General features: G+C 40.6%; 5 protein-coding genes and 1 long non-coding RNA gene across 8 annotated transcripts; 1 reads left to right on the forward strand and 5 right to left on the reverse strand.

Moving 5' to 3' along the window:
* Window positions 1–18,494: 18,494 nt before the first annotated feature.
* Window positions 18,495–23,496, reverse strand: hoxb2a (homeobox B2a). Its single transcript, XM_085453349.1, has 2 exons — window positions 21,567–23,496; window positions 18,495–20,220 (listed from the first exon to the last, which is right to left on the reverse strand). The coding sequence occupies exons 1-2, from the start codon at window positions 22,048–22,050 to the stop codon at window positions 19,403–19,405; spliced, it is 1,302 nt and encodes a 433-aa protein (XP_085309475.1). The 5' UTR covers window positions 22,051–23,496; the 3' UTR covers window positions 18,495–19,402.
* hoxb3a (homeobox B3a) lies at window positions 20,159–77,658 on the reverse strand. Of its 3 annotated transcripts, XM_085453348.1 has the most exons (5): window positions 77,041–77,658; window positions 64,312–64,663; window positions 34,588–34,677; window positions 33,968–34,487; window positions 28,691–30,922 (listed from the first exon to the last, which is right to left on the reverse strand). In XM_085453348.1, exons 2-5 carry the CDS (start codon window positions 64,339–64,341, stop codon window positions 30,051–30,053), a joined length of 1,512 nt encoding a protein of 503 aa, XP_085309474.1. In that variant the 5' UTR covers window positions 64,342–64,663; window positions 77,041–77,658; the 3' UTR covers window positions 28,691–30,050. The 3 variants fall into 3 exon arrangements, with proteins under 3 accessions (XP_085309473.1, XP_085309474.1, XP_085309471.1); XM_085453347.1 differs by lacking the exons at window positions 64,312–64,663; window positions 77,041–77,658 and adding an exon at window positions 20,159–20,220 and having other exon boundaries at window positions 30,048–30,922; window positions 33,968–34,988; XM_085453345.1 differs by lacking the exons at window positions 64,312–64,663; window positions 77,041–77,658 and having other exon boundaries at window positions 33,968–34,988.
* On the reverse strand, window positions 66,533–70,839 carry hoxb4a (homeobox B4a). Its single transcript, XM_085453351.1, has 2 exons — window positions 69,982–70,839; window positions 66,533–68,705 (listed from the first exon to the last, which is right to left on the reverse strand). Exons 1-2 carry the CDS (start codon window positions 70,451–70,453, stop codon window positions 68,401–68,403), a joined length of 777 nt encoding a protein of 258 aa, XP_085309477.1. The 5' UTR covers window positions 70,454–70,839; the 3' UTR covers window positions 66,533–68,400.
* Window positions 77,659–86,948: 9,290 nt separating the features above from the next.
* hoxb5a (homeobox B5a) lies at window positions 86,949–90,364 on the reverse strand. The gene is made up of 2 exons (XM_085453344.1): window positions 89,529–90,364; window positions 86,949–88,229 (listed from the first exon to the last, which is right to left on the reverse strand). Exons 1-2 carry the CDS (start codon window positions 90,208–90,210, stop codon window positions 87,982–87,984), a joined length of 930 nt encoding a protein of 309 aa, XP_085309470.1. The 5' UTR covers window positions 90,211–90,364; the 3' UTR covers window positions 86,949–87,981.
* Window positions 90,365–94,556: 4,192 nt separating this feature from the next.
* On the reverse strand, window positions 94,557–97,365 carry LOC146710744 (homeobox protein Hox-B6a-like). Its single transcript, XM_085453343.1, has 2 exons — window positions 96,551–97,365; window positions 94,557–94,907 (listed from the first exon to the last, which is right to left on the reverse strand). Exons 1-2 carry the CDS (start codon window positions 97,122–97,124, stop codon window positions 94,627–94,629), a joined length of 855 nt encoding a protein of 284 aa, XP_085309469.1. The 5' UTR covers window positions 97,125–97,365; the 3' UTR covers window positions 94,557–94,626.
* A 192-nt stretch (window positions 97,366–97,557) lies between these two features.
* On the forward strand, window positions 97,558–104,466 carry LOC146710745 (uncharacterized). Its single transcript, XR_014920008.1, has 3 exons — window positions 97,558–97,660; window positions 99,389–99,527; window positions 100,071–104,466. It is a non-coding gene; the product is annotated as an uncharacterized LOC146710745 (long non-coding RNA).
* Window positions 104,467–106,882: the final 2,416 nt, after the last annotated feature.

Genomic DNA, 106,882 nt, shown 5'->3' on the forward strand with positions numbered 1-106,882 from the left:
TGTTGTTCAACAGTTCTTTTTATCCAGTGTCATTTATCATAAATGACAACAGCGCAGTGGTCACAGACTGTTTGCTCTTTCTGACCAATAACACCTGACACTAATTATGTGTGTCTACCTTAACCTCCTAAGACCCGAACTCTTCCACTGCATGCATTTTTCATTTCTCTTTGATATTTGGACATATTGGGGCCCGATGAATGTAAAAACAAAGAATTACCAGATTTTTTTTTTTTGCCTTATTTTTGTTTTTAAGAAAAATGAGAGCCACATATGAGGATATTCATTTAAAATTTTGATAGAACAGTAGCACTATAATGTCCTCGTCAGTGGATATCAGGCCCTTGTAGAGCAAAATTCAGTATTTTGGTCTAAATAACCCAAAATGTGATGTCCACATATGTGGACGCCAGGTCCTAGGAGGTTAAATACAGTCTCATAAACACACCATACAGTAAAACACAAAAAGTGACCCCTAGTGGCACACATTAGGTAACAAAACAAAAAATGGCTCCTACAGTGCCCCTCCTGGACACTCCAGTTCTTCTTCACTCATGTAAATGGCCTGTACTTGTATAGCGCTTTACTTAGACCCTAAGGACCCCTAAGCGCTTAACACTACATTCAGTCATTCACCCATTGGCGATGGCAAGCTACATTGTAGCCACAGCTGCTAGCCACCACCAGTAGGCAATGGGTGGGGTGTCTTGCCCAAGGACACAACAACTGAGACTGTCTGAGCCGGGGCTCGAACCAGGAACCTTCCGATTACAAGACGAACTGCCAACTCTTGAGCCACGATCGCCCCATGTAGATAACATTAGCAGGAATGGGTGCCTGATCTGAACCTGAGTGGTATTGTGTTATTGTTACAGTTTGTCCATAATGAACACCATGTTTGAACATAAGGATTTTCAAAAGTGCATGTGGCACCAGGACTCCCTGATTGAGTTTGGAATCCCATCATTAGATGAGCTCTCAATGAGCACCACATGATAGTGAGGTAGAGTGGTGTGGGAGGATGCTGGAGAGGCCCTCCCAAATGTATAGTAAGCGTTCAATCATATGATAAGGGAGTGTCTGACAGAGACCCCTGACCACAAAATCTTCAATTTCCAAGTCTTGCAGAACTTCAAAGACATTATGAGGGAGGCTAGGAACATCAAGTCTAAATTAAACATGTTTCACACCTCCATTGTTGAGGCAGCTACATGGATCTGTGGCTGCCACTACCTATACCTGTCATAGAAGGAATACCTTTGACATATTCAAGTCTACATGTGAGTTTACCTGACTAGGCTACATAATAATAATAATAATAATAATAATAATAATAATAATAATAATGGATTGGATTTATATAGTGCTTTTCAAGGCACCCAAAGCGCTTTACAATACCACTATTCATTCACTCTCACATTCACACACTGGTGGAGGCAAACTACAGTTGTAGCCACAGCTGCCCTGGGGCAGACTGACAGAAGCGAGGCTGCCATATCGCGCCATCGGCCCCTCTGGCCAACACATGTATTTTGTAGACATTTCACTCCATTTAACTGAGCTACTATGGGAGGTACTATGGGAGAGTATGTGCTGTAGTTTGTTGGTATCAGCCATTAACTGTATTAAGCTCTTGGTCTGAATTGCTGGCAGTCAGCCATAATTATTCCCAGTGACTCCATCAGGGCTCCGCTTTGTCACCAATTCTGTTCTTAAATTTTAAGGACAGAATTTCTAGACATAGCCAAGTGGGGAAAGCATTCCACTTTGGTGGCCTCAGGATCTCGTCTCACGTTTTTGTGGATGATGTGATTCTGTTGGCTTCACCAGGCGTAGCCTCCAGCTCACACTGTAGCAGTTCTCAGTAGGGATGGGTATCGAAACCCGGTTCTTGTTGAGAACCGGTTCCCACTGTTTCAATTCCTTGGAATTGTTTGCCATTTTTGCAAACGATTCCCTTATCGATTCCAGTCGCCCCGAATGAGGTCACCACGTTGCGGAGTGTCATTTACCTGGCAGGAAACAAGGTACCTAAGCGGCTCAAACGCTCAAAAGTTTGGTTATACTTTACGAGAACGGATGACAACGGGGCAACTTGCAAAGTAGATATTTCATTTAAGGGAGGAAACACTACGAATATGCAAAAAACACACGATTACCTTAAATGAATGTCGTGTTTTTAATTCCGCTCTGGACTCGTGAATCTCAACCCAGCAGCAGCGGTAACGTTTGCACGTCCTCTCCCGTTAATGCGGCAGGTAAATAATCAACAACAGTGCATATTATGTTTGAAACCATGGTGCACAGCTGAAAAAGGGTGGAATACCCATGCTGAGTCAGGGATGATTTGCTCCCCCAAGTGTAGGAGTTTAAGTATTTTAGGATTTTAAACACAAGTAGGGGGACAGGCGAACAGGAGATTAGTAGATAGACTGGATAACATTACTGTTCCTGCAGTAATGTGAACATTGTACCAGTCTGCCGTGGTGAAGAAAGAAGTGAGTGTTGTTGTGTATTCAGTTTAATTCCCATTTAGCCTTTTGTGTGAATGTGTGTGTGAATGGGTGGATGACTGGATATGTAAAGCGCTTTGGGGTCCTTAGGGACTAGTAAAGCGCTATATAAATACAGGCCATTTACCATTTGCCATTTGATTCATTTTTTCAGACTTTTGGGCTTTTTTAAAATCTACTTTGTGCTTTCAGTCTCATTTGGGTCCTCCACCTCAACTCTTCTGGGCCTGAACTCCAATATAATACAAAAAAAACCCCAACAACAGACCACAAAGCCTGAAATGCTTACAAAATCTCTCAAATATGCTCTCGCATATTATTTACAGCCAAATTTCACAAAAAAATGTAGCTGTTTCCCTGATTGTTGTAGTTATCATTTAAACACAGTAGGTTATACTCAGTGGGTACAGTTATTTAAATGGGCCAGAAAACGACATGCTAAAATGACTAATATTTCACTCAGTCAACTGAAGCCATTGTTAATTTTGTAATGTTAAAAATGTTGTTATTGTGTTTGCTAGCCTATTCTGGCATTAATTAACACAAAACTCCTAATTTACTGTTCCACTAACATGTTTTAATTTGATTTACATGTGATGTTAACATATGGTCTTGTTTTACTTATTAAAACTGCATCTAAACATTCTGTAATGCTATATCTCAGTGGAATAGCTACTGTATGGCACTAACCTCCATGAACTACTGAAAGGGTCCATGATCTACTATTGCAATAAAGAAATGGTCCACTGGAGTGAATGGAGATGACTTGACACTTAATACAATATTTTCTTAAGACAATGTTTTCTATAAAACATTTCTCTAAAAACAGACACTTTTTTTAATTTAACTAACTTAAATCCTATTTTAGGATAAATCTATTTTAAATTTGCTATTAGGGATATATAGTTTTATTACTAAAAAATGTGATGAATCACTTACAGCAATCAAAAATAAAACTGAATGTTAAAATAAGTGTTCGCTTCTTTATTCAATTTCTTTTTATTTTATTTTATTTTTTTTGCCAAAAGTATAAAGTGTTTCTTCAGATGGCCAAAAGAGCCACTGGTTCAAGACACCAGACCATAGTCTTCCATAAAAGCCCATTAAGTAGCTTTTTAGGCCCAATGAAAAAAATATATGAAAACGAAATGTAAGTTTTTCAGCCTGTTTGGTAAAAAATCTATGTGCCCCCTACTCAGTCTCAAGCGGGCTTAGTTGCTCTTTGGAACCACTACTATGAATTTCTGGGACTATATGTAACAATATCAAACTTGTGTCCTTGTAAATAAACCAGTAGTTTGTGACTATGAGACTATTTTGGGTCAATAGGTATACTTGTTTGCCTTCACAGAAATAGTGCAGGCTCCCCCTGGAGCCTGCACTATAGGGTTCAACTTTACAAAGATATCCATCTGTTATCTTGTGTCACTTACCCTAACATGGTAATCCTGATAAGTGGTAACATGAAAATTGTCTAATGAGCTTGGAAAGAAAAGCGTCTGGACTTCTTTGACCAATTTGAAAATATTTATATTTATATTATTCCTTCCTATTCTTCTGTTTGAAAAAAAATATAGTGTGTTGTTAAACACTATACAGGCTGAAAGGAAGACAGCTGACATAGTGAAAGAAGTGAATTTGTGGTAGGAAAAGCATTGTGCAGCAGTAGTATTTACAAGCAATCTATGAATGTAAATCTTTAAATCGTGGCTTTGGCTAGTAAAAGTGTAAAAGTACTATATAAATGTAAGTTGTTTAATGTGTGTTAAAGAGTTTTAGCCTGAAAGCACCAGGATATGTCCTTCAATGCACATATTAAACATGTATGTAGGGATGCTTTCTTCCATTTGAACAATGTCTCTAGAATTAGAAGCATCCTGTCTCAGAGTGACGCGAAACAAACTAGTTTTTGGTTCTGCTGGAGGTTCTTCCTGTTAAAAGCAAGTTTATTCTTACTACTGTCACCAAAGTGCTTGCTAATAGGGGGGCCATATGATTGTTGGGGTTCTCTGTTTTCTCTGCATTATTGTAGGTTAACGAGGATGTTAACTTACAGGTATGAAGTGCCTTAAGGTGATCGTTGTTGTGATTTGGCTTTATATAAATAAAATTGAATTGAATTTCAAAAATGTAAAAATGTTCAAACCAAGTCTCTTGCGTGAATTTCTGCCTTGCAGTTCATTTGATGAAAGGTGAGGACTTGAATATGAATTGGTTCTAGTGCTTAGTTGAGAGATACAGGGTGATGGATACCCTGGTCAAGCTTCCTCATGTGGGTGACAACAGTGGTACAGACAGGCAGATGAGTTATCTGCCTGTACCAGGTACCAGCTGAGTTCTGAGCAAATTCTTCCAGAGAGCATCAGACCAGTACCGAGGCAAAAGTTACGTTTTCCCACAGGAAATGACAACATTTGAGGAAACCCAGAGAGGTTTCTGCAGAACAGAGAAACAGGAACATTAAAATTTCAAGAACACACAGGGAACATTTAGGAGCCCAACTTCCACAACCATTGGTACCAATCTGGCAAAGAGTAGTGGCTAGAGCTGCTTCTTAAATACTGGCAGCTTGATAAGTATATGAGCAGCAGGTGTGTAGGTTAGGTTGGAAGTTATAGAATGTTACTGCTGCCCACTGACCTGTATTATTGGTCATTTTTGCTGTCCTGGAAAAAAAATGAAATAAATGTACAAACCTGTTGAAATATGAAATATGAAGTTAAAGGGTTAGGGTCGCTTTTCTGATTATCTTTTTCCACTTACCAGAGTCTCTAGCTGGGAGGGCAGGTGAGCTGTGAGGCTTGTCTCAGGTAAGGCAGAGAGTCTTAGTTATAAGCTCAGCACCAAACTACCTCTGACTGTCTGTTTATGTTTCTGAGTGTTTGCATTTTTTGTGGTGTCTATCTAGGACTAAATTAAAATAGGTTAAAAGGTAGCATTAAGATGCAGAGACAAAACAGAAAGCTGATTAACTGTGATTGACTGTAACTTTAATCCCTTCTTCAAAGAAATGTATCAGTCTGATTTTAGATGCTTCTTCTTCAGTTTTCTTTATTTGTCTGTCTCTCATTTTAATATTCCTGTCAACCGAATGGCTCCGGAATCAGGAAGTTGTGCTCCAGTATTCCTGGAAAAGAGTGGAGATATGTGTGTGTCTGTTTGTCTGTACATGCACGTGGATGCAATTTTGTGTGTGTGTGTGTGTGTGTGTGTGTGTGTGTGTGTGTGTGTGTGTGTGTGTGTGTGTGATCTGAGGGGCTTTCAGAAAATCATGAAAGATGATATAGGAGACATGGTGAAAGCAAAGCACTGACTGAGTGAAGGAAACGGAGGAGACTGCTTACATAGTTGCATTAACTCTGTAACCTGAAACACTGATGCAGATATTAAACAGAATTTATTAATAACATTTACACATATTTCAGCTGATGAGAAAGAGAGAGAAATTGTCTGCATCGCTGACATTCTCGTTTTTAATTTCTTTTCCAAGTTTGAGCACCATCAGATGACATTAAATAAACCTGCTAATGAAATTAAAGTGATATTGACATTTTCTGCATTTGTGAAGTGATGATGTTAAATAAGAAGTAGATCTTCTACTTCATAATTTTTGTACCTTTTCAGGACATCATCATTTCACAATTTACTGATGTTTGACAACCAAAATGCAATGCATTGCAGATCCTGCAGGAAATGTGTACAGAAAACAGAAATTAATGATGAAAAAAACTAATTAAAAAAACAAAAAACAAACGACTCCTGTCACTATAAGTCAAATTCACAGATCCAGCATGCTGATTCCGTCTAACACAGTTTTTTTTTTAATGTAATGCAACATGACTGTTTTTTTTTCTTTTCATTTTTTTTTTCAACATTCCATGTTTGGAAAAGGGAAGAAACATCCAAAAGAATACTTGGCTGATGTTAGAACCTCTAAGTATTGCTACTACAGGCTGTTGTAAATCAATCAACAAACCTGGGGCCAAACAGCACCAAGGCAGAAAAGTGAGACATGATCTGCGATGTAGTTAGTATGTTATTAGACAGTTCTTCCTGTTTTTTGAAACATGCCATACATGTGACCTAAATGGACAGTAGTTTCTCACATATCTTAGATCATCTAATGAGATTGCTCTGATGGTGCCTAAATTCAAATTTAAAACAGTTCTTCACACTTTTTTGATCCAGTTTGAGTTGAGACTTTATTATCAACCATGTGGGATCTAGGTTATTAATATTTGCAATCACTACCATGTATTTTAAAGAAAAAGAGAAGCACTTAAAAAAAAAAAAAAAAAAATATATATATATATATATATATATATATATATATATATATATATATATATCCCCTGATTGCCAATAATGTTAAGAACATTTTTCAAAGACAAAAATCTAACATTTTGATAGCATTAAAGGGTATGATTATTGTTCACAATCATTGAGGATCAAGATCTTTATTTCTCTTTTTTTGGCTTCTGTAACATTTTGCAGTACTTTGGTCAACGTTTGTTGTTTTGAAATATACTCTGTTTTTTCGGTTTTAATCTCCTGACATTGACTGGACCAAAATAATTGTGGTTTGGTTATAGTCAAATCAATGAATGTGGATACTTTCATAACAGTGATGTCATTAATGCTTTTTTAAAAATTTTGTTATCGTTTGTATATCAAATGGTGAAAAAAAACAGAACCAACAGTGAAAAGGTGAAAACGAGATGAAGGTGATCTTCTTGTGTATCAAAGGACTGCTTTGAGTCTCTTAATGAGCTCTTATGCCTCTGCAATTTCAGCTGACCTGACTTTCATCACGTTACCTGTGATGAAAGTTCATTTACCTATGATCAAACAGTTTTCCACAGTTTCTTCCTCTTCACAAAATGAGAACCAAGTTGAAGGGTCACCATTTGTAACAGTGAAGGAGCTCAAGTGTAAGGGAACCACTAATAAAAACTTCCTTGACATGCAGAAGAAAAGGATCTTGATGTTTTTTGATCACAACACAACACAAAAGTCATAAGTCATAGAGAGAGCCTGAGAGATTATACAGCACTTTGCATTTAATCATTAATTTCTGGCTCTCTTCCAGAACTTTCTTTTGTCCTCTCTTCCTTCCCTTGCAGCAGATGGCCACCCTTCCCTGAGCCTGATTCTGGCAACAGTTTCTTCCTTCCCAAGTACTTGCTCAAAGCGGGTCATTTGATTGTTGGTGTTTTTTCTGTATTATTTTAGGGTGTTGGGCCTTGAACGCCTTGAGGCAACTATCTCCCTCCTATTCACACACATGTATTCTGTCTTGCCTCTACTTTCATTCCTCTTCTCTTCAGTGCATACCTCCACCTCTTCAAGCTCCCTTCCACCTGCTTCCTACTTCTCACTACAAATTACAATGCCCTTTGCAAACATCATACTTCATTGAGACTCCTGCCTGACCTCATCTGTCAACCTGTCCATCACTACTGAGAACAAGAAGAGGCTCAGAGCCAGTCCCTGATGTAATCCCACCCCCACCTTGAACCCATCTGTCACTCCTACCGCACACCTCACCACTGTCATCCAAGTCATGGTGGTCTAAAGAGCCTGAAAAAGAAGACAAATGGACTTCTTTAAGTTTTGTGAAACTCTCCTGAACTGCTCTCTACATCTCCAACAACACTCTCAAAGCAAATATCCCATCTGTAGTGTTCTTTGTCAGCATGAAGCCACATCTTAACCTAGCTTCAACAAAATAAGAAGCCTATTAGTGCCCGCAAATAATACAAGTTCACAATAGATGTAGTAGCTATGCATTTCATACTCTTCAAACTGAAGTCAAATGTTGGAGGTCAGAGTAATTATGTAGTGTTCCTCTGCACACAGAATGGTGATGTGAGAGAACAGTGGAGAACAGAAGAGAAAAGTCAGAGCTGGAGGGGGATGGACACAGCTATCAAAGGTACAGGTAAAATTAATCATAGGACAGTTAAAAGTTGCAGCAAGCAAATCACATAATCTGGAATTTCCCCTTGTGACAGAGAGACATCTTAAACAGACTTTTTATGAAAACTCAGAATTTTGCAAAAAAAAAAGTGTTTTGGGTAACAAAAAATTTATTTAATATAGTATTTCAAAAAAGGTTAATTACCTTCAACTCTGGCCACTAGATAAGTTTATAATGTCTTATAAAAAGCTGGAGCACCCTTTTTAAGTGTGATGTTATAAAACACATCGTAGTATTTCCACCATGCATTTTTAGATGCATCATCATTATTTGATTTTTCTCAGTTCTTGGCTGCCGGTTAGTGGTATGAGTCGACCACTCAGCAGTCTATTTAGTGGCAGTTAATTAGTGCAGTTGAATTGACTGACAATTGTCTGTGTTGGTCCCTTGGCAAATACCAGTAATCCCATGGAATGGCTCTTTATTGACCTATTAGTAAGCGAGTCCATGAGAGAGTTTTGTGCACATACGGAGAGTGATTTGTGTTTGGTGTGTGTCCTCCAAGGCTACCACTTGACAACTCAATATACAGAATTGTGTGTGTGTCTGTGTAGGGTGGGGGGGGATAGCTGTCCAATCTTTGCTCTCACATCCACAACAAACAGTATATTGATGGCACCCTCATAGGTATTGCTCACCTCTCTTTGGCTCACATACAAGACTGAATGGAAGGTAGTTTACCTACCATTAACATACAGTGGAAATGATTCTGTCACTGTACACATGTATGTGACTCAAGGACAGAGCATGCACACACTCTAAACCCCAGTTACACATTTGTTTTCTTTAGTTATGACTCTGCTCCTTATATCACCTCTTATTTTTATTTTATTTATTGCTTTCAAACAAACTGGACAGACCTTTTGTTCAGGTCCCAAAACTGTTTAAATGTGTTGTAATTGTGTCAAGAATGCACATTAGTTTACCTGTTGCCAGGTTGGAGAGACTTTCAGTGAATCCCTTATGTTGTCCCTTATTGTAAGATTAAAAACAAACAGCTTCAATCTTCCAATTTTGGAAAAAAGTACAGTAACAAGTCATTTTCTATACCGGCATTATTGAATGCCTTTCATCTAATACTAGAAATGTTGCCCTCTCTGGCATTATAGGATATGTGCTGTGATATATGATTTCAAATATGTTGCTGTATATTTAAGCAGATAATAACAAGTGCATCTGATCATATCAGATGATAAAATTAGGTTTGAAAATAATCCTAAAAGTATGGCAATACCAAACAAACTTGATGTGTACACGAGTTTCAGAACTTGAGACAAATCTAGGAACCGATCCGTGCAGTCTAACAAAACGGACAACTTTGAGTTAGCCAATCCAACACAAGGCTGTCTGATAGCTGTCTGTTTATCAGACAGTTGTGCAGAGAGCTTCTTGTGTTTTGAAACTGTGCTAAAATAGAGTTTCAAACAGTTTTCAAAAACTCTCGAAATTATCTTTTCGTTTTTTTTGTTTATTTTTTGTAAGCTGTTCCAGTTATGAAAGATATAATAAGCCATTCCAGCAGTGGAATGCTTCAGAACCGCATCTGGTTAGGCTCAAGTGACAGAATGGTCCAGTGGCCCTAGTAATGATAGGACAAAAGAGGAAATCCATTAACAGTCACAGAGCCACAAAACTGGAATAAGGAGGAGGTCAGGGTGGATATTGAGGCCAATAAAATACATAACTTCATCACAGGCTCTGTGTTTTCTATTTCTAATAAAACTTTCTTTATTTTTAGCTTTCTTCATTTTTGGGTGCCTGGTAACCTGAACAGCATCTATAAATAATATGTAAATCATGTATGTCCTAGGGTCGCAGCAGTGAAACTCATCATACAGTTACTCATAGAAAAGCTGCTCTTAAAACCAAATGTTCAGGTCCAAATGAAATTCAAAAGCTGCACTCATTGACACCACAAGCAGAAGTGTAGTTTTGTTTACCGGAGCTGTATACAGAGCAGGTTATCCTTCCAACCTGCTTCAAATAACCTTAACATCCTATTATAATAAATAGGTAGGTTTGGTTTTTTTTTTTTGTTTTAAACCCTTACAGCGTCACAGCAAATGTTGAAGAGGTTTTAAAGAAAACAATTATGTGACCGTCAGTCATTTCAGGAATGCCTTGAAATGATGTCTGGTTTGGCTCAAGTGACAGGACCCTCTAGTGGCCAGAGCAATTTTCATGGGAACAAAAGATGAAGTCAGGTGACTTTGTCTTTAGATCCCCCAAATCAGCATAAACAGTAGGTCAGGGTGGATAGGAGGGTCCATCAAACAAGAGTGGATTTGAACAAGAATTTTTTTCTTTTGTTAATGATACTATCAGTGAAATGCACCTCTAAGTTTGTTTATTGGGCCTTGGCTTTTTGGTAATTTAATTAGACTCAAAATACTTACATAAGTACATATTTTTAAAAGCAGAGAAGAAGGACAGTTGCATAATTCCCCAAATGTACTATTGACATAATATTAGTATTTAAATAAATATTTAAAGTCTTTACCATAGGATCATTTATTTTACAGATTTTTTCTGTTCCCTGCAATTATTACCTTCTCCTATGGCAGAGACATACAACCAATAAGGTGGTTAGAATGGAGGACTTGTTATTATTTATTATTAGATCCCCCTGCTACAGTATTGTTTGCCCTGTTCATGCTGTTAGCTAGTTGATATGCTTAATCACAACAACAAATAAATAAATAGAAAATAGGGGTGTTAGAAATTTTCCAGAATGCAAAGATTATCTCATTTTAGCCCATTACTGGATCTAAATTAAAGGGTTTATCACAAAATACAGTTTTATTCAATTCAATACGTAACTTAGGGGTAATTTCGAACAATTTTATGTAGCAATCCCACTGGTCTCATGTATGGATTTCCTTATCTGAGACAGGCTGGTAACTAGTTCAGGGTGCCCCACCTCTAGTTCTATGGTAGCTGGGATAGCTACCAGCCCCCTGTGACCCTGAATTGGATAAGCAGAAAAGATTATGTATAAATATATCAAATGATAAGCTATGTTTCCAGTGTTAGAAAAAAAAAACAGTTTGCACAGTAATGTGATACAGATAAAATATTCACTTCTTTGTAAACTTTTTTGATTGCCAGGTTATGAAACTAATTTTGCCGTAGTCTTTATGCATTCAGGTGTGATGTTGTTGTATTAACAAGTAACTGTTTCTTTTTCTACATGAAAGAAGGTTAAGTATAAAACTTCTGCCATTAAAAATAGTGTTTCATTTTCTATTTAAGCCCATCTCTTTGACTTGTAGGTCAGCAGCAAAGCTAGCGAAGAAGCTGCAGGAGCAGCAATAGCATGACAGTCTTTTGAGAGGAAAGTTTCCTCTTGACAACCAGGATGATAAAAATCCACTACTCACATATTTCACCACTGCTGCTAAGTGGGTGATCTATCACACCTGAGTTATGCAGTATCACACACGTACCCTTACACACATACACACAGGCAGAAATCATAATGATGGCAATGGTGATGCAAGAGATAAAGGAGCAGCCCGCATATTACAGCATGGCAGCAGGCCGACAGGCGGTGACAGCCAGGAGAGAGAGATTATTGGAACACACACACACTCTGTCCCCAATACACACATGCAGCCACTCAGAAGGTAAGATATGTCTCCCAGCATAGAGATGCTGGGAGACATATTATTGCTGTAATCTCTTTGTCTACAAGACACACTTAGATGAATGGTTACAGAAGAAAGAGAGATTGTAACTGCAACTGTGTTTAACTGCATGTCGCACAGCCTAGTCTCATAGTTAATACACTTATTATATGGTGATTAGAATAGCTTTTCGGTTAAATATTTTTTAGGATAGTTTGAATTATCCTTCTAGTTCATGCAGTGCTCACCTACTAATGTACAGCAGAAGAGTAAACTGAGAAACCATTCCTTCCTAATGAAGCACTTTATAATAAGTATGCAATGTAGAATGACACATGAGTGAATATCCGAACAGGAGATGAAAACAGGAGTTCCACACAAATCTCCTGCTGTTTATAACCTTTTTATGGCATCAGTACCAGAGGTGGCAAAAGTACAGACACTCTGTACTTACAGATTAGATTAGATAGAACTTTATTAATCCCTCGGGTGGGTTCCTCTGGGAAATTCGATTTCCAAAAAAGCACAGCACCGACAGAAGTTACAGACACCCATATTAGAAATACTTTGGTAAAAACTGAAGTACTGATTCAAATTCTTTGCTTAAATAAAAGTGAAAAAGTACACGTTATGAAATGTAAGTAAGAAAGTAAAAAGTAGCTCATTTGTACCAGCAATTTTTTGCAAAGCTAACTGGACCTTGTGCTTTATGAACATAATAATATAATAATAATGGACATGGGAAAACCTTTTGCAGACTTTTTGCAGTATTGCAGATTATAGGAAATGGACTGCACATGGACCTTACAAAACCAACCAGTGTTTACTTTCAGAAAAAGGAATTTAAAATTGTTGTAAAAACATCAGTAACTAATTCTGAGGGAGGCAAAAGGACCATTTACAATCCCCAGCAGGCACAACAAAACATGCTGCATCTGCAAAGCAAGTATACCAAATTTAAGTTCAGTGGCAATAGCTTTCTAATGTAATATACAGTCTTTACTCCAGCAATATACCTTGACACACTGCATATAGTTAACAGAGCTGTCTGCTAACTATTATTAAACTATTGAAGCAACTCTTCCCTCTTATTATATCAAGAGAGGAGTGAGCTTGCTAGCAAAGCTAATGACTCAGGTGATGTTAGTAGTTTTAGCTTTTCAGCTACTTATACACAATAGTTAGTATTCAGTAAAAATGCTTTTTTGGATTTACACAGATTCATCCATCCGGCATTTGCCACTATTTTGCTGCTTTTATTGGTGATATATATATATATATATATATATGTAAAGTACATTGTTTAGTGACTGACTACTATTTTTTTTATTTTATTTTTTATTTAATTCAACAAATAAATCTTAGCAAAAGATGATAAAAGGAAGAAAAACACTTTGAGCAAGTAGCAGAATGTCATCTTGTCTGAAATTGTGTGGACCTTTTCTTATTTGTGAAAAGAACAAGATACCACTGGCAGACCAGCCAGCTCCAGTATTCTTTGGGGAATGTCAGACAATTTGCGTGGTGCTGGACTGTGAGAGATGTCCCACTAAAAAACTGGCAGAGTTTGCTCTGTTCCTCCTTGCACAAAAACATTGATCCTGAGGCTCAGTTGATGTCTCTGTATACAGAGACATCAACTGTATACATCAGACATCAACTGAGGATCCTGTCTTGTCCTGCTTCTTGTAAATGTACCTATGGACATGCCATCCTGGTAGAGCTAGACTACTTGTGCACTGTTTCACAGTAGTAACCTAGCAGAATTAAATATTGAGGCACAGGAAGTGTGCTCTCATTGTTTAAGATTGTTTAATTGTTGTCATTCAACCACAGTGTAGTTATGAAAGGTGAAGAATTATATAAAATCAGTTACAGCACCAGTATACTCTTTTTAACTTAAAAAAAAAATAAAACTTTTTTTTAACTTTAACTTTTTTTTCTTTTCTTTTTTTTACTGTGGGTGCCAAATATCATTGGACAAGTAATCAACTCCAAGCTACTCTCCAATGCATCTATTAGAGAGTGAGTATAAAATAGTAAATACTTAAACACAAAAACAGTGGCTGTGAATGGGTGAACGAGGCATGTTGTATGAGAGCACTTTGAGTGCTCAGGTAGAGTGGAAAAGCACTATAAAAGAACCAGTCCATTTTCTATTTAAGACATAAAGATAAGATTGAATATTTTGACATATACACTATTCACAATATAGGAAGGGTGAGACAAACACATCATAACAACCACACCTACCAAGAACTTTTTCAAACTGCTCTTACCAAAAACAAACAAACAAAAACCTTTAAAGCACAAAACTGCTTAGTGTGCACATCTCTTAATTTCTTGTCTTTATGGTACAGTGTAATTTAGCTTGTCATAAGGCCTGTGCCTGGTCTTTATACAGCCTCGATGAAAAGTTTAAGACCATTGGAAAAATGGCAAAAAATCATATTTTGCATGTTTGGATCTTAACAAGGTTCCAAGTAGAGCTTCAACATGGAACAATAAGAAATGAGAATGAGACAAGACATTTTTGGAGCACACAATTTACTGAAAACAATGCTTAAACTGAAAAAAGCTGTTTTAAAGCTGATCAGAAGTTTAGGACCACATCCCTTTAAAAGGCCAAATCTGTGTGAAAATGTGGATTCATGAACCTTTGGGGATGGATGGCAAGGGAGGTTTACAAAATTGGACAAAAAGTTCCAAACAGTAGATACCTTTCGTGCTGCCATCTTCACCACTTGGAGAAATGTTCCCACTCAGCTCATGGAAACGCTTGCATCACTGATGCTGCAATTAATTTTTGAAGTGATTAACAATAATGGTGGAGCTAGTCATTAATGAGTTCATGTTTGGAGCTTTGATTTCTGGGTGGGTGGGGGGAAGGCATGGGTTTTTTGGAGGTGTGTTCCTAAACGTTTGACCAGCTGTAAAATTATTATTGTTTTCAATAAATTGCATGTTCAAAAAAATGTTTTATCTCACTCCGGTTTCTTATTGTTGTGTGCTTAAAGTGCTACTTGGAACCTTGTTAAGATTCAACCATGCAAAATATGATTTTTTTTTTTTGCCATTTTTCAAGTCAGGACTGTTTTAATGTTAGTTTTTCCTTAAACACTAACAAAACAAAGAGACCAAAGGATTTTCTTGGAAATGTTCTTTTACCCATCTAAGGTCTAAGTCATCACAGATGTTAACCCTAACCCTGCGCAAACTCTTTATCACAGAAAACAGATCCAACAGTGTGGATAATTTGAGATTTGTGTCAGAGTGATTATTTTCTTTGCTTGTTGATTTCCAAGACAAGGGAGAACAATTTATTAAAATGACATTTAATTTTTTTCTGATTTCCTAGGGATATGTTTAGAGTTGGGGTTGGAGTCATTATAGATGACAGTGCTTCTAGACCTCAGAGGGTTAAGCAATTGCTCAATCGAAAAGCTTTTACCACAGCTTTAAATTAAACAATATGAATTCTAGCTGAGTGTCTTAAGAAGTATAGCAGAATTGTTAGCATTGGTATTAAAAGGGTTTGTTTAAAACAGCAAAGCAGTAAAATTAAATTCACAGTGCCTTCAGTCAGTCATATTCCTCATGGCTCTATTCTAGCGCAACAAGTGTTTCTTCCTATGTGCTGCTGCAGGGCACAGGCATGGAACTGTGTTTGGGTATTAGTGGTGACACATGTAGACGTTCTGCTCTGGGCAATTTCTGAGCATTAGAAACTAAATTATCTTGCATTCCTGTGGATATCTATGGACGTTCAAAAGGGCTTGAGAGTTCAGTATGATCAAATAAGAACTATGGACTGTAAGGGTCAGTCCATCTATTAAGCTGCTTCTGTCTATTTTTCAGGTAACCTGCTAAAATGTGCATGTGTCATCTGTTCACACACAGACACACAGGATATGTTCCCATGTCCAAAACGTTATGCACATTCTAAACATCTGTATTTTGGGATAATTTGTTATAATTTGTAATTTGAAGCATGGCTGCAGTGTCTGATTCTTCCTCTCTATAATCTAAACCAATGCATCTGGTCGGATATTATATAGACAAACTCTTTACAATTTAACAGCATACTGGAACTGAATGAAAGAAGAAGGGAGACTTTTGTAAAGGTGTTTATATTTATCTAGGTAAGGCTCTAATGGAGTCCTGTTGGAATGGAATGACGTTAGCCAATAAATATTAAATATTAAATATTAATTTATTTTTTAAAAGAACAATTTGAGTGCTCAGTTAGAATATAAAAGTGCTATATAAGTGTCAGATTCCTTAACTGAGACTTTTGCTTTAATTTAAAAATAAAGGATATGGTGTTTGGATGTGGTGATGTTGAGGTGGATATTGACTGTGTAACGACATTGTAATAACCCCTACATCTTCCCCCTCATCATATTTTGTCATCTTATCATATTTGCAAAATAATTTCAGCATGTGACATTGCAGTTTGCGGTTACAGAAAGTGAAAACACAATTGCTACTCAGATCAGTATGTCATTCAGCAGAGTTTTAAGAACAATTTGGATAGCTGATGCAGAACATTTTGATACCAGTGTCAGTGTCTTCACCCAACACTGTTGTTAGAAAAATGGTGTTTGTTGTACCTGCTGGTTCCCATGGGAATCACTCTTATACATCTATCCATTTTACAACTTGTACTTACATGCATAGACTTCACTTGCTTCTGTCTCTGTTTATTTTGTCATTACTAAGACACTGTGAAAACAGTGTTGTCTTTTTGCTGATGGTTACACGCTATACCATTTCCTGTTATTTTTTATGGTGAATTTTAGGAATATATATATATATATATATGAATCGTGCATGGGGTAGAGAGTATATGCTATCAAAGTAAATATAACCAAAGAAGAAAGAAAAAACAGAAAAACAATACAGCTCACCAATAGGAGTTAAGTCAAGGGTTAAAACTCACCAAAAGATCTACTTTATTTAAACCTAGAGTCAAGGCCACTGATGCCCAAGTGTAACAAATGTGCTGATGGTAAGATGTTAATGTGAAATGTTCTTTACTGACTGTGGCAGGTTAATAATGGACATCAATGCCCGTTAACTTGGGCACATGCCCTGTATGAAAAGTAAAATCTGACACCGGATTTTTAAAAAATTTGATTCTGAAAATTTTTATATTCTTCTAATGACAAAGAAATACAGCTCATACCCACAGGCAAGCATGAACAGGACAGTTTTGATCTGTGCAGTTTATTGTTTCAAATAAATAAGCCAAAAATGGTTTAAATTTGGTACAACATATTTATATTTTGGACTTTTTAATTATGTTAGCAACTAATACATTTTATTATCAGATTATAACTTTTATACATTATTATTATTGTGTAATAGAATGCAGCTCTTTTTTTCTTTTTTTCTTTTTTTTTTTTTTTTTTACAATTTTTATATATGTATATATATATGTATGTATGTATGATATGCTTTGTTTTTTACATTCAAATAATTATAAAGCTTTTTTTTTTTATTTTGTTGCCATTATCATCTTATACTCTACTTTTTTTCCTTATAAGATGGGAACAGTCAACCATAATCCTTTGTTAAAATAAATATAAAATGTTTCTTCTGTCCTTTCTGCTCGCTGTCCTCACACAAACATCCTGCCTGTCACACTGAGCTGATCATCCTGTAATGGCTGCTACTGCTTATTGTTCACATCCTGCTTTGTCTTCAGCGCCATTTTGACTCCGCGGGAGGAGGAGCAGCTTTGCAATCACGCACACACTAATGGCAGACACACTCATGGTTAACTTCACATTCACATTTTAATAAAAGGACGCCAATCAGGGATTAACTTCCATGTTTACATACTACAGCAGCAGGTGAGCCTTGCTATTCTTCCACTCACTGTCAGTAAAAAAGGCTACATTGTTTTTTAGCACTGCTGTTGTTGCTACTTTGTAATAATAGCTGCTGCTGGTGGTGGTGGTGATGGTGGAGGAGGGCCACGCTGTGCTAACCCTTAGCTTGTACTCAGAGAGCTAGCCGTGCTGAGCTAACACCTGATGAAGGCAAGCAGCTCCGGAAAATGTGTTATTTTGCTCCCATTTATCAAGGTTATCTCCATGTAAACACACTAGCTATACATAGTTTCCTAGGCTATAGTCTTTAAGTTGGAAAAACTAAACAAGCATTTTAGGAATTTTAACAGGTCAATTATTTAATCCTTATCTAATAAAAAATAAATAAATTGAAACTGGAATTGAAATGAGAAATTTGAAAAGTGTATTGGATTCAATTGCTTTGGAGGTGGTTATAATGTATAAAGTATCCGTGCAAAAAACACAGCATGTATATAGGCTTTATATATAAAAATACAAATAATTAAAAATAGTTGTAATAAATAAACAAGTAAAAAATTGTGTTGTAAAAAATTAATTTTGTAGGTTGTTGGTCTAAAAACGTTCTGACCTATTTAGTGTTGTCAAATAAATTAATCCATACTATGTGTTAGGGTTACACACGTAAATGTGCTAATTTATAAATTCAGAGACTATTAAAAAAAACATGGGGCACAGTATAAATGTTTGTGTTTTTATTATTATTGTTATTCCACTATGAAAATATATGTACAATAAATAATTTGGATTTTCACTATTAAAGAATCTCAATAAATAAACTAGTGTTTAAACCTCCGGTCATCAGCAGGGCTTCCCTCTCTCTGCGTCGTGCCGTTCAAAGAGAGAATTCATTCATTCATTGTCCCATTTGGATTTTGTCAAAACGGTCCAGATATCTGCGCCTACAGACTCCGTGAACAGTTCCTGAGAAGCTTTTAAGAATCCATGAAGCTGCACCAGGATGAACTAGAGGAAACAAATCCACAAACTCATAAGGATTGATTTACATCCCCCCCCCCCCCCCAAAAAAAGAAGAAATAAATAAATAATAAAAAAAATAATAAAATTCCAAACCGAGAAAGTGAAGTACAAAAAATACATCCACATATTGTCATATTTTCAAAGGAGGGGAAAAAAATCCTTTCGATGTTTTAAAGTGAAAAATTAATTGGATTTCTTTGAAACTATGATGCCCTCCAAAAAAGCAAGAAGAATATGTAAAAAAAAACAAAACATATTTTAATGGAGAAAGGTTTCAGGAATGTTGCCGAAAAGCTTTAATATTCTTTTATTTCTGTTAAATAAATAAGTGTTGTGTCCTCTGCTGGATTTCTCATTAACGCAGGCCCCTCTGCCCACTGCCCCACTCGCTTTTATTTGACCCTACTTTCAATTTGTGTCGAGGTCTCAGAAGTTGAGGTGCTGCAGGTCTATGGTGCACAGTGTGCTTGTGAACAGATCGAAGTCCTCTTCTGAGAAATCCACAGGGCTGTCCAGGGTGCTCTGCAGGCTGGGTGACAGGCAGGGGTCCCCGGCGAAGAAGGTGAGGTCGGGTAGGGTGGACGATGAAGATACGGCAGAAGGAGCAGATGAAGCTGTGGGTGTAATTGAGGAGTCCTGCTGCTCGGGAGCTGCTGTTAATCCAGGCACGGATTCGCTCAGCTGCATCAGGCCCGGGTTGTCAGCAGAGTTGGTGACCGCCAACGCCGGCGGAGAGTGACGAGCCGTCGCAGAGTCAGAGCACCCCGATGCCGTAAACAGCGGTGGCTGCTCGGGGATACTCAAACGGTCTCCCTCCTCTGGTGTGGGCTGTGCATTGTCCCCGCTGTCATTAGCGTAGGCGGCCGAAGATGGATTGCCGCCTCCCGGCTCTCCCTCCGAGGCAGTCTCCCCTGTGCCAGATGCTTCCAGAGGCTGGCTTGAATACGGGGAGGAGGCGTCAGCGCCTTCGAGCGGCTCAAAGCCTCCCGTGTCGCTGGATTCATGGCTTCCTCCGCTCCCGTGCGTGTTTTGCCGCTTATGTTTCATCCGCCGGTTTTGGAACCAAACTTTCACCTGCCGTTCGGTTAGATCCAACAGGGCGGCAATCTCTACTCTCCTGGGCCGGCATAGGTACTTGTTGAAGTGGAACTCTTTCTCCAGCTCCAGCAGCTGCGTGTTGGTGTAGGCGGTGCGCAGCCGGCGGGAGCCTGCTCCTCCAGCGTCTAGGCCCGCCTGACTCGGGTCTGGACAGGAACAAAGACAATAAATGAAACCCCATATATATATTTATTTATTTTTCCTGCAAGAAATACGCTACTTCGTCGCCGAGCTCACCTTGGCTCCTCGCCTGTAATAAAAAAAGAACTAATACTAATATTTTAAAAAATATACCTTCCACTTATAGTAGCAACCGTCACTCAGAAGAGTGAAAGATAACTATGTCATCAATGAAAGTGTGCTTCTGTGTCTTGTAAATCAGCGAGGGCTATGAGATTCTGCATTCTGTGATCAGAGAGGAACACGAATAAATCACGGAGCTAGAAGGAAATGCGTGTGGAAATGTGGGAATTTTTTTAGACGAATGTGGCGGTATTTGTCAGAAACACAACTGAAAGCTCGATTTGATTTTTTCGTACTTCAGAAAAGAAGGCAGAAAATTTGCCGAGAAATTCCCATTAAAATTGATACGAGGTAGATTTCTAAATGTGTGGGGATAAGAATGGAAAACTGGAATTTCTTTCTTTCATTATTTCATCGATTTGTTTGTTTGCTTGCTTATTTATTTGCAAAATTATTTATTTATTTTGAAAAATGCATTGACTGTTAGAGAGTTCAGTGTGAGAGATAGAAATAACCTGAATCCCACAAAATCAGATAGTGTGCAGTGCGTTTCCTGTGGGGACGAAACCTACACCCCCCACCACCACCTCCACACCCAAACGTATTTTGTCCTTATCTCGCCATTATTTTTTCCCACCTCCATCCAACATGGCGACCTTCTCATTTGTGTTATGAATCTATAATAACATGACCATGCTGCTACTGCACATCGTCCAAGAAGGTTGAAAGCGATATATGCTATAGCAAATATGTAAGCGATGAACATGAAATTAAAAAAAAGAAGAGAAATAAAAAAACTCCCGTGTGTGTTTTTACGCAAGACAAATAATTATACATGGAATTAATACATTTTCGATTCTCGAAAGTTCTGAAATTATTTAGTGCCTATGTAAAAGATCTGCCCTCAGTATGGCTGGCGTGCACGTATTGATCCGCACTGACAAGGATTATCTGTAAGACGTTAATGGGTTGTTTAATGCATGATGAAAGAGTGTGCAAAGCACTGCAGCATAATGCAGTGGTCTAGATATGGCTTCCCTGTTGACACAGCGCTGCACAAAACACACACAAACACACACGGAGGGGGGAAAAGACAATGTCATTCAAGTATATCCACGCAGGGTGTAATAACTGTTGGAAATGTGATGCGAGTAAAAAAAGAACAGAACATGCTGCACACTCTCTTACTCACTACCACACACATGCATGCAGCTATACACGCTGTTACCCGGCATCCCACCATACCGACCTGTGGGTGACTCGATGCCCGCCGAAGCGTACCCAGAGGCAGTTGACGACGGGGAGGATGAGGCGGGGGGGATGATGGATCCGGTACCGCTGGAGTTGCTCCCTGGCTTGGGGCACTTCTTGTATGATTTCTTCTCCTTCATCCAGGGGAACTCGTGGGCAATCGGGCCGGTCGGGGTGACCGTGGCCGGGGCGGGGGCCTGGCCGGTCGTGTATGGCTGCTGGGCGGCTCCGTGATGCGTCTGGAGGCCATTAGTGGCGGAGGCTCTCCGGTTCTGCTGGCTTCTCGCAGCTGGTCTCGGCTGGCTGGCTGTGCAGGGGCTGAAGCTGGGGATGGTGTGCTCAAAGGGAGGCGGAATTACTGTCGACTCCTTGATTGATGAAGTTTGAAATGACTCCAGGACGGCGGGGAAGGACGTCAGGCACTCTGCTAGGGACGGCTGGCTGTTTATGAAACCGATCTCCCTCTCAAATTCAAAATTCATAGCTCTCTCAAACGGGCTTTTACCCCGAAACGGCGATACCCTCCGAACAGCCCCTTCCCCAAAAATAAAAACAGAAGAAACAACAACAAAAACACATACACGCACGCACCCTTGCACACGCACGCAACACACTATGGCTTCACAAAAAAATCAACTGAAAAAAAACGCACGAACATGTAGGTTCCCGACCGCAATGGCGTAAACACCGTGGCTATATAATAATTGTGTATATTGGTGATATTACTAGCGTGTGGGGACCTGGGTAGTCTAAACTGAAGAACTATGGGGCGAAATTGCAGCCAGTTCCTGGCCACGTGATCCGAATCAGCCAATCCTGGACCCAGGCCAGGCGGCTGTGATGGCTGTGGGAAGCAGCATTATTATTTTTTTTCCATCAAATGTCGTGTCAGGATACTACTTCGCAGGGTAGCTGCCATTGTTGTATTTTAACAGGGCGTGAAAAAAAGCCCCGATACGGTGGCCATTCGCCATGTGCGCAGTGTGGGCGACTGGCCGGCGCATCCAGGCCCGGTGATGCTGCACAAACAATAGAGCATCCTCTTCTTGAGCATGTTGTCCCCGTCTTCTGGGTGATGTGGTGACGGTTAGGTGTATGGAGCCGGCCAGCACCGTCTACAATATGTCTCCTGTTTACAACGCGCTGCTCATTAATCTTAGAAGGTGTGACAGAGGGTGGAAATGTCACGCTTAGAACATTCTGAGAGTTTTTTAGATGGCGCAGAAGCGCACGAAGAGTGGACGATGAAGATTTGTGCTCAGCGGTAGTGCAGAGGGAACAGTTTACAAGAGCATAGCTTAGATTTGAGGACAGACAGTGAGGGGAGCCTACTGATGTGTAAGTGTGCGATTTTTATATCTAATAGATATCACATTTACGTAGTGGTGTGTATGAGAGGGGAGGAAACTTTAAACAAGGTCTAAATATAATCTTACCCTAAAATAACCTTTTCAGAGAGGCTCCAAAATTCTTCTTGCAAGATACCACGGTTCCTCTCCCACCCTCTCTCCACGGTGTTAAAATGTTCGCCGTGTTTACGCAGAGGGAGAGGGAGAGTTCACAGCGAGGTCGCTTCACCCAGCTGGGGAAAAAGGAGAGAACGCTACTCTACTTCTTATGATAAAAAGAATACAGCAGCAGTATAAATGGTAACTGTAAGTGAGAGTGGCCTTTAGACTCAACAGGACGCACATGTAGATTTTGCGAGAGATCAAGAAGCGGTCATTTGTTTAGCTGGGAATATTTTGGGGAGGGCCCGAATAGCCCCGAGTGGAAGAAAACGAAGTGCGGTGATCAATCTTTCTCTCGCTGCAAAGAGTCTGACAGCAGCCTCTCTCTCTCCCTAAATAACAAGGAAAAATCCACCCTCACTCTTTCTCTTCCTTTCGGGGCTCGATTCGACGTATTATGGATATGACTGAAATAAAAGACTGAAAAGTTCTTAGCTCCCCCCCCCCGCCCCGTTTCTTTCCAAGTCGCTTTGCCTCACCCCCAGGCTCTAAGAAAGAGAAAAAGGCAGCAAAAAGGCAGAAATGTGTGTGGGAGGAAACGCCATTGAGCGCAGGCAGTGAGTAGGCCGAGGCTGTATGGGCACGGAAAACACAAGCCCACAAGGCAGACACAAGTTGCTGAGCGAGCAGCGTTCATTCTCTCTCTTTTTTAATTTAATTATTTTTTAATAATATATATGAATGCATATTTTTAAAATTTTGATAAAGAATTGGGAGTTTATATGAAGATTTTGTGGCGAGCAGAAAACGTTTTTCCACATGCCAGTAAAGACCTGAAGAGCGTGGATTGGTCGACTGAAGATGGGAACGTGTAATTTCTATTTTATTTTATTTTATTTTATTTTATTTTATTTTATTTTATTTTATTTTAATAACGCTTTTGGCAATCGGTTATTTGATTATTATTATCAATTGATTATTACGAAAATACATTTTTAGTTAATCCACTGACAATATTAACATTTTATTTGTTTATCTCAAATACAGTTTTTCATTAATATTATTTGAGATTTTGATTGGCCTAAAGCCCAATTTCTGGTTAAACATGTAACGTGAGAAAAGACTCGGTAACTTCAAATTTTTCATAGTTCACTAATGACCAGGTTGTTGTACTTTTCCTTCTTTTAATACTACCAATACTACAGTAAACACACTTCTAATTCAATCATGACTGTACAAATACTATGTGCAGAATAGCATTTCTGTAGTCAAATAGTTCAATACTGGATGATAACACGATGACGGCTTTGTCACATCTTCTGTCTAACAAAACACATTAAAATCAAAAGATTCTAAGTGGAGAAATGTGCGTGTTTACGTAGCTGTGAGTGTGCTACACTAATAGCTGGACGATTTTCAGTAGTGCCTGCGCTGCTAAAGCGGATCCGAGCTCTCCGTCTGTTTTTATGAGGCAATAAATTAGATCCAATCTCTGCTTATAGGTGTTTTTATTGTCTGTTAGTCCAACGGAGATGTAAAGGGAAGTGCGGCCATTATTTATGGGAGTCTGATTTATGTCTCAAGTTTTATGAGGCTCTCAGCCCTCCAAGCACGCGGGTGCGAGAGGGAAAGAGAGAGAGAGAGAGAGAGAGAGAGAGAGAGAGAAGAGGGGTGGGGGTCGATCACGTGATAGAGCCGAGGCGCAGTCCTCGGGGCTTTTTTAGTCATAAACACACAGCTGACACATAGCTGAGCTGCATGCAAGATGAGAAATCTTCAAAGAGGAAAGCATTAGCCACAAATGCCTAAGAGAGGATTTGTTGAAAATATTGAAATTGCTCTATGGGTATACATAGCTTGCACAACTCCAGCAACCTCCTAGTCAGCTTCATTGTTCCTATAGCTGTTGTTTGGAGTTTTCACTCACTGGATTTCAGTATTTTTGCACACTAGCCAGTATTTTCTGTTGACTGATTAACATCCTGAGGTGTCAGAGCGCTTATCTGTCTTTTGATTTAAAGCTGGGGGCATTAAATTAGCATCAGAAGATTTCTTCGTCACCTTGGAAAAGTGGTAAGAACAACACTAAATAAATAAGAATATGCATACATACATAAAAGGAATGGAAAATTCTTAGTATTGGTACTGCGTCAAGCCAAATTGTTACTTAATTTGGATAAACACTGATACCTAAGGAGAGCTGCAGTGAAGCAAAATAAATCAAATTGTTTGGCCTGGCTACTGAATGCCTTCCTGCTATAAAGTGATCTTCATCATTGCAGTAATGACTGGATTCAGCACACCAAAACTGAATGTTTTCTTCACCACTAGTGACAATAATCACTGCTGAACACGTGTCAAAAGCCAAACTGCCAGAAGACAGCTAACTGATCATGACACCAAAATGCATCTGACTGAAGGGACTGGTGCTCATTCTTTTATTCAACTTTTTGAGCCCGCAGAAAAAAACAGCTGCCAGAAGAAAACAAAAACTCAAAACACATTAGTACAGTATCTGGTGCTTATTTTTCAGGTTTTGTAGGAAAAGGTTTTGTACTTTAATATTAATCCCAACCTTAAGACCACCTGATATTAGCAAAAAGGATGGCTGCTGCTGCTATCCCAGCAATTAATACCAGACAGCAACTAAATAGCAGAGTAATAGGTGGTGATTTATACATTTCCTATTCTTACAGTGGTATCAGATAATAAAGCCCTTCTTCTCTCTAGTTTGTACAGCAAAGCGAAGCAGCGAGAAGGTTTTCTGAAAGCTAAAGGTCTTTTCTTTTTTGGACAATTCTGTAAGTTTTCTGACTGTGATGCTTTATCCTCAGACACCGACCCAGTATTCACTACTGGCACCAGAGTCAGGTCATCTCTGAATCAGAGACAAGCTGTTTGAACTAAGTCACGGCCACACCTAATCTGTGGTTTATGAGCAGCATTTGTTTCTATATTATATCTACATTATATATATTCTATACTATACTAACTATCTAACAAATTTGACAGTCAAATTTTCAATCTGATTTAACCTTTTGACACTATTATGCACTCTAGAGGCTTTTGAAACAAGTACTAAGTCCTATTATGAGTTTCTGAGTTCAAGTTTTTACTTTCATCTTTAAAAGTATTTTTATGCATATTTATTTCACTTAAAAAATTGGTACTTTTTAGTACGGAATCTTACAGAATGCAGTGAAAGACTGATGGGATGGTGAATGTTTAACTTCTAATTCTTACTGATTGAGATTATAACTAATGCAACAAAAGTGCTGTTTAGACTGTGTGAAGATTTAGCTATTAAAAGGTCAGGACTGTTGTTCCAATCTTAGTAAAAACTGTTTGTTGTATGGAATGATACAAACACTCATATCACTGTCTCTTAACACATACAACACAAAGTGCCTTTAACCAACTAAAAAGTCTAGGCTAATCATAAATATATTTCTGAGTTCATCTTTTATAAAAGCACCTAAAACAACGATTGTATGAAGTGAATTAGAAAGCAAATTTACTTGGAATTTTACTTTTATTTGACACCTTTCCTAAATACTGCACATCTAGAAAAAAGCCAGTAAAATCCATTCCTCTTTTGTGTTGACATTTTTGAGGCACTGTGTTTGCGTTATCTAAGTAAAATAACAAGCATGTCTTTCACACATGTCAGTATCTATAAGATTTGTGTTTTAACTGCTTATTTGTGTGGTGGCTTTAAAGGTTTTAGTAGGTTGAAGAATTTTCAATCATACTGAATATGTTGTGATAATCAACATTCTACATATTTATATAATCATAGCAATTGTAACTTTATCTTAGCAACAAATCTCCTATTTGTAAATTTGATATTTCATATTAACCCAAGGAAATCCAGCATTCGTTTGACCATAATAATCTAAATAAGAGGAGCAGGATTCTCTGCTGATACCTTCACTGTGATAGTAGTATTCTGCTTGTTTTAACATTATCTGATGCTGACTTTTCAGTCTTTTTTTTTTTTTTTTTACCAAAACAGCATGAATCAAGCTTTACACTCCTGTGATTCTTAAAACACTGAGGCTAGCTCTGAATAACATAACATTTTATTAAAGAATTGTTCAACATTCAACTCTCTCAACAGTGAAAGAAAAAGGATCTACAAAGGACAAAAGAAGAACTTGTTTTTTCTCCAAAAAGACTTGTTCTTTTTTCCATCTAATAGTTAGTCTATATTTTCCCACTATGCATGGGTGGTTCAACAATCCCCACACTTGCCTTTTCCCCTGTACAAGCCAGGACATTTATGTACAAGGGTCAGTATAGGAACATAAAAACTACTAATTTTCTTCTAAAATACAAGAACTAAAAAATGTAACTTTAGTACAATGGACAAGAAGAAACAATGTTTTTTTTCTTTCATAACAGGTAAATACTAAAAAAGTACAGTATTTTTTCTCGATATAAATACATGAAGGATAAATAATAGTCATACAAAACAGAAAGTCTTTTTTTAAACTGGCTATAACAAATAAATATTTTATATGAATGTTCACTTGAACACACATTGGCAAAAGACGCTTTGATTGGAGGGCCTTTCGTCTTCAAAATAAGATTTCATTATTATTATTATTTATTTATTTTTTTTTACCTTTAACCATCAAAATGTAAACTCTAAGTGCAACAATGATGCCCAGATGTGGCAAGCTTTTGTGTAAATCATGCACTTTTAAAAACAAAACCAGGGATTCACTTCCTAAACATCAGCAAGTTTAGAGAGAGTCGAGCGCACACTGCTTGTGTTTGTTCCACACTGCATAGGCTCTGTGTGCACTGTATGCACTCACTGATGGTTCAAGCAAATAAACCCAGTAGTTTTAAAAATGTGTTTTACACAGCAGCTCTGACTTCTGGGACATGCATTTCTTGTTCAAATATATACCCTGTATCCATGTTAAAAGTCAAGATATGTGAGAACAAAACAACACAGGAGAAAGTGTGGACTTTTATGCATCGGTGTCCTCTATTGTAAGTTAACTCTTCCAAAGTGATAAAGAGAGAGAAAGAGAGAGCGAGAAAGAGAGAGACAGCAATGATATACCTCAACATAAATAAATAATATTCTCTGCTCTTTCGCATTTACCCTGTGTCAATAATGTGCTAAAATAAGGAATTTTAAATGTTTCTTCCATGTCCTCTCGTGTGTTTGTTTGAAGGTGTCAACAGCTGGCGTACCCTGGCTATGGAGGTGTGTTGATGAAACATTGCTAGCTTAGCACTGCTGTGTGTGCATGAAGGTGTGATTAGCTAAAGTAGCTTAGCACAGATGTGTGTCGATGAGTACTTTAGCAATTGAGCTCATAGCTTCTTAAACCCTGTTCGAGCGATAGGTAGGCTGTCCGTGTGATGGATGTGTGTGTATGTGGTTGGGAAAGGGGGTGGAGGTGGTGGTGGTGGTGGTGGGGGGGGGGGGGTAGTCTGGGGAACTGTGGGAGGTTTTGCCTCCTTCTGAACCCATGTGCTGCTGCCATAGACAAGAGACAGTGGGTTAGTAAAGACTGGGTCTGAGATGGTTATACAGCAGGAGCCAGAAAGGGACAGTGACCGTCGAGTGGTTTTTGCAGGAGAAGATGTGTTCTGCCAGCTCCAGCTATATATTTCTGCTCTCCATTTCACTCTGTCTCCTTCTTTTCTCTCTCTCTCTCGCAAGCTGGTATAGAGACAGAGTCCTCCACATAGCTCAACCTGGCTGACAACAACATGTGTTGTCTGGAGGGGAAGAGAACTCAGCACCATAAATCTAACCACCTTGTTAACTGGGCATTAAAATTTCAACCATTTCATTTAGAAGGGGGAGAGCTGCGTTCATATATGTGTCCTATTAAGTATCAAAGTACAATTTTAGACTAAATGCTACCTCCAAAAGAGTCCTTTTAATACACAGTAGCTAAACTACTCCAGAATTTGCTGTGCTCACGTGCCCAACATACACACACAATCACTCCTCACCCCACTTTCTACTTGAAAGGCTAAAAATAGAAACATAACTAAGTTCTCAGTTTTTTACAGTATCAGGAGACCTGTATAGTCTGGGAAAGCATTATATTAAATTATAAAATAAATTAGTTTTAATAATGTTGTACTTATTGCTAAGTGTCTTAAATTCAAAATTTTTAGGGTTTTTTTATGCTGTTTTGAACAAATCTTCCTGATTTTTTCTGTGCGACCATGGTGGTTTTCATTTCAGTCTCAATCTGACAAATGACTATACAACGGTGCTCAAGGTGGATCCTGTCATACTAAACAGCTGCCAATGTATCTCTGCCATAAGACAAGCTCCTTGATATGCATTGTCTGCAGCAGCAAAGAGCAGCATGGGGACTGAATGTACACCTGACCTCTCCCTACAATACACCTCATTTCCCTGGGGCTGTGGAATACTGTGTAGATGGGTTCGTTTTTAAAATGACTATACCACTAAAGTAAAAGTTAAATGTTTAATCCAAATTCAAATATGATTCAATATGGTTTAAAATTTGTGTTACTTAAAGTTTGTGTTACATAAAGTTAGAGCAATAGACATTATACTAGTTAGTTTAATAAGTTTGAAAAATCTATTTTAAAAAAGAGTTTGCATTATAATACACTGCTGTTGTTTCCAGCATTGGATATGCAGATATGCCTTTCATCAAGTTATTTGACAATATGAAAGGTTTGGGTTCATCTGTGATACTCGATACTGCTGTCTTTTTAAAATTAAATTACCTGCCGTTTCAAGGTAGCACTGAAAGGTCTCGTCTTAATCAGATTTAGTGGAGCTCTTTATGAAGGCAGTGAAAACAGGGCGGTGGCAGAACACTACCCAACACTGGCTGTTCCCCTTTGTGACTTCAGAGCTCAGGACAAACCACTGGACGGCCCCTGTGAGTCTTCTTTTGCCTCTCATGCTATCCTGCTGCAGCACTAGTCTCCCTATGTGTAAGTCTGTTTGTGAGCCATGATTTGTTCGATGTGGTCTTCACTTTTTTGTATGTTGTCATTTTGTTCCAAACCTGCTACAGGTGAGTGAGCTTGGGTGCTTCCTGGATTCTGCCCTGAGTCGAGGTGTGGTGTGCCGACAGTTCGGTGTATGTCGGGTGTGTAGGTGGGTCACAGGGACCCGGGGGACCCCCTCCACCCACATGGTGCTGGTTGGCAGCTGACATGGGCCCTGCGCCATTGTAGTCCATGGTTTGGTGGTGGGGTGGGGTGGGGCCGAGGTGGTTAAGCCCATACATGGAAGGCCCTGAGCCAGGCATGGGTTCCACATAATTAGCACCCCCCACATAGACTGGACTGGCCTGTATATTGGTGGGTGTCCCATAGCCAGCACTATTAGCCTGCACTAGGCTGTGGTGGGGATGGGGATCACCATAGTCTTGTTCTGGGGTGCCATACTTCTGCTGGGGGGGGCAGCCCTTCATGGGGACATTTGAATAGGCAGTGGACATGGAGTAAGACACTCCCTGGTGGGGCTTGCCAAAGGATGGTGGAGATGGCGCGTCATAGCCTGTGCTGCCTCCTCCACCTCCCCCTCCCATTGGGTGCATTGAATTGAGAAAGCTGGCAGAAGACTGCAAGGGCAGAGGAGGAGAGCCTGTTGGTGAGGGCCCTCCAGAGCTGGAACTCAGGCCCTTGTTCTTCTGGTCCTTCTTGTACTTCATGCGTCGGTTCTGGAACCAAATCTTGATCTGGCGTTCTGACAGGTTGAGCAGGTTGGCCATTTCCACGCGTCGTGGCCGGCACAGGTACCGGTTGAAATGGAACTCCTTCTCCAGCTCAACAAGCTGGGCACTGGTATATGCTGTTCGAGCCCTCTTAGATGATGCTGACGAGCCACCAGTTGGACTCTTCTCCCCGCTGCTGCCACTCTCAGCTCCTCCTGATGCTGACAAGAGAACAAAAGGTGAATGTGAGAAAACATGAGGGCATAGCCACCCACAGAAAAATACCTGGTTGACAGTGGAAGAAAGGCAAGAAACTAAGGATATTTAAAAAAGAATGTTGGCATCTTAAGAAGGTAAAAGCTGAGAGATCGAGAAAGGTAGAGAGAATATAACATAATCAGGCTGCATGCTGAAGGAAATTAAAAGCATTCAGGTTCTTAATAAAGCAGAGGGGGGGTCTAGCAGGCCGACTGAATCCCTTGATATTAGTTGTCAACACTTCATAACAGTGGCAGTTATTAAGCTGTGGAGGCCCCAGTGCTGGCCGAGAGAAGCTAAATTGCATCTTGGCTGGAAAGACAAACCCCCCACAGCAACACCAGCTGCAGCACAAGGACTCATGAGCAGGAACTGAGGTTGACCTGCACTCACTTCAATTTGCTTGCCAGGAAAAGTCAAACTTCTCATCTCATTTATGTCATTATAACAGTGAATTCTAATAGAAACAGAAAGTTGTTTAGAGAAAAGGGATTGAACACATGCATATTTGATAAAGACCTGTTTCCTATCATTTTCTCTCCCAGGAAGTACATTTGTGGATCCAGTGAAGTTCTGAGACAACTAGTGATGAAAGTGAAATAGCTTGAGTCTAAAGTTATTTTCTTTAGCTCAGAATTTTCCATATGGCAATGAACTCCTGTGCTTTTAAAACTGTAGTACCTGATAGTTAAACTAAAACAGTAACACGGGATAATCCGATAGCTTCAACCTCTTTTTTTTCCTATCTTGAGTTTTTGATTATGTTATACAGTTGCTCAAAACAACATAACCTCTCTCATCCTTGTGTGCACGTGTGGCACAGCAGCCTCTGATATAAATGTTTGTATGTGCGTGCTAGCGGTGCATTCTCATTAGTAACAGCTGATACAGTACAGTTTAAGGAAACCTAGATCCAGTCATTCATTATGTTTTCTTTGTTATCGTATTTCTATAAACAGAGATGGAAAGATGAGAGCAGTAACTAGTCTGGAGCAGTGACACTCTCTAAATGATTGTTTGAAATTTTCATTGATAAACAGTCTAATCTCTTTTCAGTTTTTTGTCTGGTCAGCTGAAATGTTTTTGAATATGATTATCACACTCATATTCATTTTTTCTGAATGATAACCACCAAATGAAATAACATATCTGTCTGCCTCAATGACTGTGTTCTTTTCCCGTTATCAGACATGCTGATGGTATTCAAATTTATCATCCAGATGCTAATATCTTCCATTTCAAATGTCTGTTCATCATTCTCTCACCCTCTCCTTGAAAATCTATTTATCTGTTATCATACATGACATTTAAATTCTTCCTGTTAATATCTTTCTACTTAAAGTGGCTTTTCAATGAGCAACAAAAATGAGGAGAAGGAAGAAAGGCGAGCAATCGGAAAGCAAATCATTTTCATGGAGTGATGAAAGGAGAAAGAAGTGCAGGATAGGGAGGAGGAGGTGGAAGAATGAAGAGAGGTATAAGCTACTGGTTGCAGGTTTGTGGCAGCATGTTGATAGACTATATTTTTACCTTAGTGATGTCTTTAGAGAAGTTTTTAGTCTTACTTGATAAGAAAGTCATCTCAAGATAGCCTGCCAACAAGGTTTATGTAACTCGCTTAACTATTATTCTTTTCCTAAGATTTGACACTAATTCCCAGTAAAACCAGGTATTTGTCATCTCTGAATGTCTGCAAAATTTTCCAGTTCAGTCAAATATGAATAAATATATCTTTTGTTATTCTTGTAATTCTATCTATCAATTTCGAAACTGTCAAATATTTAATCTAGTTATTAGAAAATACTTTCTCTGTATTTATGTACAAATTTTGTAGAGTTAGATAATAAAAATAATTCATTTGGTCTAAAAAATGTCTTGGCTGCCAAGGTGATACATTCTCTCTGTTGAAAGAGTGTAAAGATGTATTGCAGGAATTAAATATATTTCATATAATTACATATAGTTTCAAAGTCTCAAAACATAATGTTTACAATTTATGCCGATGTACCTGAACAAACAGATTGCTTTTTCATGACTGCTTCACATTTTGTCATTGAAATTTGACTAGCCTAACAACTCCATCCCTGACAGGTTCCAGAAGATCAATGCAAATTCCAACTGTTGTTCATCAAGAAGTAGTTCCAGGATATGACTGTAAAACTGCACAATGTTGTTTTTACCTGTCTGCTATTCAAAACAAAGCAAAATACAACCTTTTTCTTTCTTGACTTTTAAAGGTATAGTTGCTCTTAACAGAACCACGCCAGCTGTTTCTTCCTGCTTCAAGTCTTTATTTTAACTACGGGCTAAGTCTAATTCATCACTGGTGTTGACCGTAACCCTATAGCATGCAAACATTTCATTTTTGACACATCACAGAACATGGATTTTCTGCTGCTAATAGAAGTAAATGGGTTTTCCTCCCTTTTCATGTATTTTACTGAACACTTCTTTTAGTTTTCAATATTGGCCAGACAGTTTTACATTAGACCTTTAGCGTCTTTTACTAATGGAAACAAACTAAAGCTGGAGCTTACGTAACCATTCTGTTAGTGAACTGGTCACTGAAAATACTCAGAGATCAATGGCTTTAGTAAACTCCACTTACCAGCTACACTATTAACTACCAAAATTAACTAGAACTACAATAAACTCAGTCACCAGATACAGAGAGAGAACAGAACAGGCGGCTACTAGTCCCTGTCTCAGCTAGTGCCTGTGGGAACCTGGCTTGCCATAAAAGCCTAAGAAACCTTGTAAATTCTCTGGGGATCTGATGCTGGAAAGAGGATGTTGATAAGAGAGGTGAGGAAAGAGGGATGTGGGATAATAGGAACAAAGATGCTAATGAGGAAGGAAAATGAAAGAGGAAAGGAAGGACTGGGGGAGCCAGGGAAAGCAATAATGAGAGATACAAAGAGGTAGGCTGTGCTGTAACTGTGGTGCTCCATGGGGGAAATCAAAGCAAAGACAGAAAGACCGACAGAGACAGGTGTATTGGAACACACCATTGCCAGAGTTGTTGCTGGGTGAACAGTTTTTCTGCTTAGTCGTCTGACGACACTCTTTCATCCAGGGAAAAATCTGCTTGGCCAGGGTTGGGTTGGGCGGCAGTGAAGAGGATGAAGACGATGTGGAAGATGATGTAGAGGAGGAAGAAGTAGATGACTTATTGGTGCCTGATTTAGAGAGTGAGGAGGACCCAGTACTGCCACCTGGCTGCTGAGCCCCAGTATTACCGTTGCTGGGGTTGGGGGGAAGTGGAGGGGACACTTGGGAGCCAGGGTGGTGCTCAGGTGGCAGACTGGGCCGCATGCAGCTGCCATTCAACTCCTTGGTCTTGGCTAGCTGCTGCTGCTGGTGGCCACCATTACTGCCCAGTGACTGTAAAGAGCAGGCAGAGCGCTGGTATGAATCCACATCCAGATGGGTAGCCGACTGGAAGATCGGCTGGTGGTGAGACGCTGGGACCGGGGCATCATAGCCCCCGAAGCCATTGGCGGCTGCTCCTGCTCCCACTGCTGCCCCCTGCACTGGGTAGGATGAGTAGCCACCAAAAAGTGTTGAGGAGTTGTCGTAGTATGTTGTTTTCTGCATCTCTGTGAGAAGTGGCGGCGTCTTCTTGTGCTCCGGTCCTTATTGAGAGCCACTGCCGGAAGACCATTTGGTACCGGGGGTCACGTGACGGTGTCTCTCCAACGGTCCCCTGCAACCTGACCTAAAAGGTTAGGAAGAGACAGAAAGAAAGAAATGAGAAAGATAAATCCATCTTCCTTGAATGAAAGGCACCATGACGTGAATAGAAACCACTGCTTTTCTTTCCACAGCCCCCATCCCCCTCCCTTTGGAGGCCAGTGCACAGCCTGCAGACGCTCTTCTGATCTCATTGCACAGCCTTTCTTGTACAAATGCACACACACACACACACACACACACACACACACACACACACACACACACACACACACTGCTGGGTGGGTCAGTTATTTAATGTTGCAATTTCTGTTTAAATTGTAATTAACTGCAGTTTTTATTTTTTATTAATAACTGTTTGTTATTATCAATAACAGCCATTAATCTGTAGTTGTAGATTAATGGCTTTTATTTTTTTTTATGATTTTAACCAATTATTTTCTGTTTTTATGCAACGAAAATTACGCAATTTACTTAGATTTGTTTTTAAACAGAATAAATTAAAATCCATCATCATAAAATTTTAAGATATGTTGGTTCTTCTTCCATACATTCCAGAGATATTCGTTATTTTTGAAGTTTTCCTAATAAAGAATTACCATCAAAAGTGTGCTGTTATTCGGGCTGAAAACGACATTTTATGTGTAATGGCGGCAGTGGACACGGCCCATATCTATTTTCCTTTGTGACTGATGTAGGTAGTCTATTTCTGTCAACCTCTACTTTCCGCCTGTGATTTACTGTGTTCTCTCTGCTGTTACCTCACTTGTCTTCACTCACAGGAATCCAAGCGGAAAGGATTTTTGTTTCACCAGGGTTTTTTCCCCCATAAAAAAGAATCTATCTATCTATCTATCTATCTATCTATCTATCTATCTATCTATCTATCTATCTATCTATCTATCTATCTATCTATCTATCTATCTTAAACGGAGAAAAAAGTAACAAATATTACTGATGACGAAAAGTATTTAAAAGGTGAAGTATAGGTTAGAACTCGGATCTCAGTATACAAGTAATGTTTTATGTATTTACTGATTTATTGATTGATTTATCGTGAGGTAAACAGTAAATGGAAACATATTATAAAATGTAATTGCGCTCAACAATATACGATTTATATTGTTTTTTGCAAAAAAAAAAAAAAAAAAGACAAGACAAGAAAGAAAGGAGGCTCCCGGCAGAAATTTCACTAGTCAACAACCCATGAGGGTTAAGCTGTCAGAATGCTCAATCACGGCGCCTTTAGTTAAAAAGAGAGAAAGAGAGAAAAAAGGAAAGGAAAAACAGCAGGGTTAGCCTCCACACACTGTATCTTGCGCTCACCGCTGGTGTGGGCCTGTGGCCGTAAAAGGCCGGCTTGACAGACACGAGAGAACACCTGGCATTCGTTGCTTCTGTGGAGATAAACTGTCTGACGCAGAAAAGAGGAGATGAAGCAGCTCTTCCATTACACACAAGCTGAGCAGCGCTAGCACTAGCTACATCTAAAACTAGGCCTACTGGGGCTTTCCAAGTTAACCCTACCAGTATTTTAGCCTGGCTCCCGGCTCCATATTGCAACAACGGCTCACTATTATTAGCCATCTCTTTTATTTCGCTCTAATGTCGAAGATATTTTTGTATTAGTCCTGCTATAGTGGATCTCGTTTAGGAGAAATGTATAGAAAAAAATAAGGTTAAAAAAAAAACAAAACAAAAAGAAAAGAATTTGCTAAAGCACGTGCGAAGGTAAGACGATACATTAGAATGACAGATACCAGGCCCGAGCTTCATGAAAGCTGCACCGAAAATAGGATTGTGTGTATCGAAGTCTACTTCATATAGCCTACTGATGGTTCTGCACACGGTATATATAAAGAACAGGCCTGAATGATATATCGCCAACATAACTTAAGATACTAGAAGAAGGAATTGGAGATAGTAATGCTATCAGCGTGATAACAACAAAAACCATCAAATTTGTTTTATTGATATCTGTCGCAGTTCAGTCACCAATAACTTTATAGATTGGTAAAATTGTGCTAAAATAATATAATTCACTTTTCAACTATTTTAAAATGTGTTCCCATTTTTTCTCAAAATCAAATAGTCCAGCCTTTCTCCGGCTCTCAGCACGTCACACATGTCACCCATTTATCTTTCTAGTAGACAACCTGGAATCCTAATTATTTACTCTAAGGAATAGTCCCAACGACAGAGGGAGAAAGATGGAGGCGGGTGGGGGGGAGTGGGGGGGCATGGCAGTGAGTGTAGGAGGAATATGTTATTAAATCATATCGCTGTTTCGCCATTAAACGGGACACGTAATGTCTCTGCCCCTGGCTTGTAGTGCTACAGCTTAATACAATCACCAACTTTGCTAGACGCCTGCCTGAATAATCCACTTACACTGACAGAGAAACAGCCACCCAAACAAAAACAACACAGAGAGGGAGATAGAGAGGGGGAGAGGGAAGAGAAGTGGTGTGTGTGTGTGTGTGTGGGGGGGGGGGGGGGGGGTAGAGAGGAGGCGGGTCGGCCTTGGTGTCCAGTGTCTGTGTTTTATCCTGGGATATAAAATTACAAATGGCGTCTGCCATGAAGAGCTATGTAGACAGTGAGACAGAGAGAATGCATTAACTTGGACAATCCACGTATTCTTTATCCCATTAACAGAGAGAGAGAGAGAGAGAGAGAGAGAGAGAGAGAGAGAGAGAGAGAGAGAGAGAGAGAGAGGCCAATTATACAGACTCTAAACGACAAACAATAAAGAATTGGCCATATCTGAGCTATTGTTGCTATGTTCACGGTCTCATTTTAGACTGAAATCGCTAAAGGCGCTAAATATTCATGTGTGATTAAAATTACACCATCAAAATATTTTAGGAATAATTACAATGCATCCCATATACCCAAATGATAATAAAACAGGAGCCTGTGGAGGGACAAAAATTGAACGAGAAAAGTGCATCACCCATTACAGAAAAACAGCCGGCCATCGCTCCTAAATATAATTTAAGTGAGGAAGAGGCGTGGAAAGCGTAGTGGAAGAGATGAGGACGGAAAAAGCTGAACAGAAAAGGACAGAGATGGACGGTCGAAAGAAAAAGGGGGGTTGCTTGTGGCGGGTAGCTACGGCAGTTTAAAGCATTGTGAACTCTTCTTGAACCGGGATTGAAGTCATACAGGCCATAAATCACTGAGCCAGCCACTCCGCGTCCACAAACTGCACAGCGAGCAAACACACTATGTATTTCTGGCTTGTTGTTTGAGCTCGCGCATGACCGGCTGGCCTGCTTGCCCGCCGATGATGTTCCTTACCTGCCTTAGCACCGGTGATCCCAGTCCAGTCCGGCACGGACCCAACAGCACCGCATCATAGATTAGTCCTCGCACGCGTTCAGTTGGTAATCAACAATAACAGATAATTAAATAACAAATCCGCTCGTTTGGTCGTCCGTTTTGCTCTCCTCTTCTTCTTCCTCCTCCTCCTCCTCCTCTCCTCTCTCCTCTCCGCAAACCCCGCTACTCCTCCGGTGCTGTCTCGAGACTAGCACGGCTGCTCGCGACCACCACCTCAACAACACCTCCTGAAGCCCCAGCAGCGGCAGACCGGGCTGCGCGAACAGGACACCTTGTGGCATGAACGACTGGCGGATGAGAGAGTCGGAGGGATCCAAGACTATCGGCGGGGGCTCAGTGTGCGGGAAGAATTAACAGACGGGCTCGGTGCAGGCTACAGGCAGGCTAGTTAGGGCATGAGCTGAACGAGCTTACCGGGGAGCATGCCTGCTACCCCCCGCCTCCCCCCATCCCCCCCACCCCACCCACCCTCCACCCCAGCGCCAGCGCTGCCTGCACCGCTTCTGGCTGATAACAATGGCCTCAAATTTCTTTCTCTTTTAGCCACTGTCCTTCACACGGCCGGCCAGTCATTCACACAGCCACAGAGGAGTATGTCCGCCACAAAATGTCACTTCCTCTTATTTTAGGTAGTTTTCTATTCTTGTTTTTTATTTCCTTACGGCTCTTCTTCTCTAAGTCTCCCCGAGGCTCATTTTCCCCTGGTATTATTCCCGTCTGCCCCGGATCTGTGCTCCTTGCTTCGGTCTTAGGTAGGCTATAGGTGTGTGCCTTGCACACGGCTAGCAGCAGCACCAGTTTACAGCCTACAGTCTTCTTTGTGGTTGTGGTAGTAGCCTGGATATTCTCGTTATGATGGTGAAAATATGCCCCAGTATCAGAGACTCTCACAGGCCCTGTAACAAACGGAGTAACCAGATTGACGGCTGGACGAGATGATTCCCTCATCAAAAAGTCAACGTCACTCAAGAATTATGCTAATTGAGCTGGATCTAGCCATGCAAGCAGGCTAGACACATGTAGATTGTTTTTTCCACGTGTCACCATAACTTTAACTCTAATAAAGTCTTTGACTTTTTTGTGCTTTTCACTTCCTGTTATATTGGTTATATATAACCTAAAAGTTTATATTTTAATAAATTGAACTTTTTTGAGGGTATTGAGGCAATACTCTCAATAAACCTATATTTTAGAGGTTTGTATAGAAGTATTTTTTAGATGTTTTAAAAATCCCACTTAAAGGCTGTCTATATGCTACTATAGGCCACGTGGGCATTCTCTAACCAGGCCCAGGTTAACTAGTAAATGTCCAAACAGTGTCACTAACGATGTGTATCATTATTAATCATAAATTATATTTTATGGTCTATAAAGTTAACCTGGTATTACATTTAGCTTTAATTATTTATTTTTGAAATTGTAGAGAGCATCTGTGTACTTTAAAGTCTATAGGAGGCAACAAGCAAAAAAAAAAATCACGTGGTGAGGTCAACATATAAAACAAGACAGTCGCTCACAGTAAAAGGTTTATTAAAATTGCTGACCTCATCTGAAAATACTGCTTGGGACATATCATCGACAAATGCAAAGTTTGTGGGGAAAATGCTTAAGCTCCTGGGCTAAGCTCCTGTAGTTTTCTCTTTCGGCAGGATGACTTTGCTATGTGTTTTTGTTTACATCAATCCGACTCTTTTAAAGTATGGATAAAATATTAGCATTCATTTAAATGTAAATTTCCTTCATCATAAATAGTTTTCAAGATTTTTTCAGAATTTCTTTTCAATATTTCTGCTGCTGCCTCGCCGCATAAACGTCACTTAAGACGTATGTAACGGAGGACAGAGTGAGAGGGACAAGACTAACATAGAAGGTGCACATTACGCTAACATTATAGCAAAAAAAGATTGTATGTGATCAATTTGGTTTTAAAGCTTCACTAACAGGGTTTTAAAGAAAGCATTTAAAGAGTCTTGCGTTTTGACTTGAAAGCACCGAGGTGGAAGATGAAGCAGCAGTGCAACAACACTTAAAGAAAGAAAACTGAAGTGGGCTTAAAAATAATAACCAACAGTGAAAAAAAACCTGAGAGAAAGAGAGGGGTGAAAGAGAGAGACCTAAATGGAAATGAAAATATGAGGGGTGTCCTATGATGTTGTCATTACGCCCCCTCACCCCCCACCCCCAACACACACACACACACACACACACACACACACACACACACACACACACACACACACACACACACACACATTCTCTTCTCTAACTCTCCCCCGCTCCCTCTATTTTTATTATTCAGGACGCTACTCCTGTCGTTTATGGCTACGTAAGATTTATGAGTTCTCTAGCACCCAGCAGTGTGTGTGTGTGTGTAAACAGCCCGACTTTAAAACAGATAGCATTCGCTGTGGGCAGCAGAAATGAGAGGATGAGCTCGGTGTAGGTGGAAGGTGGGAGCCTGAAATGTGTCCATCTGCAACTTTTCCTTTAAACCAGCCTTTGTGTGGACTGAAGGATCTGCTAACCAACCTCATTACACATTAACCAAAAAGCTAATCAGCTACTTTTTTGTCTTTCTTTTTTTTTTCCATGTGTGGGAGAGACGTGCATGTGGAGAAATAAGCAGAACGGATTACACCTATGCACTGACTTGCAAAAGCACGCCAGTGCTTGTGGAGGACGGCTGTTTTTCTCGGATGGAAGACGCGCATCGACTCTGCATGTTTCGGATTGAGTCACGGATATTGGGTTTCACAACTAAAACGCGGTGCCTTCCTGCGCCATGGAAATCTTCTTTCCTTTTTCCACTTTCTTTCTCCTTTGGGACTATAGATATGTAGGCCACTGAGGATGACACAGGAATTCCCTTTGATTCTGTTTTTCAAACGATTTGAGAAATGCCAATGTTAAAATATCGTGCACAAGTGCAGAATGATTTTTACAGGACTCCAACTGTGAACTATTTAATTCAGCCGCTGTCACTTTAATTGCTGTGTTATGTAAATATAGCTGTATTAATAGGCTATGAACAGTGGTAGCATTAATGCCATTACCGCAGTTACAACATGCAGTTTTAATAACTGTCTATCAAATGATGAACTGACCCTCCATGCTTCTGCCTATAACCCGCGGCCATCATACACTTCCTTTCACACCTCAGGATTATATTACATAAGCACGTGTCATTACACGATATTACATCACTCACACACGTACACGCGCGCACACCCGTAGAATTTCAACATTACAATCACTTTCAACTTCATAAATATTTTCCATATATATGTAACTGCATTTATGCTTAAACGATATAAATTAAATTATAGAGAGAATACTTCTACTACGAATAGACAAATCAGTTCCTGTAGAAATAGTATACATTCTACACATCAATATAATATGCACAGGATATTGTTTTTTTCAACATATGCAGCGTCCTAATTGTCTAAAAATAAAGGAAAAACTACCCGTCATGCACCTTCCACGTTGCAAAATCGTCACTGTCTTCTCATCTTATAATTCTATTAGCGTGTACACAGCACCCATGCACAAACTTCAGACTTCGTTCTAATGCAGGCTGCATCATGACAAATAATGCCAAAAAAAGTCCGAACTTACCGGAATATTTCCTATTTTCCCCTGAAGTTTTAATGGAGGAAAACGGCTTCCAGAAAGCTCCTAAGAACTGACGTATATTGCGGGAAAAGGGGCATGCGGAGGGGATGGGAAAAGGGTAGGAAAGAGAAAGAAGACATATGCAATCAAACACATCTCGGTAAAATCAGATACAGAGGCGGGTCACCTCTTGTACTCGAATCGAATGGTTGGGTCAGCAGCAACCGCTTGACTTCAAACCCTAAATAATTCACACACAAAAAAAGAAAAAAAAAGAAAGAAACAAACAAAAACAAAAACAAAAAACAAAACAAAAAACCAACAACAACAAAGAACGAGGCAATGCTGTGCCTAACACCTTTCTAAAAGTGACCTTTGTGCTAGAGGGTGTGAGATGTTATTGAGTCTGGTTACCACAATTACACATTTGTCTTCTTTCCCTCAAAATAATAAAATAAATAAATACAACAAACAAACAAAAACACGCATGATTTCATATTCAATAATAATCTTGCTTATCCCGTCAGCGTACCAAAATGAGTTATGTAGGGAATAGAGTTATGGAATATATAGAATGCATTAGAAATTGTTCATTTGTAGCAATGGCCTAGAATATATAAACATAGACTTTGTTTAGGTTAGAAGGATTTGTGCAATAAATAAATACATAAATAGCTAAACTGTATGCGTAAATCATAATTACCCATCAGAAATAATGCTCCAGTTAGCACACACGCGGATTAACACAAATATATATATATATATATATATATATATATATATATATATATATATATATATATATATATATGAAATCTAAAAACTGCAATCGAAATCGAAAGGCATGCCCCGATTGCATCAAAATTCTGATTCTTGCTATTAAAAATGATCATTAGAATTTAATGCAGGGTCTCGTTTAAAAACTTCAAAAGTTAAATAAACTTCATAAATAATGAACACATCCGAAAAAAACCCACACAATAAAACAACTTTCCAAAGTCATAAATTCTGTTAAGCACCAAACGGGGACTTAAGAGAAGCAAAAAATAGGGGGGAGAAAAAAAACAGAAAGAGACAGAGAGAAAGAGGAGCGAACCAAAATGAGAACAGGCCCCATAAGGCAAACAGCTGTTTGATCCACGCGGCCCATAAATAACTCAAGCATCACTGAGTGAGAAAACACTCATCCTGGACAGTCCTGTGGACAGTCTTACTGCCGGGCTGAGGACCCACAGCAAGAGATCACATCTAGCTCTGTCCACAGATAAACACATATCCATCTGCTGCTGCGCGGGGCCGTAAACACTGCGTAAAGCGGAACCGTATAATTATATAAGTGGATCACAGGATGAAAAGTGTATTCCATGTTGTTGGCTATTATTATTAAAGTGCTGCAATAAAATCTCAGAGCCGTTCTCCTTCTGCTTCTGCTCCTGACAACTTCACCCAAACACATAAATCAAACGCAAAGGATCCCCCGACCTCCCCGCACAAGTCTACATCACTACTACTACTACCACCAGGCTACTACCGCTCCTGCTGCTATAAAGTTATTTATCGTTTCCATCCAAGAACTCACGCACCGCTCTGGCTACTGTGCATACCCATTGCAGCTCCTTCAGTCTGGGTCTCCTCAGTGTGCCCCCCTTCCCCCTCAGCCCCGCCGGTTACGGTCTGATTTTTGCAGCCGCAGAGCAGGCAGGAGTGGACTAGTCTAAAGTTGCCCAGAAAGTGATGCAAGGGCCGACTAGCTTAGCCAGCTAGCCTGTACGCCGAGACAAAGACAGGAGGCCGCCTCCAGAGCCCCTAGAGCCCCCAGAACAGCTGATGAGCGTTTTTTTTTTCTTAGAGGAAGAGCAGGCTGGGGGAGAGAAGGGGAGTTCTGGCTGCAACCAGGACTCAAAATACCACAATATGGATGGAAGCTTTTCTCTGTAAAAGTTTAAAAGGAGCGACAAAGAAGCAGCAGAAAAAGGTGTGCAACAAAGGCTGTTGGCCCATAATTTATCAGAATGTGAAGTGGATGTGAACAGCAGGTTTTAGACTCTAGGGAGATGGAGACATAGAGAGGGAAAGGAAAGGAGGAGCGCGAAATGAAACAAGTGTGTGATTTTCTCTTTCTCTTTTTAATAAATACAGCAATACTGCAGCATATAGTTGGCTGTAAACATTCAAGGATTAGGATAACGAAGGCATTTGTTTTTCTGAGACTCCATTGCATCCTACAGCTAACAGGTCTACTACTTTTTACGAAGATGTATTTTTTTTTTTAAGGCTGAGAGGGTTTATGGGACCTGATGCTGCTCACTGCTAGGCTTCAAAGTTTCGCGGTGTGCAAAAAGTTTCGTGCTTTTCGGCTTTCTCTTCTTATCTCTGCCGGGTCTGGCGGTGAAATCACCAGACCAGTCTTGCCCCCCCCCCCCCCCCCCCCCACCCCACTCCCCCAATCTTACGCACACACACACACACACACACACACACACACACACACAGAGTTTTTTTTCAGAAAACATATGCACACACTGAGTCTTTAGAGATACACGTTTAGTGAGATTAGTTGGACATAAAAAATCTTTTTCTTTTTCTGCTGCAATTTCCTTAGTGCTTGTTTTCCTCTGACCTCGGACATGATTCAAACACAACTGAAACACATCACACCTTGCTATATTTTTTCAATCCTGTGCCTAACAGGAAAAGCTGAAAGCTCTCGCTGAAGCACTCATACAGTGACATATTGGATAACAGCTTTCTAAAAGTGACCTTTGACCCTGGAGCAGCAATGGATAAGCTCTGCAATGATCAACCAACTGGTCACAACTAGAATTCCAGTTTCTGCTTTGAACACTGACTCAGACTCTGATAACCTTTAGCACTCAGCTTTATTTTAAGTTGCAAGCATGAGCAGTCGAGGCAGACTCAATAAGTCAGTAGACTTTTAAAGTATAGGTCTTCAGTCAGCAGCAGTTATTTAAACAGTATTTCCATACTGGCACTGGCAAATTTATTTTAGTTAGAATGTCATTGATAATATGCCTGCAACCCACCTGTTTCTATAATTATTCAAACTAGCTTGATATTTATCTATTTAACCACATCGCAATGATTTTTTTTTTCTTTGTCAGTGTTTGGTGTCAGCTGTGAGGTTTTAAATAATCTCTGTCTATGATGTCAGATAACTCTGCCGGTAACTCTTTTGTGGAGCTTTCCATGACGAGGTACCTAAGAACTTTAAAACAATCTGACCTTACCTTAAACAAGCTATAGATAGCTTGTTTAAGGCTTGTTTAAGCAGATCTGCTGAGCACATCCCCCGTGTGCATCCACTTTCTGGATTTGACATCATGTGCAACTTCAGCGGGCTTCCGGCCACTTGCATTCTTTTCAAATGATCACAGTGGTTAGCATTTTATTTAGATAGCAAATGGAGTCACAGAAGAGAAGCTGCTAGTTCATGCTTTCTAAGATGAAAATATTAACATCAGAATTTTGGCATTCTGATGTCACATAATGATTTACTGTTTGTCGGAATTAATTTATATCTGATTTTCTTCCATGTTTGCTCATTTTACTCTAAAAGATTCAAAGTTCAAAACATTATTTCCACAATAAACCCAAAATTAGTCAGTTTTTAAATTTCACACATGCTTTGTTGAATAAAAATACGTTTTATCACAATGACACGCACCTTTCTCTAGAACAGATGGAATACCTGTTACACTCTGGGATACTTCCATGTCCATAAGGACACCCACTGCCATCACCACCACCTTCCTCAGAGATCAGTCAATGTCCATACTCTTTGTGTCCAAAAAAGACTTTTTCATCAAGTCTATTTGCAGAGTTTCTTCAAGTGTAATGAGCTCGAACAGCCATGCAGCATTGATACCGACATCACAGACACAACAACAAACCTAGCACTGCAACACATTTCATCTCCTCCCCTCTTGCAGATGACATACCACTTTCAACACCATTTTTCAGAGGGCAGATATGCACCAGGGAAAGAAACAGAGAGAGAGAGAGAGAGAGAAGTCTTACATGTTCATCTGCTTCCAGTTTGTTTAACTAAGGAGTGGGTCTCAGAGGGGGTGAAAGGACTTTTGGTTTGTTTCCCATATTCCATTCTAAATTTAATGCAAAAACAAAATGCCTGGAAAGTTAAATTAATCAAATTCAAACAATTCAAGTGCATGAACAAGCATTTTTTTTAAACATCTCAGCCAAGGAGCATGTTTGTGTAACTGTGCCATGTGGAAAATTACTAATTCATATCTTTGGTGTTGTTGTTTTATTAGTAAGGTTTACAACCACAAGCCACTCTGTGAGAAAACGCTAAACCTCCATAGGTGTGTACAGCCAAATTTGTAAAAAGTGTTTTTTATGTGAACTAAAAAATATTAGTTCACATCTTTGCTGGTATGCTATTCACCTAGTGAATACTTTCTTGTCATTCAGGATTGTGAAATCTGAATAAACCTACTTAATGTCTGTTGCTGTAGACACATAACTGAGGCATTAACTCGTCCTGTGTACAAAAGACCTGTTTGAACTCTATGTAAACCACGTGCTTCTGCTGAAGCTGCTTTCTGCTTCATGGCCCCTCAAATTCAAACAGGGATTATGCACAAACATATCCAACAACAAGAGCTGAGCTTAACAAGTTCTTACATCCCTTATACCCTTTCATTGTATGATTTTTTTCTTTTCTACACTTAGCTACTTGTATATCATTTTAGCCCAGTGTTACTCTCCTTTACTGCTCCAGGCAGGGTCGCACAACTTCCCAAAGAACTAACCCCATTTCACTAAGAGTCCTAAATCAGAAACTCATACCATCAACGCCTTCCTTTGACACGGAGTTAATCTTTATCAGAGATGCTAATCTTTGACCTCAAACTAAAAGAAAGCCCTGACACTAGGAGAAGGAAAGAAGGGGAAGGGGGGTTCTTGGGGTTTACCAGAAGGTATGATGTGGGGGTCGAATTGTTCTTTCTGCTCCTGGGCCATGAAAAGTGCCAAGCTCACCAAGCCTGTCAGGCATAGGTTGAACAGGGATGGATGTGACCTCCCATGCAAGTGTGTGTGTGTCTGTTGGGGGTGGGGGAGTGGCAGGTAGTATTCACAAAGTCAATGGTTAGCTAATTACCTTTTTACCTAAATGTGTAATATTGAACAAAAGCTCATCGCGATAGGAAAAAGCTGGCAGTTAATGATACAGTCAGCAATGTCTCAAAAATTTCCAAGATTTTCCAAATATTTTTTTTTAAATGTAAGATTTCACGTATACCTATAAATATCAAATTGCTCTTAACAGTATGTAGACTGTAGGTACGAGGGAATAAAACCTGGCAGTTATAAAGCAATTACACTGTAAATGTTACTCATGGGGAAGGAAAGGACATACATTACTAATAGTGGTGCGGGCTACTGAGCATATTAAACTCCACTTCTTACATTGTAATTAAGCATTACTTTTAGATGTGTAGACTTCCTGACTTTTATCTAAATTCATAATCAAACACCATATAATATAAATACTGCATATTAAAATGAAATTGTTTATCTGTAAATATTACATTCAAATGTAATAGATTTCAAAAGTGACCTAAAATTTGAGTCAGTCTGTAATTTGTAACGCTTTCATTTTGATTCATATGTCTAATAGGTGGAACCTGGTTATATTTTATTTTTAATATTTCTTTATTCACATCTAAGACAGACGCATAGATGGTGATTATATTGGTCAGTATTGTGCACTGCGGAAACCTGTTACAGGTAGTGACATGCAGGTATGTATGTATACAAGACATACAAGACCCACCATAAATAGTGATGGGTGGGTGGTGGGTGGGGATAATGGTGGTAGTGGGATTACACAGTCGGTTCTTTCTGGATCATATGCTGAAGACCAAAAATAATGACATCACAGAGTTTTGTACCGCATCAATATTTAACTCACTTTGACATAGATTATTTATTAATGCAGAATAGAATGCTGCCACTTGTAGAGTTCCATTAGATTTGGTGTATTATTATGGATCAGAGGAGAATAAACGTAAGGTCTCGTTTGACCATGTTTTTTGTAGAATTTGTCATTGTTGGTATGTAGGCTTTCTGGACATGCAGCCATTGTGGCTGCCTGTTGGTCAAAAACAATCATTTTCTGCATTTGAGAGTTAGTCCATCTAGGGACAGAAGCATTCAGTGATATGTGTCTATAGTAATTTGTGGTTTGGCAGGGCTTTCAAAATGGATTTTCCTAAGTTGTTATTATATAGCTCTGAGGCCTCATTACACTGAATGTTGAACAACCTGCACCACTATAAAAGGCCTGCATCCATTTCCTGACAACATGGTCCTCTTATGATGCAAGTTTCAGAAAAAGAAGCCAGTGACTGTAATATAATCGGGCCACTTGGCCTAGCAGCAGACAGTAGTGTGTTACAGCGGGAGAAAGCAGCTTTATGGATCTCAGCCAGACCTGTCAGGCTTTATACACAGCAACAGTGTTAGTTGTTCTTGCCCCTACTATTTTACTATGATTGGTATTCTGCCCATACTTTGTCAGTGATACACGAGGAAATCGATTAAATCACAGCTGTGCTAGACTTGCTGTGGGTTTTCATAACTTTTAAATCTATATACCTCTATACTTAGCAAAATACTTCAAGGTAAGTCCAGAGGATCTAACCACTGTTACACGAGATGGCATAAGCAACTCAGATTTAGCCTGGATGATACAGGGTGGGAGTATTTGATATGTTCAGCATTTTAGAATATGGCCGTTTTTTAAACTTGATTAAAATCATATATATCAGTTGACATTAGATGTAAAAATACACAAGAACAAACAAGCTAGGATTTTTGAAATAACTGCTTTCTTAGAAACAACAGAAGACAGCACTTTTGCTTTTGCCTTTCCAGACTGGTGGATGTGAGCTCTCAGGAATAGCTCTTCTTATAGTTACCAAACCTTTAAGTGTTTCTCTTTAATAATAATAATAATAATAATAATAATAATAATAATAATAATAATAATAATAATAATAATAATAATAATGATAGCATAGTATACTAGTGGGCTGTTTTCCTTGGATGAGTGCAGTTATTATATCTGCAGTTCATAAACAATATGGAGACTACATAAATGAATAAAGTCACAGTTTTGACTCTGAAATCTTGTTCTTTCGCAATAAATGTGTTAAGGGGCTCAAGAACTGATGGTTGTATGGTAAATCTATATTTAATGCACTTTTTTATGGACCTTAATTTCTCACCTCAGCCATTGTATAATTTGATTGTGATCCAGTTTTGCTTATGGTGTTTTCATATCCTTGTGATCACTCAATAAATGGACCCACGTCTTGGTGTAAGGAGGAGAAAGGCAACGCATTAGACCAAATGATTTCTGTTTGTAGTTATTTTACAATAGTTGCATTTGTAATTCGACGTCTATTGATAACCATTTCGTTTAAAATTGGTTGGAGCTAATATTTTTGTGGGGCCAAAGGGTGAGATGGGGGTTGATTTTTTGAGTAAGCAATCGTCACACTATCCCAAATTTCGTCGTGGCTAGCATGCATCTTCCTTCTTTATACATAGCAGCCATGCCCCTAATCGCCGAGACTCATTCTCTCTGTCCCACGCACGCACGCTAACATGCACATACTAACACCTCACTTAGTCTAGCAGGCATACTGCTTTCCAAATGTGGGGCGAGTGAGCAGGGAGGTTGAGAAAGTAAGAGACAGAGTTCGTCCTATTTTCTGTTACCAATTCGGATGCATCTGTCTTCAGCTGCCTACACGCACGCGCGCACAGAAAAAGTGTTGGCTAGCAATAGAGCTTGCACGCGGTTTCACCCTATGGATGCCTGTGAGAGTTTGAGAGAGACCGCGGTCACACAACAGATAATTAATGACATGTCGAGCGGTGGAGTGTGTGGAATGGGGACGCCTCGGGAATAAGCACGGGGACACTGAGCAAGAAGCAGCCCGACAGACCTTACCTGCGCTCTTGGCGTGTCTTTCCAGATGGATATCCTCCTGGTGTTCGGTTTTTTCCTGGTTTCAGTCTGTTTTGGACACGGACGGACACACTAGCTACAGTTAGGATGACCACTGAATCCTCTCCGAAAGGCTTGGGCGTATTTTCTTTTAATTAATTGTACTTAAATACAAGCAGTCGCTCCTAGAGGTTGGAGTCCAAAATGGCACTAAAACGTTATTTATGCCAATTAAAGCCGACGTTTAAACTGCACCGTTACCTGTTATTATAGCACTGGTGAGCTCATTATGGCGCTTCTGTGACACGGCGTAAAGGAGACGCCAATCGTTTGCATGACCGGTTTGGGAAAAGACATAAATCTGGAGCGGCTCTGCTATAAATCTCCAGCAGTCAAGCCTACCTACAGCAAGCACGCTGACGGAACCCGCTTGGTCTGGGGCTCGCGGTGCGACTTTATCCTAAACGACACACCGCATGCACGCGCTCACCCCCTCCGCCTTTTGCTGTAAAACTCCCCTTGTAGCGGGCTGGTACGTTCCTGGTCAGAGCCACATCCAGGGCTTACGTTTGTCTGTTTTGTCGTCCGAGTTGACACTGTCCACCCCACTAATGTTTGGGAGACTGCTGAGCTCCGGTGGGCCTCTTTCTGAGCTGGACTTCAGAATAAAAACGGATAGAGCTTTCCTGGATTGAGGGTGACGCTGTATTCCCTGGGCTGCTTTTCGCTGCTCCTTCCCCTTTCTTCCCTTCTCTTTCGTTTAACTAAAAAGAGGGTCACGCAGTCCTCCTTTTCCATTCTCTATCTTCGTCTTCATCTTCCCTCGCTCTCTTTGGTGCAAGCTAACCAAATTCACCATTATTATTATTATTATTATTATTATTATTATTATTATTATTATTATTATTATTATTGCTACTACTAGCAATGAGTAACCTTGGTGAGCTAAAACCTCTGCAGACCAAAGCAATCTACGTTTAAGCCTAAAACACGTATCTTCAGGCGCGTCGTAACTGCTTCTTTGGTTACCGCTGGAATATAGTCTCTTCTCTCGGCGGTCCCTGCTTTTCTGGACAGACGGCTTGACACTGTGAACTGTTCCTGAAGCAGTTTGCAGTCTGACAACCTAGACAACCTGGGGAATCTGGGAGGGAGAAAAGGGAGTTCTGGTTTTGTTCCTGTCCAATAAGGGAGTGTGGTTAAGGTGCACCAGAAGGGTTAGCGAGGTTCACCGTAACCTGCCTGTTCATACTGCCTGCGCAAAGGCCAGATGTTGGTTATTACATGGCGTCAAACTGAGCGCGATCAGAGGAGAAGAAGAGGGAGAAGGAGGCCGAGAGAGCAGAAATTCCGCTGTGATTTGACCTGCGCGTTCACAGAGGGGAGCCATTTCCACCTCGCTTGGTTTTACACAATTAGTGGGCGATTTTAGCCTATGCGCAATTACTTTAAGATCTCCGATGTATTCATTATTAATGTTAAGGTTCAAAAGTTGCATACAACCACGCAACCAAGAGATATATATGTGTTCAAATCTATGATGTTGATGTGATATACAAACGGTGACTAGATATGAAGCGTTATAGCAACAGTATTCTAATCTACTTTGCACGTGTGGATTTTAAGTCCTGTTTATCTTTACTTGCGCCGATACAAACAGATGCGTTTGTCGTCCCCCCCCCCCCCACCACCACCACCACCACCACAGACACAAATTCGCGCTTGTAAAAGGTACGTGTGTCATCTGCCCACGCTTGTAAACATGCCCTCTACACACACAATGAGAGATAAAGAGAGAGAGCGCGCGAATGAGTACATGAGAGACAAGTTCAATTACACAAAAGTAAAGCCGGTATTTTTAGTTTTCTGTTATGATAGAAGAAAGAGAACGGAGAAAGGAAATCAGTTCGCGCCTGCTCTCTCCCTCCACTCCTGGTGGAAACATTTCCGCCTCAGCAGCTCGGGCTGTCTTATCGCGCTTGTGCTGGCTCTCCGGCCCGGTTCAAATGGGTGATGAAGGGAGAGAAAAAAATGGAGCTCTCGGGTTTTGGATACGGTTTCAGCGTCTCATTTTTCACAAGCTTCGAATCACTACCTTCACGCAGACGTTTATAAATTAGCAGAAGGATTCTTACTGATTTATTTTCAAACGGGTAATCGTCTCCGCGCAAGAAAGAGCTCTGGAAGTACCTGGCGCGCGGAGCGTGAGAGTGGTTAACTCCGGCCAGTAAGAGATATGGGACTTTCGGTTTATTATTATTATTATTATTATTATTAATAATAATAATAATAATAATAATAATAATAATAATAATAATAATAATAATAATAATAATAATAATGAGATATCGTCGTGCTTACATTGGTTAATTGTGTGTCTGTACTGTAATAAATCTTTCATGTTAGGGGTCCTTTAAAAGAATGTAACCGGTTTTTGTAAACATTATTTTTCCCACGCTAAATCTCTCCCTCGTTAACGTCCATCAGCTGCAGATTTATGAGGCCGAGTAGTCCTCGGATTTATGTTTTGACTGTTTTCGAGGAAACCCTACTCTTCTCTGTCTTTCCATTTCCATTTTCGTTTCGTTTTTTTCCCTTGTTTTTCGCTTTACCCGCTAGCAGGCAATTAAACTGAGATTTTCTGCAAGCGACTATTGAGCACGATGTATTGGAAAATACAATTAAAAAATTAAAAAAGAAATCAGTTTAACTTTAGGCACCAGTCTTCTGCTAGAAGTGGGACACATTTTGAGGACTGTTCAGTTCGTCAGTGCTGCTTCTTCATTTGGATTTCATTTGCATGAACAGAGTATTTTAAATACACTTTATGATTATTTTTTTAAATGTGGTCACAACAAAAACATTTTGCTATGTAACATACATATGTATAATTTCACAAAATCGCACTGTCTCTATACGGATGTATGTGCCGCACAAAGGTTACATGTCATTTTATTGCGTTAATATGTGGCTACTATATCTCTAGCTTGTGTGTAAATAGAGAGGGCGTTAAAACTGAACTAAATATTTTAAATACAATTTTTAAAAGAATGATTCACTCTTTTCAGATTGGTCGCTCCCAGGACTGAAAATATTTCCTGCTAGGGAAAAAGAACAGTGAAGCAGTCAATATGGCTGCCAGTCTCAGCAATGAGTGGGCAGATGCCTTGTGTGAGGTCTTGTGTCTTGTGCCTACTTGCTTTTGCTTCTCTTTAAGATGCGTAGGATTGTACCTTGTCTATGAACATGTGCAATAAAAGGATGCTTCAATCACAGTGAATGTTAACAGAAACGTAGGACGTAAGAGCAACACAAGAAAACAAGCAATGCACCGATAAAGGATGAAAAGGAAGGTACTTCGACAAACTGCTCTTAATGAGAAATAATACGCGTATCACAAAAACCGCGATCGACAACACCAGTGATATTGAAACATGTACTGTAATATGATAACGTTAGCTTTGAACATCTGTTGAACATCTTTTGTACAGTTGCGGACTCTCCGTGCATAGGTATTTCACATTTGGTTAATTGGACAAAAAAGACAGTTAATAGTTAACATAATATGATCAAATATTGTCTTTACTTTTCTGACCATTGTAATTATAGAGTGGAAAGCAAACCGTGAACAAATGCTTATTTTTTATTCCAATAGCATTTTAGCTGCCTCTTTTATTCTCTGCTAAAACGAGCTGCCAGTATTACAATTGCCCTGCAGCGGGCTTCGGTGTAAACATTAATTTCAGCGTCAGTTATTTGTGGTCTTTCAATAGAAGGCACGCCTCAGTAACACATTAATGCCTAATATTAATTTCTTTCCACATTTGTATTACAGAACATAAGGCTACATAAATACCGGACCGAGTGAACACAGTTCGGTCTCAGAGAAGTTAAACGTGGATAACAGCAGCAGCTTGAATGGATGTCAGACAGGGCGCAATATCATTTCTCAGGACCGTTTCAAACATTTCAATTATTTCAGATGAGTCTGAGCTGGAACTATCTTGTCATACCAAACATACTTAGCTGTGGACACATGGCTGAGATAAAATAAGATAAAATATTTCAAGCACTATTTCAATGCTGCATCGTCATCTAAATACATGTGTGTGTGTGTGTGTGGGGGGGGGGGGGGGGGGGTATTGGGGGTTGGTGCCACAATCCACCCCCTTTTCTGTCTACAGAAATGAGGCGAGATATTGTTTTTGACAGGGCTGCGGAGAGCAGGAATACACATCTTGAAAAGCGCCGCCTTTTGTTGCTGCTGTCGTTATTATGTGATGGGAGGCCGGCGGAGAAGCTCTAATTTGGTTAAGCTAAGGTTTACACTGCTGCTGATGGCCAAGCGGGGAACGAGACTACTGAAGGAGAGAGAGGACCATGCTGCAAAGGGGCCCGGCCTTAATTGTAAAACGATTCGAGGGGCACATCCATCAGTTCCAATACCAACCCTATTGTTTTGTAATTTGTAATAAAAATATTAATAATATTAATAACACTAAAATCTGTAAAACAGTCTTGCAGTTCATTGTTTGCAATGCTGCAAATGTATCACACCAAAACAACGCAGCAAGCCTAGTACACTGTCTCTCTCTCTCTCTCTCTCTCTCACACACACACACACACACACACACACACACACACACACACACACACACACAGACACACACACACACACACCTACTGGCAATGGCAACGACAAAAAAATGGAACATCTCATAGTGTCTGACTTTCCATTACAAGAGGGCACACGAAATGCACCCAGCTTAATAGCAGACACGTGTGAATATAAACATGGATGGGGAAATAGAGAGGAAGGTCCTCCCATGTCTGCATCTTATTTTGCTCACCACATTAGAAGCTCTGACTCACGGTGGAGGATTTGAGCCAAAGCAGAGACACTGAGCTCTGACATGTGTAATGGCGAACAGCTCCATTCCGACGGGCATCCACAGAAAATGGGCAATAAGGAGAAACAAAACTTTATTTGTTGCATTAAGTTAAAGTTGATGCCACATAGCGCCTAACAGTAGATAATTTAAAATGTACAATAAGATGCAGTTAGGTTTGTTGGTACGTAAAAAGTCCATCTTCACTGCAAAGCCTGTTTCAGTGCAGAAAGCAGCCTAATGATTGCATTTCATTTACAAACCAGGGACTTAATGAAGATCAACAAGGTTTCCTTGTCATTTCCATCTTTAGTCCGAATTCCTTGGCTGAGTTACTTGGATTCATTTCTGCCTCCCGGCTAGATAGATTAGCTTTTCCTGGCCCATTGGTCTTTTTTATGAGATTTCATGCCGGCCGAGCCGTGCCCCGGTGTGTCAAATTTAAACAAATCTCTCGTTAATTGGTCGTCTCAGTAATTCAAGACCTGAAAGCTACAGCCAAATACTGTCATACTGAAGCGGGAAAACCCGAAACGCCCGGAGTAATAATTAAAGTGTAAAAAAACAAAGCTAAAGGACAAAAAAGAATAAAAAAGAAAGAAAACACAGGGGCGTGCATGGGGGCCGAGAAGGACGAGAGAGATTAAGTGGAAATTAAGCCGGAAGAGGAGGAAGGGGAAAGAGGAGCCAGTGGCGCAGCCGTGGCGTGAACTCTTCCTGCTCTCCTTCCTCTTTCCCCTGTACCGTCGGTCCATCGACCGTCATTTTCCCCAGCCGTCTTACACACAGCGCAGGAAACCGTGATTTATCGTGGGCAGCGCCATAAACAACAGCGCTCCCTCACAAACACACAACAGCAGCCCCGGCCGCACGCTGACACCGAGCCTTACAATAAATCAAGAGAAGTAGCTAGCTGGGAGAGAGAGGGGGAAACGAGAGAGAGAGGGAGGGAGAGGGTGAGAGAAAGAGAGAGGGAGAGAGAGAGGAATGGACAGAGAGTCAGACAGATAGAGAGAGATGTAAAAGCAGACATGAAGTGATGGACGAAAGATGGAGAAGAATATCCAAGTGTTTCTTAAAATATAAACAGCCGTCGGCTAGCATTGCACCGCTCTCTCTCTCTCCCTCACTCTCTCTCTCTCTGGTTTTCAGGCTGCTCGGCTGCACGCTACAACCCATAAACAATGGCTGATGGTGATGATGATAGGTGGGGGGTGATGTGTAAACAACACGACAGAAACATGCACGACATAAAAAACACACGGCGAAAGACGAGTATTTGGGGGGCAATATTTACCACGATGTTAAAGTAGCCTATGATTCACAGAGAGGGATGCGGGAGAAGGCGGCGCAGCGGCGGAGAAGATGAGGAAGGAGTGTGGTTTCCCCCCATGCAGTTCCTTTCCTTCCGCAATACTCACGGTGTCCACAACGACCCGCAAGATACACGCCCGTCCAAATTTGTTTTATTGCAGCCTCCCTCTATCTTTTCTCTTTCCCTCTCTCTCTCTCTCTCTCTCTCTCTCTCTCTCTCTCTCTCTCTCTCTCTCACTCACTCCCCCTCTCTCTGTTGGTGTTTCTTGGTGTCTCCTCTTTTCCCCCTCTCTCCCCCTCTCTTTCTATTTTTTCTTCTCGCTCTCTTTCACCGCTGTTTTTTTTTTTTTTGGAGGGGGGGGGGGGGGGGGGGTGAAAGGACAGTTCTACGTCAAGAGCAGCGGCACGTCTCGCCGTTATATTCCTGACGAAAACATATCTATTCTACAACCTCTGCATTAATTATTTAATGAATCACGTGATGTGTTGTTCGGGGCGGGAGGTGTTTGGCGGTAGTGGTGGTGGGGGCTCTCTCCGTTTGTGGGACCCACACGGGCCCGTGGATGCATGCATGCATGCAGGAGTCCAAATGAAGTCAAAAAAAGAAGAAGAAGAAGAAAAGGAAACACTTGTGTTGACTTTTCAGTCGGAGGATGTTCTTGTGTAGGGTAAAGCAGTGGAGGCCTGGGACAGACACACAGAGGGGCCGATAAAAGATGAATTCGTCTTTTAAAAATGACTGCACGCCTCACACTCGTTCTTCGTTATTGCTCACTGTCATCTCTTTCTCAGCTCGCCGTCAGCCGACCAAAGAAGCGGGATTCCTTCCGTTGCTCCGTCTTACATTTGAGCCTGTGCTATATTTCAGTGTTTCTAGAAAAAGGAAATACCCGATGATGGCGGCAATAATTTATCAGATACACAGCGCTGGGGGGGGGGGGGGGGGGGGGGGGTATTTTTCTTGTTTCGGTGTCATATTCACTCCAGTCTTGAAGCTAAACTAAATATTTCTCCGAACTCTATAGGATAATAAAATTCAGAATTAAATATTTTGCTTGGACTCAATTAACCAACTTCACCTTACTTTTTTAAATCCCATTAAGAAGATTTTGGTGCGGTGGCGAAGTGTAATTCGATTAGAATGAGATTTGTATTACTTATTTCGAGTTCGGTAAAGTAGCAAAGAAGAGAAGAGAGCTCTCACAAAAACAAAACAAAAAAAGAAAGAGACCGCAGAGGAAGAAAGAAAAGAGTAGATGAAGAAACAGCGAACTGACAAAACCCCCGCCATGAGGCCGACTGAGCTGCAACAATAGAACGTTGGAATCCTTCTATTGCGGGCTACCAAAGCTCGAGCCGACTCCAGCAGAACAATAGAGACTTGGAGTAGAAAAAAATGTTGAGGCTCTGAAGGCTAACCTAGCTGCTGAGTAGCAAATAAGAAACACTTCAAGGTCAAAGCATGGGCCTCGGGATCCTCAAGAAAGCGCTGATTTTTCCGCTCATGGCGATGGAGAGACTTTTAAAGAGCTTTTAGAAAATCATCCATTAAAACATAAAGGATCCTCTTTTAGGGACTTACCAAAACCGTCAGGGAAAGGTAAAAATATTTCGATTTCTATTCAAGTGACACAAAAGAGCAATATTGGCAAACAAAGAGTAGCTTTCTCAAAAGTGCAGTACAGAAATGCAACTGGCCATTTTGCTTTTAAAAATGCAATCTACCCATGACACGTCTCCAAATAATTGGCAAAAGGAAACAAATGTGGCTGTAAACTATTAACAGTGACAGACCTGCTTGGACGTGTATTTATTTCTTCTTTCTGATGCACTAAAAACATGCAGATACTCCTTTAAATATACGCTGCCAGCACCGCGGAGATTTTTACCCACAACAAGATTGAAATCAAACATTTGCCGTGGTGATGATGGCGTCTTTAATGACGGCCATAAATTATAGCAATCACAGTTTGAAACAACAGCTAAGATAAGCAGCAGCGAAGACCTGGGCCGGCCTGACAACAGCCATAGAATCAGTCCTGTAAACTTGGCACAACCGCATGCAAAGCCATTACCGCAAAACACCAAACCGTTTCAAAACGTCCCAAAAGCGACGGGCGGAGGATTTTTCACTCATCTGCATCTTTATCCATTCATATCATGAGAACAAAATGACCCATGCATTATTTTACATTTATACTCCTCGAATAATTCACTTATACTCAGCATTACAACACAACACCGCGCGATCCACGCCAGCTTCAAATAGCTAGTTTATGATTTATCAGTAGAACTGAGAGTCGGCACTTGAAAAGACTGTAAAAGAGTTCTTTGAGATCCTGGGGCTTTCTAGGTCAGTGATGGTAGATAGACAGGTAGATTCTTCCTCGTCGTTAATGATTAACTAAGTTTTGAATAAAAAGAGAGAAATCTTTTGTTAAGATGGATAATGGCCTGAAAATGAAAGTGCCGAGATGTGATTTATCGCTCACATATTCTAGGTGAGAAAATGTATAATAATAATAATAATAATAATAATAATAATAATAATAATAATAATAATAATAATAATAATAATAATAATAATAATATCAGTAGTCGCAGTAGTAGTAGTAGTAATAGTAGTGGGAGATGTGTGTGAGAGAAACAGGGGAGACAATGAGAGGGAGAGAGAGAGATTGATTTAGCCTGCCCCGACACGTTGCCTTTTACTGCGCCTCGTAAATCTGTCTCGAGATAGCAGTACGCATACAACCATTTCCCCCCCTAATATTCTTCTCCACGTGCGAGACGTGAGGTCTTCCCTCCGCTCTGGGATTAAAGCGGTGACGTCCCCGGGTCAGTTTCACGAGTATAGTTTTAAACATCCTAAAACAGAAGTACTATCTTCTTTTACTCCTCCTTCTTTGTCTTCTTCTCTGCTCTATATAATGAACTAAGTCACATTATTATTTATGGCAACATTATTATTATTATTATTATTATTATTATTATTATTATTATTATTATTATTATTATTATTATTCAGAATCCTGTTCGAAACTCGCCTGCATGGAATAATTAGAAAACACAACCACAACTGTGTGGCCGTTTATGATCAGACTGGTGGGTTAGTGGTTCACTTTAGTTCATTTTAAAGGGAAAATGGAAAAAGTATGGATTAGTTTCATATTGTAGTCTGTTATGGCTTCACAGTAATTTATATCATATAAGATATTAGCGAGCAGTTAATATATCCACGTACAGTTTATTTATTGTGTTGTAATATCAATAATAGAGCGTGATATAAACTGCAGGGTTGATTGATGTCTGTCAGATTTTCACTTTACAAGACTGTGAGGAACAAATCTGTAAAAACATCAAAATGGAATGGAATGGAAAACTGGACAAAAAAAATTAAGAGCAATATTTTTATCCGTCAAATTCATGGCCAACTTTGCTTAATGTGTGTTTGTTTTTTAGGAAAAATTAATTAAACTCAAAGTACAAGCACATGATGGTGGTCAGAGAGTCCGTAAAGAAAGCATCCAAAAGGTAAAAACATGCAAAAAGCATAATTAGACAATTATTTATCATATCTTTTATCATACACATTTGATTTTTACTATCATCCTTACTGACGATAGACAGTTATAGTGACACCCCCCCCCCCCCCCCCCCGCCCTGTTACGGGGTATTTAATGCAGCATTAACCTGCACAAGCAGCGACAGACGCACACAAAACATTTTGCCACGAACGCGCCATTTGCAACAATATTATAATGCTCAGACTTATTTTAGAAACAATGATAAATATTATAGCCTGAAAAAAACTGATAATACTACAAAATGTACCTTATTTACAACTGTCTTTGTTGCCTCTGTGAAGTTCTAGCTATATTTAAAGACACATTATTCATTGAAATCCTCACTGTGGAATTGAGGGTAAGCCAGCGTGTAAATGATTGAGATCTTTAGAACATGCCACTCAGATATCTTTTTTTTCTAAAATGCTTGAAAACGATTAGAAGTGACTTATAATAAACGTAAACAAACGGCAGATTTGACCAAATCCTCATTCTTACGTGTCTCCGATTTGCTGCTCTCAGTGCGCTATTCCAACTATACTTTATATGAAAAGGCAGTGAGTCTTTGTCATTAGGATGCTGCAGTAAAAAGTAAAGAGAAGTTGGTTAATCCAACAGTATAAATAGGCTTGTATGGGCCTAATTCTCCGCCATTAGTCATACAGGCAACAGAAACCTATTTATCACTCACATGTAACGGATATGAGAGCTGCATGCTGTATCGTACAATAGTAACTTCATCAGATTGCAGGCCTGCTTGTCTTCAAATTTCACTGGAAGTCTGACAACACTTGGTCACAAATTGACACGTGATTTCTTCATTATACATTTATTATCAGGGACGGGAACATTGGAGTTCAATACGAGCCAGCTGCAGAGCTGAAACAAAAACCAAGCAAACAAATGATTATCAAAAGTTGTTTAAACCCCATTAGAATCATCATTCCATCATTCCTTTTGTTCTGCAGCGAAGTCCACTCGAAAGCTCTTCTGCCGTCCTTGCTACTAATAAAGTTATTAGTGCTGATAAAGGCAAGACACTAGCAATTTCTGTAATTCTTCATTGCCTGGCTTAACGATATAATAATATTTGAGCTCGTGATTAATTGGCACATTATTGAAAAAAAAGTATTTAATTATTTAGAAAACCCTTTGACTAACCAGGCACGGATTGGAATCCACAAAGAGCGTGTATGCGCGTGCTGCTACTTGGCAGCCGCTATTTGGCTCTCTCTTTTTAATACTTAATACGTGTCTACTTTTAAATGGCTCCCCCGCACGCGCTCATGCACGCGCTCAGCCCGTGCAGCACTAAAAGCCTGGCAACCATATATCTCTCGTGACGACCTCCTCCTGCAGCCCGCGCGCCTACACTGTGACCTCTTCGGCTCCTCGAGCTCTCCAGAATAATAAATTTCTCGGGCAACGTGGATGCTGGGAGAGAGAGAGAGAGAGAGAGAGAGAGAGAGAGAGAGAGAGAGAGAGAGAGATGACGGGGAAAAGGAGCGGGCGATTTGTCTAGCAATTAGCAAACGCGGGCCATAGAGGGAGGGAGGAAGGGAGGGAGGAAAATACAGAAGTTTGTGTAACTTTTGTGTATCTGTGTGTGTTCCAGTCTATGACGATCGCTGAACACATGCGCTCATATTCGGTGCCTGGCACCTGATGTTCCACTGCATGTGTGAGTGTTCTGTTTCCTGTGCAAAGCTGCTGTTGAAACATCAGTTCCATCGGTTGGCTCAGAGCCTCCAAACAGCGTGCAAAGCAAAGAGCTGCTTGTCTGTAAACTGCAGGTCACATCTGTCTGTATGATCCCCGGCTGTTTCATGCTTTTACTTTATAGTTATTTACATGCTAATCCCCCTGACACTACAAAATAAGTCTTCTTTTGGATTAAGTGAAGCATCAGGAGCAAGTAGTCAAGCTACAGAGAAAACACTTCACACAAGCATACAGGTATAAAGTATCTTTCAGTAAAGGAAAGCTCAGCAGACCTTTGCGATATAAGAGAGATATTGTTTGTTTGTTTGTTTGTTTGTTTGTTTGTTTGTTTGTTTGTTTGTTTGTTTGTTTGTTTGTTTGTTTGTTTGTTTGTTTGTTTGTTTGTTTGTTTGTTTGTTTGTTTGTTTGTTTGTTTGTTTGTTTTTCAGTGAAACTGCAAGAGCTCAAAGTAGAAATTACATTAAGTCACTTGAAGAATTGGTCCTTTATGAATCATATTATAGTATTTCAATATCCATTAACACTCAACATTAACATCGAGGGATGGGTCAAGTTTGAATTTCCCCACATAATTGTAATATTGTATTATAGATTTATTCACCTGACTGCGGTATTTGTTACCAAAATGCACAAAAACACTTTTCTGTCACATGCTGGAATGGCTTGCCTATTTTTAAAACTGCATCCGTTAGTTCTTACGGGACTTGACAGAAATGTAAGTTAAAACAAAAACAAAAAATCCTAACAAAACAGCTGGTCTACAGCTTTTGTACGTTTTCCCACATCTGTGTCTGTATGTACTGTGTCCGACTCATCGAATGTTGCACTACTACCAAAATAAGCATAACATGTTTGAACATTTCAAACCGTAAAAATTGACATGGTTACTCTGAATACTTTTATAGTTAACTGTGATTGTACAAACCCTTGCCAACCCTATAAACCTTATGTAATAACTAGAAAACACCAGATCATTTAAAAAGATATATTTTGCTAACTATCAGCTGGGTCACAGGGAAAAACAGATTGTGGAAAAAGAAATGATAGAAGTTTCCAAAGATTCCCAATAATACTCAGAAAATCAGAGTTCTATAAACTTCAACCTGTCCTGTCCTAAACTATTTGTAAACTGTGGCATTGAACCACTCCAGCTTCACATTTGCTGTAAGTGGAAAAACTGTCAATTAACGATCATCTTATCGTTACGCTATAGTACATGGCTGACCTGAGTCAAAGGTTTTCCCGATGCAAGGCAAAGTGCATAGCACAGTTTTAAGGATTCCGCCACCAGTGAATTCACAGCAGCTCATGTATAAATGTCTGACTACTTCTTAGTGGTTCATTTAAAATGTCTTTTGAAGTTTAATGTAATTGAAATGTCTTATAATTTTAATAAATATACACAGACACTGTTATGACTGATACACAACTTCTTGTTCATATACTTGTTGCTTTGCTGAATCAGTACTATTGAAGACACACGCACACACACACACAGGCGTGAACGTCCACTAGTTAAAAGGCTACTAGCAGCTTTTGCAGCCATGCAGACAGAAGGGGCATGCTGTGTTTACATTATCATCGAGGTCTGCGCAGCATCAGACCTAACACATCTACGACACAGTTTCGCACTTTAGCTCTCAGGACCAGACGCAGAGAGCCCCGGTCTTATATTCTCTAAACGACAGAGGGTTCAACGAAGGAAAGACATTTCCAGTAGTTTCAGATGACTCAAACCGCTACACCACACTTCAGTTGAAGTCCCAGTCAGAAGTGGCTTCTTACTGACCCCTGTAGAGGTGGATGAGTTGTCTGCTGTCTGTCTGTTTGGGTGTGGGAGTGGAGATATCACTGTTACCCCTGGGTTACAGTGCCCTGAACTCAGTCTGTTATGACTAAATGGCCTGGTGGCTCTGGAGGTCTGGGAATGTCCGAGGGAGCGCAACCTAGTGAGGTCAAGGGGGACAGGGACTAGAGGGGGTAGGTGTGGTGTGGAGGATGAAGAGGGGAGCCACAGGTCAGCCTCTGGTTTCAGAGCCACTGGACCTCATCGGTCAGAAAAAAACGTGTCCCCTGACTGAACCCTCTGTGGCCTTAGCTTGGCCATTCCGTGTATGACCATTGATTTTTCCCTCCTCCATCTCTCCTTCTCTTTTTTCTTTCTATTCCGTTTTGTCCTTCCTTTCCACACATCGAATCACGCCGCACCACGCGTCCCCTTGAGAGGTTGAAGGCCCATCTAGCAGAACGCTACCCCTTAATTTGAATCGCTGGCAGATTGATTTCTGAAGGGGTCAAACTGAAGTGAACGCGCTTCTTGAGGCCGTCGCTGTTAGGCTCAGCAGATAGCAGAGGCCCTGAGCTCGCATCGCGACCGGCGATCATTGGCAGTTCATTTGAAAAGCCTCGCGAACCGTTTGTTTTCGAGCTAAATTGTTTTGAAGCGCAACCGAGACAGTATCCATTAACCAGCGCGCCCCCTCAGTTCGCTTAATTCCCCCCCCCCCCCCCCTGTCTAACTGAAGGCCGTATTATTCATATTCCCACTGCAGTGTCTGTAGCCTGCACCTGGCAAACAAAGTACACATACACATACACTAACAATATCTCATTAAAAGGTATAGGTCCTAAACCACAGAAACACTTTATAACCGCAGAAACGTAGCTAAGAAACAATGCATAATAAGTTCCAGGAACCAGAAATTATTCTCGTGGGCCTTTCTGTCACATATTAGCAACAACATTTATAATTTTCCTTGAGTAATACGGGACTCCATAGGCATCCTTGTTAAGTTAGCAACTCGATAATATTATATAACCTATCAAAAATTAAAGATCTGCCTTTCGAAAAAGCACACAAAAACGGGCTCTTTACAAATACTATGCGTAAAAGACGCACCGCAGCACGTTCGACGCACAACAGCAGCTGTTTAGGAAGCGTCGGATCTCGTGGTTGACAAACAGACGCAGAGTTGACACCAATGGTTGCATAAACTGAAGGAAAAAAAGAGCACAACACACAGGCTCATTCCAACACAAACACTCCCAAAGCGCTTGCAGTCAAAAACCCCACGGCCGTAAATGCTCTTACAGCGTGACCTCGCCAAATGCGGGGGGGCAATAAAAACATAAAACACCACAACACAAGGCAACAGAAGCCAAAGCAGAGAAAGAAAAGACAAAATTTAGTCTCAGGCCCTTACCTTTCTTACTTTTATCGACCCGTGAGCCATCTTCTGCTTCGTCGTGAGGGATTTCTGAATGGTTTGTTGGAGTTCCTTGGAGAGATTTTCTTCTTTCCAACGAGGAAGAAAAAAAAAGTTTTTCTTCTTCTTATGGCAGCATGTTTATGTAGAGTAAAAAATAGCTTGGGTGGAAAGGGGAGGCGTGTGTGTAAAGGAGGTGTGTGTGTGTGTGTGTGTGTGTGTGTGTGTGTGTGTGTGGGGGGGGGGGGGGTGTCTTCGTAGTGTCTTCCAAGACGTCTCCTTTTTTCTCTTCTGTCCCTCTGGCAACCCCCCCAACCACCACCACCTCCAGAAGGGGTCTTGTGTGTGGCTGCCGGATGACAATAGAGAAGAAGAAAAGTAAAAGAACTGTTTAAAGAAGAACAAGTGATTAATGATTGTTTCTTGTATAATTTTCGCATTTTTCTTAAGGGGCCGTCCCCTCTGTCCTGTCCAGAAAATAATGGCGGTGAACATTTTTTTTTTCCACAGAGATTTGATATGTGTGCGGTGGGGGTTGGGCATCCTCACAAAAATCTGCTTGCTTTCACAGAAGCAGCAGAACGTCCCGGCTGATAAATAACTAAATAAATAAATAAATAAATAAATAAATAAATAAATAAATAAATAATAAGGTCGTCATTTAGGTCGTCATTGTGTGTGTGTGTGTGTGTGTGTGTGTGTGTGTGAAGCAGCAGAACGTCCCGGCTGATAAATAAATAAATAAATAAATAAATAAATAAATAAATAATAAGGTCGTCATTTAGGTCGTCATTGTGTGTGTGTGTGTGTGTGTGTGTGTGTGTGTGTGTGTGTGTGTGTGTGTGTGTGTGTGTGTGTGTGTGTGTGTGTGTGTTCAGATTCCCAATATGGGACAACTGATGTGTAGCAGATATTACCACATTTGGACACAAATATCATATTATAAGGAGGGGTATACAGCCTCAGGGTGAAGGAGGCGATATTAAACCACTATTGTTCTCACAATATAGGAAGAAAATGTATGCTTACTTTTAACAACTGGAGATGCAGGCCTAATATCTTTGGATTAAATCACGTTGTTTAATATAGAAAAACAAAAGACGAGATTAAATGTTTCACTAATGACACAGTGAAATGTACGATTTTACTGTTTTGACTCGAGTGGGTGCCCGAGCACATCTAGGGGTACAGTTTAATTGGAGGTGGCTTTTTGCGCTGGAGAAACCTCTCATAAATGGGAAGAAAACAGATAAATGGGCAACGTGAGTCTGTGTGGCAAGAAGCCCAGGGAGGAATCAACCAACAAGTAATAGGGAATCTTCTCTGGGCCGAGGAATACGAGAGAACCAATTTGGGGGGCACACTTTTTTTGTTTAAAGTTCATCGAGAAGAATGCTATTTTCTCGTGCCCCCCTCCCTTTTCTCTATATTTTTCGATACCTGTTCTAACAAAAGAAAATGAAAATTAATACGGGAGCCGCGCCTTACAAAAGAAGCCATTCGTCTTGTTGATTATCTATTTGGTTGTCAGGGTTTGAGCTATGGTGCGGGCCCGTTCCCTTTTTGTAATATATATATATATATATATATATATATATATATATATATATATATATATATATATATATATATATATATATATATATATGTGTGTGTGTGTGTGTGTGTGTGTGTGTGTGTGTGTGTGTGTGCGCGGGCGCGCTCAGCAGTCCAGAAAACAACGAAAGGAGCAGAGAGAAAAAAAAACAGTGTGGTGCAAAAATTACACTCATTAGCACATTAAGAGACCACGAACCGAGAAACTAATTTTGTTCTTCAGAACTACACACAGAAAGGAAGAAGGGAGGGGAGCTGTCACCTATGGTGTGTCGGTCCGGTGCAAGCGCATCTGAGCAGCCGTTAAATTAACCGGAGGACGGCCGCGAAACGGAGGGACGGTTTGTGATTTAAAACGAGATTACAGGATGTAATGTACCAAGATCACTCACGGCCGGGACAGATTAATCATCGCAGGCTCTTGATTTCGAAAGACAGGTTGCTTTGCCTTTGCAGGAAAAACCAAATTTGAAATTGTATGAAACTGTTGTGTATGGAAGCATTTCTTCTACTACTCAAATCTGGGGAGGTAAGCAGAAACAGTAAAATTCAACAGGACTCCAACTGTTATTCCTAGAAAACCCATTTTACATATAGAAAATGGAAAAATAACAAGTAATAATAATAAGATAGAAAGGGTACGTTTTCAGTCATTTATTTAAATGTCTATGGACTATTTACAAATAAGAGGACGGAGCAACATACACATCGGGGGATGTAACACATGTTCACCAGCACCATTTCATCAATAACGATCGAAAGGGATCTTTGGAATGTTAAGAAAATGGCATCAGTGGAAAGAAATAACACTTTTAGAATAAAATATCTAAAAAGAGACACAAAGTGAAAGAATAAACGAGGAAGGGGCAAAGAGAAAATGAAGTGCGCGCGCATTTAATGCGCGGAGAAAGAACAAAGGGGCATCTAAAAAGAAATAAATCACTTTTCATGCAGAGGATACTTGTTTGTATGAATGTCTCTTTGCTGCACAGTTGTGGAATTGTCTTTTTAAATGTCCACAAGATTTTTTGTATGGCAGGTAATAATAATAATAATAATAATAATAATAATAATAATAATAATAATAATAATAATAATAATAATAATAATATATTTTCACACAATTTTAAAAATATAGGAGCTCAGAAAGCTTTCACTTCATTAAACGAGCGAAAAAAATTACATAAAAAAATAAACTTATCGATATCGTCCGATCCAGCGCGTATAGATAGAGACACAAACGCACGCGCGAGCACACTCTCTCACACACACACACACACAGAACTGAGGTAATAGGTAGTACATCGTATAGTGCTGTGTTTCTGTCATCATTAAAGTATCTGTACCGGGATTTTGGTGTGATCATTAGTGTCTTTTGTAAGTTGATGGAAATTACTTAATTTCACTTTAATAACCCTGTTACACTGTTTGCTTGTATACAACATCATATTACGAAAAATCAACTGATCACAAAACGCTCATCGTCACTCTCAGCATCAACAACATTTTATATTTCAACACTAAATTCAAAAAGAACTAGAACTAAAAATGAAGAACTATAGTTCGCCGTTTAACAAAACAAAAGCACCAGTTTAAACAGCAAGACGGCAAACTGCCTGGTGTTACTTTGGATCATATCGTGGTTTGTATGTTAAAGTACTATAAGGACACATAGAGGTAAGCGAGCATGTGTGGCTTTTCTATGAGTGTGTATGGAGTGCAAGAATGCTTCACTTGACCAAAGGAGAGTTCAATATATTACACGTGCGCCTTAAGTGTGACAATGGGGGAGAGGGTGGTGGTGATGGTGTGTGTGTGTGTGTAGTAGTAGTAGTAGTACGGATGTCGTAGGGAGTGGTGTATTGGGAAGAGCAGTTCACCCTTTTGTTATATACCCACAAAATAAACATTACAAACGGGGGCAGAATTTGGCATGAATAAAGATGAAAACGAGGATACATCTTTAAATTAAAAGAAGTCTTGAATAGTAAAGGAACAGGAAAAGAACCACACACGCGCTGGGAACAGTATCTTCAGCCTACCACCCTTTGCTCTGTCAGAGGGAAGGAGAGAGAAAGAGTTTGAAATAGAGAGAGAGAGAGATGGATAATAGAGAGAGAGGGGGAGAGAGAGGATTATAAAAGGACGAGTACAGAGAGGAAGGCAAAGAAGGAAAGCGGGCGAAAGCAACGTTCTCTTAGTTCTTTCATCTTCTTCGGGTAGTTTTGATCATTTTCATATATAAAGGAAATCTCCCTTGCCATCCCTTTTTACATCATAAGGTCATATTATTGTGAGAAACATCAGCGCAGATCAGGGCCAGAACGGCGGCTATGACATCTCTCTCTCCCCCCATACCAAAAACATTCCGGCCCAAAGTGCAGGTTCCGGTGGTTGCAAGCGTGTCAGGCCCGTCTTTTCAGTGTGGGATTCAGGGAGCAAAGGGGGAAGGACAAATTGCCTGCATCAGACAAACAGCCAAAGAATGGGCTATAGTGGTCCGGAAGAACGGCTCTGGGATCCGGCTAGAGCCTGGGAGTTTGTATTGTTGCTGCCTGTTCCAGAGCGGACCTTGGTGTTGGGCATCTTGTGGTCCTTTTTCCATTTCATCCTCCGGTTCTGGAACCAGATTTTGATCTGCCGTTCCGACAGACACAGCGTATGCGCAATCTCCACCCTGCGCCTGCGCGTCAAGTACCGGTTGTAGTGGAACTCCTTCTCGAGCTCTAGAACCTGCTGGCGCGTGTAGGCCGTTCGCGAGCGCTTCGGCTCACCCCCAGTGTAGTTTGAACTTACTGTAGAGAAATAATAACAATGAACGTTATAGCATTAACATGTAATAATAATAATAATAATAATAATAATAATAATAATAATAATAATAATAATAATAATAATAATAATAATAATAATAATGCGTTTGGATCTACAAAATGGGACATGACTGCAGCCCCTTTCATCCTTTCCTGTCAAACGCCGAGCTTACAGCCTGGCTGGTTTATTTTACAGTGTCTCCTTTGAGGAGGAGATTATATTTTGAAACGTGTTGTCAGGTGTCATTCTGGGCCCTGCGGTGGTGGGAATCCTGGCAATACTGCCAGCTTGCAATTGATGTCCAAATGTTGTGATGTAAGCTTGAAAAGCGGCGCTGTACTGACACGTCTGCGCAACGTACGACCGGCATTGCAATACAGGATCATGGCAAGCAGCAGGGCCAATTGCAGCGTCCCTTTCAGCATGTTATGCGAGAGATTGTAGCATCGTCTATTACTTGGTGTTTAGGAATAAAAGGTGGTGGTACAGCAACGTTTGCGGTAGGGGTGAAGGGGTGGGTAATATGTACGACAGTCACTGACAGATTAGGTAATGATTCAACAAATTTCAAAAACTGCAACATACGGTTTTTACGCAGCCAGCAAACAGAGAAAGCAGAGAGAGAGAATGAAAATGAAAGAAACAAAGCTTTCTTCTTCTTCTTTCTTGTCAAGTATACAGCGAAGCGGAGTGAGTGCATTACGGTGCAAAAGTGACTCCGCTTATCCCAGTATGCAGCAAGTATGTTAAAGCATCACAGATAAACTATAATAGACTGCAGCTATTCGGTCTTGCATTAGTGTTTTACGACCGGATCCATAAACATGAATATTTCAGCTGCTATAAAACTTTCCCTCCCATGGAACAACGACTGGGGAAGGAAGGCTAGACAGAGTAAAGTACACCGTTTATACAACCCGGCCACTTAAAATCAAATTATCACAGCATAAAAGCTAACTTATGGGCTCGGTCTGAGTTGTCATAAGGCGACGAATTAGAGCCGACGAGCGAGAGATCGGACTTCAAAAGGCACCTCAGCGAAGAGGTGTAATAAAAATTTATGGAGGGTGTAATTATATTGGCTCCGCAAACAGACGATCGTAAATCTCGACCCAAAGGCTACTCTCCTACTACTCCTAAGGAAAAAACGGGGGAGCTTTTCACGGTGGAAACCTAGCTGACTATACACGGGCACAAAGAAAAAGAGAGGGGGGGGGGGGGGGGGGGGAGAGAAACAAGTTTGTATGCTTCTCTTACCGATGTTTACATGAACTTTCTTCATCCACGGGTACACTACGGGGTCCTTACGAGTGCTTGTTGGGGAAGAACTGCTTTGGCTGTGGGGTGTTTGACCGCAAGACGGAGGTGGAGGCGGGCTCGGTGTCACGGAATCACAGCGGTGGCTCTGCTCCGGGAGTGGAGTGGTCTGCAGTCCGGTCGGGGCGACGACATGACCTCGTGGGGACATCACCACCGAAGCGGTCTGCGATCCACGCTGGCACTGTGTGTATGGAGGCTCGGCTCGCTGCTGCTGGCTGTGGTTCTGGTGCGGGTGGTGCTGATGGTGGTGGTAAAGAGAGTCCGGCTGGAAGGGAGCAGGCTCCTCTCTCTGGGAGCTGTAATAATCCGGAGAGTGACTGGGCAAATAGTCACTCTGTGAGTATTCCTCGCAAGGTGGAAACTTGGGGTCCACATAGTTGGAGTTGATCAAATAGGAGCTCATGGCCATTAATTTCTGTCTTTTTGTGGAACTGCACCTACTTGGAAAATATATAACTAAAATTTATATCTCATCCCTTTACTCTTCGGTTATTCCTGTTCCGTTGAACCCTCCTACTTTTCTGTCAAGTGAACAAAGTTAAGACACCACGTGACTACAGTCGGCCAATGGCGCACATCCAGAAGGAACCCCGGATAAGGAAATAGGATTAAGGATAAACACGGCCCCAGCACGCGCACTATTATATGCCCTCAGTTCGTGGGCGCTCAATACTTTTCCCGTCTCTCTCCATATGTCTCCTCTTTATATCTCTCCACCTCAGCAGACGGAGAATTATAAAATTAACAAAGTGCGTCACTGACGATAAAAAATCCACTCTGCTTTGACAAAGTCGAGCAAAAGAGTACGGCGCAGATGAAGAGTAACCCCCCCCACGACACACACACACACACACACACACACGAAGTCACGCACACACACGCCCCACGCCGCATTGCAACTGAACCCTCTCTGCTTCTGACGCGTCCGATTGGAACTTTAAATAGACAAATACAGAGGAAAAAGCAACAGAAAGAAAGTGCTGGGTAGATTTAAAGTTGATGTGTGTGTTTGGATGTGCTTTTTTTTCCCTGCTCTTCGCTAATCGCTAATAACGAGAATTGGAGAGTGGCCCGGCTCTTCTATTGCGCCGCCACCCAGCAGCAGCACTGTGTCAGAGATAAATTTGGCTTGTTTGGGATCGATAGAAAATTCATCAACTAATTCAGGTTACATACCTCCTAAATCACCGGCAGACCTTTGCGTTAGAGACGGGACCCACCACCCCCTAAAAAAAGAATAGAGAAAAAACTTGCTCCTACAGGCTTCCATTCAACATTTCACATTTTTAACTGGCCTCGCATAATAATTCTGCCTGGACCGGGATCGCATGAATAAACAGGACTTGTTTCCACGCACTTCCTAATATCAACTTCCGTGGCATATTGAGTCCACGCACTCCATGCGTTTGCCCTTGAGCTGTTACTGAACAGAGGTACGACGCTCTTTGTTTTGGAACCCATCTTGCCAACTTTGACCATCTCACACAAGCTGCCACAGACTTTGAGAGTTGTGTTTCCTTGTGTCAGATACTGACCCAGTGTCATGTAGCACAGTCTCAATCTCTGCTTGGTGTCGCTTCTTTTTACTTTAACAAAACAGCGAAAAACAAAGGTTTTTACTTGCAGACAAGGGAAGCACGTTCCAGCATGCACCACTGATAAATCTGATTATTCTCTATAACTACCTTTTGCACAGAATTGCTTTTTCTATAATCATCAGCATCAAAACGTGGCAAAACACATTTAAAGCAAAAGAAAACACAAATTATGCGTTCGGTAGATTGGAGAAGTTGCAGTCCGCTTTCGCTGGTGTTATACGATAAAAGGTTCATGCTCAGACCCGCACACAAACACGGGAATGATGATGTAGATGTCAAAGTCCTTTGTTTCGAGAAAATTGACCGTCTCGACCCCCCACCCCCTTACGCCTTCTCGAATGAACAGTGAAGCAGGCAGCATCATTTTTCAACAAGAAATAAAAAGTCCAATTCAGCCCGGAGTTGGGATTGAAGACAGCAAAGCGTTCTGATGACCAGAATAAATAACAGTTGAGTTTTATCACCGAACAGACACAAGTGGTTTAAAATGCACATCTGTATTTATGTGTCCAAATGCATTTTGAAAATTACAAAACTCCCCTTTCCTTTCTTTCTTTTTTCCCCCTCTTTTTTAAACGAACGAATTTTATAAAAATCTAACTGAACAAAAGCTGTACCAGCCAGGAACCGTAGCTGAAGGCCTCTCCTCATTGTATTGGATCCTTCGACGCCGTTGTGTATAAATCCACTATATACTCCCCTAGAAGCGAATTTGTGATTTTATTAATGATTTTTACACAAATCCGGATCTACAGGGTAGATATAGAAGACATTGACTGACAGTGACGGTGTGGGGGCGCATATCTACGCCGTCCACAGGATTTTATTGCTTAGAGAAATTCCCGTGTGTTGCCACTATAGGAAAATTCCATTCGTCAGTACTATCTCTGACCCGTGACCCTCTCACCGCGGGTGGGGAGTTGGCAGATGAAGTTATGAAGTTATAATACTTTCACGCTTCCTGTAACTCGACGGTGTCCAAAAAAGCAAAGAAACAAAAAAAGAAGAAGAAGGAAACCCAAAACCAAACAAGAAATATTATATATATATATATATATATATATATATATATATATATATATATATATATATGAATGAAGTCGTGAGATAAGGTATAAGTGGTCGGAGCAAGCAATATAGGTGGGCTCCAGTACTGAAATTTCACTGTGGAGCTGCAAGCATAAATATGGCCTACAAAAACAAAAGAGGCCTTACTTGGTTTTAATGGAATGTGCGTTAAATGACTGCACACACACACATATATATTCATCAACTACATTTTTTGGTAAATAAATGCTAATTCTTTTTCTTTTTCTTTTGACTTTGAAATTAAAAAAAGTTTGATTGAATCTCAAGATATTCATGAACTCTACAAAAGTAACTCAAATAAAATTTAATTAGAATTAAAGTTCTAATTAGTCACAAAAGGGGGAAAAGAGGAAAAGAAAGAAAAAAAGAAGAAGAAAAAAGATCCTGGCATCTCCAACTGTGCAGCAACTAACAGAATGAAAACAAATTAATGAAGAAAAGACAAATCACTTGGCATAGGGAAACACGGTCCTATCAGAAATAGTTCTGAGCATCTGACTGAAGAATGAATGGAGTGGTGAATAAATGGATGATTGTCCGTTCACTGTACTAAATGAATTGCAGTCAGTCTTCAAAAGTCTGATTTAAATGAATCAAAAAATGATCTAATCAGCCACCATAGAGAGGATTGTATAGGGAGGACCTATTTTTATGTCTTCATATATGTATATATATATATAAAAAAAAAAAACACCCATCACGCCCCTGCGGGCGGTTTATCCTTCAAGCTCGGGTCCTCTACCAGAGGCCTGGGAGCTATATATATATATATATATATATATATATATATATATATATATATATATATTTGTGTGTGTGTGTGTGTGTGTGTGTGTGTGTGTGTTGTATTGTATTTATTGTAAATGGTAAACCGTTGCAACTGTGACAATTACAAAATAACATTATTTAAATTGTAGGTATTTACCCATGAACCACAACTAATCTTCCTATGATATCCCAGCAATCAGTTCCTATAAATAAATCATAAATAGATCATAAATAAACAATTTAAATGCAATTTATAAAGGAGTGGCATGCTGTTCTCGGTCACATGTTTGTCCTGATATAGTGATATTTTCTGTCACGCTGCTCCCACGTAGGTTTTGTGACTCTAACGCTCGTTGTGCAGCTAATTAAAACAACTGAAATAAGTAACTTATTTATTTATGATCTATTTATGATTTATTTAAAGGAACTGATCGCTGTGATATGATAGAAAGATTAGTTATGGTTTATGGGTAAATACCTACAGTTTAAATAATGTTATTTTGTAATTATCACAGTTACTACGGTTTACCATTTACAATAAATACAATAAATATATAACATAAAGTATATGTATTACTACATAGAAATGAAATACAGAATATCTATCTATCTATCTATCTATCTATCTATCTATCTATCTATCTATCTATCTATCTATCTATCTATCTATCTATCTATCTATCTATCTATCTATCTATCTATCTATCTATCTATCTATGTGTGTGTGTTTCTTTGTAACCTTGACCTGTCTCTATGCTTTGCAGGTCATCTCAGGTATCGATCAAGGTGTGTTAAGTCTGACTGGGGCACTTCCCTTCCCTCTGTCAAGTCTGTCAGCAGTAGCCATTCAGTAGACGGGCGGCCCATTGTTTGGGGCTACAGGTAAAGGTCAGTGTGCGAAGCACAGATCCAGACACACTCACAGGTATTAAGATACAAGGAGACAAAAGCAAAGCGATCTTGTTGCCAGAAAAGAGTCTTATGATCTAGACATCATGCTATGCAATAGTAGCAAAACATGATAAGGATCCGTCTCGCCTATTTTACTAGTTGTAAAATACACTGATTTGATCTTACGGTTTAGATAAACATTATAAATCCTCACCTGTCGGAGGCTAAGGGCCACTTCACTAGCTGCGGCACTCCCATCTGAAACAACCAGACCGTCCTGTTTTCAGTCCACAAGCGAAAATACTTAATTTAGTGCTACACAGTCAAACAATTAAAAAGTCATGGTGTCTCTCTAAGCTATAGCATGTAAACGTAATATCAGCGCATATTTCAAGCGGGAGAGTGGAGCTAAAGGAGGACAGCACGCAGTAGTGCGAAATAAAGAGAATGGAAAAGGTCAGCGATTTGCATTTCAGCATGTGAGTTTTATTGCGGGTCAATTCCTTTTACAGCTGAAACACCACATAGGCTCAAGTGGTAGCTCAAGAAGTTAGGGGTGAAATGAAAAGCAATAAAATATTCAGGGAGCAGGAGAATAAATACGTTTAAAAGCCGCCCCCATTACAATTTACGACTTTCAAATGTCTTCGTCTCAGAAGCCCACAATCTCAGCTACCGCTGAAAGCTGTTAAAAGCACCTGTCGCACAATGCTTGTAGTTAACAGTAAACTGGGATTAAATTCTTATTTGAAACAGAGTTATGTAAACGGACACTAAAGTATGAGTTCACATTGAAGGGATAGCAATAGTGAGATTTCACAGTAGAGACAGATGAAAAAGTCTTGTAGGCTATACTTGTGTTAGAAGTACAAAATCGTGCGCTTCGTATACAATACTATCCTAGCAGAAAACTGCTATTTTGAAAGGGTTTTTTTTAATTTACTTTAATTTATTTATGGTTTGTTTTTTTTACATTTTTAAACTACTAAGAACTTTCCCACAACACAAGGTCTTATATGGTTTAAGTCTGGTAAGAGAAAACTAGAGGGAACATACTGAAGGGTTAAACGGCCCTATTATGTGCAGCGACCGGACTTGTCAGTGTTCTGAAATATTACCGAGGCGAAAAAGCTACAGGGACAACGACGAAGAAGAGAAATGTGCTTTACTTCTTTGTGCAGTTTGAAAAATAAATTGAGCTCCATTCCCCTGGTTATTGTCATGCAAATTAACGGACAGAGAGGGAAAAATGAAGCGTTGCAGCACGTCCCTCCCTGTGGCAAGTATTCGTCTGGAGAGAAAAATAAATAAATAAATTAAAAAAAAAAAAAAAAAAAAAAAAAAAAAAAAATATATATATATATATATATCCATCCATCCATTTTCATCCGCTTTGTCCGGGACCGGGTCGCGGGGGCAGCAGTCTATATATATATATATATATATATATATATATATATATATATATATATATATTATGTGGAGACTGGACGCTCGTCTGTGAGAGTAAAAGATAATTTCACAAACTGACGGTAGGTACAACTGAATAGTGCTAAAAGAACAAGATAAGCGAAGTGGGTTGAGCCAGAGCAAATATAATTATTTCCCTCACATTTCCAAAACATCGCTTCTTCTTCCCCTGATACAGCGAAATCATAAGCCTTCTCAATACTCAACATACTAAAAAGACAAATAATAATAATAATAATAATAATAATAATAATAATAATAATAATAATAATAATTTAGACTAACACATAAAGCTTGCAGTAACTTAGGCTACTTTTTTGTCCTATTAGTAGCATATGATATAGGACCAGGAATAGCTTCTCTGTACAGACAGAGAAGCAGAAAAGAAACAAAAGAAACAAATTATTCGTTTTATCCGAATACAAGCTCACAACCCAACACCCAGAGGAAGAGAGAAACAGGCGGTCAGTAACATACACCTGAAAAACTGTGGCATTTATCGGCCCAAGCTTCATATACCACGTGGTCGTAGGAAACAACATATGAAAAAAACTGCAGCGATGCTAATGGTGAATCAAAATAACTCACATGCATCTGTAGTAGGGTGCAAGGCCTTCACCCTATCTATCTATCTATCTATCTATCTATCTATCTATCTATCTATCTATCTATCTATCTATCTATCTATCTATCTATCTATCTATCTGGTTGAGAAGAGTAAAAACTGTGCTTCTTGGATATGTAAAACCTCAGTCACCCTAAATTGTATAATAAAATGCACTCTCAAGTAGGATAGATCCAAGCTTAATTAGGCTAGCAAATTAATAGCCTGGGTATTGAAAGGAAATGTAGCTCTCACAGATGAAACACACAGTTCATGTCCCCGCAGTGTGACGTGCACAGCCTCCAACAGTCCGAAAATATGAATTGATAAGGTCACTATATCGTAAAAAAAATTCTTGCGAAGGGTGAGTAGGGTGGGGGGAGGGGAGGGTGGGGGGGAGAAGGGTGGCAGTGATTGAAGGTAAGGAGGGGGTTTTGCACCAACTCTTACACGTGGTCTTCCCCTCTTCCCTGTGGGCAAAGCACCTGCCACACAAATACACGGTGCGAGTAAAATGCGGGCATACACATATGCAGATGAGGCAGCTTGTTCTTCTACAGCGCGATTTGTACTCACTCTTCTGAAGCTCGCGGATCCTCCTTTCCGTTCTAGCGTCGTCACGTTAAGCTCAACCATTTTTTTATGTTATCATTATCTTCTTCTTCTTTACATCTGCAATAATTCGGCAGCTGCGTTCCACGTTTTTTCCCTCCGTACTGCGAAGCCTCCCTCCTAATTCAGCTTTCACACCTCAGTCTCCCTTTTCTCTCTCTCGCTCTTTCCTCTCTTTCGACGCCACAGATGTTTTTGACCTCTTCGAAAAAGAAAAAAAGTCCTTGTCGCTCACGAGCGTGCCGGCACACGGGCAGAGATAGACCCTGTGGTGAGAGTAAACAAGGATCTGTCAGACCAGCACGGTTCACAATCCGTGCCTAAATGCGGTGATAGTGTTAGAGCAAGGGCCAGTGTAATGGCGACAATCCAGCGCAAACAACGGCAAAGCTTCACCCTGCGACATCACAGCCAAGCGCTAAAAATGTTCAGTGATAAAGCACTCTTCTTTCCCCCATCACCGGTGGCCGTTCCCCGTGTTTTCCGGTCCTACGGGGAGCTGTTTGGGGCTGAGAGAGCGCGAGAGCAGGGCTTCTGTGAAGACTGTGGGCTCTTTAAGGCATTAAGTGTTGTGTGCGTGTGCATGAACTCAAGTTTTCAAATTAATCTGCCAGTTTGGCACACTCTTTGTTTAACGGGCGAGGCGTGTCACCCCGCGTCCCCGGTACGCATTTTAATATTGGTGAGACGCGCTGACCTCCCTTTCACCCCGAGCAAAGCCAAGCCTCTCCCTCTCTTTCTCACTCTCCCACTCCCTCCCCTTTCCCCACCCTTTCTTCTGCCATTTCCACCTCTCTTCCACTCCTTTCTGTGCCTCATCCCCTCTTTCTGTCTTTCTTCTCCTCCTCTCTCTCTGTCATACTAAATTGAGTTGGAGTCATTAATTCGAAGAAAAATGGCCAGTACATGTGGAGGAAGAAGGGGCTCTCTCTCTCTCTCTCTCTCTCTCTCTCACACACACACACACACACACACACACACACACACACACACACACACACAGTCTTTTCTTCCAGGATCATTTCTCCTTTTCCTTTTGTTGCATAGATATAAATAGTGCACGGTGTCATGTGGACCCAGATCGTATAACGACACCGCCTCTTCAGAGAGTTGTAAAAGAATATTTTGTCCAAACAAATGCAGTGCACTGTAGCGGGGTTCGTATAAACAGATGCTTGTATTGTGCTCAACGGTCTTGGAACCTGCGGACATGGGTATCAGGTGGATTTATGTTGATATTATTACGCTCTGCAAACCGCCAATAGATTCTTATCGAGTTCACTGCAGCCACATGTCCACAGAGCGCTTAAATTTGAAAATTTTTATCGGTAGAATGTAGGTTTCTGTTCGGTACCTGTTCAGTTTGGGTTATATTTTCGTATGTATCTGGATAGATAAGGACCAAGGCAAAGAAACTGGTACTTATAGACGGGCAAATGGGGAAGCTAGATTATTAAAACCGTTCTGCTATAGGCAGACAGGCGCGTGGGCTGCGACATACACTGAATTAATGAGGTGAACTCTGGATGAACCCAGAGAAACGCAACATTTTTGAACTGAGTTATTCCCCCATTACCTTCGGAGGATGTGCGTATGTGTACTGGTGGAAAAGACGAAAAGTCAGCCTGTTTTATGCCAAAGTTGATTCATTGTTTATTCTTTAATTTATTGAGAAAATCAGCTGTTCCAAGAGTCCAAATCCTTTCCCTCTCTACACTGCCCTGTTCTAAGAGAAAAGGTTCAGTTTAAGATTACTTCTAATCATCATCTTTAAGGTTAAATTTATTAGATTATGAGAAATGATTGAGCAGCATCTCCCGAGTTGGACGAATATCCGAATGTAACACTGCAACAATTATTAAATTTCCCTAGATTTTCTATAACAACTTTAGTTCATTTTATATTATTATTATTGCTGTTATTATTAGCAGCACCGGAAAGAAAGAATGAGAAAATGAAAAAGACGTGTGGGGGAAATCCAAGCAAACGGTACAGGACGTTAATCTCGCAAAGGAAAAATCAGATAAGGGGAGTAATATTTTTTGGATGTAGAGCGAGATAAGAGTTTGATTGTTTTTTTGGGTTTTTTACGGGGCTGTGCCTATAAGACTCCGGAGAGGAAGAGCTCTGCTTTACTAAACTTGCATCCTCAAACACACATCAACATGTCTTAGTATCAAATATAAAACCCCTGCTTGAAGACCACATATATTTAGTTATGCAAGTGAGCGCGCGCATGCACGCGTGTGCCAAATATTCAGAAATCTTTAAATTTATTGCAAACGGTATTAAGGGTAATTCATCTCAGTATAAGGGTGTAAAAAAAGAAGAAAAAAATAACGTGAATACTTGAAACAAACTCTAGCTGGTGTGAACAAAATGTGTACCAAACACCTGTAATCCCCCCAGACATCCATTTACCTCCTCCCCTCCCACCACCTTGACTCCTCCATTTTCTCTACCCGCCCGCACATTATTGTTGCAGGAGGAGCTTTGCTGTTATTACTGGGGAAGAGAAGGCAAGGTCAGGCCTTCGCCTCTCCTTTGCCTCCTGCTATCATTTCTCTCATCCGTACCCCCTTCCCAACCTCGGCTACTCTGACTCCCTCCCTCCTCCGTTTTTGCCTTTGACATACAGCAATTGGTCCAGGATGGAGTGAGTGAGTAGAGACGAGGGCGGAACTCACGCAAGACGGTGAACTTTTGACCCTTCAACTCAGTGACCCTGTCTCTGCAGGCTGGGTAGTAGCTCGGACATCCAGTTATGTTTTTCTCTTGATAATAAGACTCCTCGTCTTTGCCCTGGGCCGGAATAAGACGGAGGAAACCTATAGTAGCTAAAGGCTATAATAACTTGCTTGCTGGACTGAATGTTGCCTGGTTTTGTGTTTTTACCTGAGTCTGCTGCTACTTAGCAATGCAGTTTAAAGGAAATGATAATTAAGTGCTTAAATGACATTTTTTTTATCTTACTTTTTGAACCTTACACTTAATGGCACAGGCTACTTGTGTGTTTTTATACAATCACCATCAATCAGCTTCAGAGAAGCGCGACCGCTCTGACAGTTGTGTATTTTAACTGAGAGAGAGATAGACGGGAGGTTGTTGCAGGTTATCGTCAGTTAGGATTCAAAGGGATGCACGTGCTGGGAGGGAGAGAGGTACAGGCAGAGCAGGGCAGGGCACGTGGGGGTCTTTTGAGCTCATTCTCGTCCTCCTAGTGGTCTAAAGCGGGCTCTGGTGGCGGCGCAAGAGAGCTGCATTCTCAGGAAAAAATATGACCTCCCCAGGCATGTTGAAACCACAGAATGGAGGTAAATAGAAAGAAGAGTACAACCTCACCACCACCCAAAGCGCTCTAAAAATATGAATTAGCACAGAAGGCACAGTAATTATTGGAATGGCAAAACGCCATTGTGATGGCAAAACGCTTGATGGTGACACACTGATTGTTGCAACAAGTTAATGTGTATATTTCCTTCATTATACATATGTTGCATGTTATTATAAGCTACTTCCTATCTGCTGTTATTTAAATGCATACTTCTCCATTATGATAACTATTATGTGACTGAACTATCTAAAATGATCGCAACTTCTATACATAAAACTTTAACAAAATTAAATTATATATTTGAAAAGAACAAATATTGACATAACCTGAACTTTCTCATAACCCATTGCCAAACAAGTCCGTTCTGGTGTTACCCGGGCTTTATTCAAATTGCACAAAGGGCCACTAATAAAGGCCTTTTTAGTGCAAACACTTAGGAAGTCAGTGAGAGCATCTTTCTGTTTATTCCCAGCATCCAGCGCTGATTGTAGGTGCCTTTCAGTGACTTAGACAGGCTATTTTCAATTAGCAACTTTAAATCCAAAATGAGCGCTGGTTTTATGGCTATTGTATTATTGGTAGTGTGTTTAATAGTCAACCTTTTGGTGGTGGGTTAATTGAACGGTCTATTTGCCCAGTGCTCTGCCTGAAATTGTCGAAGTTTGACGTTTGGCTTAGGCAAATTTCCCTTTTTTACCATCAAAATGGAGAACACTTTAAAGCAACCACCTGTTCATTCCACCCGCCCACTATGTTGGTGAGGTAAATATACATACACTTGAATTCTGTAAAGGGGGGGGGGGGGGGGGGGTTGTTAACGCTGACCTGCAAGCCTTTCTTCCTCCAGAGTAGAGCCAGGTCAGCAGACAGGCTCTGCTGACCTGGCGGTGACTTCTTGGTATGCATTATTCATGAGGCTTGGCCGCGTGGTTCACCCCAAGACTATGCTGAAGATATTAAGGCCGCAAATGCCTATTTAAATGCAGCGCAATCACACCAAGTGACACGAGGGAAGAAAAGACACAGGGATTTGCGAAAAATGGGCAAAGGTTGGCAGTTGGATTTTGTTGTTTTTGTTTTTCTTTCAGTTATTTATTTTATAACTTTGTCTCACAAGTCAGTGATTTCTTCACAATTTGAATATTTTCCCATGCTCAGCCCCCCCCCCCCCCCCCACACACACACACACACATATACATAGCTCTCTCATGCCCTTCCAATAAATCTACCAAACACAGCAAAACACACCCCACTTACTCCTACACAAAGCAGCCGCTCTCACACAGACACACACACGCCTTTGCAGCGCAATGGGAAGGAGAAAAAGGGCCGATCGCATTAGTTACTCACCTCACTCATCATCACCAACACACAGGCTGTAAAGCCAAACTCAGCGCCTTTTGACAGTTTGGACAGGTTCAAAGGAGCAGCAAGTCTCTACACATAATACACATATTACACATAATACTGAAAAGAAGCGCGTCTGTACACTGGAGCTGCCCTGTGTACATAAACGGGAAACACACACACACCAAAAACAAAGGAGCCCATACAAAGCCATTGCTGCGCCTTCCCATGTCATAGCCTCTCTCGCTTACCCGGACAAGAAAAGGAACTACTTTGTGTCACGCGTGTCATGTCCTGTCCCTGCGTGTGTACAGGTTATGGAGCTATAGGGAGAGTGTAGGCTCTTGGTGCTAAAGGGAGGTGTTCCTGCATCATCACTAAAAGGAGGAAATTGATGAAAAATGAAATAGGGAGGGTTTTTTTGCCTTCCTGTTTACCGAACTGAAACTTCCTCAAGGACCTAGGCCGCTCCCTAAACGCTCGTGTGTATGTATTTATAAACCAACGGAAAAAGGAGGAACATAATAATAATAATAATAATAATAATAATAATAATAATAATAATAATAAATAAAACAAAATAAAACGGACCTACATTAAATTACATTACATTACATTTAAATAAAATTCTTTTAAAAATAAAAAATCTTCCTTATTTCTCTGTTTTTGGAATTACGTTCGACTGTGCTTAACTGCGCCACAAACTAAAAATGGCTTGAAATAAAAACCATTGCGATTTTGGGAAACATTCTATTATTTTAAGGTAATTAATCAACTACATTTTTTTAATTAAAAAAGGAATTCATTTGTTTTATCAGATAAACGTTTACAGTGAGGGAAAGAGCCTTCTTGCTTCACTCCCCTATTCCAGTCTTCCTCCCTCAACCGGTGCTTCAATAATTTATGGCATCCCAAACATGACTTTAAATAACATTCTTGTGACGCTCGTGAAAAATCATTGCGATGGCGAAGGGCAGCGCCAGGAATCCCCAGACTGAAAATACATCGGGCCAACCAGCCAGCCGGACTTACTTCGCATGTAAAGTGATCATAATAAATGAGAGTTTGAGCGGAGAGAGGGACTTCCGAAAAGTGGAATTCTCCTCTCTTATTAGAGCAGCACAGAGGCCACAGGATTAACTCTGTGGTGGTGGTAGGTAGGAGAAATAGGCTCGTACTTGAAGGAGCCTTGTATGTATAAATATTGTAAGAATAGGTTTAGTTCAGGTTTACTTCCACTGCAAAACACTTTGTAAAACAGAGTGGAGAATACTTCCTTTGAGATGTTTTATTAGATTGAAAAAGCAGACAAAATAACTGCTTAAAAATAAAAAAAATCAAACTACAGCATAAAAAATCCTTCTGTGAACAGATTACATTTTGTCAGAACATAAACAGCGTATCTTGGCCTTGTTCTGCTTTATTCCAAATTATGGTTTCTTAATGTGACATGTTTCTATTAAGCGTAATAATAACTCTAAACAGATATGAATTTTTTTAGCAGACAGCATTTTCTCTTGTGCCTGGGAATCATCTTCCTCATGTTGTCACCGTCTTCAATGAAGAAATCTGTTCATTTTATGGAGTTATTATGGCGTCGCTGACGCCATGGCGATCTAGACCAGTGGACACTGACCTCTCAAAAAAAAAAAAAGAACTGATAGAAACAAGCTTGGACTTGATATGTATCGAAATTTGAGCTTCAGTTAAACAATTTACACGATGGCTCAAAGCAACAGGGTGAGTGCGTGCACTGGGCAGAGGATGGCTCGTGTGACAGCTTCAGTCCCACTCTAGACAGAAGAAGAGCTTGATTTGGAGGGTCGGAAAAAGAGCTATACAGTTACCACTCTTCTCCTAGTTTACTCACAACACGACCAGCTTGTATATTTCTTGATAAAATTGTACTGGTGTTCACCAACTAAAGGTTTAAACTACGATTTTCCGTGTCACAAATAAAACAAATGTACAATCCTGTTCATTTTAGAGGATAAACTATGGCTATATGCTATAGCGTGCTAAATCGATTAGTTCGCGTTGTATTTTGTGTGAATCTTATGTTCTGATTGAATAAATCATGTTTGTGTCATCTACCTTCGTTAACATTTCCTTAAAATATGCAATAATTCTGTTCTGTCAAGGACCCGTACCAGAACTCATTTCTTTACGAGTATTTATTTGGGTATCCGTTTAACTTAAAGACTGATAGAGGCTTGCTAGCTTAAGTAAAGCTATCATGTTTTGGTTTGGTTAAATCTAAAGTTATATTTTCATCAAGGGTGCTTTAGTGTCATGTGATGAACGCTTAGCTCGTATTAGAATACATGTCTGATGTTGCATTTTTAAGCGTCTGTATTTGTGTCAACAATTTCACCAATATTCGCTCCAGCGCCTGCACCTGTGAAAGTTGGTAACACTTTGGTCAGAGTAAAATAACTAGTTTGGGGTCTGGCAGGTTTGGGTTAATTTACCAGCATTTCCGTGTGTGTGTGTGTGTGTGTGTGTGTGTGTGTGTGTGTGTGTGTGTGTGTGTGTGTGTGTGTGTGTGTGTGTGTGTGGCGTGTGGCCCAAGCCCCGGCGTAAAACCAATACCTCTAAGGACTTAGTTGGCGAGCCTTGTTTTCATCTACAAAGCTGTTTCACACACATGCATCCCGCATTAAAAATAGAAAAACATGGGGGCAAGGTCTTGTCCCCAAGAACGCCTATCAGCACAGCCTGTGTATACACGCCTGCGTGTTCTTCTCCATCAGTGTAGTGGCTGATTTTTCCAACTCATAATCCTTTACAAAATCCATTTTACGCACACTTTGGCCGTGGGTAAAAATGTTATTTGATCACAGAATGAACGGAGTGAACATATGAGTCAGAAGAGTTTTATGCTTTCAAAGATCACATAAACCGAAATCTGCAACATTTGCTGTTCGGTGTGATTTCATTAGCCTTTCAGCTAACGTATTATCAAAATAGTTCAAGTAAATTTGAAAATGCAAAATAGAAGTGGTAAAATAGCGCGCACAGGTTTTCCGTCTTATTTTCCTAAAGTTCAGCATATAACCCACATACACACAGATTTAAAATCACTGTATGAATTTAGTCTCTTTGTGTTTATTACCAACCACCTCTCCCCACAGTAAACCAAGTAGTAATTACCATTCTTACTTTGCGCGTCATCATTATGCACAAAATGAAACGCGTATATGCGGGGATACTGGCACATACAAAGACAATTCTAATCTTGCGTCATCTGTGAGGTAATAACTATCGGACGTCCCGAACCGGCGACGACAAGGACTCTCCGAGTCTCTCCGAGTCCTAATTGTCGCTGGCAAATACACCGGAGCTTGGCGGCACTCCGCCAGCGCATTAATACCCTAGAACTACATAGTGAGTGACAAGGTAATTATACCCCCCACCTCCACACCCTCCCCCGCTCTTTCTCTGTTTCTCTCTCTCTCTCTCTCTCTCTCTCTCTCTCTCTCTCTCTCTCTAACACACACACACACACACACTTTACCGACTCCTCTCCCCACTTAGCCCCCACTTGCAGACAGCCGTCACTACTTACTGTGCTGTGAGTCCAAGCTCTTTCTCTCCGGCGTCCACAGAGCAAAGCAGAGCGGAGATCAACGGTCTCTGAGTGTATTGTGAACCGGAGCTGGAGTAGCGGCCAGTAGTAGTGGCCTGCTCTCTCTCACACACACATAATCCCTCTCTCCCTTTCTCTGTCTACTTTACTGACCTCTTTAGGATCCCCGTGAAGCAGTTAAACCGTCACTTGCTTTGGAGAATGCGAAATATATAGTACATTGTCAACTCCCCAAAACCATAAAACTAAGCTTATGGGACCCCACGTGACTGCAAGCGAACCAGTGAGAGGTATCAGTCTGAGTCCAGGCTTGACCTTTACGATCCAACTTGGAGATAAAAACCCTTATTTGTTTGACATGTAAATGTCAAAGCCGCCTTCTTTTTTCTACAGTTTAGCCCAACGTAGAAGGAGGTTAGCTTTAAAAATATATCTCAACACACACAGAGGAGAAGCAGGAGATAGAGGCTGTGTCCAGCCCCCACCCCAGCAACTCAGAAGGAAAGCCTTGTAGGAGTGGGGAAACGGCAGCACCATGAGCCGGTGAGTTTAAAAGTTCAGTCGCTTGTTTACAGGAGAGGAAACTTAATTTGCCCGGGAGTAGCCTTCGTTCGGGCGGAAAGGAGAAAAAGTGACCAATTTGTCCACCGCGGGTAGTTTGTTGTCTTGTCAGAGTTGGTCAGCAGAGTCGAGAACTGATTTGTGAGTGTGTGTTCTGTGTATACTTGTATTTGTAATTCTCTCTGTTCTATGTGTGTGTTGACCACTTTTGATGTTCATCACATATAAAAGAAAGAAAAAGAAACTGTCAGTAAACCCAGTGATTCTGTTTGTGCGTGCGTGTGTGTGTGTGTGTGTGTGTGTGTGTGTGTGTGTGTGTGTGTGTGTGTGTGTGTGTGTGTGTGTGTGGCCCCCTTAGTGATTGCGCGCTTGATGCTCACAATCATGCTTGATGTGTTGCGTCTTTATGCATGGTGTACCTATTGTGCATTATATGTCAGAAAGTGCGTTAAAAAACTACAAAAAGAGGCGAAAATAGACACTTAAACTTGGATTGAAGAGTTAAGCCAGATCTACATAATGTAAAATCAAACCACTTGATTTCAGCCTATATTGGAAGTCAGGTAAAAATAGTAAATGGTTTGATATTGTTGGCACAATACATAATACTGCTTTAGTAAATAACCACACACGCCACTCCTAACTATTGAGGCACATTGGTACAGCACCTATGGATATGCAAAGAGAGCAATTTGGTGTTCGGTATCTTGCCAAAGAAGACTTCCGCGTGCAGTTTGGAGAAGCCACAGCCACCGGTGTTTGGCAACTGATGCCAACCAAAGCCCCAGATTTGCATAAAGATATATGATATAAATATGGTATAGATGAGGTAATATACAAAAACGATATGTGTTCGAATCACTTCTTCAGTATGTTATACAAACACACACACACACACTCACACACTCACAGACACACACACACACACACACACACACAAAGCCGGTATCAATCTAGATTTCCCTTAAGCTGTTTGTGGAACTGTTTCTATTATGAGCAGTTGCTTCAGTCTTTCTGTTTAATGAGTACAATGAACTTTATTGGGTTTCTTGTTTGCTTTTTTTGTTTTTGCTTTTTTACTTGAAGCTACAAACAAATACAAAAAGCTCACTGGCAGACAGGTTACAGGCCTTAATGGACGGTAGCCATTAGCCATACACACACACACTCATATAAACACGAACTCGCATACTGCACCTACAAATAGCCAACTGGTCACATTTAAAAATGTCAATATATATATATCTATATACATCATTTGAGAAGCATAGAACCGATAATTACAATTATAATAACAATATAATACAGTTCAGCTTTTTTTGAATAGTAGAGCTGTACACAACTTTTTGGATGGATAAACAGATACAGGCAAAGTGATTTATTTTAAGTTTCAAACTCGGACACGCACACACACACACACACACACATACACACACACACACACACACACACACACACACACACACACACCCTTTCTGCTTCAAATAGCGCAGAATTTAATGGTAAGACAGCGAGTATAGTGGGTTTGGGGTAGGCGAGGGTATATACGTGCCTTACTGGATGTAAATAACTTACAATAAACGCTCACATGCTAACTTTTCTAGAAAGCACTTGGTCAGTTACAAAAATTCACACTTGACACATAAAACGATACGTAGACATTAAACAATAGGTAGGTAGCAATGTTGTAAGTAGGTAGCATATTTATCCGTGACTCCCCTCCTTTTTTAAAAGAGGACATCATAAAGAAACACTTTTTTTGTTACAAGAGCAAGTACCACAGTCATGATTCTTTTTTACGTTGCCCTAAAACACCAAAGACCGACATACCGAACAAATGAAAAGTGCTGCGCTGCTGTACAGTACTCTTAAGTGTTTCTGATTACATTTTGGAATATTTTTTCTTCGTCTTCGTCTTCTTCTTTTGCTGGCCTCTCTTTTGCTGTTTTCTTCAAGTTTTTTATTTTTTTTATTTCTGGTTTGTTTCTTCCCTCCTCCAGGGAAGCGTGTACATGGTAGTATCATCTCTAAAGAGATGAACGAAGACAGATTCTGGTTTAAAACAAAGATATTTCTAGGGTTGGAAGGCGCTGCCAGCAGTGGCGAGGCTCATGCTTTTCAATTTGTTGTCCTTCTTCCACTTCATCCTCCGGTTCTGAAACCAGATTTTAATCTGCCGCTCCGTGAGGCAGAGTGCGTGCGCGATCTCTATCCGCCTCCGCCGCGTGAGGTACCGGTTGAAGTGGAACTCCTTCTCCAGCTCGAGAGTCTGATAGCGGGTGTATGCCGTCCGTGCCCGTTTCCCGTCGGGGCCCGTCATATCTGAGGGTGATGAGAGGACAAAGGGCTTTTAAAGATGCGCCAACACGCGACAGAAACGGGCTGTTATTGAGTCCAAAAATAGAGTGCGCAATATATAGTCAGTATTTTACAGCGCTCTAAAGTACACTCCAGTATAAGAGAACTACTTGAAAATATCAATCTAAAGTCAGGAACGCCTCTGTTAGGGTGATGTTTTCTATGAGTCAAAGGATTCTCATAGACTGGAGCCACAGGTGTTTGTTTTATTGTATCAACCTCTAACGCCCCCACGCATACACAAGGAATTAAACTTACTGTTTTATCAAAATCACCGAGCGTAAAGGGAGACAGTAAAACTGTCCATCATCCTAACCACAACCTTTCTTGACACATTTTATTTCTGCTATTTCCATTCCACAGCCTGGGTTAAAACATTTGCTTTTATCTGTCACATTACTTTTTTTTTTCCCTTTTTAACCACCCGTCTTCACCATCACCTCTCTATATGCCCCATTTTTTTACACCCTTCAGGGTTTTATTGCCCCGTCCTCTACCTCACCTTTTTAATAAAGTTCCCATCCGTAATAAAGCTTCACTTTTCAAAGGAGCAAGCCGCTTCCAAAGCCTTCCTGGCCTCACTTTCTGCTTCTTTTTTTCTTTCTTTGCCCGGCTCTGTCTGCAGCTTCCCAGCCCTGTTGAGTTTTTCTTCCCTTCGTCTCTCCCCTGACAGATTTATGACGCTTTTGTGGAATTTGCTAAAATAAAAAAGAGGAGACAGAAGGGGCAATTGTCCGGCGTTCCTGATTTCTAAAACACGAAAATGTAATGGGAATTTTCTACTAAGACGTTTTCTGGGGTGTACTGCTTCGATTTTTTTAGATCTTCATATCAGTATTTAAAACACGAATACATAATTTAAAATGAAAGCATCAATATTAACACAATGCGCACGATTAAATGCCATTCATTTGAGATTCATAATCTTGACAACTGATTTCTGACTGCCACACGAAAATGTGAAATTGACGCAGTAGAAAAAAGTCTGGTAAGGTGCAGAGAAAAACGAAGAACCGTGGCTAATTGGGTATCTTCCTGCTGTTCTCGAGCATCCACTTTACACAGATCAAAGCAGCAATAATTCTGCACAATCATTAATGTGCATTTTAAGAAGCCCCGATATAGGTACAACAAGCACTGAACTGTTACCAGTCCCATGTGTCAACACGGAGGCTATTCTGCTGAACCAGTCATATGAATGTTATCGCCCGAAACTTCTAGGATACATGGAAAATAAGTTGTAAACACAAGAGCAATGTGTACCATGACTAATGTGTAGCTTTCTCATCCAGGGGAATATCTGTGGTGTCTGCGCCTCACTGCCAGTGCTGCCAGCGGCTGATCCCGTCGGACCGCCCTCCTGCTTATGCCCGGTCCTGGGTGGCGGATTGCTGGCGTGACTGGTGTCCCGGTTATGCTGCAAGTCCTCGATCTCTGGTGACGCGTCATCCAGCTCGGTGAAACGCTGCACTGTGCCGCCACCGCCGGTGGAGGAGGCGGAGGACAGGTTTGGTGAGCTGAGATTACCGCTTCCTGCTTGATCCGAGCGAGGAGACGAACTCCGGGCGCCCAGTTTTGTGCTTTCGTTGCCGGGTGACAGCAGGGAGTCCGCCGCAGAGGCGAGGGAGCAGCTAGATGGTTGTCTGAACCCCCTGTCCGGGGCCGGGGAGCCGAAACCCCGCGAGTCCCCACCAACTGAGCCGCCCCCGAAGTGTCCTCCAGCGTTGGCGGTACTGTTGGTTCCCCCTCCCCGGTTAGTGACGGTCAGGTCCATGCCATTGTAGCTGTAGCCGTAAGAGCCCGTCGCAGGGTGCATGGTGGCGGAGGAAGAATCCCTGTACGTCCCGCCGTTCATTGCGCCGCTGCTGCCTCCATAATTTAGCAGTTGATATTCGGGGCCATTTGGGTAGCGCCCCGAGAACGAGTTTACAAAATAAGAGCTCATTTAGGTTGTTTTAGAGACTTGCAGGTTTATAGTTGAGTACTAAGGGGCGCTTGATTTGTTAGATTTCTCTGGGTCGTTATAACGCTGGTACTTTCAACGATTTATGATGTATTAGTGAATTATGGCGTTGCACTGTACTTCGTTTTTAGCTATGTATGCGCCGTCCAAATATGGGGGTGGGGTGGTGTGTGTGTGTTGGATGGAGGGGTGTGTGTGTGTGATGGGGGAGGTGAGGGGTGAGGCGAGGGAGGAGAGAGAGACACACACGTAGTGAGGAAGGAGGAGGGGGACGGTCACGTGCTTTTGTTGACCAGTCGTAAATTCTCGCCGATGACTTTAGAGAGGTAATTTATGCTCTGAGGTTTCAAATGATAAAGATTGGGCGGGGGAAGCTTTCCCTCTCTTTCTCTCCGTCTCTCTCTCTCTTTATTGCTAGAGGTGTCGGGGGTGAGCTCAGAGCGCCACCTACTGCAGATATAATTTATTGTACAGAAAGAAGTGTTAAGGGAGAAAGGACACACAAGAGTCCATGACATATCCATGCTATAAAAAAAAAAAAAACATTGTGTGTGTGTTTGTTCATCACTCAGCTCTGTTAATTGACCTTTTGCTTAGTCTCACAATTAAGAGCCGTAAGAACCGTAAAATCAAACGTTAATAATGAACACCATGGTAAAAAAAAATAGTAACTAGCCTTTCTCCACATACATCTGATAGCTGTTGATATTTATCCCGGAGTTCTACCAAAAAGCGGTCTCACCGATAAAATACACGTGTTTTTTTTTTGTGTTATGCAGTGTTTCGACTTGCTGCACTAATTGTTTGTACCTCAACTTCCGGCACAGGTACAAAACACCAGTAGGAAATATAGTGCAAAATATCACAAAAATTAGGCAAAAATAAACAAACAAATAAATAAATAAATACATCACAGACCAAACTAAACAGTCAATACTACAAAAAATGTTTGAGTTATGACAATTCGACTGGCCTGCGACTGTACATTCTTTCTTTCTTACTGCAAGCCTTCTTTGCAGCTGCAGACGAGGAATGTTAAACCTGATCTGTGACGTCCACACTGGATGGAAATCTGCTGATTTATGATTTGTTGATTCCCGGGTTTGGGTGCATTTCAGCCGCGGGAGTGCTTGTGTGTGTCTAAGCGTTTGCGTGTTTGAAGTAGGCCTCAGTGTGCACTCGGGTGTACACGCTTTGTTGTAACTCCGGCACAGCAGCTAGAACAGGCGACAGATGAAGAATTCCAGAGCTTTGTGTGTATGTGTGAAATGATACAAATGGATGTGCTCAGTGGGGAAATGTGTGCAGTTTGCAGGCCACATTTCAGAGTCTCGGCTAAAGAAACCAGCAGTTGGAATGGGATTCATCTTGAATATTACAAAGTAGCAGGCACATTTAAAACACACGGGCAAGCACACATAACAGCAACATGGGGTTTAAAGCCACAAAAGACCCAGCTGTCACACTCCTCTCAGCACACTGCCTTTGGTATTTATAGATCAGCACAATCGCGCTGAATTTGTTCCATGAAAGAGCTCACTGAACGAAAAACATTTAAATATTTCAATAAGGCCAGTTTGAAGACAATCATAATTCAGTTTTAGCATAGAATAAAACTATCTGTCCGTCCGTCCATCCATCCATCCATCCATCCATCCATCTCTTTTCTTTCGCTCAACCTACCTATCTCTTCAGCTGCACATGTTTTGCGTTTACTTTATGTTATATTGAATTTGTCGCATTCTGAGTAAGAATAAAGGAGGGTCAGAATTTAAGGTATGAGCCCAGATTAGAGCACATTTTGCAACCAGTGCCTGCGCACAGATGCAGTTCCTTTTATTCTAATAATCTCATTCAAAGAGCCACGCAGATTTCAATATGCTTCATTTTTGGAGATTTTGATATTTTAACCAATTATAGATTGTGGTCTAAGACAAACTCTTTCTAACTAATGTTCAGTTGTCTTAAACAGACAAATAAACAAAAAACAAACAAACAAATTTTCTTCTTCAAAATTGAGACTTTCAGTAGAGAACAGCTTTCAGTAGAGATAGAAAGAACAAAACAACATGAAACATTTCCTCTTCGTTTTTCTCTCCTTAAAATATGTTAAACACCAAGCACGTATGTGCAATATGTAAAGACGAGCCCCCCTGATTCACAGTAAAACCATTTCCACTGTGTTTAACATAGAACATCTGCCAGCACGTAGTCATACAACTGATTCAAAATGGGAACGAAATCGCCAATCGAGTCATATCCACAACACAAAAAGAAACCAACGTACACTGAATATGTCTGTGCTGCAGAATACGCTTTAATAGATTTTCTCTTGAGGTCATTTCATTGCGAGTCTCACTATATTCTCAATTTGTCTCTCAAAGTATTAAATTCAAACATAACATAACTAAAAGTATCATTAATTAAATCACGTGAAAGCTTTAGTTCTTCGCCTCGCACAGTGGCGAGGCTGGTTTTTCTAGGTGTGCTTATTAATTATTTACTACCAGCTTATGCCATCTTTGTCTTGGTAGTATTCCAACAGGATTTTTTTTTCTAAACTTAAAATGTGTATTCGTTAGATACATGCTATAATAACAGCACTTGCTTGGTATGACTTAAGACCGTCAAATAATAAATAAATAAATATCTGTTCTCTGTTATGCTTATTATGTGTGTTATTATACCCATAACTGGAAAATTCAGAAATATATCTTGAATGTTCCGAATGAAAAGCCGGCAAATGAAATCATTCTAAAGTAACTCTGATTTAGACCATATTTGTCTTTATGGTTTTCATGTTTCATGAGATAAGCTAATGTGCAGTGGTGTGTGTGTGTGTGTGTGTGTGTGTGTGTGTGTGTGTGTGTGTGTGTGTGTGTGTGTGTGTGTGTGTGTGTGTGTGTGTGTGTTTGCACCCGCATCAGTGAAACTTCCAAGATGGATACAACGCGCCGGTCACTCAGGGGACAAGTAGAGTTAAAAGGTCACGAGGACATTGTCCACTTTGTCTGCGTGAAGTGTGTGTCTATGTGTAACGTGTCTGGCTGCAGGGCTCGAGGAGAGGTCAACTTTCTCTGCCTCGCTCTGGTCATCATTTAGTTTGAGCCCGCCATCAGCAGCTCACTCTCCTCGTCGCTTTCCTTCCAGATCGTCGCGTGCGCCTGTTTGGCCGCAGCCTTGCGTTTAACACCAGTAAGAGGCTAAAAGGCTCAAGCGTGTTAAAGTTGTCCTCTAAATCATAAAATAAACCAATCTCAAATCCAGTAATGTTGAGTTTGACTAACCTTTACTGCGCGTTAATTAATGTTAGAATAAATGAAAATTCATTTCATGCCCCAAGACACACACAAACATACCCTATCCCCGTTATAAAAATAACCTTTCTCCATAAATTCCTTTACATTTTATTAAACATTTGTCATAGGTAGTATATGTGATTACTTGACAATAACACATAACCAAAACATGTAAAAATCGATAAAATATACACTTTCCTGAATGTTTTAGGTAGTTTGGCGAATATCATCAGTAGGTTAACAACCGCAACCCCACCCAAAGCTTCAACAGGTTTCCCGATATTGAAAAATTCCCCTCAACCGTAGTTACATTATTTTCACCATACAAGGTGTTTTTCCCTTGCTTATTTCTGTACAGTTTAAATATGAACACCATAAGACATACATACCTCCAATAGTTTTTCCTCCCTTCGTGTATATGCAGAGCATACTTGCACGTGTACTTAAAGGTATTAAAGGCTACACACATTTACAAATAATAAGAAACAAAATCGGGAAGGAAACAGCCGGAAGTCAAGTTCTAAAGCCCCCAAAACAAGTTGTAAACCCTAAAACAAGTGCCTTACATGATGTCTTTGAAAGAATAAAAAATAAAATGAAATAAATTAAATATGCATAGCCATAAAAAAGTACAGTAAAAAAATCGGTAGGCGGAATGCAGCAATAAATTGTGTTTCAAAACTACTTGTGGCCTTGTGTTGGTGGCCTTTAAAAAAAGTGTTCATTCATCTATTGTATTCTTTAATTTAACGCCATGTTCCTTTCCCCTCCCAGGTTTTATCGTATCTGTCCCTTTCCACAGTTACATAACCCTTGCTATAGAGTGTTTTACAAATTATTACCAAATATAAGACCACTCAAGTACAGCCTACAGAAAGAGTTGATGTAAGAGGGATAAAAATAAATCCCCCCATTCCGTTGTTTCACCACTGCTCAGGTGAGGAAAAGAAAGAAAGAAAGAAAAACAACAGAGAGAGAGAGAAAAAAATGCGGGGGGTGCTCTTGAAAAACTTGGAGGCATGAGATTAATCAACATGTCTTCTCTTTTATTCTGCCCTTCCTTTTACGTGTCTTACATTAGTTTATTTTTGGTCCTGTTTTACTCAGTCCGTTTCTCCTCTTCATCTGCACCGTTCGCCGTAGAGGAAGAAGAAGAGGATGTAGAAGAGGAGTTGATCAGCTTGTTCTCCTTCTTCCACTTCATCCTCCGGTTCTGGAACCATATTTTAATCTGTCGCTCCGTGAGGCACAGCGCGTGCGCAATCTCGATCCGACGTCGCCGCGTGAGGTACCGGTTGAAGTGAAACTCCTTCTCCAGCTCGAGCGTCTGGTAGCGGGTGTACGTCTGCCGACCGCGTCTCCCGGGGCTACTGAAGGTCCCTGAGAAGCAAGAGACAGATACATTTGAACCAAGATAACAACACTGAGGCGTTAACTATTCTGTTAAGAAAACGTTACCAGAAAAGTTCATCACATGCATATTCTATTCTATTCTATTCTATTCTATTCTATTCTACAAGTTTCCACAACAGTGCCTGTTTAGTATTATCAAGGCTATTTGCCCCCGCTTAAATTAAGAATTAGTAATGTTCACATTAAAGAACAATGCAGACGATGGCTGCCATCTAACAATGTGCGCCATCCCTTAAGGACACTGTTTTAATGTGAATTTAACATTGTTTTACTAAAATGTTTACTTACTCTGACTGCGAAGCCGCGGATTATTTTTGGCTTTGTGAAAAGTGAAAACTTGGATTTCTTATTTTGTTTAATAAAAACAATAACAATCATTCTACAGGAAAGTTGAACTTCATGGTTTATGAAACACGGAGAATAACTATGTTATATAATGTTGCTGATGGTAAGTAGCAGTAAATTCAGAAAATAAATTCCCATTGTGGTGTGTATACACCGATCTTCACTAATAAGGCAATTAAGGCAACTTCAGTTTATGTATTGATTTGAAAGTAAGAGCATGGATTGCATGCCACAAGCTATTCATATCTAAATCCAAATGACCATAAATAACTCTCCCCTCTCTCTGGCTACTATTTGCACCTTTAACTGTCATTTATAACGCGCTCTTTGTTTCCTCCATATATATTTATTTGCGGCGAAGTATGTTACCACCTCATCTGTCATAACTCGGAGTGTCCTGCAGGGCTTTACAAAACACTAGCTCTGCATCATCTGCTATTACTCATTCTACCCTCAACAGGCCGTTTTTCTCTCTTAAGGATGGTTTGCAGCACAGGACAGTGTTTAACACTTTAGGTTAAATCATGCAAGAGTGCAAAAGCACAAACTTTTAGGAGAGCCGACTAAATGAAACTATTTCACATTATTTCCGCCACGGTTTGCCTCACTTTCACTTTAAACTTTAGGCTATATCTATATACGATTTGAATCAACAGTGAATAACACTGTCTACGCTGCGGAGGCTCAATAAACGATAAGATAGAAAAGGTCAAAACCAATAATAGCAACAGGAAATGTGATATATCTTTATCAGCACAGAAAAGAAACGTTAGCAAAAACAAAACAGTATTTATCGCATCCTATTGGTCATGTCTCAAAGCAGAGTATGTCTGAGAGGAAAAGCGTTTTCAAAAATAAAAGAGATGAACTATTCAGACACATTTGAATAAACGAATGACTAATAGAGTGTGGATATTTAGACTTATCTCTGTATTTCCTCTATATCTACATCATTAATTTTTTTTATCTGCTCCTTGTTTTCCCCCACACTTTGCTTTACTTGGTAGCATCGTCACGGGTCACACAGGCTACAGTAAAAGGACCCGCAATGCAAACAAACCCGTTTTATGACGGACAATAAAATACAGCGCACATGACGGACTGACAGGTCAACAAACGGGGATCATAAAGCAGCTTCTGTGGCAGGAGGAGGGGAAAAGGAAAGGAAATCTAACAGAGGCTGACAGAGGAAACAAACGTCATTTCTATGACTGGGATCATAAAATATGCAAGAAAGAGAGGAAGAGGAAGAAGAAGACACTCACCGTTGCAGGCGTTCATCCGCTGCATCCATGGATAAATGGGCACTGACGCCGACTGTTTGTCTTCCATCGTTTCTCCGAAAAGCCCCTTTGCACTGAGCCCTACGCACTCTGTTTTACGCTGCACGCCGTCCTGACTGAGCGCGAGCTGATGCTCCTCCAGAGCGCACGGGTGTTCCTTATCCCTGTAGAAACTCGTGGCTGCAGCTGCGGCCGCCGCTGCCGCCGCTGCCGTGGCGTAGTCGCAGGCACCGGTTCCGGTCGCGCCCCCAACACCGACCCCCGCCGCTGCTGCTGTCGCCCGGTGTCCGGTATATGCTCCATTGGCCGCCTGCTGGTAGTAGGTGGATGCCGGGTACGGTTTGTCCTGGTGTGCGCCGGGTCCGCCGGTGCTGTATGCCACAGCTGCGGTAACGGCTGCTGCCCCCGGGTAGTGCCTAAGCGGGTGGTCGGCGGCGTATCCCGATGAGTAGAGAGGTATCTGACCCAAAAACGACTCTGCTGCCGCCGCCTGCCCGCTTCCACCCGTTCCCGGTAGCGTCACCGGGAAAGAGGAGTTGACAAAATAGGAATTCATCAGGAGAAAGAAGAAAAAGAGGAGAAGCCGGAAAAGAGGAGAAGAGGAGAGGGGAGGACAGGAGGGGACGAAACAAACACAATAACAACGTTCACTCGATGAAGAAGGAGAAGGAGGAGGAGTAGGCAGAGGCTAACGGCTAGCAGCTAACGGTTCTCCCTCCCGTCCTGCTTCCTCTGCCTTCCCCTGCCTGCACTTTATGATTTGTTGTGTTTTATAGCCGACAGTCCGACGGGCTGCCGCTATCACTTAGTGTATCGCAGATTGGGAGGAGGGGGGGGGGGGGGGTTGTATTAGGTGGGCTGAGTGCCAGTGTGGGACGGAGGGGCGTGTGGAGGGTGGGGGGCAACAGAGAGAACCTCTCCGTGTGTGTATGCGATCGGAGAACACGGGACGGGGCGAGAAGGGGTATCGGGTGGGGGGTTGGAGGGCAGACACCAGCTGACCTCGAACTGACCAATGGGACGCGTCTGTGCCTGGCATTCGTTCGCTGTTTTCCTTTTGTAGGAGAGGAAGAAGAAGAGGAAGAGGAGGAGGTCTGGGAACTACCGAATACACCCCCACCACCACACACAAACACGCTCTCTTCCTTTCTTTCCTTTTTAATTCGTATCTAATCTCTCTTTCTAATCTTCCTTCTGTTCCCGGTGACATTGCGCAATCACACCGGAATCCTCGACGCGTTAAATTGATTCTTTTCTCTCCCCGTGTGTCTTCCTCCGTCTGTTGTTGGACCCATAAAAACCAGCAGTTCTCACACGTATGCGCGTTGTCCCCTTGGGGTTGGGAGAGAAGGCAACCGAATAATAAAATATGTTTCCCGGCGCTTTGGAGATAATACCGACCGCATTAAAATGAATTTGTGGAGCGTAAATCACAGCCGGGAACGTGCGCGCGTCTTGTGTGTGGTGCAGTGTGTGTGATGCTAGTATTAGATTCAGCCTACTATATAATATGGGCCATGTAATTGGAGTGTTGTATATTTGCAATTGGTATATCTGGTGATTGGGTAGTTTATGTCCCCTCTTCGGCCAGTGTGTGTGTCCTACTCCTATCGCAGGCTGCTATTTTCTAAAGCAGAAGACTAATTTAGTAATTTGGAAGGGATTTTCGGCACATAATCTGATAGTTAGAAATGTAGAAAAAAATATATATATATATATATATCCATATATATATCCATATATATATATCCACACATACATATGCTGCTATAAGAGTACCATAAGACTATTCAGTCAGAAAAATGTAACTCCTATACTGTGCCAGAGGGTGCTGGGTCTGATCAATGTGTGCAGTGATTTATTATTTTCCTTTTTTCTTCTCCGGTGACACTGATTAGCCTGAAATGTAAAACAAAAAAAGAAAAGAAGTATTTTTTCTTTCTGCTTTTTTTCTTAGCGTCATCTTGACACTCATTAGACCCACGCGCCTGAAGCTCTTTCAATATATATATGGCCACGTCCATGTTTATATTGAACCGAAATATATTGCATTGTTTAAAAAAAACAATTAGAATGAAGTCTTCGAATAAAAAAACGCCGTTATTATAGATTTGTTAGTTTTACCACTAACAAAAAAAAACATACTGCATTACTACTGTAAAATTATATTATATTTTTTTCTCAGTTTTACACTATATGGAACGATAATTATAAATGTAGAACGATAATTATAAATGTAAAAGAAAAAAACATAGCTAATGGGTACACTAGTGTCACAAATTATTATTATCATCCCTTAGAATAATAAAAACTAAATTTACACAGACACATTTTGCACTCTTTTCGCAAAGAAACATTAGAACCTCCCTTTCCTTCTTCAAAATTAGAGAGGAGAATAAATAGGGTCGAGCTGGGTGGAGGGTGGGGGTATTTCGGCGTGCTTTTCATTCGCGGTCACAAACGGAATATGTGTCGCTGAGGTCGTAAAATAACCGCAGTCATAAATAAGTCGCCCCCCCTCTCGGTGTCTTTCTGTGCTTCCTCTACAGGCTCTGACTTGTCTGAATGGCCAAACTGTAGACAGTTTGACTACCGATAGAGACAAAGCCTATTTTTACTTTTACTTCACCTCCCCACTTCATCAGTTCCCCCATCTCTTCGTTTTAAAGTAATACTGTTCGTCGTAGGAGGACAAATATGAAACTTAATCCCCGAGCCGCGCGTTCTATGCAGGATTACACAAACTGATGGAGAATCTGTCTTCTGAACTTTTATTTTGACCTCTCGCTCTCTCTCTCTCTCGCTCTCTCTTGTTGGCAGGACGCTCCGTTTCCTCTCCACTTTGTGGGAACGGGAAGCAACAGCATTGTGTTGGAGCTGACTGTGGTGTAATCATTAATGAGCACTAACAGTCGGGACAGGACAGGCATGGCCTACAGCCTGGGACACACACAAGACGGTAATACTATTATTATATATACAGCCTATTTGCATTAGCACGGTATTAACGTGATTGTGGCTTTGGTATTATATCTGTGGTAGGCCTATACCAGCACCAGCCCACAGAGTAAATATGAAGAAAGAACTTTGAAAAATACAAATAATAATAATGATAATACTAATAATAATATAAAGGCAGAATCATAGCTTTTCCTGATTCGAGGTACAGCTCTGCTTAAGCTAAGAATATTGTCAAGCCAATTGAAGTGTTGGTATAGTAACATACCGAAAGTTTTGTTACGAAGCATCTATGTATTTTATATGACAATTTTTGCAGAGATTAGCAGTTTATTTAAAGTATAGATTAATGTAACATTTAAGAATAACTTCAGAGGAGATCTCACGAACTTGTAGTTTGGTTCTAATGCTGGAAAAGCAACATGAAATATCATCATCTTATCATCTTATATCATGTGACTGCATGGAAATATTCATAGGCAACACTGCATGATGACATTGTCCTCCATGTTGCAAGTGGACATATATTTATGTGTCATTGCAGATGCAATTGCAGTTGGGAGAAGCGAGTGGCAGACGACACGAAAGAGCAGAGCAAAGAAAAAAACGACCTAAACTTTGGAAACATTTTGCTATTTGAGAACCGGATGGTTGGTCCCTGTGCGAGTGTGTGTCAGGGAGAGGAGTGGGGTGGACATAAAGGAATAGCAGAAGGACATAGTCTGCTTTAAAGCTAGTAAAGAAGTCACATTTTATGTCACGTGACCTTATGCTTTGTTGCGTTTTACTGCCTGATATTTCCTTGTGTTGACGGGGATATTGAAGTCTACCAAACTTTAACTTGCCGTCCACCAGTATTGAAAAAAAGGGAACGGGGCTGTGTACCGACGCTGCTGAGAGCATTACCATGACATTGGGTGTGCTAGACCTTTGTGCCGAAATTCAACGAATTATTTATTTGAGTAACTACAATACAAAATGGGAGACTTAAAAGACCACAAATAACATAAGCTACCTCGGATGGCCTGTTAGCTGCTTTAACCACCCCAAAATCAGTAGGCTAACAGCCTTCCAGTCATTAGCTATATAGTTATTAAGTTTTTACCACTGGTCCAACACTAATAACAGGGTAATGACAAGAAGCGAAATCTGTTTTAAGTATATGAATCATAATGACACAAATAAATAGAAACTGTAGAGAGATGGAATGGTCTAGATTATATCAGAAAACAAAGAAAGAAAAAAGTTAATATTCTGGGACATTCTCCCACGTTAAAAATTGGTTGGATGACAATTACAAATCCCATCTTTTTTCTAAACGGATATGCGTTTTAAGCCTGCTGTATTCCTGCACAGTAAATTTAATGGTGCAGCTTCAGAGTAAACAGCCGAGAGGCGCTGAAGGAACTCCAGGAATCCGGGAAACTTCAGAGATTATCGACAATTAAAGCTGAAAGAGTCAGGCGGCTGCTTTATGGCTTTATGGGTCCCTTTCACCTTTTGCGTGTGTGTGTGTGTGTGTGTGTGTGTGTGTGTGTGTGTGTGTGTGTGTGTGTGTGTGTGTGTGTGTGTGTGTGGAAGGGGGGTATGTGCGAAGGAGAAAGAGAGAACTCAGGACTTTTATGGTTTTATGACTTTTTATGACTCCTTGTAAAGTCCGAGGAATGGCTACGAACTGAAAAACAGGCCCGCAGCAAAACAGCAGATGAACAAATGTGCTGTTCTCCGCACAAGTAACGAGCACTGTGCAGCTCACCTGTGGTTTATTTCAGCCGTGGCAGTGAAAGGATCGATAGCATTTCACGGGTTAAATAATTAACCGTCTATGAAATTAAAAATTCACTGCTTATCCTACTAAATTACTCTTATGTGTCATTTTAGTACGAGTTATTTACAAAAAGGAGTTCAAAACTCTGCGCGCATCAGACTGGTCCTTGTCTGGCAGAGCAGACATTTTAAGTAGGTGGTCTGTTATAATGTCATTAATTTAGATATTTTATGGGTTTTACTCATGTCAGGAAAAACGGGGACATTTTTTGATATAAGTAGAATACTTTCGCTCTTAGGATCGTATAGAAGATTGCAGAAGTTGTGATGCTTGGAGATAAAAAGTTCATGTGTTCAGAGTTTAGATACATAGAGCTTCTATTGCTAATTCTCTTGCTCGGTGTGTGTGTGTGTGTGCGTGCGCGCGCGCGCGCGCGAGAGAAAGAGACCTCTTCTGCTGCACCAGTTAATGACAAACTCCAAAAAACTGCCTGACTAGTACTTTCTCTTGTTTAATATATTAATCGTTTCCAGGCAGCGCCAGTCGACTCGCCGCGTCCTTCAGGGTACTGTGAGCACGCGCTCCAGGTCAGTTCACTGGACTATTACCGGTGGACGCGAGCCCTCAGCCACAAAAGGCCTCGGGACCAGTTAAAGTTTAACGGGTGGGTGAATGCAGCATCAGAAAGAGCCGCATATTTTTCGGCTAAATAAGAAGACTCGAGCTTGATTATTCAAACTGTGTTGTTCGACATTATTTGGTCAGACGAATCATAATAATAATAATAATAATAATAATAATAATAATAATAATAATAATAATAATAATAATAATAATAATAATAATAATAATAATAATAATAATTATCTGGTACTATCATCCTGGCAATCGTTATTCTAACTGCACAGAAAATCCTGTCGAGGTATTTATCCGCTGCGCAGACCACAAATAGGTGAAGCGAAAACAAATGTTGTATCTGATCTCAATACTCTGAAATTGAATACTCAATTTAAAGTGAGACTATGCTAAAGTCATAAATTAAACAGAATGCCATAGTTTTCCCTCCATGAGGGTCTTTCAGATGATTACACACACGTTCACAACTGGAAACATATATCTGAGTGGGGCTGCACAACAGATTTACAGATAAGCGCAAGTGATAAAACCACAAAGCAAGGACGAATTAATATGCTTACACACACACGAACACGGTGAAGCCCATGCACTCACATTCCCTGCTTGCCGCTCTATTCCGAAACAGCCCTCCTGACCAATCAGCATAAATTTTGCATCCAGAATTACTTTTCCTTGAGCACATCCAGTGCTCGTGCACGCGCAAACACGCACACACACAAGCACAGCATTCTTCTGGGATTTTGTACACACACGGTTTTCTCCACGTTTCATTCAGCAGTGTAACAGCACCCAGCCTAACCTTGGCAACAAAGCAGGACGGAGAGAAACACCCGTTTCTCTACCTCAGTGCTACAAGTCGACCTTTCCAACCCTACATCAAAGACAAAAAAAATCTTCAGCATACACTCTTGTGAAAGCACACAAAAGCTTTTTGTGCCACTCGCTGGGGTTGACCTGGTATTATTTTTCCAGAGGTAATACATAAGTAAAATTGCGGGCATGGTTTTTGTAAATCGCATTGACACTGACCCAGGGATGTATAACTTGTGTTTCCGAGTCTTGAGAAAGAAGAACCTGTGTATGTGTCTATGTGCTCTTTGGTATTGTTGTTAACGGAACACTAGATGGCACCAGAGTGTCTTGTTAAGTGCGGACTCTGGGCTGCTCTGAAGCTTCATTGTAAGGACTGCCGTCGAACACAAACAGCCTCCGGATTGTGTCTGTCTATAACCGTTGCTCCCAGAGCTGTGTGATCACAGCTTTACAGGAAAACAGACTATTGGCTTCAACTTATCTACCAAAACAGAGAACACAAGACAGAAAGACACACATTGCTCGTACCTTATATACCACTCTCTAAATGTTACTGTCTTCATTTAGTATTATATAACAATTATATTTGTGTTAAATTATCCATTTTAGTTCCAGAATTTCAAGACATACATTAACATCTGTATATGATCCAAATTGTTTGACGGTTAAATATAACTACATCTGTAGTATGTGAAAAATGTATAACTAAAGATGACACTTCTAAATATGGTAAATAAGACCGTAAACATCTCTCGAGTCCGTGATTATTAATGCACACACATACATAAACACACACGCATACTGCTGTTCTAAACCTAGTCAATGATTATAATAATAAAAATAATACTACACTGCTGACAATAATGAGTGTCAATAGCTGATTTGAGATTCTGCGTGGTCTTTCTCTGTTCAATAACCTCAATACTATATTGATATCTGCGACAAAAATATAAATATTTTAGCATACGTGTTTGTTAAAACCCATAAGTATGCTCAATGCATTTCAGTAAAGTCATGTTTTTAAAGCAAATGTTTCACGGTACCTGGGACCAAAAAGAAATTCAATTTCAAATTTAATTAAATTTTATCTATACAACGCCAACTCACAACAGTCTCATAAAGGCGCTTTATATTGTAAGATAGGCCCTACAATAGAAATGCCTTCTAATCGCAAACAGATTTAAAAAAAATATACATAATTTATTATACATTTTATTTCTCTGTTCTATGTTTGCGTTTGTTTTACTTATCACGTTCAGCATACCCCGTAACTTAACGAATGCACGATTGATTTATGTTCCGTTTACCACTACAGACGGAATAAAGAATTGGAAAAGTGCCGCAGATCTGTAGCCACGACTTAGTGTGATCGTGGCTTTAGAAAGTCCGGCACGGCGTATTGCATGTGGCTCACAATATATCCCTAAAACGAGGCAGTGACTTTATCTTAAAGAACTGGTGTTTATTGACAATACTGAATTTCTCACAAAGCAAGACTGTTGATTCTAGGATATATGTTCATCATGCTACAGCTTACTATTAGGCATATCCTTGTGTCTACTGTGTGTTTTAAACCATCCTGCATAAGAATGATTGTGTTAGCTGTTCATCTACAAAGCGGAATTGGAAACGACTCGAAATGTGGTTTAACTGTAAAAATACATGTGCATACATTTCTATGAGTGGTTTGTGAATAATTTGACAACAACCAAATAAATGACTATAAGGTAAAATACAAGTTGTTAAAGTGTATATTTGTCCAGCGAAAATTTCCACAGCCGTTTGCAGACCTGCAATGTTCTTAGATAATCAGTCAGACCCTGTTTTGTATGAGGAGGAATATCAAGGAGCACATATGAGCGTTAGTAAATAACATGTTACAATAAGAAAAACCACATAAGCTTTAAACATTGGGTGATGATGATTTGTCAGACAAGGGTAAAAATAAAGATAAAATCTTATTTTTTTGTCCTTGTGATCAAGTGTGTGTGTGTGTGTGTGTGTGTGTGTGTGTGTGTGTGTGTGTGTGCGCGCGCGCGCGCTCTGAGATGAAAAGTCTGGCTATTTGATATTAGAGACGGCAACAAATTGGAGACCAAGGAGATGACACCTACAGGTGTGTTTGTGACTGTGGGGTTGTGATTGCAGGGAAAGAAAAAAAACGTCTGCTCCAGGGAGGAAATGAGAAGGGAACCAAAGTCATAAAAGTGAGACAGACAAACATGCCTTGCTTGTAAACTATCTCTCTCTCTCTCTCTCTCTCTCTCTCTCTCTCTCTCTCTCTCTCTCTCTCTCTCTCTCTCTCTCACACACACACACACACACACACACGCACGCTGTCAATCTAATGAAAAAAAATCGAAACAGAAAAACCTACACGCTGGAAGTAAAACACTGACAAAAACCCCAGAAGCTCATCTTCAATTCACCTGCAGCCAGATGCAAACCCCCAAAATAGAAAACTGTTGCTTTTATCTTTAAAAGTCATAGTAAATGAGGGACTTCAAATTCTGCCAAAGCCATCAGATCAAAGCCAGTCTTTTTCATTTGCACATTTGCCTCCTTCCTGCAAACACAATGCGCAGCTTTTGGAGGAAAAGCTGGAAGCTAATCTTTCAGTTCTCAAACAGCCGAGTTTCGAGCAATAGATGGCTCCTCGACAGCTAATACCACTATTTAAACTAAGCAATATATCTGTATAGATCCAGCTAGGAAACCGTTTATTCTGAAATGGCGGAGCAACGCTTCGTTTAGAAAAAACAAACAAAACAAAACAAAAAACAAATGAATCAACTAGATGCTGCAGAATTGAGAAAAGCTGCGCTGACTCATTTTCTCTGCTCCTTTAACAATGCGCATCATGCAGGGTTGCGTTAAACGTGCGTGGACGGCTCTTACCGTTTGTTGATAATCCGTCACGAGCCCACACACCTGCCGGTCACTTCCTTGCGTTCGAACAAGTCAGGCAGTCTGGAATGGCACGAGACAGCCCTGCACTGGGTGGTAATTAGGTGGATGTAATGTTGAGGAAGTGCAGGAACTGGGGATGGGGGACTGCTGTCACCCAGGCGTCAAACCACCACCGTAGTCTTCATCATCCTTGCAGTGACAAGTGACAAATCAAATGTCAAATTGAAATTAAAAATGTAAATCATGAGGGCATCTCCGGGATGCTTTCTCCGGGTTGGGTCCCACTGCTCGGCCCTTCTTTGTCTCATCACAGCGGAACTGTCCTCATCCAGATCCGCCAATTTGGAATAGACAGCAGCAGCACGAGACCAGACGGAGCAAGAAGCCATAGCGAAGCAGGAAGAGAAGAAGCAGGAGGGGGAGGGGCGGCTTGTTGTCGGCGTCTCGCCGTGCCGGTTTCCACAGTCACAACAAATATTCTCATTAACTCGCTCGTTTAATTACAGCCGGGTGTTCATTTCCTGGCGGTGGTCGGACTCCGAGTGGAGCCTTGCAGGAGCAGGGAAGGACAGGCGGCAGCTCGGGCCGGAGCGGAGTGCTGCAGCAATATAGCCACTTGGGAAATCATAAAAAGTTCATGTTCACGTTAAGCGCGTCCACATGACCCGCCCGTCGGCCAATCCCCGCGCGCGGTCACTCATAAACTTGTATCACAAAGTTGTAAATTTTCATAAAACAACAAAGAATTTATTGCATTTCTTCATGGAGTGTTGTTAGAACCGAGCTGCTCCTTCTCTTATTTCATTCTCCAGGCCGCCATTTTCTTCATCGACCGCTTCTTAAAAAGCAAGCTAAAAGCTTTCAAAGCACTGGAGAGCGTGAAGAATTTTGCCACGCATTATTGTGGATTTTTCATGTCATGCTTTATATTTATTTGATTTTTGTTCGTTTTAGATAATTAGACAGAGCTTCCTTATTATCTTCACTGTCATATTTGCATTATATTTTCATTAACGACACGTGACAATATTTAGACCCAAAATGTTTCAGAAACCAGATGTAGCTATATAAAGACAAGGTAGGAGGAATAATGTGGAGCAAACAAGTTTCTGTTTCCATACTGCATTTGAGATTTTTTTTAGTACAACACCAATATTCCGTGTTCTGCTGTTGTAAGAAGACCTGGTGTCAAAACACAGACAAGTTTTCTTTTGTGAAAGTGGCACGAA

This window comes from Copadichromis virginalis, linkage group LG4 (assembly GCF_057382275.1).
Source record: "Copadichromis virginalis isolate Kocher_CV1m ecotype Utaka linkage group LG4, C_Virginalis_male_GT1.1, whole genome shotgun sequence".
Taxonomy (NCBI): domain Eukaryota; kingdom Metazoa; phylum Chordata; class Actinopteri; order Cichliformes; family Cichlidae; genus Copadichromis; species Copadichromis virginalis.

Excerpts from the sequence above, each read along its gene's own strand:
- hoxb3a (XM_085453348.1), bottom strand. The coding sequence starts at position 64,341 with ATGGCTCACGGGTCGATAAAAGTAAGAAAG. Across the intron at positions 34,678-64,311 it reads GGTCGATAAAAGTAAGAAAG|GTCAGGTTGCAGGGGACCGT; the intron begins GTAAGGGCCTGA and ends CTAACCTTTTAG. Across the intron at positions 34,488-34,587 it reads GGCTCTCAATAAGGACCGGA|GGGGCAGCAGTGGGAGCAGG; the intron begins GCACAAGAAGAC and ends TACCCAGTGCAG.
- LOC146710744 (XM_085453343.1), bottom strand. The coding sequence starts at position 97,124 with ATGAATTCCTATTTTGTCAACTCCTCTTTCCCGGTGACGCTACCGGGA. Across the intron at positions 94,908-96,550 it reads GCGGATGAACGCCTGCAACG|GGACCTTCAGTAGCCCCGGG; the intron begins GTGAGTGTCTTC and ends CTTGCTTCTCAG.
- hoxb2a (XM_085453349.1), bottom strand. The coding sequence starts at position 22,050 with ATGAATTTTGAATTTGAGAGGGAGATCGGTTTCATAAACAGCCAGCCG. Across the intron at positions 20,221-21,566 it reads GGGCATCGAGTCACCCACAG|ACCCGAGTCAGGCGGGCCTA; the intron begins GTCGGTATGGTG and ends GTTCCTGTCCAG.
- hoxb4a (XM_085453351.1), bottom strand. The coding sequence starts at position 70,453 with ATGGCCATGAGCTCCTATTTGATCAACTCCAACTATGTGGACCCCAAG. Across the intron at positions 68,706-69,981 it reads GAAAGTTCATGTAAACATCG|TAAGTTCAAACTACACTGGG; the intron begins GTAAGAGAAGCA and ends ATTTCTCTACAG.
- hoxb5a (XM_085453344.1), bottom strand. The coding sequence starts at position 90,210 with ATGAGCTCTTATTTTGTAAACTCGTTCTCGGGGCGCTACCCAAATGGC. Across the intron at positions 88,230-89,528 it reads AAAGCTACACATTAGTCATG|ATATGACGGGCCCCGACGGG; the intron begins GTACACATTGCT and ends CATCACCCTCAG.